The following is a 104,362-nucleotide window of genomic DNA, read 5'->3' on the forward strand; positions in this document are numbered from 1 at the left end:
AAACAAAGAAAAGATCTATGACTACAGATACAACTTCAAAAATAAGTGAAAATTGGAAAACAAACAAATTCAACGCTCAGATGAAAGCAAACTGTCTGAAAAGGAACGTTTTCTCCCGCAATTACCGTTTATCACCATAGGTGCCACCAAAGAGAACAAAACAGAGATCTTCGAGATTACCACTTTAAAAGGCTACTGGTTAGAAAAAGTGATGTGAGGGATTTTGGTTGGGGGTTTGACAGCTCTTTATAACAGCACTTTAAGGGTGCTGAAATATGTGTCCAGTATATATTCTTGTGATGCAGATATTAAAGTTATCACAAAATAAAGTGATGTTTTGGCATAGAGGATTAATGGAGCCCTTTGTTCCTGATACATAAATTGTATTACAGACTCTAGTCTCAGGTGTGGCTCCGTTTGTCCCCCTAAGGCTGCTACACCTCCTCCATCTCCTGTCCTTCAGCTACCCCTCCTTAAGCCCAGTGGGTCCTCTCCACATTCAAACCAGATGAGCCAGTCCCACAAGACACATATGCACTCCTCCCACATCTGACAAGAGTCTCCCCCCCCCAAACCACCCACCCACGCACATATGGTGATGTAACCTTGTTTTATCCCTAACTCTGTGTGACCTAAAACACGCTTCAGGGTTCAGTGGCGGGGCTTGTATGTTGAGGTTTAGAACAACTGGACGAGACTGAAATGTAACTGACCCTTGTGGCTACCTGTCTGCCTGATTGTGTGTGTGTGTGATGTTTAACAAGGGGTTTCAGGTTTCCACCTGGCTGCACAGTGACAGGTAAGAGCCACTCCCCTTGAAGAAAAACAGCTGAACCTCTTCACCTTTGCCAGGCCACCTTTACAACACTGGACTGCTCAGTAGTTTCCCATGGGACCCTGTCATCCAATTTCATTTTTGATTACCGGTCCTTTTTTTTTTACTAAAGGATTAGAAAATCGTCTTGTCCCTTCTGTGAAAGCTACATAAGAGTTACACCAGGTCTTTTTTCTTTTATACCGTCTTATAGACTGATCTATCCATGGATACACTGGACCAAGGTGTGTATTTTTCTTTCCAAGCTAACATGATGCCTCGTCAACCTGGGGTTCCCCTCCTGAGGGAGATTGGGATGAATGCACCTGATCCCCGGAAAGGTGGCTAAGAGGTGAGACGAAAGCCAGCAGAAGCCACTATTTATGACTTGCGCAGCCCAAGTGAAGGACTCAGTACTGAAGCTAAAATGCTAAATACCAGCTGTCTGGAACGTGAGGGGAAGCAGCTAGCGCTGGAATGGTGTGGCTGACTCCTAACAACACTGTGAGAGGTGGGAGGAGAGGCTGGCTCTCATACAGAGGGTGGGACTCTGAGACCATGGAGCTTCATTCACTCTGCTGAACACACACACACACACACACACACACATGCTCCGCAAGCTGTTCTCAGGCTGAGAGCAAAGAGGGGAGCGGAGGAGAGGACAGCACGCTCGCTGAGTAAGTTGTATGCAGTTATGTTCTGGCTATTTTACAGCAAATATTTAGCATTATTTCCTAATATGACAACACATAGAGATTGTGCATGAGTTCATCTGCGTTCTTTTAATGTGTCTGTACATAGTAGAGTGTGCTTTTTTCAGCCACTGCTAGTTTTATTGAATTGAGCTTTCTTTTCTCTAACTCAACCATACACTCTTCTCTGCTGATGTGAACCACATGTCAAACATGCATGCACGCACACAAACACACAGTAATATAGACGCTGCAGAGGTCCAGCTTTCCTCCCTGGGGCTTCTCCTCTACATACACAGAAATAAGACAATAGAAAAAGGGAAAGAAGGAGTGAATGAGTGGAGGGAAAGCTTAAGTAGAACAATGTGGGAATGCTTTTGATGCAGTGATAAACAGTAAGGCTTTTTCTTTCCTTTGTCATAATTTGTTATTATTTAATCCTTTTTATTTTCCTAGTTTCCCATGTGAGTTTGTCTTATGCCAGTTAATCATCGTAATCTAATAAATCTTCTGTTTTCCTTCCTCTTGTACTTGCTTTGTCATGTCACTCTGTTCTCCCTCTGGCTTTCATTTTGACCCTCATTTTCTGACTTTCCATCTCGCCCTCTATCTCTCTCTCTCTCATCCTGCTGATCTCATTGTTGTCTCAGGTGGTGACAGACAGGAATAACAGAGACACTGAGCGAGGCCAAAGAGGGACAGAGGGGTTCATCAAACCCTGGAGAGGAGGGAGGCTTCAGATCCTGTGACTTGTTCCCTGACAGGAGACACACTGATCTGGGTGCAGGTACCCGGCCTTACCTCCCAGGACCAACCTCCAGGATGTCCCGGAGGAGGTCTACAGGGGACCTGGTGCCTAAGGACATTACTGAGATCTTAGCCCGGGAGGCGAGGGTTCAGCGTGGGCAGAAGAAGTCAGGAAGCTCCTTTGGGCAGGCCTTCAGCTGGTTTAAGGGGAGCAGGAAGAAGAAGAGCATTGGCAATGGGCTGCACCGAACTTGTGTTGGTGTGACGGATACCAAACTGGGACTTCAGAACCATGAGCCTGCAAAAGGTGAGCAGGTCATGACGTACTAAACTGGGTAACGCTTTATATTAAGGCCCTTGTAATAGGCATTGGTTAATAGGTAATAAGACCCTTTTAAGTCCTTATAATATGCATATTAACATTAAATATATGTTAATAAGACTATGAAAGTGTATAATAAAGGGTATTTTAACCTAAATAAGGCACTGTTCTCGCTTTAGATCCAGTAGCTGCAAAAAAAAGCATAATTCACTGTTTATAAGCGCATAGATAATTGCTAATTACTGCATAATAAAGTATGTGTTAATCTCAATAAAGCAACTGTAAAGCTTAGTAAAGGCTTAACAATGGAATAATAGGTAAGTGAATAAGACTCAACAGATGAGTTTGTAAAGCTTTTATTAAATTAAGCTGTATCAATTGTTTACAAGTTTCTTATAAGTGCTTATAAATGTCTTATAATCTAAAAATAAACATGATTATGATACTGTTATTAACACTTAAATAGTCTTATTAACAAATATTTAATGTTAATAAGCATTTTATCAGGGCTTATAAGGGTATTATTACCTATTAACTAACGCTTATTACAAGGACCTTAATATAGAGGGTTACCAATACAGTAATATTAATCTGTGATCTAACACTACACTCATTATTTTTACATCAACTATTGATCAGACGAGCATTTGGAATGTAAAAACTGTTGCTGACACTGCCGAACCCACAGAGTCATCACCAAACTCTGTTTCCCTTGAGCTTGTTATTGTCTTTAGGCTCACTGTTTTGGTTTTAAGGCCCTCAAGTTACTGTTTTTGGTTCACTCTCACCTTTCTTCTGAACCCTATATTTAGCCACAGCAGGCAGCTGTTCTTGGGGAATACCCTAGCAATCATTTAACATCAAACATCTGACTGACTGTTGGCAACTACTTGGTGAACATTATTGAGCGTTTAGAAGTTCAACAACTTGATATTTCTCTAATTAGTTGATGGAGATGTAAATAGCTAAATGGAAGAAAAGGGAGCTTATGTTGCTCGATGTCTGTGTTAGCTAACACTTATTCTATATCAACACTGTAATGTTATTAACATGTAAGTCAGTGTTGTGTATATAGCTTGTTGCACTGTAAACACATGGCCAGTCAACTAACGAGTTGAGAACTTTTTAAAGAGTTGGAAACAGCTAGCTATATTCAAGGTGTGTATTCTTTACACGAGCAACATCTTGCAGGTTATTTCTTCTGTCTGCACATTGCTTTAAGAATGGATCAAGGCCCATCTGGGGAGAATCAGCCTGATGTCAAGGAAAGATGTTTCTGTCTCTATATGAGGTACACAGAAGTTATGTAATGAAGGATATTTCTTGTAATGTGTCCAGTTAAGCATCAGAGTTTTGAAGCCGCAGTTTGCTTGTTTGGCGTCTCTGCTGTATAATTCTGTTTTGTTTTGTCTGTCATGATCACATCCTGGATGGTCAGGATGTTTTGGAAAAATGTGTTGACTTTTGGATTAAGATGGAGAGGTTACACTGAGTTTGTTATCGTCAGGACATCAGTCTGGACATTTATAACTTAGTAAAAGTTAAACACACACACACACACACACACACACACACACACACACACACAAACACAGTGTCTGACACAGGGGTTTAATCCCTCTTTCAGTTTACTGATGCGTTTGCTTGGTCGGCAGCACAGAGATTACCCACAGTCCCCATTTCCTGTTTTTGTTCGACCTCTAAAGCCATCCCTTTCTCTTCTGTTATTGTGTGTGCATGTGCGTGTGTGCGTGTGTGTTACTGTAGTAACTATCCAACAACTTAAGGAAATTCAGATTCACAGGCTTTCAGACCTTTTTTGGTCTTTTGTGGTTTTTGTGCTTGTTCTGCCTAAAAGGGACATCCATGATCCCTCATTATGCCTAGCATTGCGGTTTTGGAAGGTCTGTAGAGAGCTATCAATACTGGATGGGTAAAGTTCAGTGACTCCATTTGAAACCAAAGATTATCTAGTAGTAAGGGCTCATAGTTTTCCCAGCAGAGGATGTGGTCAAAGGCTGATGGTAAGAATGTGTGGGAACCATATTTTTTGGCATTTTGTCTCAGTGATTTTATGATTTAAGACTGAACAGGACAACTGTCGAGTATGTCTTGGAAACAGATCACAGCTAATCATGAACACGCAGCTAGAGATGTTCCAATACCATTTTTTCCTTTCATATAGACTGGATTATTGGCTGATATACCGATTAGCCATAACATAATGACCACCTGCCTAATATTGTGTAGGACCCCCTTTTGCATCCAAAGCAGCCCTGACCTCACTAGACCTCTGAAGGTGTGCTGTGGTATCTATTACCAAGACGTTGGCAGCAGATCCTTTAAGTCCTGTAACTTGCGAGGTGGGGCCACCATGGATCGGACTTGTTTGTCCAGCACATCCCACAGATGCTCGATTGGATTGAGATCTGGGGAATTTGGAGGCCAAGTCAACACCTTGAACTTGTTATGTTCCTCAAACCATTCCTGAACCATGTTTGCAGTGTGGCAGGGCCTATATCCTGCTGAAAGAGGCCACTGCCATAAGGGAAACCATTTCCATGAAGGGATGTACTTGGTCTGCAACAATGTTTAGGTAGGTGGTACGTGTCACACCTGGACATCCACATGATGTAAAAGAAAACGTGATTCATCAGACCAGGCCACCATCTTCCACTGCTCCGTGGTCCAGTTCTGATGCTCACGTGCCCATTGTAGGCGCTTTCGACAGTGGAAAGAGGTCAGCGTGGGCAACTTGACCATTCTGCGGCTACGCAGCCACATACCCAACAAACTGTGATGAACTGTGTCCTGACACCTTTCTGTCAGAACCACTTTTAACTTTTTCTGAAATCTGAGCTTTAGTAGCTCTTCTGTTGGATCAGACCACACGGGCCAGCCATCGCTTCCCATGCGCATCAACGAGTCTTGGTCACCCATAACCCTGTTGCGGGTTCACTGGTTTTCCTTCCTTGGACCACTTTAAGGTTCTGACCACTGCAGACCAGGAACACACCAAAAGAGCTGCCGTTTACAAATACATGATGGGAACCAGATTGCTGACATTTTGCAAGCTTTGACTAACATTACACTCTCTGCTAGCACCACACTGTTGTTGTTTATTATCCTGAAGTGATAATTCACCTGGAATCAGTTCTTCTTTTCCACTATTAAACAGTAATTGCCAGCAGCAACATATTTTAATTATGTGTGAGCTTCTGTTTTAGAGAAAACAAAACAGGTTAAATAACTTGAATAAATTGTCTTATCAGGTCTCACATTGACTGGTGTACTTACAATACCTAACACAGCATTACAGCATAGTTTTACAGCCACTTAGGTTTTGGTTTTATTAACACTATAGCTGTATTTCAGGTTTAAAGAAACATGCCACATTTTTAGCTCCAGTTTGTAAGTTGATTGTGATTGCCCAGAGACTGAAGATGTACTATTGGTCAAAAGTATTATTCTGGAAAAATCAGAAATGCAGAAAGTGGAAAGAGCAACAATTGTTGAGTAGATCTTGTCAAAGTCAACTAGTCTACCTACACAGCATGTCGACTGGAAAGCAGCATCGTATTCTGAAATAATGAACAATAGTGCTGTTTGAGGGAATTATTTGTTCCTCATACTTTCTGTCTCACCTGTGTGTGTGAAGAAATTCTACAGGTTTGATTGTCTTGTTTTCTTTGACACTTTGTCTCCTACAGAAATGTGTGTGATGCAATTTTTTTCCCACCAGTAAATTATTATTATTATTTTGCTTTTGCTGCTTTTGTTCGTTGTTCCTGAACTTGCTGGGTGACTTTTGAAGTCTGACAAGACAAAGCAAAAGTCTGTACAAAGAAAACCTTCACACACAAACACACACACACAAACACACACACACACGCACGCACGCACGCACGCACACACACACACACACACACACACACACACACACACACTGTCATTTCTCCAGACACATACTGTACATGTACTCATATCCTCCTTGTTTACTGCAGCTTGGTCTAATGGGGTTATTTTGACACTTTCCTCATTTACAAGCAAAAATAATGTTCCAACTGTACAAGTTTCACTTTGACATAAGCTGACTTATCCTGTTCTATCTTGATACTTGTGTCATTATCCAGCTAATTTTAGATGCTGTTGACTCTTTGTCTGTGTCTGTGGAAGAAACAAGTGGAATAAACTCATCCCAAATTACTCTCTAATTGCTATGTAGTATACTAAATTCAGTTGCCACCATTTTTGTGAGTGTCTGATTTCTGCACAAAGTAATACCTTGCATTGCCTTTAACCTCATAACAAACATTTTAGTTGTGCTGACTCTACAAGAGTGATGCAAATTGATTTATTGACGTATAAATCATTAAATTTCGACAGCTGTAGAATCAGTCAGTATCAAAAGCACCAATAAGCTCATGGACAAACGGTGCTTCTATCGGTATTTAACGTTAACATTCTAACTTATTTAATGTCGCTTTCATTCAATCGTTTCATTCTAATGTAGCTGGCATCCGTCCCCTAGTGATGATGAAGCCACCATCATCAGGCAATGACCTTGCATTTTTGTGGTTCTCTGGAGAAGGTATAGTAGGTCTATATGGCAGGCAGAACAAAGCCTTCGAAAGTTTGGGCTCACTAAATTTGAAGCCCCTTTGAGGAGTTTTTCAGAGTGAAATTAATTCAGATTACTCTATATGAGCTACAAAAGCAAACAAGACCATCAGCGCAACTGCTGGCAGGGGGTAGGTGTGAGACGGAGGGATTAACTGCACGCTGCCTTTGTTTACATTTTTCAGGGAAAAAATGTAAAGTGAGTGATACATATGACTGTTAAAGAAAACAAGATTTTTGTGAAAAACCACCACTTAAGCATGTACAGGACAAAATCAGCAAAGACAAAGGTACGGCTTTGTCCACAGGCGACACCAAAATCGACACAAACCGAAAGTTCCTCATTGCAGCTTTACCTCGGGTGCATCTTTGTGCAATTTAGGTAGTTGCGTCTAAAGGGGCTAACACCACATCCTCATATAGCTCTTACAAGTTCAACTTTCTATATATCTTAAGCAGCCTTAGACCCTTTGCTAGTAAGTCCTCAGTGCAGCCTCCGAGACCCGGTGGTTTCGATGGCAATGCTGCAGTTGGGATTAGTAACATTTAAAAAAGCAGTTAAAACGCATGGTTCTTATAAATAAGCCTGTGGTTAATCAGTCACTGCTGTTAACTAAATTTGGTTATTTTGCACTTCTTACGTTATGTTCCAATGGAATCCATAGACAGCGTCAGTCAAACAACAGCCCCATCTTCATCTTCAGTGGGTAACGTTCGCAGAAGTCAGACACAGAATGGAAAAAGGAAAACAGAATGTCTCAGAGCTGTCACCAAGTTTAATGTAACAGAGTTGGTTTAGGTACGCTAGTAACTGATGTGAATTTTAAGTTGTCGTGACAGCCAGAAAACTATTTTTGTATTCCGCATTAATTTTACTGTTACTACATTTTAACCACTGCTCTTAACCCCAGTTGCAACCCCCCTGCCATGCAGAGGCACATTATCAGACATCCTAATAAAGACGTCTTTATTTTTGCACCAAATAATGGAGAGTAGTATCGATAAGCCGTATCAGTAAAGATACCGGTATCGATAAAATCCTAACGATACCCATCCTGTAGAGTACCCCATCAAGTGTTTAATATAAAGTAAATATTTAATGTATAACAAGGAAACTTTTTTCGGCACAGCAGTCCTTTTTTACATAGTATAAGTTGATGAGATGCTTATTTGTGGTCGTTCACAGACATCTGACATGATGTTTCAACCCCCCCGCCCAACAGACAACACACAACAACAATCAGACTCAATCCTCCTCCTCCTTTCCTCCTCCACTGCTCCTTCTTATTCCCGTAGCAGTGACATGTAGCTCTTACAATAATATGTCTCTGTTGGTTGGTGAACACAGTCCGTGTCATCCCACTGGCTCAGCTCTGCTCATCCGTGATCCAGAGCTCTGCATCAGTCCAGCACTGACTAAAGGCAATATTTTACAGACATTCCTCTCCTATAAAAGTAAAAAAAAGAACACTCTTTGATGTGCTGAATTCCTGGGAGCCGTGCATCACAGCGGTTTGGGAGTGTGTGTCAAGGTCTAGTAGCGTGCATGTGTGCGTGCGGGGCAACCTGGATGCCAGATTGGGCCTAGAGTTATGCGATGGAGGGGAGAGATTACAACAAATCACAAAGCCCCATTCAGCCTTGAGAGGACTCTTAGGGAACACTCTCTCAATGCTTTTTTAATTAGAACAACTACTCAGCACACACACACACAAACGCACACACACCTATGTGTCTTACTCTCTGTTTTTCTGTCTTTCATTACTGACTATTACTGTTTTTGATTTGCTTCTCAGGTTGCTTAACACCCTCTATTCAGCACTGCTGTGGGTGTGTTGGTCTTCACTGCTTATTACTGTGTAACGAGTGTGTGTTTAAAGTTGTGTGTGGACGTCTGCAGAGCTGTGTGAGTGTGTGTGTGTGACTGCCCTGTATCAGAGGGTATCTCTGTGTTTGTGTGTCAGCAGCATATTGCTTGGCTTAGGGCGGCGCCAACCCAGCGCCAGTACTCATTACATCACCTCTACACACACACACACACACACACACACATACACACACACACACACACACAAGAGCCTATAGAGCTCCCGCAACTACCTGCTTTGTCCAGCACAGCGCATCTTCGGCTGCTGGCTGGATGAGCAGTGAGCTCATTTTGCAAAATCCCCGGGATTCCACATGTGCGTCAGTGTGTGAAGTCATTGTTTTTTTTCACGTGTGAAGTCGTGTGTGTGTCTGGAAGAGAATACTTATTATTGTGTAACTGTTTGTAAAAGATCTCGTTCTTTGCTTGAGTTTCTTTGTCTGCATTGGTTTGTGTGTGTGGCTACCACATCACAAACACAGTCAGGGTGTGTAGATTCGTACTATATAATGCAGATTACAGGCCCAGCAGTGTAATTGAAGAGCAAACATCTCATTACATTGAGAACATTGTATACGGCCTAAGCTCTATTACAGGCCACAACTCTGCTTTAATGCAGTTTGACAGGATGAAAGCAGTGAGTGGAAGGCAAAGAAAGGCATGAGGCAGGCAGGGAGGAGTGTGAAAGTTTAATGCAACCGCACAGGGTTCCCTGCAAACATCTCCCACCGCTCACACACACTTTGATGAGCGAGGTAATTTTACCTGGGTAAGCAGATACCTCCAACCCTCATCCATCACCGCAGACCTAAAGCCACACAGGTGAGATAAACGTCTCCCAGGCAACAGCATTGAGGGGAGCGGACTGTGGCAGCAGCACTGTGAGGCAACAATAGGGTCCGGCTGTGATGTGGGAGTGAAACATAAATCGTCCTGCAGGTCACGTTTAATGTGAGGGTATGCACAGAAGAGGAGCATGTAGAGGCTGAGGAGAAGAAGAAGGTGTGGATGGAGATGACATAGAAAGAACTGGAAAGCATGAGAAGTAAAGCTCCATCCCCGACTGTTTATATGTCCTTGTTAACTAGATTGAATTGTTCCTTAAAGAGGGGGTATTTTACTGTTTCACATTTTAAGACATTTAATGTTACAGTGTTGGATGTACAGACTAAACGTGGGTGAAGTGTCAAATCTGTTGTTAAAAGTATGTTGGAGTAATCCCCAGGCTTCTCAGCTCAGTCTGCAGGCTGCTGTGAATGGCAGGTTTCACACAGTTTTTTTCTACACTCTGCACTTTGTGACGTCACAAAGTGCAGCCTCAGCAGGCTTCGGAGACCTGGCCAATCGGAAGAAAGTGGGCTTGTAGGGGCGGGGTTTCTTAAAGGGACAGAGCTGACTGAGTAATTTCAGGCAGAGGCTGTATGAAGGCCTGCACAGAGCACCGGTGTGAGACAAATGATGAGTTTTTAAACTGTAAATTATGCTAAGCTACTCCACAGTGAAATATGAAGCTTGAAATTAGCATAATACCACCTTTAATGAGAATACAGCCCCTCCAAAACACACAAACACCCCCCCCCCCACACACACACACATATTATTTTTCCTTGGATGGTGCTACATTTGTTTGTAATTATCATCCTTATATGAAAATGCGTTTATCATCATCACTGTCGCCAACAGAGCCATATATTATCGAATATTTCTTTAGAGAATCATGCACACACTCTGTGGAAATTCTTTCAAAAAGCATGCAAAATATAACATGTACTGAATGTACATAAGAAAGGGCTCACTTAGATTACTTGAGATCAACATGCAAAGAGGTATTGTTTATAGAATAAGAGCTAATGGGTTGTTTTATAGGACATGCAGCGTTTTTGATGTGGCGGGGAAGCAGCTGGAAGATATCAGAGTGGGACTGAAAGAGTGGGAGTCTGTATAAACAGGGATATACAACTGATTTACCCTCAGGACTGTGTGTGTGTGTGTGTGTGTGTGTGTGTGACAACTGTTATGTAACTTGTAATAGATACACCTGTTGAACAGTGTTTACCTGATCCAGCTGCGTGTCCTCTCTTTCTGAGAATAGACCAGACAATGACAAAGCATCTGAGGAATCCAGTGAGTCTTAAGTAAAGAGGAGTTTTTGGATCATATATGTTCTGACAGCTCGGGCGGGGTAAAGCATCTTGAAACACTGACGACTGTCACTGCATCTTAAAATGTTTGTCTTTGATTTAAGCTGCTTTGCCACGCTATGATTTCTCATCTGACTGGCTTTTAGTGTCCTCAAAAGCTCAAAGCTGACATATTTATATTTTGCTGGCTGCAGATTCACCTCGAGAATTTTTCAGAAATGTATTCAAGTTCTTCACATGCCTCCCCACCCCACTGTTAGGAAAAGAAAGTAACAGTGTTTCCTGCAGACAAATTAAGAATTTTTATTGTAAGTTATAAATGTTTTATAACTTTTCTTCTGTGAACAGCGCACTTAAAACAACATAGCCTAAGTGCCGGGTTGAAAAACAACTAGTTTGTACAAAGTGTCCACCAACGGCAGAAGGCGAACGTGCTCAGGGCCTGAACAGCAGCAAGTGAAGGATTGGGGGATAAGCTAAATAGTCATAGAACCAGCTTGATGCTATAATTACCTTAATATGGGAATAATGGTGCAAATTTACAGACTATCTCTCTGAGCAAATATTGCAACTAGTTGTAAACAAGAAATATTGAAGGAACAATTGGATAAATTGAGCGCAGATGTGGTGTTCAAACTTGCTTACTTTTGAACCTCCACACACCTCAACAGTCATTGCATTAGGAGGGTGTGACTGTTGGATTGTCAGTTTCAGAAAAATACAGACGTACAATTATAGACGCAGCCTGGCCAACTGTTATGCTGTTGGACCATTCTACAAGCACTTTAAATTAAGTGTATTTGCCATTTGCCTTGAGAATAAGTCTACAGTTAAGATATTACAATGAAGTCAACATGCATGAATTATTTTCTTAACTTCTTAACATATTTTTTTAATTCAAGGTCCAACCTCCCCCAATCTTTGACTAATCAAGGGGTCAAGACCCACCGTGACACTTTGTTGGACGTTTATATTTTTTCCAGTATTCAGCAGAAAGTATGCCGAAGTTGACAAACCTCTCTACATTCTAAAGGTTGATAACTCAGAGACATACGCATGCACGTAAACAGCAGCAAACCAAAAAAGCAGTTTAATCACAAATAACTGTCTTTGCCTGTAGATGGCGCACATCAGCATCTCTATGTCTGCATCTCCTTTTCCTGCCAGTAGACGGCACTGCTTAGACTAGACCATGTCTGAAACTTTTGCTTCTGCACATCTGCTGCTCTGCTAATTGTTGTTATTGACCAGACATGGTTCTGGTTGCTTTGCATTAACGCACTGTATGCCCTCGGTGCTTGTATTGTGATAGCGGTGCCTTGCCACAAGATGGGAGTGGTGGGCAGATGTTGGCAGGTTCATTGCATTTGAAAATTAAACTGTAATGACTTCTACTGAGGAGAATAGATGCCAGTAATGCTATGTAGGTCATCATCTATAAGGGCTTTTAAACAACGTTTTTAAACGACTGCCACTCTCCTCTCAGACCCTCCTAGTGGTGGGTACACAGCAATAAAAATAGACACAGAAACATGTAGAAAGGTGGATTCCCTAATCTTGTCTTGAGGCCCCGATAATGGTCACCCTGACAACCGCTTTCCCTGACAACTATTTCCTAACAACGACATTCCTCTACACAAATGTCCTTTAATGTTTGCATGCGTACGTGCACACTCACATACACACACACACACCGATTTGCTGTGCTCTCCTCTGAGTTTCCCACATCTGTCAAGTCCTGAAATCTCTCCTGACAATGACACGCACTTTGATCACACTCATATTGAAATGTATCTGGGGCATGTTTGGCACGATGCACTGCAGCTCATAGGTGAAGGCAGGGTACAGAGCATCCAAAACATACAGACACACACACACACACTAAGTGCACTCTTAGTATGACAGATGAGACAGTTAGCTCGGAGGACTCCACCAGTGCAAATGGACTGGGTGTGGTTCTGATGGGGCTGCATTAAGAGGCAGCATCTCTCCGTGAGCGTTTTATTGCAGATCATTTTACACTCCGCTAGCGTGAGTGATATCATCCTCTCATCCCCTCTCTCTCTATTGCAGATGCATTTCTACACAATGTACTGTTAGGACTCGAATTCCCGCTTGGAAATTACCAGGAAGTCCTCCGGCACCAAATCAATTCATCTTCTAGAAAAGCGTGTGATTGTAAATTCTTGCTCACGACTCCCCGAGTCAGTAAATCTGCCTTTTATGGGAGGCTTTTTATCTTCCAGCAGGCCGCTGCACATCAGAGGGGTGGGAGGACACGTGATCGGGGTGACCATGATGAGTGTGTGGTTTCACTTTCTTGTGTCCTCATCATCACATTCTCCTCCTCTTCTTCCATTTTGCTCCTCCACGGAATCTCAGTTTCACGTGATACGAGCACACTGACAGTTCAATCATTTCTCTTCCTCCGTATGTCTCTCTCTGACCTCGATTTGCTGAACGACTGCTATCGATCCACAAGCTCTTGGAGTGGTGTCACCTGCATTTAGTGATGGCGAAGGTCATGGCATCATCAACGTTGGACAAGTCATCATGATATTCAGGGTTTTATTCACAATGATGGACAGAGAAGGCAGAGGGAAACAGAACATGAAGAAAGGGAGTGTTCCAGTCAAGGTCCGGGAGATGTTGGACCTTTTTGCTTCCTCTTCTCACACTACAGCGTTACATGCTCTGTTAAATATAAGCAATGCTGCTTCTCTGGAATCCTCCATCATCCCTTTCTCTGTGACTCACCCATCTGGCCCGGCATCTGTATTTCCTCTAAGCATAGCTGGAATGTTCTCATCTCTAAAAAAGCTTTGATCTGTCTGTCCAGTTGACTTTCACATATCCAGCTCTTCGTAGTTTTTATCTATGTCACACTGCATGCGTAAGTTCAATACGTGTGTGTGTGTGTGTGTGTGGGTGCGTGTCATGAGGAATTTTAAAAGGTGCCAGAAAGGAGAGCTGCACCTTTGAAGATCGCTTGAATAATTGAGCATCGCTTCGTTGTTTTCAGTCGGTATTTATTCCCTCTTTTTGTTCCTTATTCCAATATGCAGAAACGCAACTGATATGCCGCCCTGTTTCCACAAGCTCCTTTCTCTGTGTGTAGAAGAATGTGTGTTTTCTCCATCACCACGTTGTGTTGACAGGATCTGTCAGCTGAGCAGGTAATGGTTTGCAATAACGACAACCGATTGCTGCCTGTGAAAATAAGGAAATAAGGAACAGGTACACAACTGAAGAGTATTAATCATGTTAGAAAGGAGTGTGTTAGGATGAAGTGTGTGTGTTTTTTCACCCCTCTCCAATGCTGAAAACGCTCAGCTGTGCGAATGCTCATCTTTGGAGCTCTGTGCTCGCAGAGAGAGAAAGTGGGAGGGGCACTTGCACACACACACAGTCACACACACACACACTCTTGGTAGTGAGCTTGTCGGTCTTGGATGCTGCCGTTGCTTCAGCAGCTGGACGTGCACGACTGGAAGTGTGTCAGCTCGGAGAACAGGACTGATACGAGTGTTTGTGTTTTATTTTGGAAGCTGGATCTGTGTGTGTTTTTTTAATCAGAGCTGAATCGGTTTGTTTTAAAGGAATGGTGTCAGTGGGTCTTTAGCCCACACATATATGTTTAAGTGTGTGTGTGTCAGGTGGACTGAATCGGCAGGAATCATTTGACCACAGGGATTACAGGTTATTGACTTTGTCTCGGGGTGTGTTTTCATGCAGGCGAGCGAGGGACTGTGGAAAGGTCTTAAGAGAAGAAATACAGATGTAATGTTACAGGACGACAAGATGATAGACCCCCTTTAGGGGCTTCAGGACTGCCCCAAGATGGGGAACAGCGTCCAGAAGAAGAAAAAGGTCCAGACGGAGAGAAACTTCTCCCCGTCCCCGTCCCGTTCCCCGAGCCAGAACCGGGAAAAACCTAAAGGCTTGTGGCTGTTTGGACGTCAAGACAAACTCAAAACAGGTAAGAGGAGCGCAGGATGTCCGGAGTGGATCGAAGATATCAGGCGTTGTACATTTTAATTGACCGCTGTGTTCTTGAAAGACTGAGTGTTGGAAAAGTAGCTTTTTAAAATCGTCTAAATGTAAGCAGTTTGAGAAGCGTTGAGTTTGACTTGTGTAGTTTGCTGTGTAAACCTTTAAGTGTGTGGTCATCTGTGTAAATGAGTTCCTACAGTAAGCTTTTTAGGTGCAGAGTGACAATATTCCCATGCTGACTTTACCTTAGTCAGCTTCAAGGCTTCCTGCTTATTGCACAAGTGTGCACAAGACGGCTGTGTGTGGGCAAGAGTGTTTTTGTTCTGGTGATTTGTTTCTCCTGCTGACATCGAGTAGGATGATGGAGGGCTTTAATTGAAGACCTACTCTGACTTTGCTTGTTGCCCCCAAAACCTCCACGCACCCCAGTGCCTCAGAGTGTGTGTGTGTTTTTTATCCTGTGGCTAAGAGTGGGAATTGTTTATGATTCTGTGGGTTGTTTTTGCCCGACCACTATACCTTCAGTGGAAAACAGAGCTTAGCATGTCTCACGCTGATCATTGTCTCTGTTAACAGCCCCTGAAGCAACAAAAAGCACCAGACAAACAGGTTTAACACAAGCTCACACTGACACAGACAGATTGTCAGATAATGCTCTGCCTCTGAGATTTGTCTTTCATAAGGCTGCTGTTGACGTTTTCTGTTTCTCAGGTGTTGCTCTTTCTGTTTCGTGTTTTCATGTCCACACCCAGGGCTATTTTTATTCTGTCAGTGTTTATCACATCATTCCAGACCGTCTTTCTTCTGCCTGTTGAAAGGTGAACTTTGGATATAAGGTCACTTGTAGCAACTTGAACTGTATATCCAAAATAATACATATTGTGTTTTTCCGCATCTTTAAGATTATTTTTTTTATTTAAAGTAATAATGTATAAGATTTTCATTTAAATAAATGTCTGTTAAGTCACTATCTATCATCGAATGATGTAACACAATGGTGATTGAGCCCACTAATAAAAGCCTTTGCATTTGCAATATTGTGGACTGGGTGTCAGTGCGACTTGCAGAAAAAAACACAAGTGAGGCCCAGTTAGTGACGTGTTTTCCATCACCCAGCAGTGGTTGGTCTGTCAGAGAGGGTAGGTGGAGCTAAGTGGCTGCTTTTCCAGTCTCTGCAAGTGTTGCGAGTAAACAGTAATCTACTATGGCTGAACAAACAAAGAAAAGATCGATGACTACGGATACAACTTCAAAAATAAATGAAAATCCAAAGAAAAAGAGACAAATTTGACGCTCAGATGAAGGCAAACAGTCTAAAAAGGAAAGCGACCATCAGGAAAATCAAGAGTCACACATGCAACGCTGTTTGGATTGCTGGGATGAGTGCTCCCGCAATTACCGCTTATCGTCATAGGTGCCGCCAAAGAGAACGAAATTGAGATCTTCGGGATTGCCACTTTAACAGGCCTGTAACCTTGTTAACCTGTTGTGTGACCAGTTGCAGCAGGCAGCTGTTGTTGCTCTGAAAAAAACACTATACCTACCTGCAGACAAACAATTTAACACCAAATTGTTGAACAAGTGAAGCATTTTGCAGCTAAGGAGCCCACTCAAGTGGGTTACAGACAAACAAAGCTCACTAAATATTCAACTTAATTAGATAATATAACATCAGTGTTGGGTTTACAGCTTATTCTGTATCCCAGAGTGGCCTATATTTATCATTGTGGCTTCAATTAAGGACAATTGCACTCATGCAGTTTGAATTTACCATTGTGTTAGACGGTACATTATTTGGTCTGCTACACAGTCAAACAGAGCATTACTACAAGCCTTTGAAACCACCATTTTTACTATTACTTTGGATCATTCTCCATTACATCTACAAAGTCTTAGTACTGGATTCTATCCCAGTGCTTTATAGCAAAGTTCTCCTGCAGGATTCTCTTTTAAAGGACACTGATGGAGCCATTTGTCCACCACAAACCTAACATAGATCAATGCTGCTTGTTTCATGACACTACTGACTACACTACACTACACTACACTACACACTACATTATAATACTACTGAATGCATTCAATTGCTTGTGTCATTAGACAGCATGAAATATGACCAACATTAGCTGGAACCAAGCAGCATTAAGACCAAGACTCATCCATTCTCAACAGACTTGTGTGTAGTTAGTTTCATGTTGTAGCCTACAGTTTGCTAAAACGTTTATTTGATGGTTCAGTTGAGCCTTCAGCGCGTCTTGTTTTTCACCAATATGGCTGAAATTGGTCCCTGATGCTCCTGGTTTCCATGGTACCAGCTGACCCAACTGAACCCAGTGTGTTAATGGTATAGTGGTATGCATCAGCTGTCTGTTTAACAAGACTGGGATGTTAAGAAACCTCTCTTATGAAAACACGATGTTTGCGAATGTGTGTGTGTGAGGGTACGGAAGAGATGGACTGTGGTGAGTCTAGATAATGAACGTGTGTGTGTACAAACACATCTTGACTTCATTTTCTCTCAGGGTGGTCGATGTTGATGTGGGTGTGTGCGCGATTGTCGTCTTCTGTTCCCCTGCATGCTCTGCCTCATTCATGGCGAGTTTATTCAGAAACTTGGGGTGTGAATGCATTCCTACATTCCAGCCCGTTTTCCTTACGCATGAGCACCCATGCAGCACCCATACACACAACTTCTCACAACTTCTTGAATTTTTTAGGGTGATTGTAGCTGCTTTTACGACACAGTACTCGTAAATTGAGCCAGATTGTGCAAGAGAAAAAAAGGAGAGTGCATTGTATTACATGGAATTGTCATTGCGCATGTGTTTCTGTGCAGCTGTATTGAAGCAACACTCCTCAATGTCTTATTTATATACCTGTAAACCGTAGCTAATGGATTAAAGCCACAGTTAAAGCAGCAGCCCCGCAGTACATGGTGTCTCTGTGCCGCAGTAAAGCCGCCCCTCTGTGCTGCAGGCTGATGAAACATGCAGAATATGAACTCAGCGACTGAGTCCTCACTCTGTGCTCCTGAAATATGTGTCATGTCCGTGGTTCTGGCAATCCTTCAAACCAGAATCCCTGCCTGTGTCCTTCCCAACACCTGAGAGGTTGTTTATGTTGGGTTGACAACACATAGCAGACTGGGAAACGACTGGATGTCACACATTGACTGCCTGGCTTTCTGTATTTTTAGTCAAGGTCATGCAAGGGTGTGTGTTTTTTTTTCTTCACTTGTGTTTCCCATTTGTTCTTGCTCTGTTGCTGACAAACTCATTATGATGAGGGATGATTATGTGGCCAAATCAAAGTGCTCTCAACATTAAGCCTTTAAACCTAAGACAGTGCGAGCTCAGTATCAATTGAGGTGAACTGATGTGATTGGAAGTCAAAAGGGACTCCAAGAAAAGCGATGAAGCAGAGTTCTCTCAAGACAAGGACATTGTCTTATGTGTGACTGCTACACTGTAACTAGAGGTTTTAAAACTTTAAACTTCACCGTGTGCGTTCACACAATTCAACAGTCCAAGTATTTTGTATAAATGTCCCCTTGTCAAGCCTGTTCAAGGCAGGACTGTTACAACATTAGTCAACCGTGCCGTTTTGTTTAGAAGATACAGAGACGTAATGGGGCTAAGATGTCGTTCTGGAGTTATAGAAACAAAGCTGACTTGAAGTCTGTAAATGGGAGAGCCAGCAGGACAGGACAGCAGTGTGTTTGTGAAGTGTTGTTGTTTACACGTCAAGCCTCTTTTTGCTTCTAGAAGCATGTCATCTTAAATACCGTAAAATCTGGAATATAAGTCGCAGTATGTTTTTGGGGGTATCCCAGAGGGACGTAGGTTTTCTATAGCTATTTATTAATAAAAACGTGTAAGTTATTTCAACACTATTTCAATTTATTTTCAATTAAAACACATTCAAAACACACACAAATTACAGTCTACCATCTGTTTTCGCCATGTCGAGTTTGCAGTCCTGCTAGCTATTGGTGCTGTAGGTAGCAGTAGCTGGCAGCCTACGGTAATGTTGGTTGTTGTGAGAGTGGCAGCTGCAATGGCGATCATGACAGTGACAAATCGTTAGCTTAAAACAGCGAGAATAACACAAATCAGCGCTGCGGTATATTGTAAATAGGAGACGTTGTAGCAGCTTGGACCCGGACCAATCGACAACTTTAGCTAGATTATAGCATCATCGTCTGGGTGAAATACCGTAACACAATAACATACCTAGATGCAGCCCACTTTTCTGATGAAAAAAGATTTATTAAAAGTGTGTCTTATACACCGAATTTTACAGTAATACACATGGGACAGCAGTCCAGGCGTTGTTTTCCTAGGTCTAAAGCAAAGCTCTCATAATAGCGCAGCTTCTTCTTCATTGCTTTACTGTGGGACTTCTGTATAAAAGGGCTGATGACTGGCTGTGTTTGTCTGCACACAACTGTTGAAAGACAAACATGGTGTGCAGAGTTTAGATGTTACCAGATGAGCTTCAAAGTTACAAAGATACCTATTCATCTGGCAATATGAGCAGTAGGACAGTGGCTGCGGTGCAGAAGATTAGCTCGGGATGGACTCCCTTTACTGCATCCACAGGTGGTCAGAGTCAGACACACACACACACACACACACACAGAAAATCTTTGAGCCTCTTTGCATCCTTTCATTCCTCGGCCCTTTTGAGGTTTTATAAACTCATTTGAAGCAGCTGATGTCTCCAGATGTTTCATATCAATGTCTCATAACCGTCCAGTCTTGAGGGAGAACATGAGCTGGCTTTCATTACAGGATGGACTGTATCAGTGTGTCTCTGTACAGATGACAAGATGTCAGAATGATCCATTTAATAAAGTAGCATCACTACTTGCATCTGAAATCTTAGAGCAGATTGTCTCACACCTTCACTGCCTTTATCTTCATCTCATTCCTTCACACTCCCCTCCGCTTCCTCTCCTTTATGCTGTTATCTTCTTGACCTTGGATTGTTGGCTGGTTGTTTATCTACCAGCTTTCCAAAGGGGGTGATGTTTGCATGTATAATATGGTAACATTTACTGCTCATGTTTGACCTGGAAAAATTGAAAAATTGTGACTTTAGGGACAATGAAGGATTAAGAGGTAAAGTTAAGTGAAAACTGATGACAGAATTAGGGACGTAAGAAGGTGACTTCAGCAGGTGTAATAGGTAGAGAAGAAGAGAAGAACATGTTGTATAGGGCTCTGTGTAATGCCGAACAAGACTGCCTGCAGATTCCCCTGCCATTTTCATTACAGCTGCCTTGTGGTGGGTGTGATATTCCATATTCTATTATCCTGCTGGGTAGGGCTCGCATAAGCCTTTTGATTTCTGTAAGCGGGGCTAAGACGCTCTCTTCTTGGTCCTCCTTTGAAGATCCCATTTACTGTGTGCCACTGACTCCCTGCAGAGAGCTTAGGCAACGTACAGCTGGATAAAGAGAGGATGACTTTTTGTCTCTGCTATCTAACTCTCCTACGCCTTGCGTCATCTCGTATTCCAGCCCGTATCTTGTATGTTCTGTTGCTGCTTCTCTCTGTGAAGCTCACTGCTGTGCTTCTGCTTTTTATGCAGGCAAGCCATTTCTGCAGGTACATCTCGACAGAATGGCAACTTTTTGTATCTTCTCTGCTCTTATTGAAGTTTTATTTCCTGTGAAAAGGAGAGGGAGATATTCTTTAACTAAACATTATCTGCTTATTTTCCACTGTTTGCCTTTCTTCTCCAACAACAGCTTTCTAATTTCCGGCTGTACTGATGAAATGAATAAGCTCTGATCTGTTTGAGTGAGTGGAAAGCCTCATCATTCATCAATCCCCTCCTCCTTCCTGTTCCATTAGGATACCAAGACCTTAATGGCTCTGCTTTATCTAATTGGCTTCATCTATTTTTCCCCTGTAACATCAGGTTTTGGCCTGTTGTTACCAAAGTTGTATTTGAAAATGAAGGCAGTGACCTCCTCTCCCGACCCTGTCCTTCTTTGCCCTTAAGCAGTAGTTACGTTTGTAGTTTGAATGTATTTTGGCAGCATGCAATTGTGGTTGGTCTGCTTACTCTGGTCCTAAATGTAGCATGGGAATTTTTGAGCCATTGGATGGCGTCTTCAAAGCACTTCCAAGTAAGGATAATTGGTTTTAAAATATCTTAAACCAGTTAGCAAGTCCCATGCATGCAAAAAGAAAGTGTGTGTGGGGTGTATTTGTAAGTTTGCAATGTGATGACTTGACCCAAATTTAACTTCACTGCCACTGGGAAAGAAATCCTGTTATTTTTGCCATAGTTAGGAGCAGTTTGGGCTCATTACTTATTAAAAAAACCTGTAATTGCTACCTGAAGGCAGTGTTGCATTATAACACTTGATTACAATGACTTTCCACTATAATTTTATTCTTTATTAAAGCTGTAGTAGTCTACAATTTTATATAAACAGTGGATCAAATGACTTTTGTTTTGTGAAAGTGGTTGTCTTAGGAACAAACTCACCGAGGCTCTAAACCCTAATGCTGTTCTCTATAACTCGATGTAGCCGTTTAACCTTCAAACTCTCGTCTTATTAGTCATGTTTCCAGGCAGCTGTTTTCAGTACACTATTAACCCTGAACCACACAAGCACATTTTGTGACTAGCTGGTGAACAAAGAGCATTTAGGTGTCAATGACTCATGTCTTTCCTCTGCAGTTGGTGGAAACCAAAAACAGAGCTAAAAGGAGAGTTATTTCTAAATGATGGCCTGTTATGTTGCAATGAACACATTAAATGCCAGTGTTGATCTGTGTATGAGGATGTGTAAATAGGCTAAATAAGTTTTTACTAACATCAGCAACAATTTTAAAAGGTTATGATATATGACAATGTTGTGCTTGTTTTTTGCACCCAAGTGATCAGAAATATTAATTAATGCAGCTTTGAGTTTAAAGGGGGGCTATTATGCTAATTTCAGGCGTCATATTTCACTCTGGGATACCTGTGGAGTAGCTTAGCATAATTTACAGTTTAAAAAACTCTCACACTGGTGCTCTGTGCAGGCCCTCATACTGCCTCCGCCTGAAACAACTCATTCAGCTCTGTCCCTTTGAGAAACCCCACCCCTAAAAACCTGCTTTCTTCTGATTGGTCGGCTCTCCAAAATCTGCTGAGGCTGCACTGTGTGATGTCACAAAGTGTAGCGTTTAGAAAAAACTGTGTGGAAGCTGGCATTCACACAGCCTGCAGACTGAGCTGAGAAGCCTGGGGATTACTGCAACATACTTTTACCTACAGATTTAAAACTTCACTTCACGTTTAGTCTGTACATCCAACACTGTAACATTATAAATATGTCTTAAAATGTGAAACAGCATAATACCCCCTCTTTAAGAAGGGGAAAATGTCCATATTATATATAGATGAGGTGACGGAAAAGCAAAGACTGCACATTCCTTTATAATAGTAGTGTCATTGGTACGTATAACATTTATAAGTAGCATAACAGTGCTAATGACCATGTATAAACCCTGTTTCTGCACAGAACTTTGTAGCTGCAGTGTACTGAGTGATCTCTCAGTCCCCAGCTCGGTAATGGGGCTCAGTCCAGTCGCTTCCTGCATCGCTAAATTCAATTAAGGCATCAGATCATACCATTAGACGACACACAGACACACACACAAACACACATACTTGTGTGTGACCCTTCCATTCAAAGGTCATTATTTGAACTCCGGTCATGGCTTGGATTTGATGTTTATCATCTTAAAATAGGAATAAAGTCATCTTTTACTGCTTACGTTCAGCTTCATTTTCCAACATCACCGTGTCAAATCGGTAATTTGAAACTTGTGACAGTCTTAACTCAGCATGCCGTGTCCTGCTGATAGAAAGGAAAGCAATGTCAAACATAAGATTTAACTTCAGTTAGATTCACTCAGACGTCAATTAAAAGGGCTTTTACCGGCCATCCAGTAGTGCTTATTGAGTTCTTCTGACAGATAAATCTGGTTTGTTAAGCTGCAAAATTACATGTGTACTGTCACAGGTTAGCAGACTGAAGAAGAAATCTTTTGATTTATTCACCATAAAACCAGGAAACTTTGTCCTTTACCAACCCTTTAGTTACTCCTCATATTTACTACACTCTCACAACTCAAATTAGAAAATGTCTAAAATATTGTACATTTATCCAAACAGTAAAAATGAACACAAATGTGAAAACACATTTAAGCTGCAAATACAAGTTTTAAACGACAAAAATGTGCCAAAATGTGTACTTCCATCTTAAAGATACATACATGTGGACTTTTGGACCTCAAGTAGTGCTATGAGGCAGTGAGCAAAGCTTGCAGAGCACACTGGCAAAAGGATGCAGATGCACTTGTACAAGCTAAAGGTTGAAGCTGCAGGAGGAGTCAAAGTATTAAAAAAAGTTCTGCTTTGCAAATGTTTTACAAGAACAGAGATACAGTCAACACATTTGTAGACCTTAAATTTATGACAGAGAAACCGCGCATGGGAACTTTTGTTTGCTTATAAGTAAAGGTTTCTTTTAAATGTGTGTATGCATGTGAACCAACAGGGTCACACACCTGCTTTACATCTGTTCTCTTTTCTCAGTCAGTGTGCATCAGCTGATGTAATTTGTACGCATATAATGTTGTTTTATGGTTTAACTGGTTTACTAGAATTATTTTTATCTCACAAACTTGAATATTTCCTGCAAAGTTTGTATGTTTAAAGAAGTGTGCCATACAAAGACAGACTATAAAACATTATTTTAAAAGCTGTACGTCTTATCGATCCTTATATAACTGTTAGCTCCGACCAAGTAATCTTATTGGACAAGAGGCATTCCATAAAGTACAACGTTACTGGGACTTACACTCTGTGTATCACTCCGCCTCAGCCAGCTGTTCTGAATACTGTTAATTAACATTACAGCAGATAATGATATATGATTAAAAAAATAGCTGATCTGTGGTAACCTGTAGACACAGAGTGCAGGAGGATGTTTGGGTTGCTTGGCAACAAAAGTCCAGTTTCAGTTAAGTTGTGGAACTAGTTGAGTTGGTGGAATAAAGAACAATCTGTTATTGATTGTTACTGTTAACTACTATTTGATGCTTGTATAATCTCATTTGATATTGCTTAATTATTATTATTAATTCTGTCATTATAGTCTTGTAGTATTTACCTGTAGATGGAAAGAAGCTGCTGTAGTTGCTGGTATATCCTGTATTAAGCTTTTCTTTATTAATTTTTCTGAATTAATCCCAAATTTCCCCCCTGGGGATCAGTAAAGGATTATCTTATTAGAGCTTCCTGTGCAAAAAAAACACATATAAACTGCATATAAATGCATGTCAATCAGTGTAATACTTTGATGTCACCAGCTGTAATTAACCTCAACAACTTCAGTTATGTCATTTTACTGGTTGGTGAAGAGGTTGCACCAGGGAGCCAAGAATCTTTGCCAAGCAGATGGTGTGAACGCCAGCCTTGGCCACCTTTGTACTTCATTTGGCAGCAAGTTTACTCAAACAAGCTGTCGTCTTTTCACGCAGATTTACAAGTGTTTTCAAACTGATTCATTGAAAATGGTTTTGACTTGTTTACGAAAAGGGAAGCTTAGTTCATTGGCCGTGCATAATGTGATTTCACTGAGGAAGAGTGACGAGGAGGAGTGTGTTTCGGAGACTTTAATGAAAGCTCACGAATGGCAGAATGAGATGTTGTTTTCTGTTGGCGGGAGACGCATGCATGAATTAACACACACACACACACACACACACACACAGACACACAACCCTCATTCTCTGTATAACTCTCGGTACACACATGCACACATTGTGGGATTTACTTTGCTGACGAGCAAAGTCGTACTTTCACTGCCTGTGCATTTACGTGTTACATCATGTGTGGCGTGTTGACAACAGAGTTTGTCTGTTCAGGCCTAATGTGTTCAGTGTGATTCAGATGACACACAGTCAAGTGAACTTAAAGATGTCAACTCTCCTCTCTTACCTCACAGCTCAGCAGAGGTTTTTTTCTTTTAATCCTCACCTTCTTGAGCACACTTAATATTAATGAAAGGATTTCTGTGGTCACATCATCCTGAATGCATAGTTGTATTTTTTCCATTGTCAGACAGCTGTTATATCCTTGTATTTCGGGAGTTTGTGGCTGAATCACATGAGAATTCATTATAATAGACACACAGCCCATGTACAACAAGGGACGATTGTCTCACAGAAAAAGTCCACAACTGGACATCTTTACAATCTCTGTAACTCCCAGAGGAAATTGGGAAATGGCATTTTGGAGAAGTGAAAGTCAAACGCTCATATACATTCTGGTTCGCTATTGAGACGAGCCAGAATGTGACATTTGGATTTTGTGTAATTATAACGTTTGTGGAAAGGTCAAGGAGGTTGTGAGTTTGAGCAGCTGTTAAATATGAAACATGGTACTTTCATATGAAGTTGACGTCTTGCTCTCTGTGGAAGTTTTATGGTGAGAATCCAGGCCTCGTGGATCTGTGACAGCGGAGAGATACGGATCTTCTGGTTCTGTCTGGGTCTCGTAGCACGCCAAGGCTTTTTGATAACTTGATTGAGAAGTTAATGCATGAAACCACTGAGCTGTACTGTAAATACTTTTGATTGTGTTGCCTTATAGACTAAAGCTGTACCCGTGGTCTCATGAAGCTCTTAAACTGGATAGCTTGTGCATTTGTTTGGAAGCAAGGGAAAGAAACCCAAACTTGTTTGCAGCTGTTTGCAGGACAGTTATAATAATGGATCTTTTTTTTTTTTTTTTGCTATGTGAGAACAATGGTAAAGTGGTGACGTAATTGAATTCTCCATTCTATGTTATGGACTGGGTGTCGGTGGCGACATTTGCGGAAAAAATCACAAGGGGCGCCCAGTTGGTAACGCGTTTTCCATCACCCAGCAGTCGGTCTGCCAGAGAGGGTAGGCGGAGCTAAGCGGCTGCTTTTCCGGTCTCTGCGAGTGTTGTGAGTAAATATTAATCTACTATGGCTGAACAAACTAAGATAAGATCGAAAAATAAGTGAAAATCCAAAGAAAAAGAAACAAATTTGACGCTCAGATGAAGGCAAACAGTCTCAAAAGGAAACCGACCGTCAGCGAGGAAAATCAAGAGTTACAACCGTAACAAAGGAAGCCAACCGTAGAAGTTGGCTTCTACGGTTGGCGAATGCGCCCATAATCGCCTTTTATCGCCATAAGGTGCCGCCAAATAGAACGAAACTTCGAAATTATAACTTTAACTTTGCAAAAACACTAGAATCAGGATAAAATAATTCCTTGTTAAACTAATACATGACATTTTTAAAGAGATGTTTTTTAGGGAATCAATTAAAAATCAAACCTGTTAATTAGTGTTGTTTAGAGGAGCTAGTAGATGGATTCTGTTACCCTTGAGCCAAGTTAGCTGTTTCAATCTGTTTCCAGTGTTCTAAGCTAAGCTAACCAAGCTGCTAGCTTTTGTGTTATAATTAGATATGAAAGTAGAAACAATCTTCTCATCTAACTTTGAGTAGGCAAATAATGTTTCTCCCAAAATGTTTAACTGTTCATTAAATTGATATGAGCCCATGCTGTCACTAATTGCAAAACTATAGCTAAGGTTTTAATATATGCTTTATTTATTGAAAACTGGTTGTTTTAAAAGTTTGCAGCTGATTGAGTCCTCAGACTTTAGTGAGGAGTGATTTAAGGTCAGACAGAGGAGTAAAACTTGGGGGCTTTGGGCCTGTCCCGTCCTGTCCTGCTCGGAGATGAGTCTGTGCGGAAGCCGTGGGTCTCTCATTAACCCATCAATCATTCTAAATGAGACCATTCGCCATTATGGAGACGTGCCCTTGAATAACCTGCAGCACCTGTGCCTTTTTTCATTTCCAGATGTTGCCAAGCAGGTTTCTTAAGGACTTCATGTCTTTGTGTTGTGTTGTCCTTGGACTTTACTTTACAAAAACACTGGAAAAACTCCAGCATGAGCCAATAAATGTTTATTTCTAAAGTAAACGTATGACTTTGAAAAGAGTGATGGTAATTAACTTACTACTTATGCAGTTTTTGCTTCTGTTGGCTCTTTGATTGACTATTTTTCAAGCTATTGACACCTGTCTCTGTGACTCTGCATTTGAAACCCATACAAAGTAAGTTAAGACAGATTTCTTTGCAGTTTAATCTGCACTGTGTACTCTCTGGCTTCTCTCTGGGTGGTTTTGTCTGGAGGCCTTTGCATCTTCCGTACCCTCTCATTTACCAGGGTCACCCAGAGGACTCCCGCACTCACTCCCACACAAACTGGCATCAAATCAATTTATTATCTTGTTTCAAGACAGTAGATGAATGTAGTGAACAGTGGCTCATCTGTGTCTCCACTATGATACAGCCATATCTGTAATTGTATTTACAGAGCTTCAGATGAGCTTGAAAAAGAGCTGTCAAGTTTAAACTACAAGGAGCAAAAAGAGCTCCTCTAACATGAAGAAAAGTACCAACAATCAGAGCAAGCAAGAGAACGACTATTATGAACTAGTCACGTCAGCTCAGGTGTACAACCTGCTTCAGGCAAGGAATTAAAACAGGAGTTAACATGAGTTGATCTCTGTTGAGGACACGACACACCAGGGTTAGGTGAGGAAGATAACGCAGTGATCTTCTAAAGTCAATTGAACAACTTGTGAATATTGATAAGGACCAAGTATCTGATGTCTTGTTCTACTTTAATACTTATATTTATGTAAACTTGGTAGCTGATCAGTAGGTTGGTTGAATGTCTTGCTGCCTCGCATGGACACCCACCAAAGATAAATAAAAGCTGTGACCCAATCCAGGGGCTGCAGCCTTCGAAGGACGTATTTGAAGGCCAAGTGCGTCACACTTGGCCTTGCTCCTTCAGATGCGGCTGACAAATCCTCCTTGTCCTGGGCCGCGAAGGATCCATTGGGTGCATCCTTTGCGGCCAAACGTATCCCGAGATGCATTGCGCGCCAATTCATACGAGATGACGGACTTTTACGCGGCCGAGGAGTACACTTTAAATGTAAAAGTTTTTGGTTTCAACTCAATCGAATAGCTAGCGTGTGTGTATGTTTAAAAAAAATGGACCCTTGAAACAAATTATCTTTAAAATAATAGGTTAACTTACTTGACGTTAGTTATGCTAGCAAGTTAGCCCACTAGCTACCTGTTGCTAGGCGACAGGAGCGGCGTTTGGTGGGCGGGAACAGCTGGTGACGCGAACAGGAAATCCTCTGTTGACCAGACCTTCTCATTTCAGTTCGGCTTTAATGGTGTATGCAGGCTATGAATGGAGCATCCTCCGTGGACCACCTCCTTCGAAGGATGCAGCCCCTGGATTGGGACACAGCTACAGAAACAACAATAATACACATTGATGCGTGGTTGGCAATTGTAAGCTGAGGCCATAAATATATATCTTGAGGGGAGTTAGATTTTTAGCAAATTAACCATAACTAAAATAATGCAATGACATGTTTCACTTAATTATCTTAACTTACATATTCATGTGACATAGAGGTAAAATGGCATCTCTATTTAAACAATGTTTCCGAAAGATAACCAGGAGTTAAGAACTTTCGCATATTTAGTCTCTCTCTCTCTTTAAGTCTTATTTTGTCCTCTTCACCATTTCTTTTTAACCCACTCACTTCCTTTTTGTTCCCTTTTTATCTCACCCCCTCTGCAAAGCCACCCAGAGGAACTCAGAAATGCAGATGATTCAGGGTTAGTGACAGTTACTGTACTCTGTGATTTATGTCCGCCCCCCTGACCTGCCCCTCCTACTTCCCCAGCCCCCTCCCTTGTGTCTCTACGTCTGCGTCTCCACTCCTGCTGTCAACCTCACACCATCTCCTGGGTCCCTTTAGTACAAGTTTCACATTTTGTGTGTTCTGTTTTTATGCTCGCTCGACCGCTATTAGCTCTCATCAGATAGAAACATTGACAAACGAGCGTGATCTCGCAGCTCATATTTCATCATGTGCAGGCCATCCGAACAGATGGTGCAGTGCCAGATATTATCATAACAAGGTACATGAAATATTCCACTAGATATGTGTGTGGAGGATGGAGGTTAGCCTGCCTCGCTCTCTCCCTGGTTAATACTACACCAGTCAATGTAGGAGAGCTCATAACTCAAGTCCAGCACAGCGGCTATAGAATACAAATCAGGGCGCAGCAATGAGCTGAATAATGACACCGGAGTGTGTGTGTGTGTGTGTGTGTGTGTGTATATGTGCTTGTGTGTCGGGGCGATTGGAGGTTTATTGCTGGTCACATTTTAACTCTCTCTTCCTGTACTCTGGCAGTTTCATTACCTCTGTCCATAAGGGTAGAAAGAGCAACTGGGGAACAAATACATTGCAGCAAATGGAAGTGGTCAGCGGTGAAAGACTGTAGGTCACCTCTGTATACTGTATGTACTGATACCACTAAAGATGCTGCAAAGTGTAAACCCATCTTAAAGTATAAGGTGATAAGCTCATTCTCCCCATAACAAACTATTACACTCTGTGCTCTACTGTATATCGCACACTGTTGTACTGGATGACATGTTCCTTCATTAAAGATGAACATGAGCACTGTTGTTTGTTTTAATCCCTGTACACCATCTCGGTGCTGGAAATATCATAGACAGGTTCCAGGAAGTGGCGGTAGCCTCTGGTTTCAAAATTGAAGTCAATGTGGAGGTGCCTTTAAACCTGCATTATTTTAAATGACCAGCAGGGGGCAAATCCGCTGGTTGTTGTAAGAAGTGTATGGAGACAGATATGAAAATTAATTAACATCTTCCTAATTACAAATTTTTGCTCTAAACCCCTCATTTAAAGTCTTCCTCAATACAGCAGGAAGTTGACTTTGTTAATTATGGTCCCATTTAAAGTAAAACAGAGATTAAAGAGGCAGCTGTGGCTCAGAGATAGACGGGGTCTCACTCCAATTGTAAGGACAGCGGACAATCCCCAGCTCCTCCGGTCTACATGCCTTACTCCAGTCAACATACTCAGGCAAGATACTGAACACCAAAACTCTATGTTAAGCCAAACAGCTGAAATCACACTCAGGATCATGTGAGCCCAACGATCAACCAGCAGCAGAGGGTACTAACAACTCTGTGCTATAAGGTCAACAACCCAGGTTAAAGACTCTCGCTTGATTGCACATCTATTAGCATATCGATGACCTACAGAGGCCTATATTTCTAGCTCCGTCCACCAGTCAATTTAGGACTGAAGAAGCCTTTCGGATGAGAGGCGAAACATCTTCAAGAACTTCAACCAAGTCCAGTTGCCTTTTGGATTAGGATTTGAATGAACCCCAGATTGCTCGCTGAGGCATAGTGTGGGAATGAACTAATCATTCACAGAACAGTTGCCTTGTATGGCATTATATTAAGTGTTGAATCTGTGAATGAAAGGGTGACATGTAGAGTAAAGTATTTGTGTGGTCTGAAGACTTATAAAGTCATGGGGGATCTCTATTTACCCCTGTTCGGTAACATTTCTTGAATCAACAGAGAGATAAATTTTTTGAGACTCTTTTAAAAATGAGTAACTGTAAGTAACTGCTTGCTACAAACAGGGAAGTGCAGTTAAAATGTGTTGAAAGATTAACTAATTAATGTTAAATCTAAAAGCTAATTAAATCTCCCAAACACATCAAGAAACTATCACATGATGAGGAAGTCCCAAGCCTCTGTACATTTAGTCCACAGATTGGGCACTGCAGGTGTGTCTGAGACCTTTTGTAAAACACTACTCCTACTTGATCAATGTTTCATTTCTGCTTCTGTTTTACCCATGCACTTTGTCTTCACAGCTCTGACCCTGCCACACCGCTTTAATTCTAATGAACAAAGCATGCACCCACTGAACCACACACCCCTTGATATGCAGGCACAGTGGCGGTTTTCAAGCCCATCCAGGCATGAAGTGGAAGCCCTGTTACTCCTCATGGCCCACTGGCCTGAACGCTCACCCGATACTGATGCTGATGTTGTGACAAAGGCCGACCAGCTTTTACTTTTTATTCTCTCTCTCTCTCTGCTTCTCTGTTTACATTGTTCCTCCCCTGTGCAACAAGTGAGAGGGTGAGCCGAGGACGTTGGATGACCTAATACTCACCATGTGGTCGCAGTATTTAGTTTTCCGATGAGTGTGTGTCTCTTAGTGTCAGAGTTTGGGCTTGGTCAGTCCACTGAGAGTCATATTTTACACTTAGCTGGCTCTGTGTGTCTACAGTGAGCGTCCTCATCGGATGACATGTTGTTTTTGCAGTCTCATCTTGTCCGGACAGTCAGAGTTGATAGAGCACTCTCTAGTGGAGTGAGAGCATATGTGTGTGTAGAGGAAACAATAGCACTGACGCAGAGCAGCTTATCTATGCGATCTCTCCTCAGAGAGATGACGTCTGTGTCTGCTCAGGTATACAGATATGCTTTTATTTTTAAGGTCTGATTATTTATCTAATGATTCAGCAGTATTATATCCCATATTTCACCTCTCTGCTGAGTAGGTGTGGTGGGTCAAGTTGTCCTGACGAGATGCTATCTGAAAAGGGATCAGTTTGGGTTTAAAAGGGCGCTCCACTGATTTCACACATGCACTCTTCGTGAGTTTTAACTGTGAAAACACTTGTATAACGTCTTCTGTGGCTCTGGAGGAGCTTTATAAAGTTAAAAAAAAATCATGATGACTATATTCCGAAATGCTCTCATAAACGTGTAAAAATGATTCAGAACTCTGCTTCCAGAGTGCTGACAAGAAGCAAAGGTTTCCTGTCAGGCCGTCATGGTCTGGCACACTTCCTATGTATCAAACCCTCACACTACTTTTTAGCTGTTTCAAAATGCAGGAAAAATACTTTTGGTTTCAGTTTTTACACTCTTAACTGTTTGAACAGTCAGCTCAGAGCAGCTCAAAAATGTTTATATCTTTAAAAGTCATTCTCTTTTAGTATCATTTTCACATTTAGAAACAAAACCTGTCTGGAATCACCACATGAGGTGTAAATCAGAAAAGAAGGAGTGGCTTGTCAAATCATTATCGTTAAAAAGAATGTTGCTCTCACTAACAAGGCGTGTCTTTTTTGACCTTTGACATTTTAACAAGCAAGTTTTTTGGCTGCCTGAAATGTGATTGTCCTCGAACAGACTGTTCTACTACCCAACAAGTCCCTGATTTATGATATTTAAGTGTTCAACAAAAAGCTGTAAAACATCTGAGTAGCCCTTAAAATGCCACATCATTGACTGCTTGGCTGTCTACATTTAAGTATTCCTAGTTTATCTACAAAACATTCATCATCAAAATGAGAGAGTTTGGGAAATCCACATTAGCATGAAGCTAGCATATGTTTCTATCCTCCATTGTAATGTATTGTGCTGTTTGGCTCATGCAGTGGAATGGTGTGCTGCGGGTGCTGAATCAAAGGCATTTGAATCCCCTCTCTCCCCTCTGGCCTCTCCCCCAACACCAGATGGTGTCTCTTTAGGCCTTCTAATGAATATTGATATGAGGGGTCTTGGTTAACAACAGGGGGGTCCCCAAAATTGGCACTTAGTAAAGGTCTGGGTGTGGTAGGGATTTATTTTGGAGGAAAATGAGTGTTTGGAACTTTTAGGGCTGCAGAACAAAGTGCTTTTTTATGCTCTGATAATGCTAAACTGTCTGGCACAAATTTGTTTGGATTAGGAGTTAATGAGTATGGTGATGAGAGACATAACCCAGAGGACAAATCAAGCTTTGGTGTGAACTGAAAATGTTGTAAAATGTTATATTAAAAACAAAAGAGTGAGATGACATCATGTTGCTGATACAGGGAAACAGATGTCAGGTGCAAGTAAGTGTCAGGTGAAGACAGGTTAAGCCACTGATAGAGTTAATCCTCTGGCATGACTCCCTCTGTCTAAAGCTGCTCTAAAGTGAACCAGCACCCATGGCCAGGCCGTCTGACCCTGGACGTCGGGGTCAAGATTTCCCGACTGGAGAAGCTCAGTATCCCCACTTTTATCGCAGCATCAGGAGTTATGAGTAAGTGAGGAGGGATGGTGGGTGTATGGACGGAGGTAATTGTGTTAGTCTGCAGCGTGTCCCTCCAGCTGGTCTGGGTGTATGAGCCAGCTGTAGCCCCCTGCTGTGCCACTTTATTGGGAATAGACACCCTTTCAGTGGACGAGTGGACCAAAGTGCTGCCGTGAAATAATCCTTGAATGCAGCACCGGTTGTTTGTTTAGCTCAGAATCAGCCTTTTTAGCCATTTTTTTCCCCAATTGCCGTGTTGTATTTCACAGCCTCCGCAGTTTGTCAGGAAACATTAGTAGGCACGCAGAAACGCATCCACACACAGAGCTGCTGCGATGAAGCAGGGCTGTGTCAGCTATAAATAACTCAAACAAGACCTCTGTGGCTATAAGGCACAGGGGCAGACAAAGAGAGAAAGGCAGAAAGATGTGAGACAGGGGAAGGGGTGAGAGCAAGATGTTACAGTACGTCATGGTGGCTGTTTAGCTTTTCACTGTGAGGACACAACCTCTGCTGTCAGATGGAGCCCCTGAAGCCCTTATATAATGAGACAGAGCGCCAGACAGATACATAATGCTGAGGGCTTTCATTAAGGAAAGGACAATGACAAATAGAACTATCTTCCCCTACAGTAAATCAAAGAGTATGGTGTAGTTTCAGCTTTTATTACAGTCATAATTAATATTGATAACAATAAACGAAAGGAGGCATGCTTGTTGTGCTGCACACTGACCTATAAAAACATTATTATGGCAGAAGCTGAAGAATGCAGTTAGTTTAGTAAGTCAAATTATAATCACAGTTGTCTTTACTTTTATTAGATATATTATTTGATGTCCTGAGTATCTAGTTATGAGGGAAAGTTTTATATTATGAATCGTGTTGAAGTCATTACTATATGTTTTCTGAGTTATTACAAGGTGACATTTAAGATGTTCTGTGATCTTGCATGCTTGATCCAAACAGTCCAGACTAACCATAAACCAAATCACCCTTCAAAAGAAATGGTTCCCAACCTGTCGGGCAGCATCCCTTTGGGGTTCTCAAGATTCATCTTATATGTCACAAGATCATTAAAAGGTATGAGACAAAATGAAAAAACATTCCAGCTATGTTTATTTTAAATTTTAAATTTAATTTTCATTTGCTCTAAAATGCAAGGAGGGAAATTTACTGCGTGTGCATATACAAAGTCGCACGTGTCTGTCTGTATTGAGTGAACTGGGGGTGGATGCCTCCTAAAAGCCAAACTTTGACAGCCGTTTTTCTTGTGGCGGGGGGGGTTTCTTTATTTGACAATAGAGACCAAATCGCAAAGGGAGAGAGCCTGCGTGAGCAGCAGAGCAAAATAGGGAGAGAGAGAGAGCAGAGGGGGGGAGGGAGGAAGGTATCAGACTCAGGGATAAGGCAGCTGGGACAGGCTGCTTTGGCTTGAAGCAGATCTCATTGTGTACTTGTCCGTCCCAAGTCACTCAGACACTCTGCAGAAGGAGGAGAGAGCTTCTCACTCTGACAACAGGTCATCTCACAGAGAAACTGCTGTCAAGCTTTTTCAGAGCATCCGGATCTTCTTTGTAAAACAAACTGATTTTTCTGGCAGAACAAGGACTCGCTGGACTCGGCTTTACCCCTATATCTTCATTTTTTATATCTGCTATGGCACTGTTGTAGGCATGGTGGTCTACTTGAGGAAAAGCATCCACTCTCTGCTGTCTGTCTTCAAGAAGAAGGGTGAGTGCTGAGTCACATGCAGGCTGTAGCTTTGACTTTAAGCTGCTGACAGTAATGATGGCTGTTTTGTACGACAGTAATACTCTAAGTTTGCTCTGATTGAGGTTTCTGGAGGTAAGCTGACATTTTCAAATACATCATATACTCTAAAAACTTTGTGCTAAACAGTGGAGGTTATAGCCAAACCTCCTTTGAAGTGAGTCCAAAGACGTGATGATAATTGCAAATTTTGTGTGCTGATCACTGTCTCTGACTCACGCACACAAACACAGACACACTGGCATGCAAGAATTACAATTCAGGCAATATGGGGGTCCTCTCTAATGAGATAAAGGGCTTAACTGCCTCTTTCGGCGATCATCTAAATTTGTCCGAAAGCCCTCCTGCAGGGGTCCGGCGGCACTGAGGGCAGCTCCAATTAATCACAACTGGTAGTTATAGCACAACACAGACAATGTGAGTCATTTCTGTAATGAAATTTGTCTCTGTTCCTTGGATTGCGTCAGACAATCCCCAAATTAGAATGACCTGAGATTTCCCACAGTCACACACAGGGGTGGGCATTGTGTCTGGGACTGCCTCACCTGTGCGAAGGCGGGAGGATAGGGGAAGGAGTGTCTGCTCTGATACACACACAAACATGTGAAGCATGTACATTCAGAGTCTCACAGTGTCACCTGACAGGGGGAGACTAAGAGCCACAGTGTTGGAAATGACAAAGGAGGGGAATCAGACACCTCACATTGACCTTTGATTGGCTAATAACACACAATACAACTTCTATAACTTACCACACAGCCAAAAGAAAACTAAATTTAATGTGAGTGACAAAAAACAAACAAAAACATTAATACATTTTAACCCTTTCCATGCCTATATTTAAAACCCAAACTGCACTTTTTGCACCATCGGCCTTGCTAGCTTTTCCTAGAGCGCTTTGTTGTATTTTCATATCCTACTTTTACGTTCAGTTTTTTGCCCTATGATGCTTAGTGGGAGTATGAGTGCCTGGTTCAGTTCCCACACAAATTTTCCACAACAGGGGGTCAAGTGGCATTTTCAAATGTGGACTATCCAGATAATCTAATCCTCCGCGGACTTGAGAGGACAAGAGATACAGGATGCAGGAGATTAACCAGGCAATCATTTACTGTTGAAAGCCTGGTCAGGCCGGGACATCTGCCCGCCAAACTGCTCGGCTGAGGAGATTTGAGGAGCGTGCTGTGTCACTCCAGGTGGAGGTGCAGAGGATTCACTGAAAAGCTGATAAATGATTTGGCCAACGGACACCTGTTGAGTCTGAAACGTGTTGATGTTTATATCCTACAAGGCAGTGGAAGTAACCTAGAAGGACTTTTCATTGGAAAATATGGTTTGAAGTGCTTTGGGAACTCTGCTGTATTTTAAGATAGTGTGGTGTTTTCAGTCCATAGAAAAGGTGTGGAAATAGAAGTACTAATGGAAATTATGAATGAAGTGTCCTTAAATGGAATGTTAAATGGATATTGTGTTTTTATATTCTTCCGACTATTCAAAGCGTTTTTACACTACATGTCACACTCACCCTTTCACACACTGATGGCAAAGGCCACATCCATACCCGATGGCTGTGCCTTCGGGAGCAATCTGGGATTCAGTGTCTTTCACTTCAACATGTGACTGTAGCAGTCAGGGATCGAACCCCCAACCTTCCGATTGAGAGATGATCGACTCTACCACTGAAGCACAGCCGCTATAAGCGTATTCTCCTGTTCTGTTTTCCCTGACCTTTCTTTTCCATCAACCCAACAGCTGGACCCAAGGGAAATGAGGACCAGAAGAGGTTGACCGTCCACTACACGACCTCTCAGCACTACCAGGAGAATGTTTTTATTGAGGGCAGCAGGCCACAGTACCTGGAGGACCTGCACACTGAGGCCCAGGAAGGCCTCAAGATACTACAACAGGAAGGTGAGACATGTAACTATAAATTATACTACAATACTATAATTATATCATTATATACGATATACTATTTACTATATGAAGCCAGAGCTTAATTTTTAGCCACCTTTTTATTTATTATTACATCACTGATTATAGATCATGTATAAGCATAATTATAGATGGAGTTTGAATGACTTTAGATTGTGATCCTTGTCAATTTGTTCATACAGAAAACCAGAATGGAGTGAACTTTCCCGACAATGAGAGCATTGCTGTAAGTTCCCTAAAAGCTCTGTGGATCATTTTTCCTTCACTTCCTACACACACAGAATAACCCAACTAAATACTGCTGTGTGTGTGGTGTGTGTGTGTGTGTGTGTGTGTGTGTGTGTGTGTGTGTGTGTGTGTGTGTGTGTGTGTGTGTGTGTGTGTATCCACCGCAGTCAACAGACACTCTGCGTCCGGAGCAGGATATCAGCTCCAAGGACGAAGGTTGCTCTCCGGAGGCGGGATCCACCACAGAGAGTACCGATACCACACTAACCTCTGCTGTGTCGACAAGGCCTGTGCTTACCCGCCAAGGTAAATGACAGTCATGTTTTGTGTGAGTGTTTAGAGAGTGACTTGGAGAGGAAGCATCCATATCTCAGGGAAATAGAAGCTAATCACAGTGCTTGTATCTGTGAAAGCAGTTTGAGCTTTTCTCGGGTTCACTGCTTTACAACGAGTCAAAGACAAGTACTTATTTAGCATGCCTGTCTCATACCCAGCTGCTTGGTGCCTCTGCTGTTACGGTTTGAAATCAAAGGAACTTGACACACATACACACACACACACACACACACGCATACACACACACAGGGAGCCACACAAAGCTGATGCTTTTTTCGGTTACTCAAAAGTTCTAAGCATCAGAAGACAGCACTGCGGCTGCCTCTGCATATCACAGCTGGAAGGCAGAGTATGCTGTTCTGTGTGTATGTGTGTGTCTGCATGTGCACAAAGAAAATGTGATTGGTATTCTGATCCATATTTCAAAAATTCTCTTTTAAAATCCTTTGAAAAAGCCAATTCCCCAATGATTTCAATGCATTATAGTGCAGTGCTCCTAATATTCACTAAATTATTTCTCCTGTGCCACATAAACTTTCGTCAATGCAATACTTACCCTCCTCAAATTCAGTTACTTTAGTATGACAGTTTTTTTATCCGTCCCTCAGGTTCTACATTCAAGCCTCTGAACCCAGTAAAAAGATTGGACAGGAGCAAGAAGAGGAGCAGGAGGACCACCATCATGGGTATTCCCAACCAGGTCCAGAAAGAACTTGGTATGTCCAAACCATCATCCTTGATATCCAGTAGACATATCACTGGTGGTGAACATGTCAGTAACAGTGATCTGCTATCTTCCCAGCATTGCACAGAACTTCAACCTTTCAGCAACTTGTTTCCACCGAGCCTCTTAACCACGATGGACAGGTCAGCCAATCAGGTGTTGTTATTATTCCGACGGTTGATGGAGGGACTCCGGTAGCAAATAAGGAGGGAGCTAGGGTGCACCTTTCAGAGCTGGAGGTAAAGGGTTATTTGCAAAAGAATGAACTCGTTCAGAACAGATTTAACATACAGTAATGTTTTTTGTAATTGCCTAAGAACTGTCCTCTCTTCACTCCTAAGCAGGCAGCAACCAGAGATGAACAGCTGCTGACAAAGCACCTCCGGGCTATGAATCAAGACGAGCAGCCCTTTAACCACCAGGGCTTTGGCTCCTATCTTGGTCCAGCCTCAAATCTAAGACCCAAGTCCCTTGCAGTACCTGGGATGACCACTTCTTTCACCTTCTCTTCTTCAACAATGCTTAGTTTTCTCCAAGAACCCCAGGTAAGAATGAAATCACTTAGTTAAGGAAAAGGCTTTTAAGTTCAAATAGGTTTTTTAAAATTTCAGTCTTTAGTATCTTACCTAATACAGTCCTGACCATTTTGGACACTGAGCTGTACATTTCCTATTTCTGTTTTTTGTCTAGGGCCCAGTGATGTCAATATCTCCTCAGGCCACCTACTTGTCTACAATCATCCCTAATGCGGTCCTGCCAGCCTCGATTGAAGTCATAGAGATCGACCGCAGCTGCAGCCGCACACGTGGCAGCAGTGTTAACCATGGCGGCAGTGTCCGCACTGTTAGCAAAAGCAGCCTGGCATCTGGGGACTCATCTGTCAGCCCATTGTTGTCCAGAAGATCAGATGGCGACGGTTCCCAGATGGATAATTTTCACAACAACTCCACACTTCTACCCACATCAGCTTCAGGATCAAACTGGAGCGAGTCGCAGTCTTCAAAGACCATTATTTCACATTCCTCCCCTGTATCCTCTAAGGGTAGCACACGTAGTAGTAAGTCACAGAGAGTGGGTCTGAATGGGCAGGAAAGCCAGGCAGAGCAGTCTGGTGAGGAACACGACCTTGTCAGCCTCCGTAGCTCAGTTAGCATGAGTAGCAGCAAAAGTGAAAATGTTTTTACAGGTCAAGGATGTGAGTCTGGTATTTCAGGTTCAGTGACAGCTGGGGAGGATTTAAAGACCAAACAGAATTTCACTCGTAGTCTATCTGTTATGAAGACCAAGCAACCCCCAGCACCTCCAAGGAGAACAAACTCTTTACATTGTAATAAGATAGGGAGCAAGTCCAGGGTTCTGGTGGACAGCAAAGTTCTAAATGAATCTTTTACTGGAGAGATGACAAACGATACAGAAAATGCTGGAGTAAAGGTTGAGGTGAGTTCAATTACCGCAGATACCAGTAAGATACCAAACTCCACTGGGCCCATCTCCCAGAATGCTTCCAACAGTCCTTTGAGCCTCACACAGGCATCTTCCAATGAGGCAGGTGGAGCAACAGAGACCCAGTCAGAATGCACCAGCTCATCCCCACAAAAAAATCCCTCAGAAGGGGCTAAATTTGAACGGACCATGTCCCCATCCAGTGGCTACTCAAGTCAGAGTGGAACTCCCACACTTTCTCCCAAAGGGATCTCCCCAACCTCCCCTGATAAACAGAAGAAGAAACCAGTCAAACCAGACAGATCAGTGTCTCGGGCCTCATCCTCAGCAGCTTCTCCTTCCTCCTCTCTTACCTCTCTTTCATCCGGTACATCCGAGTCTGTCAATCCAGATGTTTCCACAAGTAGCCCAAGTATGCCTCTACAGGGATATACATCCACTGTTGTTCCCAAAGAGCTCACTCCGAATAACAATTCTTCAACTTTGAGAGCTGAAATCAGAGAACTGTTGAACATCCCACAACCTCCAAAAGTCAAAGCACCATGTCCCCCTCCTCCAGAGACATGGGTTCACAACAGACTCTCCTTTGAGCTCCTGTGTAGGCCTTGCCCTAATGTCATCAAAGTCACCCAGAAACCAGCAAAGATAGAGGACACAGTTAAGCAAGCAGGAACTCAGACTGAAGCCAGCAATGAGATGCAAGTTTTAGTCGAAGAGCAATCAAATATAGACAAATCTGTCTTAGAGTTGTCAGAGAGCAAAGCCAAGCCTGAGACATTGTTAGAGCCTAGTCCTGAAAGTGTTCAAAAGGAGCTGGAGAATAGGGAGAGTCCAGGTATTCAACAAGAAAGGATGGAAGTAAGTACAGACATTCAGAAACAAGAGCAGAGTAATAGCACTGTAGTAAAGCTACCTGAGAGTCAAGAGTCAACTCCAAAAAAAGACCCCCCTCCTGTCATGAAGAAATCCATGACAGTACTGCACAAAGAGGAATTGGTGTCTAAGGAGCCCTCAGTGGATAGACAACAAAGCGAAATGAGTAGCAGTGGGACAACAGAAGTTGATTTATCTGTTGAGAGCCATACGACTTCCTCACAGGATGGGGTAACAGATTTAGTTGATAAGATTGAGAATGAAAAAGACAACAGGGAGGTCCCCTCTATGCAGTTGCTTTCTGTTGAGGTCCCCAAGATAAGTAAGGTCTCGCCACCTCCTACCCCTCCACCAGCATACCACCCTACACCTCCCCTGTCAAGGAAAACACCTACTTCATCAGTATCCATGCCACCAGATGAATTGGAAAGGGTACAGGAGGAGGTCCATGTCATAGAGTCTTGCTGGCCGCCTCCTCCACCTCCTATGGAAGGGGACTCAGTCTTTGATGGAGGAGATGAGGTTGACTTTCCTCCACCTCCTCCACCCTTTATGACAGAGAGTGTGACAAAAGTAATGGACAATGGTATCACAGAGCTGGATCTCTCAAAAAGACCCACAGAGGATGTTGAAGAGACAATTGTGGATTCAAGTGAAACAGGGACATTTGTCCTTGAACAAGTTCCAGATTTGCCTCCTGCTGTTCCACACTCAGGCACTGACACCAAACAAGAGGTTGACGTGCAGGTTTCACAAGCCAACACCTGTGATGAGCTTTCTAGCAGACCAGGGCAGGACATTTTATCTGTTTCAGACAATGCCCCAGCTCCACCAGTGGAGGAACCTCCTTTGCCAACTCTTCCCAAAGTAGAGAATGTAGTATCAGTCTCTGCTTTAGTTCCTTCCAGCAGTTTCCTGATGCAAGACTCTCTGAAAAGTGAAGATCACACTCCCTCTGAGCCTCCTGCCCAACATCCAATTACTATCCCAGTAGCACCCCCAATACCAGCAGAAAATGTAGCCCATGGGGTTAATTTCAGAAGGCAGCCCAGTGTAGCAAATCGAGATACTAGGAGCAAGGAGCTCCTTTCTCGCCACAAAAGTGCACCTATTCCCAAAGAGGACGCTAACATACCTCTCGTGACCCCCTCTCTGCTTCAGATGGTTCGTCTCAGATCAGTCAATATGACTGAGGATCAGGTTAAAGCTCCATCAGAGGACAAGTCATCAAACCAGGGAGTTCCAGCTCTGGAGAATTGCCCAGTCCTAATCCCAGGACCTCAGAGCATTCCACAGAAGCCCATCCGCAAGTCTCTGTCACTAAAATCTCCCCCTCACACAGTAAAAACATCCTCTGCAACACCTAACACCCCTTCCATGCGCTTACAGGAAGCCATACGTATGAAAACCGCAGCCATGTCTTCAAGAGATGGTCTGCCATCCCGACTGGGTGTGAGGTCAACCACTCACAGCTTTGTCACTGAACAAGGTGCTCTGTCTCTGAAATCACCCGACGGCTGTGACATGCACAAGAGCCCAGCCTCTACCGCCAGCTTTATCTTCTCTCGGAGCACAAAAAAGGTTGTCATAGAGACTGCAGCTGCCTCCTGCCCTGAAGCTCAGGCAAGTCTTAAGCAAAGCTTGGCGGCAGAGCTCATGCAGATGTCTGACCAATCAAAGGCTGCCGCTTTCTCCAACGGTGGGGTAAAGTCTGACAAAGTTCCTCCACCTGTAGCTAAGAAACCAGCCCATGGGAGCATCAGTCCTTCACAGAGTCTTCCTGCTTGTTCAGCAAAGACGGACTTCAGTGTTGAAGGAAATGGAGCGATAGGAGTACGGAATGTGAGTGGAATAACACATCTTGAGACAACAAGTAAGAGCAGCCCTTTTATCTGTAAGCATGCTTTTCTGTCATTACATCTGAGAGTCATGCCTTCATCAGTGTGTTTCAGTGCACTGCTGCCGAGTGTGTAAACCCATTAATGCTAAGTCAGTGCCTGCATAAATCAATAGCTAAAGTGCCACTCATGAAAAAGCAGAATGCAAATTCTATCATTACCATGATCTTGAAGCTAAGCAGTTAAACATTGCCTTAAATAGCATAGTTCTTGCTCTTCCTACCAGCAAGTGAAAACTGCATACACAAGCTTCCTTCCACACTAACACAATACAAACCCTGCTGACCTGTCTACAGATTTTTCCAGGCTTATGTGCGAGCATGTCCCTAAATCAGCCTTAACCTGAAGCTCATGATCATGTATCCGTGACTGAATTTGATTAGGATGAATCACATTACATGTTTTCCTGTAACTGTATTATGTTGACGGCATAATGTCTAACCTCCTCTTGTGTTCCCTCTTCAGCCACAAGAGTGACAGCGGACACAATTGAAACACTGTTTTGAGAGAACTTTGTGGTGATTGACAAAGGCTCATGCCAGAGGAACAAGCAAAGACTACAAGCAAGTTAAAGGACGACTCACAGCAAGGACAGACATATTTCAACTATCAGAGTGTTGTGTGTGTTCATTCTTCTCCAAAAGCCTTAGCCTGTAATGGCCTTCCTACATATTTATGCAAAAAATGTGTCGCTCCAATTTTCCTATGATAGCTTTATTCTGGAGTATTTTTCTAAGCTATAGTTTATCTCTTATTAAGGCCCCTCAGGATGAAACGGTATACAACAGCTGAACTGTAAATACTCGGCTTGTGTGAGATCGCCTCCCAGAGGTAGAATTAGGTAGTGCTCACTGCAGCTCACAAGAAAAGATTAGTCTCCCAAAGCATTTCTGTACAGAGGTTTACTGTGTGTTAAGTCTTTTCCCACTGTTGTAATATAATGCATAATTTCATGGGGATTTAAAAACAATTACATTGCTTTCTTTGCTTTATGAGCTGAGTAGAAACTAATTCTCACACTCAATTTCAGTCCCGCCTTTCAATGTGTGGATAGAAAGATAGGTCAGGAATAGTATTTGAGAAAAAGGGACGCTGCATATTTACAACAATGAGAGAAATATATTTTGACAATTAGGTCAGAGGCACTTTTGTAAAGCTACAGATGGTTAACATTTAGACTTAACACAAAGAGGCATCAGGTTACAGCAATGGCTAAAATGTCGGTTAGATGCTTCTTCTCGGCTTTAGTAAACGTCAACCCAACAGACTCTTTTAGGACATCAGTAACAAAAGCATCCTATTTATTTATATGTGGTTTTCCACTTCTAGAACTGTCAGTCACCTTTTCCTACCAAATCTGAAATATTCAAGAATCTATTTCATCAGAAAACTACTTGCAGGGCTATGAGTGGGAATATAAGCCCTGGATGATTTGATACACTGGAGTAGACTTAGTAAGAGGTCAGTGTTTATATTAAATGTTCTGTATCTAAAACTTTGGCTTAAACCTTTTAGTCGAAAATCGAGTTCATCACTATTTGCACAAAATGCTTTCCCCCAGCAAAATCATTGGTGAGTGAATCCTACTGACTCTTTGTTATGGGTCAAAAATCTACATCTCGATAATTATAAAGAATTCTGTACAGTTATTACTTCTATAAATAAAAGATTAAGTGTATTAAAAATGTGGATCCCTGTATTTTTTAAGACATGAAGAAATAAATGTGGTTACCTTACACATACAGGGTCTCTATTCAGACACAAATATATTTCATTCATTTCTGCAGACCACAGAATCCAGGCAGTGTTTATTTCATTTTAGAGATGATGCATTATTTGAATATGACAGTTAATGTCCAGATATCGATTTCTATACAACACTACCCCAAACTCTACCTTCCTATGTCTTACAGTGAATGGCATATACATTTTTTATATACATCTGATGCGTGACACCCATAAAACCAGTCTTTGCAGTTTGGCCGCTGCCCTGTCAATAACCATTAAGGCAATCATCAATGTTTTTTAACCTTGTAAAGTACTGAAACATCAAGTCCCTTTTCAAACACCTGAGATACTTCCAAGAATAAGTAGCAACATTCAAGAAAGTAAACCTCCATTATCTGAGAACCAGTGTGTCTCTTGTGCAGAAACACTCAGTAATAGAAAATAAAAGACAGTAATAAATCACGGGTAAATTAGTTACATCATTTTTGTTGTACGGGGCGCATATTTTTCTGATAAAGACAAAGCAGGGTGAGAGCAATGTCCCATTATTCTCCAAGAAAACATCCAGGTGAAGTCCGACCGTTGTTGCCATGGTGATTTGTTGATGAGTGTAATTGTTGTAATGTGGCTGATGGGGGTGAGTATGGTAAAGTATATGTATCTAACTGATGTTGCCTCCTTTAAGTGTCTTACATTTGATCTGTCCAAGTTTGGTCATCAGCTGTTTGTCTTTCCACTGAGCTACACACTCGTCAGAAATGTTCAGGTCCACCTGGGGAGACAGAAAATTAATACAATCATTTAGTATGTTTGGTCTATCTATAAAGAAGGAATTCCAATATACTGTTATTCAATAATAATTATAGTAATTAACTATAAAAGTCTTATCTGGCTGACACATACCTGTAGTTTCTCCCACACCTTCTTCTTTGGGTTGAGTCTGTCATCTGGTTTGCCCGTCTCATATCCCTCCACAAAGACCTGTTCCCCTGGGGATGACCCCTCTGGAGGGTCCAGAGGCTCCACCCTTCTTGGCTCCCCCTCACTGGAACCAACCAAAAACAGATAATTAAAAAAAAATAATAAAGCCAAGGTGCTGTGTGTTTGTGGAAAACATAATTAATGCTCACATGGAGGCACATAGCAGCATGGCTTGAGACTCAATCCCTCGCATCTTCTGGGGTTTCAGATTACAGAGCACCAACACCGTCCTGTCCTGTAAGTCCTCCTGTGAGATATAGGCCACCAGTCCGCTGACAACCGTCCTTGGCTCTGGCTCTCCTACGTCGATCTTCTCCAGGTACAGAGAATCAGCATCTGGATGCTGAAAAAAAGCCACGTGAACACAGAGAAAAAGGGCGGTAAAACAAGTGGATCATCTCTACACAGGTTCAACAAGAAACTATTTTGATCAGCTGCTGAACGACAAGTGATGATCTGGACATCTCACCTTCTCCACACTAATGACCTTGCCCACTCTGATGTCCAGTCTGGAGGGGGCCAACTCATCATCGTCTCCTCCTCCTGCGCCACCTCCTGCCTTGGCACCCTTTCCCGCTCCTTCTAATCATGCAAACACACACACCAACACTAAAGATGACAAGTCTCAAAGTGACATAGTTGGCATCCCATTTTATGCAAAACTAGTCACACATCTATGTTTGATTGACATTAAAATGCGGTGAGAGAGGGAAGACACACTGAGGATGATGGGTAAAATACTGACTCGTCTTTGCCTGGCTGGGATAGGCAGAGTTGGTGAGTTTGCGGAGCTCAGGTGACTCAAACTTCTTTCTGATTGGGTCCAGCAGTTGGTTTAGTGCCACTTCCACTGAGGCCTTCAGGTCTCCTGGATGGACAACCTGGCAATGTCAAAGATAACTGATCGTAAGCCCAGAGCACGAGAGGAAAAGTACATTTTTCAGAGTATTTCTATTCGACCTATAATTTACCTCCTCAGCAAAGTCCTTCTCCACCTCTTCAAACACAGTGTAGATTTTGTCTCCTCCCCACTTGGGGTCTCTTTTCATGCAGAAATCTGAAACACAATATTTTCAATTCATTTTTTACTCTTTACACAAGTAAAAGAAAAATCTGAAGCCAAGATAACAGGTGATGCGAGGGGGAGATATCTACCTCCTCGTAGAGGGAAGAGGACGTATTTGACGAAGGAGAGGACTCCATTGTTCTGGATGTTGCCCGGCTCACAGAAAGCCTTCTTCAGCTTCTTCTTCACATCTTCTTTGGAGTCCAGCAGATCAATCTTTGACTCCTGCAGCCACAACAGAATGTTATGACTGACCACAAGCATTACAAGAAAAGATTTGTACAAATCTTGACTTTACTGTGACGTACTTCTTCTGAGGAGCTCATCTTGGCCCCTGTTAGTCCAGGAACCATCGGGTTCATCAGATGGGCGCGCTTGGCATAGCCAAGAGAGGGCAAGTACTGGAGACAAATGACAGTTAAACTTTTTTTAACTTAAAAAAAAAAAAGAAATTCTGAAAACTGTTTCATTGAATCGCCCTATTTGATATTTATAGTTTATCATTGTCAAAATCTTTAATTAGATGAGTAGTGTGTTAAAGGAGAGAGGGTCAAAGGTTGTAATAAATGAGTAAAGATGGAGAGAGATGGTACCTTCTCTGCCAGAGTGAAAATCTTCCTCTGGTCAACTCCTCCAAACTGGGCATCCACCTTAAGGTACTCCTCATCCAGAGCCTAAATATAAAAAGAAATCATATTCAGTACTCCAATCAATCACAACAACAAATACAATCTTCATTTAAAAAACAAACAAATATAAAAAAACAAGTTCTAAAGAGTTTCTGGTGAGATGCTTCATTCAGGATCACATCAGCTGACTGCTGTGGTATAAAAAGGGCTTGTTTTAGAGTAGTTATATCACTTCATGTAGACAATTTTACAATGTTACAATCTCATTTAGCAGACGCTTTTGTCCAAAGCGACATACATCTGAGAGTTAATACAACACAAGCAACGATCATGATAGGAGGGAACAAAGTCATTAAGTGCCATTAACAAGGTCAATATAGTCATCAACATCATCACGTTAAGTTTTGTTTTTTGTTTTTTTTATTACGGGACAAGCCGTCGAGAGGGACGACGAGATTCCATAGTGTGATCCTAGCAGTTTATGTGAATTAATAATGTGATCCAGCAGTGAGCAGTATATAATTATGCAGCGCAGTGACTGATCTGTGTGGTTCTCAGGGTCTGCCCCTGACTTAATGGCGTTGTGATCGGTCCCGTATTTCCATGAAAACCCTTTATAAAGCATAAAATACGTCTTCACACGCTGTGACTGAGATGAGCCGGAGTTTATCAGAGTTATCGTGCCGCGCAGGGAGGAGACAGCCGCTAGGAGAGGAGCAGATATGACGCAGACTTGTGTGTGTTTTGATGCTCATACCTGAATCAATAACGTTGCAATCCGTCTGTATTTCTGCGCACAGTTAAAGTCTCCACAGGCTGTCATAAGCCCATATGCTGTGTAGTTCATATATTTCAGATATATATATGTATTTATCTTTAGAGAGGCATTAGGCTTCTTGATCAAAGTTTCATGGGATGCGAAGCCAGGGTTGCCAGGTCTGCGGTTTTCCCAGCTGAATTGGGCGACTTTTGAAGTGTCTTTAGAGGCGCGAGGCCCTGTGCGGTTGCACACTTCACACAGTCCATTCGACGGTTCTGACTCTGCGAATGTTAGTAATGTCACAGACACCTGTTGGGCTTCGTGGCCCGGTGCTGAACAACCTACTGCCCGGTACAATATCATTAAGTGCAGAGGTGTTCATGCAAGAGCTGGGTCTTTAGCTTATTCTTAAAAGATGGAAAGGGCCCTGTTTTGATGGGAGTACCAGGCGACTTTCGCGGGAGGGAGTGTAGGCCTGGATGAGGGCGTTCAGGTAGGAGCCTATTTGTTGCTGTTTTGTAAGCAAGCAAGAGGATTTTGAATTTGATGCGAGCGACGACTGGGAGCCAGTGGAGGGATATGAACAGTGGAGTGACATGCTGTTTGGGTCGCGCTGATGTGTTCTGGATCATCTGCAGAGATTTGAATGTGCCTGCTGCCAGTAGGGAGTTGCAGTAGTCAATGCATGATATTACAAGAGCCAGCAGTTGTGTTGCATGTTCTGATAGGTAGGGTCTGAACTCCCTGATGTTGTACAGGGCAAATCTGTAGTTAATTAATCATTTGGCTTATAAAGAGACCCAGCGTAATCTTATATTACTTCTAGTTAGCGGTTAGTACTCCATACTGAACAGTATTATCACCTGCAGTCCAGGGTACAGCAGACCACTCAGCAGAGGATGCTCCACCTGTTTGACCACCTCAGCTCCAGCCTTCTTAGCATCATGCTCCGTCACCATGGAGGACAGACGGTACACATCCAAAGTGTACTCTCTGAAACGAATGAGAAAACAGATGTAAAACATTTGTTTAAGTATAGGCTGAATGTAGAGAGAAAATATAAGGTTTAATATGGTCGTGTTAACACAGTCTCTGTCTTTCACAGTCAGTATAACTGACCTGCTGAGCTGGTAGTCCGTTCCTTTGACAAACTTGAGTTTATCCAGAGGCACACCAATGCTCTCCAACATGGCCTTGATGACCTGTTCATAGTACTGCACCCTGAGCTCCAGCAGCTCCCAAGGGGCCTTCATATTGTCAAGGAAGGCATGCAAGTCTGCAAACAGAATAGTGACCTGAGGAAGAGAAGAATAAACAAAAACATGCCTGTGAGATAATAGTTAACAGAACTTTTGTTAAGCAGGAAGTAACGATCAAATCATCTTCCTTAACATAAGACAAGATGCTCTATGAGATCCACCCACCTCACATCCAGCCTTGAGGAAGTCTGCTATCTTGGACATGGGGACAAAATATGCAACATGAGGTTTGCCAGTGGTCGCGGTGCCCCAGTACACTCTCAGCTCTCTCTCCTGAAGAACCTGCTTCAGCTTCTCCTCTCCAAGGAACTCCTGCAAAACACATAGTCACGAGATTAATGGAAGCAAGCTATTGGGGTACTTTATTGAGTATGTTTGAGAGTATGTCCCACCTGGAGGTTCCTTGTAATGAGCTGGAACTTGTCATCTGGACTCAGCTGGTCTGCCATGGTGCAGGGCCTACTGACTAGGATGAGAGGATTGAAAGCATTGTTATGAAATAATGAAATAAATTGTATTATTTATACGGAGTTCCAGCTTTATTAGATCACTTTCCGTTTAATGTTGCCCTAAGCCACAGGCAGAGAGACAATATGGGAACATTACTCAAAACTGATTTGGTGGTTTTCCAATAATCTTATTTCACCTAAAATGCACCAGCAGCAGCACCCACAGCTTCTTGTCTATTGAAAGTAGACCATACAAGTGTATTAAGCATGTTCTTCATCAGTAAATTAGCCAATGGAAAGGTGACGTTGACTTTAAAATGATGTTGATATTAAGAGTATTTAGAAAGTACAAACGTATTTTAGAATGCACAAAATCAGTGATCTACTGGCTAACGTAAGAATATATAACACAGTACAACCCCTAGTTTACAACATATGTCGGGAACTATTCACATAAAGATAAAATACTAGCTAGGACCTTACTGGCACACATTTACGTCACGCTTATGATGAATGAATCAGCCAGGGCTATAGCTAGTTAGCAACAAAACCATGTGCAGCTAACGTAGCTCCGATGCTGCTACGCGTTACAGTTTAGTACCTACATTTATGACCTACATTTCCAGCGCTTCTGACACGAAAAAAACAGTCTACCTCAAAGCCATAATGTAAAGTCTACCGACTTACCTTAAAGCCTCCTTACAGTGAGACGTGGGTGAGAGAAGCCGGTGGCGTGGACCTGTCAGTGTGTTGCATCAGCGATAGCGTCAGCTCTGCTTTCAGACTCCAGAGGAAAGCAATCGAGTGCAGAGCGTGTGATTCAGAGGAAAAAATCCTGCTTCTTCAGGGCAAATATTTAAAGCTCCTGGTTATGAAACAGACTTAAATTAATTCTGAGTACGCTATATGACATCCAAAATCAAACCAGAGCATCGGTGACAAGATGGATTATTTCTATAGGCCTATAAGCTGGTGGGGGGGTAGGTGACAGACGAAGCGGTTAACTGGAAGATGCCTTTGATTACATTATTCAGGGCAGAAGATTAAAGTGAGTGATAGATATGACTGTTAAAAGAAAGCAGGGTGAGATTTTTTGTAAGAAAAAAAAACACCACTTTAACTGATAATTTGAAGTTCTCAGTTTCGTTCTATTTGGCGGCACCTTGTGGCGATAAAAGGCAACTATGGGTGCAAACCATAGACTGTATAAAAATATAGACGACATGACAGCTCCCTAATAGTGAAGCCAAAACATTTCGAGCGCCCCCTGCTGACTGGCCGCAGTATAGGTCATAAAGCCCGCCTCCTCCATGTTAACAGGAGGGACATGAGTCAAACTATAAAATCAAAATACATGCCAGACACATTTTTCTCAAACATGGTTTCTGTCATTATAGTTAGTTCTTATCATGCTGATCTACATCCAAGTGTTCATTTTTCTGACACATTTAATTTTAATTAGTTATTGATGCTGATGATTGACCGCTTTGACGACCAATATGGCTCCTGCAGCTAGTCAGTTCCGGATAGCAGACTAGAGGATGATCCGCAAGAGAAAACGTAACTAAAACAATCACTATAGTCATTGAAGTTTCCATACCTGTGAACGTTAACCTCAGACCAACACAAAGAAGCTGTTCTGCTGTTAAATAGGCCGGCGTACAGGATCTTTTCTGTTTTTTCGGTAAATTAAGTGTGTGTTTAAGTTAGCGGAAGTGGCTACCGCCGCTTCACTCGCCAATCTATACTGCGCAGTCTCTGGCTCCATATGACGTCACCATTGCAAGATGGCAGCGCCTATTGCAGGGGCTATTTTGGCATCATTTTCGTACAATGGGAGCAGATGGAGACGTATTGTCCATCTATACAGTCATTGGCGCAAACGTCCCAAATAACCAGACGTCTACAGTTGGCTCTGGTTGTAACTCTCGATTTTCCTTGCTGACGGTCACTTTTCTTTTTAGACTGTTTGCCTTCATCTGAGCATCCAATTTGTTTAATTTTCTTTGGATTTTTATTTATTTTTGAAGTTGTATCGGTAGTCATCGATCTTGTCTTTGTTTGTTCAGCCATAGTAGATAGTACTGTTTACTTGCAACACATGCAGAGACCGGAAAAGCAGCGGCTTAGCTCCGCCTACCCTCTCTGTCAGACCAACCACTGCTGGGTGATGGAAAACGCGTCACTAACTGGGCGTCGGTTGTGATTTATTCTGCGAATGTCACCACAGACAGCTGGTCCATAATAATCATATATACTGCAAATGCAAAGGCTTTCATCAGTGGGCCATAGGCTCAGTCACCATTGTGTTAGCTTAGTCGGCGATTGATAATGACTTAACAGACATTTACTTAAATGAAAATTATCGAGATTATTACTTTAAGCATGTACAGGACAATATCAGCACAGAGATAAGAGATACGGCTTTGTCCACAGGGGTTGCCAAAATCGACACAAATCAAAGTTCCTCACAGGAGAACACGTGTTCTGTTGCTGACAAGCATTGAGGTGAATATCACGTATCGTCTGCTAGACCTGAGTTTTAGATATATAAGACAAGCTCATGAAATGCATTATTTCAAAATTTCCAATTGTTATGAGTCATTCAAATTCTCTACGCTCAAAGTGTATTAACTATCGGTATACTTCTTACAAACATCTCCTGATTAACCTGTTAGTGAGGCCAGAGGAAATAATTTAACAAAAAAAGAAAATACAGGTTATTCCATTGATATAATTTAATCAATGTTCAGTTTTATCAGTCACACAGACACCAGTTGATCGAGTATGTTAATGGTAATTACATTTACCACAACAAACGCAATATGTTAGCACAATATAAAGTAATAAAATTGTTAATACCATATTTTGACACTTGGCCATTCAAGCAACTGACTGGAGTCATTTCCTCCACGAGGCAGAGTTTCCTAAAAACGTCTTCTGTCTTTTTGAAGTCCTGCTTTTACCTCCTTATACAAAAGTTGTTCCCATCATCCCCCTCTGTGGAAAAAAACTGGACTATTACTAATGTGTTATAAATGTGATTTAACACCACTTAACTGGACATCTAAGCACCTGCAATATGAGAGCACTGTCCTGTCAGGGGACCTAGATTCCCTATGCACCTCTGTTAATAGAGCAACACTGATTGCATTCAAGTCTCATTTTTATTCTGTCAGAGAAGCTTTTTTGATGTCTAAAGCGCCATAAAATGACTATAGAAGACAAACTAGAAATATTTGCATGTGAGGTGTTGTCAATGTCTAGCCAGTGTCTGTTGGGGGGTTTAGGGTCAAAAGGCGGGCTCCATGCGGGGGAGCACCGGGAGGATGAGGTTTCCAAACGAGGAGTCCTGAGTGATGAAGAAGCCGGACGAGTGGACGTGCGCGTGCTGCAGGGCGGCCTTCTGCTGGGCAGCGATGTGCTGCTGCTCCGCGCTGTCCCTCACCTCCTTGAGGCAGGGTCTGGACGACAGAGGGATGTTGGCTCCGGGGCTGTTCATGGACTGGCTCTGCAGAAGCCGCCTCTTCTCCTTGTCCAGCTCCACCAGGATGGCAACTCGGGTCTTGTTTTGAAAGCCTGGCACTGGAGGGTTAGCAGCCATGTCAGCCCAGCGAGGTTAGCGGTGAAAATAGGTTTCACAAGTCCTTTAGGCAAATGACTGAGAATGTTTTTAGGTTATACTCGTGTCCAGCTAACTTAGGTATAGTTTATCATTTATTGTGGCAGACACTGAGCAAGACCAGCCAGAGTAAGCTGTGAACTTAAGGAGTTTTACGCTCCCTGCTGTAGGCTAACAGGAAGTTAACACTTCTGGTTTAGGCGCTTTTCCTTCAAAATAAAACTCACGTCTTGTTTTGCTGTATTTACAGGGGTCTTCCATCATCAAATATAATTGATCAACGGTTATTTTGTGCTCATAATGTTGAGAAGCACCACAAAATACATAAACTATAATCTAAAGACAATGACATTATACGGATGTTAAAATACACCATGGATTATAACATAAAATAAATTATATTTTTGCTCAAAATCTGTTGTATAATTGTGTTGCTATAACTGAACGACTTAATATTACATAATATACAATTACTCAAAAAAACTGATTTACTGGTATATTCATAGCTCTAATTAAGTCTTATGTATCATGATTTAACATTTTAATTAATCACTTTAATGGGAAATATCTTTAAATTCATTTGCTGCTATGAAACAGGAACAAAACGCAAGGCAGTAGATTGATTTTCCACATATGTGTTTAATTTCAAACTTAGTTTTGCTTATCAATATTTTATAATATTGGGACAAAGCCCTGTCACTAGATGGCAGTAATGTACCATGAATAACCCTCAATGTCTTGAATTTGGACCTGCTGAACTCCAACTGAAAAGCGTCTGCACTTTCATTATCTCAGTTTATCCACAACATGCTGTACTGAACTGGTGATGTGTATTTTGCATTTCTAAAATCCATGTTAGCCCAACTGCAGGTCGCTAATGTTACATTTTCAGCTGCAGTTGTGTACATAAGAAGCAGCTCAAATATCAGAAATATTATAGAATCTCTTCAGTAGTCACATAATGCACAAGTCTGCATTAAATATACCCAAGTTTGTTCTAGTTTAAATTGGCTCAATATATAAGAAATATTGACAACTCATTCACAGTACACTTATTAGTATTTATTAACATCTTTTTCAAGCTCAACATTTTCCTTAAATAACTACAATACAATGTACATAGGTTCATTTCACTTGCAGCCACAAATATCAAAGATATGTACAAGTTTACATACAATATATACATATGCACAGGAGGCATGTACACAAGGCTTCTGTGTGTCCCTATGGGATTAAAGCTCACACATTTGGCTACAGCCTCAAGAGTCATGAGGGAAGTTTACTGACAGATTGTTGTACTATTGGCAAAATGAAAAAGGATGAGATTTACAGGATGTACAATTATTACAGGCTTAGTGGATGAAAATGGCACTGTGTTGGCATGTACAGTATCCTCTACCAGGGATATAAGGAGAAAATAAAGTAAATGAAATATGAACAATTTCACATCGGCAACCCAGTTGTCAGGAACAACATGTCGAAGATGTAAGAGTATGTATAACATATGACTTTATGTACACATTTCCATATCAATAGATATGAAATATGTCAATCCACACTTTCATGATAGGGATTGAGATGATCACAAAGCATCTGTGTTGTTCCTTCAATAAACATACATATATACAAAAAATAAACATTCAAAAAACACCCAGAGGGAGACTGCAAAAAGTTCACTTTCCCATCTTCCACTCATCTTTTCTTCACAAGTATGTGCTTCCCTTTTTGAATACATATGGAGCAAAGACAGGAAGGATGGCAACATGCACTGAAAGGTGTGTGGGTATATGTCCTTATATTGACACCTCTGATTCAAGACCTTAAAGACCTTAAATAGATTTAAATACGGCAAGAAGCAAGACTTTCCAGCAGACATAAGGTCAGAAAAAGTAAAATCAAATCTAATAAATATTTAAATAGTGATATATCTAGATTAGTACCTGCTGTAGTCACCGTTTTGCTCAATATTAAGGAAATTAAAGCATTTAGAGGAAAAAAGGAAATCCTGTAATCAGTAGCTGTCCTAGAAATAGGATAATGTTAAAAAAGCTGGATAAACACTGATGTTATGTGTGCAAACTAACTGCTTTAACTATTGTAGTGGTTTCAGTATTAAGGTGGGGAAGTACAAGGAGCCCTTTAGAGCATAGCCGTTACTGTCCGGCCACAGGTTCCAACATCACATTTTCTTGGCTTGTTTAGACAAAAGAAAGCCAGTGTTATGGTAATGATTAAAACTTACTGGCTTACTGGTTTAAGTAAACTATGATGATAAATGTAGAATTACAAAAAACGCTGTTCAAAATACAAGTCAACGACTCGAGAGCAAGTGACTGGCACAAGTATCGGTTTGTTAGTTTTGAATTTTAACCCCAAAACGAGGCTGAAATTAAGGCGTTCTCACTCTTTGTTCAAGGTTCTCACGATGCTCACATCTCATGACTACAAAGTTGTTTTTAGCGCAGTGCTCAAGGTCATAAATGTGTGATGTGTCTGTACAGAACAGAAACTGTCCAGCTGCTGCGAGTAGCACCAATAATGGCAGCACTGACAAGACATGCTCCCATCACATCTCATGGTTTTGTGCATTTTTCAAACCCACAACAAGATCAAAATTCTCCGGCAGTACTCAGAAGTAACGTGTTTTACAAAAAAGTAAGGCTTTTGAGATCTGACTGATAAAGAGGAGAGTGAATTTCATGCTTTGCAGCCAAATTTGTAGATTCATAACAGCAGCAGTGTGATTGGACAAGGCAGTGTCTACATGATCCGACAGGTCCAGATCCGTTGGTCCCGCCAAGTGCAAAAATGCCAATCGATCACCCGATTGGTTGGTGAGTCTCTAAAAGGTGCTAGACCATGTTGGCCATTTCTGTTGAGTCTGTTTCTGAATCTGCCTCGTTTTCCCTGGAAGACAAAAAAGAACGAGATTAGAGATTTGCTTTATGCACACAAACAAACACAAGAGAGTAAAGACAGCTCTATCCACATCCTTACCTCTGTTCCTGGAGCAGCTTTCTGTTGCCCTGCCTCCTCTCCTCGTCGATTGGATACGTGTACAATATGGACAGGCCGATTATAATGAGACCTACGGGGGCGGCGGAAACGAGCAGTTTTAAAGTCACATCCACTGCCTTGGGTTGAGTGCAGCCTCTGCTGATGTATCCCGCAAAGCTGAAAAAGAAGCCACATGATTATGAAAACGAAAACACCGGTCATATTATTATGCATTAATGTCAAGGCATACATCTTCTATGGTAAAGTATTTCTTAGCCAAGCAGCCAAGTCAGGCTAAGTGAATTTGCTGATCAAAGGCCAACAGTGTGCCCTAAAGTCAGTCATGTGAAGCATGCATGCAGCACACACGTGCAAAGCCTTACTGTACTTGCGCTAATAAAAGAAAAAGGAATTCCTCGCTTTGATGAGGGATTAAGGGTCTCGGAGATTTGGCTTAGCCAGATTTTTTTTGTCCCAATAAACCAAATTGAACACCTATAAAGCCTTTCAATATAGGTTATCTGTGTAATCTGTGTGTTTAAGTGTTTACTTACTCTAAACTGAGGGTGGAGATGCCAAGGGAGACCCCAGAGGCGAACTTGGTGAAGAAGACGTAGAAGGAGTAGAAGAGCGCTTCATGACCGGTGGAGTCGGGATTCTGAACTTGGAAATCGTCGACAACATCAGGCAGCATAGACCTTAAAAAAACAAAACAAGTTAATTAGATTGGATGAACTTAATATGTTTATACCCACTAATAAAACATTAAAAAAGTGTCAGCAGACGTCGTACCAGGGCAGCAGGAAGGCTGCAGCCACTCCAACTCCAGCAGCAAAAGAGACAATGTAGGTGACAATCAGGTTGCTCTTCAGACACACCACCAGGATCATGAAGGGAACCACCGCCTGGGAGGAACAGAAACACATTAGACTGCTGTCAATCTTCCAGGCTTCATATGACTTAGAAGTGGTATTTGGGTGTGATTTAGGGCCTTACCAAGGTGCCAACATAAACCGCCGTCTTTTTCCCAAAGCGAGTCAGAAACCACTGCCAGAAGGGGATTGCCAGGGTTGCGGAAAGCTGAGGGTGAGAAAAAAAACATTGAAAGTCTGGTTAAGCAGCTGGTTTCATTTTGAAAGATGCAAACACGATACTCAAAGAGGCTCCAGGAAATACCACAAACGGCCTTTTATCACAGGTTAACATGATATCCGTGCAACAAGGGAAGACCCCCTGTGTCATATTATGTAACAGTAAAGACGCATGACATATGATGCATTCTCAAAATGCTTCAGCTTCAGATGGACAAGAAGCGTGGTGATGCAGAAAGAGTGGTGACCTGTCATGTCGGCCAAACACAACAGCGAGGGTGGAAGACAATACGGTTTAAACGGCTCTTCCCAAAACAGAATTGAACTGAATGTGATGCAGAATTCCACAGGGGTCATCCTGTGACACTATGGGGGGGCAGAGGGCTCGCTCGCATTACTCTGGCCTCTGACCACTCGGTGTTTGAATAAGATAAAGATAACACAAAGCGGTGCCGCAACAGTATTCTTCCACTTTTTCTTATGCCGATGAACACTAAGCAAAGAGATAAACCGAATACCTTCTGTCTCGCTGCACAGTCATGTGTTGCACGAAGGCTTTGTTGTCTTTCATGTGGTTTCTCACTTTCATTTCCTATTTGCTATGTGAAATAATCATTTTGTTGTGTCAGCTGTATGTGTGCACTCACACAAACCTCTGCCCCATGACTCATCAGCCTTTACCTCAGAAATCAGTCTTAACTGTTGGTTAATATTGCTTTATCTACCAACACGTATAATAAAGCGGCGTTTACACACCTGACCTCGATGCATTATCATTTACTCACTGGAAAATTGTTTAACTGGCAAAGCAAGAGAACAATGTACCATACCGGGCTCTTCCTGCTACGCAAGTTCACCAGTTCTATCCATTAAATAAAGACCAGTTTGAGCTTAAGTCCTTATATAATACCTGTTACTTTAAAGTTATCTTTCTTCTAATAAGATCTGATCTTGGTATATCAGTCTGACATCTCCTCAGATTACTGTAGGCAAGAATAAGGATCATGGGTAACTTCATAAGCAGCAGTTTCTGTGAAAGCTCAAACTCTTCACTTAATAAATGTACTTTAACAAAAGGTTATTCCCTCGGCTCCATAATCCTCTCCATAAAGTAAAGGATCAAAGAGTGTAATCTTTCCAACCTCTCTAACCTGTACTCTCTCACACTGCAGAGTGGGTGTGCGTGCTCCAGAAGGAACATCTACAGATTAATTAGCTCTAATACCTGTCAGGATCTGAGGTGATTCTGTGATGTGATGACCTTTTTTTTTTCTTCAAAAAGGGGTCAAGAGACATGAATAGGAGGATAATCAAACGTGGCTCCTTTACTGTCTGTGGGAATGGGATGGCATTCAGGCAGAGCAGTGAGAGCGGACACACATCACTGAAATGGGCAGCCAGGAGACACTGCTTTCTAAGCAAGTACAGAGCAGCCTTGTAATTGAAGACAATTTATGCTTTCGCCCTGGGAGGGAAGCTTTTGTCTGCACTCAGGAGCTAACGACTTAACTTATTCCACACAAATGGGCTGCTTAAGCCTTCATATGCTGGGGGACATGTGGTCACTGCTATGGGAACAGTTCACCTATCTGTCTGTGTGTCAGTAAATGTCACTTGTGTGTACTCACCATGATGAGGAGCAGAATATTCTGGAAGTCGTTTCTGAAGCCCAGTGTGGAGCTGCAGAAAAGGGCAAAGTTTCCCTCCAGGAGCTGCGAGGGAGAAGCACAGACACTTACAGTGAGATTCTACCGCCTAAACACACAAACACGCTGCGAGCCAACCTCGCAGGCACAGAGTACACTCAGGCTGGGAGTGTAAACCAGCGAGAGACTTCCAACAGTCATCAGAAGAGAAGCTGCGTCCTTTTATACGCACCATGAAAGCCAGTGATGTGAAGAGGAAGACCATGACCAGTTTGGCGTACGGTCCATGCCCCATAACCAGCTTGATTCCCTCGAAGAAAGACATGGGCTCGTTCCTGGGACGACAAGACTCTGAAAAGAGGGGAAAAAAAGAGAGATGCTAAATTATATTAAATTCCAAACTTTTCCAGCACCATTTGTCCCGCATCCATTTTTCTCTGATCATTTTACACAAGGATCCGCCTTTCAGGCTCGCCCTCTACTGGATAGTTCCTTTGTTTGTCACGAGGCTTCTAATTTGTGCGCTCTCTCACACAGCCTGTCAGCCCTCAGTCACACCATAGCATTACTCCAGCACTGTGCATCCCCATTGGACAAGAGAGGAAACATCAATACCGTTCTGTCACATTAGAGACGCTGATCTGATGTGGGAGTTAAAGCCGAGCAGCTGACGTTTTCAGGGGTGTTTAAAAGTGACCAGAAGCTAAAAACTAGAAAATGTATTAGGCCTTTTATCTACAAAGCCATGTATAAGGCATTCATCTCTATTTACATTCTACATAGAATAGTCCGTGTGGAAAGCAATAGCAGGCGGAACGTTATGCGCCGAAATGACATCCCCGCTCCCATCAGCGGTTATCCGACGACGATTTAGCTTCTAATTAATCTCTGTAAAACAGACATCTGCAGCAAATTCAGCTAACAATTTGTTCTAGATCTAAAATTCAACTTGAGACAAATTCCCTGGACCCTGTATCACTAAAGCCGGATTTCCCCGACTTCATTGAATGCATCAGATCGATCCAACATTCGTAAAAGCATTTTAAAAGTAGTTTTCTTCTCCTCTTGAAGACAGACCTGACAAAGCTTGAGTTTTTAGTTTTTACAAATCTGCATCATGATGTTGAAATTTCAGCAAAGGTAAGACCCATTAATTAAAGTAAATCACAAGAAAAACGGGTTCTTTTTCTGTAAACAATGCAGCACGCGGAAAAGGAAGTCTTGACCGCAGGTTGCTAAACGCTGGCTAACGCCCGGCATGTTCACCGTTGTCGCCACAGGCTATATCGTCATCAGACTATAGCCGATCGGATCCCAGATTGATAAGGCATAGACCAAAACATAAACTACCTATACTTGCCCTCATTTTGGCTGTGAATTCCAGTTAAAATAAGGCATTAGCAGTTGTTTTGAATTGAAAGACAGAGACAGTCTGACTTAGAGATCAGTGCCTCACCTTTTTTCTCCCTCACACCGAAGAAAAGAACAATAGCACAGAGGACATAGATCAGGCAGATGACACCAGAGGCAATCATGTAGGCTGTTTTCTGTAAGGGCAGAACAAGAGAGGAACATAACAGTTAAAACAGTTTTTTTCCCACATCAAATGTATCAGTTCAAAGAACAGGAACAGATGAAGAAAATGTTTTGATAAGCCTTTAGGGTCAAACACATGAGTAATTAACTTGTTAAAACTTAAGTTTACCGTGTGATCCAGTGAAATGACAGGCACAGAGTCATTGAGCCCCACAGACATTGAGGTGTTGCTGAAGTTAGCTATGATGTCACCGGGTCCTGGGAGGCAGGGAGCGTTCGCCATACCCACAATCTGACCCTGGACAGCTGTACCCACAACAGTGCCCAGAACCTCCACTGTCATCCCTGATTAGAGGGAACATTAGAGACATTTAGTGGTTGAGGAGTTGACACAGTTGAGATAAAGGATAATTGAACATGCAGCCGTTGGTACTCACTGTATGCAGTGGCTGAGTCTCTTTCTTTCTGCTCTGAGCTGATAAACATGGTGAGCGCGGAGTATGGCACATGGAAGCACTAAATTGCAAAGAGAGGAAGAGTAAGATGTGAGAAAAAATCTGTACAGCTTTTTGTTCATGCAAAGGTAAGTTAAAATAATTGTTGGACATTTGTTTCTTCCCAGTCAAGCACAGAGTCACAGGGATTAGCTTGGTTTGGCACAAAGAGTGGACACAAGGGGAAACAGCTAGCCTTGCCTGGCTGCAGCTTCAGATTCCTTCAAGTTAATTAGTTTAAATGAAAGTGACTTCATATTTACCACATGATGATTCAATTTTACAAAAATGAGTCACTCAAGGGGATGAAAATGGTAAAAAATCTTATTGGGAAACATTTCCAATGACTCTATATTGCACAAGGCACAGGGAGCATCTTTGTGTGCACGAGCGTGATACTCACTGTCTGCAGGGTCTGGAAGATGCAGTAGAAGAAAAGGTACCAGATGACTTTGCCGTCCTCAAAGGGGGGAACGTACCATATGAGGAAATAGGAAAGCACAGCCAGAGGGGTCGAGAGCAGGATCCTTCAGACAGGAGGGAGGGGATAAACAAGAGGAGACAACAACATGAGTGGATGAAAAACGTGATCGCACTCGAGCGTGAAACAGTCTTACTCCGTGAACAATCAGCAGTGTTCATGAGGAGAGGGGGGACACATTACATAACAAATTGTAACCATTTGGGAGTGTCTCTCTGCTCTGTTTGAAGCTGTTTTTGCTCAGCTCAGCATTGTTTCACACTGACGATCATGAATAAAGACACGGCGTTCTTGGTGTTCACATGCATGAAACAGGTTGAGCTCATATCACAGCTGAATGAGGGGGGGGGGGGGGGGGGGGGGGGGGGGTTATGGGAGGATGAACACTGCAGAGCAAAACAGTTGCTACTGATGAAACACCCTTTGTTGAGTCGAATATTCATACGCAAAGAACATGAACTTTTAGTTCTCCTCAGGAGTCAAGCATCCTGGAAGTCTTCCCCAATGATGTCATTTTAAGAGGAAAAAATTGTCAGGAGAAGAGTTCCTTTGGTCACTTCCTGCCCACGCGTTTCCTTCTTCATATGGTCAGATCGAACCCCTCCAATCAGATATGAGATTGTGAGAGCGGCCACACCTCTGGAAATGAGAGCCCGGCTTGTGAAACAGGAAGCAACCAGGGATCGTCTTATTCTTTACTGGAATTGCTCATCACATTAACATCAGGTGATCGACCCTCATCACCAGGAAGGATATGAAGTCATAAACGCCTCACATCAGACCACAAGCAACAGTGTGCTATTGTCAAATGCATAAATAAAATGATGCAGTTTATGACCATATCGAAATAGAGTCAAAGGGGTCTGTGACTGAGCAGCTTCATGCAGATTCAACACTAAACAAATTGAAGATTGTTGCAGGAACACTCAGGGAGGAGCAACGTTCAGCACACTCTCTCCTGCATGCAATGTGATTAAAGATACACTTGTGTAAAGTCAGAGTGGGAGTGGTAGGCAAGTTAAAGCAGGTGTTATCTGGAGATGGCAGCTCACACAGGAATGCATTTTTAAAGCTTCATTCCTCTGTGCCAAAGAAAACAAACACCAAATGGCGTGGAACTTAACTGAAGCTGCTGTTCCAACGACAAAATACTGAATCCCTGAATATTTCTAAATCCACTTAATATCTCTGTTTTTTTCTGCAGTGTATATGCTTGTGATCCAAGCAAAGACTTGCACTGTACTTGCAGAGCTGCAGTGACGCAGTACGCCATATAAGTAGTATGCTTTTGCCCCTCCTGGAATCATGTTTAAATGTTCTCTGAAATAGATGTGCTGACTCGGGAGGGGTGACTTTATCCCAGCAAGCTAACTCAGAGGGTGACAGCTTTAGTCTGGTTCTATTAGCTGTACTAACTTGTTTTACAGGCAGATCCATGCTTCCATCGTTGGGCTGGGCGACCGAACAGCCGTAATTACAGATGATTACCACACCAATGTTCTTCCTGTAAAGCCTTGAATTCCTGTTTTCATGCTTCGAAAATTTGAGAAATGTTTTGGCTTTACTTGAAAAAAATCCTCTAATCAATCACACAAATCCATATCTCAACCTTCACTGGACTGAATCCAGTTTGAAATGTATAAAAGGAAAGACAGGACGTAATAAATACAAACTCTGGGTGTCTGCTTCCAAATGAAATTATTTTAATGTGTTAGTTATGTTTTAGTAGCAGCAGGAACCCTGCAGTCTGTCACTTGTGACTCCTCCAGTCACTCTGTAGCAACAGTGCTACTCTTTCTACCAAGGTGCTGCAACTTGAACTCTAGTAACCTCCTGGATTCCTCAGCCAGCCTTTAAAAAAACCTACTGGAGCGGTCACAGCTGAGAGCTCCCACGCCATTGGCTCACATATGTGGTGTGTTGTGGGCTGGACCAATGAGAAGCCAGCCTGACTCTTCTCTCCCCTCCCCCTCTTCTTACACAGGGGGGCTTTGAAGATGGAGCAGCTCCGGCCTAGTCTCTCTCTGCTGCTCTCAGGCATTGCACTCATTTCCTCATATTTTTACAACTGAACTGACCATAATGTGACAGAACATGCCAATCATTCCTCGACCCTTTCCTCCTTCTACAAACCCCACCCCTTACCCACTCTTCCACACCCCACATCTGACAACAAATAGATTAGATATGCATCTCGCTTTGCGGGAACTGACGCAAGCATGACCCACTTTTCAGATTCAAACATCAGCATCTTGATGTCGGCTGATGATGTTTTAACCTCCCCCGCCTGCATCTAAATGGCCAAAGAGTCTCATTTCAGGAAGTGCGAACCAGCAGCTGAACAGGATGCTCATGCTTTGTATTCTAAATTAATTATGCAGGTGTTCGACATGTACTTACACTCAGGGGAACCTCAGCTCAGAAGGAAACTGTGATGAGGAACCTCATGAGACCTTTATGACTGTGTTCATCTCCCTGTTGTGCCCCTTTATACACAAGGCGCACTTTTTAGTCAGAAATTAGGGAGATAATGATTTTAATCAAGCAGGCAAAAGAGTAAATAAGCTGGAGTGACACTCAGCACTGCATTTCCCTGTGGCGCTCATTAAGAAGCTGCCTCTGAAACATTTACCTAGTCTTGTCAAAGTGCCTGATCCTGCTACGAGGAGCATGTTCCCAAATAGTCAAGGGACAGTAGGTCTTAAATCTCTTCAGTGTTGACATGAGACCTAGTCTATAACCAGCAGCACTAACCGACACCCTACACCAAACGTCTCTCACGTAACAGTGTAAATTATACCCTTTAGACGTTTGAGTTCCACTAGGCTCTGCAATTTTTGACAATGCAAGGACCCCAGTTTGTCAGATGTATAATATTCAGGAATAGACTGTATAAATTGGGATAAACCCATGTAGACTACAGAGATTGGTGGGTTGGGAAGTGGGGGAGGGGGTATGGCAGCTAAAAGAAAGGGGTCAGCAACCTTTCCGTCAAAAAGGCCTGGAGCATTGTAGGCGTCCCACTCCCTCAGCCCGGCCGCCACCCAGACAGAGATGCAAGGCAGCGTTTGAACATTCATTTTGCTTCAGGCTCTGTCAAAAGTGCACTAATCAGACTGAAAGCAAAAGCAAAACAGTCTGCGTCACTTTTTATGTGCAATGAAAAATATCTCAAGGGTCAGTTGGTTCAAATAAGGTCATTATCAAAATATAAAATAAGCTCTCTCTATTAAAACACAAAGAAATTCAGCAATCCTAGTGCTGTAGTCAGTCTGAAAAACCAGACAGAGTAGCAGGCAGGAGTTATATTTGTCAATGCCATGCTAAAGGCCACGCTGTGGGAAATGTGCAAGACCAGCACCTACTGGGTCTCCCTATGTTTGTATAGAGAAAAACCTTTGTAGTACAGCTTTAATGGTCCAGCCTGGACTTTTTCAGCTAAAGGCATTTTTCAGTGGATTGCATATGATGACGTGTATACATAGCAGCAGTTCATTATGCATGTGTGTGAGAAAAAAGAAGGGGGGGGGGGGGCTTGAATGGACACTGAGAGGCATGTGTTGGCCATGAGGAAGTGGTGCAGGGGTAATTGCATCAGCATGACCCACAGTAACCCCTCCCAGGAGATGGGAGAATTCAAAACGCACAAAGCCCCGCCCCCAAACACTGACACATGTACAGAGCATGCTGGTTGGACAACTTCCACTCACAGCTCTGATTCACCGAGGCCATTAAGCATTTTCAACAGCAAATATGTGACAAGTGCTTCGATGACATAACCGGGCTTCATCAGCGAGGTAATGGAAACGGTCTGGCAGAGTGTTGAGCACAACAGCTTAAGGGGAAGGAGGAGGTTGCATCATAGAAATATAAGGATCTGCTATAAACTTGTGACAGTATCGGTGGCTTGCTGAGCTGTAAGTTAAACCTACCAGGGCAGCATGCGTCCAAAACGGGTCCAAGGGCTTCGGGAGACCAGGAAGCCCACTGTGGGGTCGGTTACAGCGTCCCATGCTCGGCCCACAAACAAGATGATGGAGGCATAGAAGGGATCCAGCTGCAAGAGGATGAGACATTAAGATTAGTGCTACTGTGACATGCTTGTATAAAATATGCTTTATACATACAGTGGAGTTGAGTATAAGAATAACATTATATTGGGTAATTCAGTGATGCTCCAAAGAACTGAATGTCATCCACACAGTCAATGCCTTTACTCATATATTATTGCTACTCCAGGGATGGTACACATTTCATACAGGTGCACAACCCACACTAGAATAACAAACTATGCATAGTAGACAATTAGGCTAAGTCGGCCTGCATGACAGAAAGAAAATCTGGGATATGCAAGAATATTATTAAAAATTGAGATGACTATAGGACATTTTTATGTCTTCCTGCTGTTTGTGTTTATGACGTAATCTCTCCTAAATATTAACAAATTCTAAATATCAGAAGTGCTGTTGAATGCATGAAGTGTGTACATAACGTATTTTATTATTCACTGCTTTTCAGACAGTCTTTTTGAGAGCCCTAATATTGAGCTGTTTGAAGATGCAGTCAGGAGTGTAGCTTTAAAACATGACCTTAAACTCGACATCAAAGTGCGCAGTGTTTCGCTATTTACTTGTTCTAAGTCAATAGTCAAAGGGCAGCACTTAGCAAGGATCAAGACAAACAGTGAAGGTGCCACTTGGCAGATCATCCAGTCTGCTGTTCGTCCAGCTCTGTGCAGAGGAGACGAGCCTGACTGGAGGCCAGGCACGATGAATGCCTGACTCCTGACTGTACAATCTGCGCCATGCTGTGTCGGCCAATAGACTCTTAATCATCCATCCTGGTAGCCGGACAAAGCCCAACCCCTGGGAAGCTGTTGACTTACACGCTATTTTGGCCTAACCATCAGATTAGTGTCAGAGCCCATTAAAGCGAGCCCCTGCTCATGCTACCATCAGCCCCCTCCCAACGTTTTTTTTAGAAAAAGCCTTTGTAAGCCTTTTGATACAGTGGAGCCACATCATGGAGTCAATTATGGAAACTTTTTCCACCTCTTCATTTTTCCAGGATAATCGCCTTCTTTGTTAGCGGGCTTTGGCGGTCACAATGTCCTGTGTGTGCCCTTATGAGAGAGGTGATTCGAGGGCACACAAGGGATCATGTACAGTTACTTGTCCTCAAATCTGTGAATGCCAGCGCACATACTGTGGCAGGACACACAGAGTACAGAAGGGACAGTAGCAGGGGTACAGTGTGTTCCCATTCCCAGTACGGTGGTCCTTTAAGGGAAGAAGGGCTGCTATATTTAGGGTCTGTGGTGTGAAAGGGACACTTAATGTGCGGACAGGTGTAATAATGGCGTTTTTATGGAATCCTGACCAACTCACCTGAGCTACATCCAGAAGATAGATCTGCAGAAAAAAGCCCAAGGCACATCCCGTGATCTGGTAGGGGGCTCCGCCGATGGCATAGCAGAGCTTGTTGCAGACTGACAACTTGTTCTGATGCTCATGCTGGGGAAAAACAATGACAGAGAACAAAGACTCGGTTAATCAAGTTAAATGTTCAGCTTCAGTGGAACCAAACAAATATGCAGACATGAGATTGTTTCAATATGATTTATTGAGACGAACATGTGGAACTAATAACACCAACTTTTTACATATCTATCCGCAAGATTTTTTGGCTTTGGCATTTAGGAGGAGTCAATTGTGCAAAGTCGAGGGAAGCAGCTAAATCCCAAAACAGTGACTGCATCACAGCTGCATACAGATATATTTCCCTGGAATATAGATGGGTAACTTTTCTTGTTTCTTTTCCGTTCCTCCAATTTTCAGCATCACCTAATTCTTCACAAGTCTTATTAAGACAAGAACACATTTTTTTAATGCCTCTCAAAGAATGTAGCCTAAATTCTTCTTCACCAGGGAGTTTTTAGAGCCAAGAGTTCAACCAGCCAAAAGCTAACTATAATGTAGCGTATTTGGCAGATGTCACAGAGAGCCACTGGGAAACAAAAATCTCTTGGTTTTCAAACAAGCGCCCATTCTCCCCCATTTTCTCCACTGTAGATGTGATAATTTCCTCAACAGACAGACTCTAAACAACTCCTCTCAAAGAAATACAAATCTCTGCAGATTAGTGCCAGGACATGACCTCATCGTGGTATTACACGCACCAAAATTCAGGGTGACAGCACTTTGGCAGCACTCTGAACTGGTTTAATATCCAGAGTGTTTCCTGCCAGTTTGACCACTGCTCTGACCACTGCTGCCCACATAGGGGCAAAAACACACCCTCCTTCCTGACCAATCAAATCCCTGGTGTTTAATGACGAAAGAGCAACATTTAAAGGCTCAGGCAAAAGATAAAAACTGTTTCAAATAGCATCATGAGCTTATGAAAATGACCTTGAACTACAGACTCATTCAGTGTTCCTCGAGTATATGTCACTGATATGCATGAGAAGAGAACAGACACTGTCTCATCTTAGATCGGACCACAACACAAAACATCACTGTGACTGTGACTCAATGAAATAGCCTCTGTCTTGTTGATACACCCAACCCAGCCTTTGTTTAGGTGACAAAACACTCTCTGGCTGAAATGGGAAACCTACACCATCAAAACACAGCAGGGATTATTTAAACTTTAGAGACTGAGCACAATGGTTGGCAGAACAACGGTCGGACTACCTGGTTATTTACGTCAGGTGTCCATGGAAGTGAGTGCAAAGTCTCAAGGCTCAAACTTGACCCCAACCATGTGACGCACATTACCCATCAAACTTAACAATAAAGCAGTAAACTGGGCAAAGAGAGGGCACTAAAACACCTTTCGCTGACGATGTGTTTCACCATATTTAATACTACTACACCTGTTCTGAGTACATCTTTGCCCCTCCTTTAAAACGACATTGCAGTGAGTGTACCTACTGTGCTTTGTAACAATAGTAGGAATGTGTTCGTTGTATGATGCATAAACGTCACTCTCTTCACAAAGCTTCAGAAACGCCACTTAGGTTGCACCTCTTTGAATAACCCATCCTAATTAAATCACTTACAACAGAGTATGGGTGAGTCTGATCTATGAGGATGCCTTACTGTGCTTTGTAAACCTCACATGAAAACTCCTTTTACTACCTCTAAAGATTACTGCTTCTGTTATTATTGCTACCGGTAATGATATGTTCCCACTGCAGACTGATAACGTGCTTAGGTCAAAGACTATCCAGAACAGGGGCGTTTTTCCAGATATTTAGTATCTGGAAAAACGCGGAAACGTTTTTTATAAATGCTGCAACAATACATTGACTAGTGCATGAAGAGGCTGAACTGGCAACGTGGAAATTTAAATACTCTAATTTAGGGATGGCATTTTCGGGTATTATCCTGTGCCTGCCTACTCTGTGTGACACGTCGCCTTGGTGGGATCTTCCTGTTGCATTCAAAGCCATCGGAAATAAGGGAAATGCCTCCGAAAACTCACTCGAAATAACAAATGAAGAGGGATTTTTTTTTAGGAACCAAGGGGACTTCTGAGAAGAAAGATTACATCAAAAACGCAGACAGTGAAAAGTGAATCTTGATGCAATATTCTCCTCCTTATGTTGCTTACACATTGCAAAACTTGTCACGGTTTATCTGAGAGAAAAGGAAGAGTAGTCTACCAATAAATCTACATTTATCTCTTTCGTTTTGTTGTGGAAAAAATATATATTTATACATGCTAAAAATGTCAAAACGCCGCTCATTTTCTGTTCAATTCAGGGGCGTCGGATGAACGCAGCACTACCACACACCTATTTGGCGACTGAATCCCAAATAAACTGATTTGATAGATGTAACGCCTAACGCCTAGATACATCATGCTGTTATAAGTCGAGAAAGGCGACAAAGGCGTTTTGAGAGACTCATATTTCCCATGTGACTGCATTTTTTATCCATTTAATTTAATTAATTAGAGAGGCCATTGTGCAAATAAGAAATCACAGTGTAGTTTTCAATTTTACGAGCTTACATAAATGCTGCTAAGATAATGGGAGCGTTCTTTAAAAAGGCAGCTTGTAGGAAAGAAAGGTGTCATTTTCAGGATTTAAATTTAGCTCTCTGTGGCGGATATGAGGAGGAAACCTAAAACCTTCATCATTATAGTCTACAAACAAATATTATGACTTAAACCTCGTGTATTTAACCGTGTCTTAAGCCGTTGAAAAGCCTTGGTGTAATTAATTTAAACGATATGAAGGATGTCTCGTGATATTCAGAGAGAGAGTGAAAGGGCTTGTTGAAGGCTTGTTGAGCTGGAGTATTGATTTCCATCCATGCATGCATTAGCGGTTTAAGATTTTAACCAATGATTTCACATATTTAATAATTTATTGAGGCACCACTGTGATTTATTTCGGCCACCTCTTGCGTAGAAATGTCACAATGAGCCGCGCGCGCCTTGATAACGTGAGTCACTCCCTTAACATGTCAATTTACCGGTGTGCTCAATTCATTCACATGTTCAAGACCCACTCCCCTGAAAACCAGCCTCGCCCTCGTCTTGTACTCTCTGGTTGAGTACTATACATAAGAAACCATAGGTAAACCATATTTTTAATTAATGAATGAACGTACCTTCCTCGCGAGCTTGATGCCATCCGAGCTGACCGGTTTATTCAATAAACTGGCGTTGGAGTATTGTTCACCACCCTCTCCTTTGGCCATAGCAATGTAACTCGTTTTGATGGTTGGAGTTGACACAAAAAATGAAGAAATAGGCTATCAAACAAGTCTTCCGATAAGGTTGGAGAAAAAACGTCCAATGATATCGTCGTGGTCCACAATCTGTTTGAAAACTGAGAAGATGCAGAGGCAGAAAGGGTGGATGTAGTAATTTTTTTTAGAGCTCCCCGCCCCTTTCAACGTGCCATTCACCCCATGTTTGACCCCGCCCCTCTAAGGCGGGTCACAGCAGGGCTGAGTGGTTGCTCATGCTTATCAAGTATAACATCATGATGCTGCCGCCGTCATGGTAAAAGACACATAACTCACTGAAGACATTTTAGAAGAAGATTTGATAGAAATATATATAATTGATCAAAGTCAGTTTAAATTATAGATGGTAAGACGAAGCCCACACCATCTCAATCTACAGTCAAAATGTCAAAATGTTGCATTCTTCAGGGTCCATATATACATATATATATGTATATATGGACCCTGAAGAATGTTAATTATCTGTGTAAATATATCATCTTTTCCTTTCAGAATGTAACCCAACATCTGAAACTAACATTTCCAGGTTGTAATAGAATTCAGAGAATCAATGGCATTAACATATACAAACACGTCTTTTGCATTAATTGTTTATTTTGGCAAATATGTGGCTCAGCAGTGTGTGTGTGTGTGTTTGTATGTGTTTGCTGGTCTCTCTGGTCAGTCATGCTCTATTTCAGCCTCCACTAGTCCTGCAAACTGCTGTCAACTCAAACTGACCACCTCCCTCTGTACTGACCATCAATGAAGACGGTTCAAAGTGATGGTTTTTGCATCTTGTGATATGGAGCAACATATAGCCTGGCTGCTAAATGGAAGCTCACACTACTTTTTCATGTGTGGTAGAACTAAAAACAACTTTTCTCATGCGGCCTGTCAGAGGCTGCCCATCGCTGCCTGAGGGTTTCTTAAACTCTCTGACTGATGTCTTTATTTGAAGACTTGATCTGCCTTGATGAGAGGCTTTGCATGTATATGTGCCCATTTTAGCTGAGCACACATACCATGAAGCCTACAGTTTACATATACAGTATACATACACTACCACCAGTGCTGAGTTTGAATACTCATCTGTGTGTCCAGCAGGAACCTCTGGATTGCAGGACACGTATAGACGTTTGCTATGTTTGCTTATGGCCACACATGCACACAGACTTGCACTCTCACACACATTTTAACTCGCCTCAGGTATGGGCCGCACACACCTGCCACCACCTCTAGCACAAACAAAGATTTACAATGCAAGTTTATCTCAGAATGATACACCTATTTGATTACACACAGCCAATACACACAACTCTAAGATCAACTTCCAATAGGATTATTAAACTCATGATGGTTGTACCCTAACCTTGTCAACTGTACCGTCAAGTTCAGACCACGCAGTGTGAAAGTGAAATGGTACAGCCAAATCAATATGAGTCAACATCCAGCAGATTAGATAGAGGGTTACGGCCTGGCTGAAGTGGTGTTGGTAAATTCAGGTGACAGTTACGTTGATGAAACCAAAAGCCCAAGTGTCTACTGCTTTACTCAATAGTATTTGGTTGGATTTTTTGTAATACCTCTGGAAAGCTTCACTCTTCTGTTGCAAAGTGTTGTGCATGTTGAAATATGACTGAAATCTGCCAGTAACATTACTGTCTGTCTGTCTGTCTGTCTGTCCGTTTGGCTCATTTTGAAGAGGAGAAAGGAAGACTTGAGCCATGTTTAAAGGAGAAGTTCGGTATTTTTAAACCTGGGCTCTATTTTTAAAAATTCGGGTGTTGAAATGACTCATAGGAACAAAAACTTTTGGAATCGGTCCAGTTGATTTCCTCCGCCATAGCTGCGATACTGCTGCTATGGCTGCAACATAATCCCCTGGGGCAATTGCGCCCGATCAAAGTACATCCACTAAAAGTGCTTGTTTTTGCCACTGATTGATCAGATTGTTACTCCAGGTGTCCAACAACATTACCGAAATAATCCCTACAAAGATTGTCCTTTTTTAAAGGGTAAGATCCTTTTTTGTGTAACCAGAAACAGAAGTCTCGCTCAAGGAGAAGTCTCGCTCTGAAAACTCGCTGGTGGTGAGATGTTACCTGAACAGGACAATGGAAACGTGAGTTTGGGGTGAAGAGAGGATTTGGTAGAGATTGCTGTGTTGGTGTACAGAAAGCATAGGTTAGTGTATTTGTTTTATCCTCGTCTGCATGTTGCCCTTCTCTCTCTCTCCTCATTCTCTCTTCAATTTCTACGAGCTCTTCGTCTGTATACTCTGACTCAAATGTCATGCAATCATGTGTAGGGATAATTTTGTATCCGTCCGTAATGTTGATGGACACCTGAAGTAATAATCTGAGCCTGTCAGTGGCAAAAACAAGCACTTTTAGTGGAAGTACTTTGATCGGACTCAATTGCCTCAGGGGATTATGTTGCAGCCATATCGCGGTTATTGACGGGACCTATTCCAAAATGTATTGTTCCTATGAGTCATTTAGACACCCGAATTTGTAAAAATGGAGCCCAGGTTTAAGAATACCAAACTTCTCCTTTAAAGCAATGTTAGGAGAGTGATGGTCAGAGATTGGTGTCAGTCTCCAGGAGGAAAAGAGAAAGAAGGCATAAAAGTATATTGAAATTAAGACACAGGAGGGAAGCTTCACTTGCGATTTACCTAAATCGGTCTCACAACATAATTTGTACCAACAAAGTGAGGAGTAATTAAAGGTATAAACATTTAAAAGTTGAATTCATTTGCAATAAAACAGTTTTATTTGCTTGCTTATTCAGGAATTTAGCAGCTAAATTTAACATAGCTCGCTTTATATAAATATTGCTGACTTTATGACTCCTTCTTTGGCTTTGTGAGCTTCTCTTTTTGCACTAGGATTTACAGTTCCCTTAAATCACACCATTTCAGGACTGTTCTGACACTTTAAGTCAAACTATGTTACTTTTAGTAGAAGAAAAAAACATACTTTTCCTTGAAGGAATAAAAAAACTGATTTGCATTCAATCATACCATCGCTTAAGGCATCTTAAGCTCTGCTTGATTTGACAGGCTTTTAATAGCATGCTAGCTTACAGCTGAAGCTATCTAATGTGAGCTAACTTTAAATAGATATTGCTGTGTAAATGACACTGACACTGACTCTGTGATTCATGTTCTACTGTTCAATACACTCAGGCATTAGCAGCCACAGTCCATAGGCTGGTACGATCATTAGCTTCTGGTGACTAACATTTGCTCTTAAAGATGACTAGAAGAATCGAACAGATAGAACTGAGTGAGCTCACTGACTTGATGATTCTTTACTTGTGCAACTATTACACAATAATTTGCATTAACTCATGTCCTGTAACTTTAATACATTATTAAACATGCATCCCACACAATGAGCTAAACAGTGATGAATGTCTTGTTTTATGCAAAGTACATTCAAACCAATGGGGACCTGTCCTATCTGATTAGAAACCAAACTTCCCCTCACTGTTTATTGCAACGAGATAAAGACTTTACACTGCACCGCCACGTCCTGAGAGACCTGACCCTGATGCAGCAGGGTACCTTCCCAGCGATCACCTTACCATCCGCCCCATTTCATTTAGCTCTAATACAGATAAAGCACCAGGAATAGTTTGGTTTGCCGTTATGACACTTGGCAGAGATGTTAAATGTTGTTGGATTTGGCCTGAGGTGCTGTGACGGTTTGATAATGAGTGCAAGTGGGGACAAACTTGGTGGCACTGGAAAAGCTTGATCCAGGCATTGGCACAACATAGCCCAAGCCATTTGACGTGTTTGTTTTTAAGTTATGTTTGTGTGTCCTTTGTACTACCTGAACTCACAAGGGACACTGCTGTTGTTCAGGTCACACTACTTGTTGATAGACACCACAGAGGCACATGTGACAACTGTCCTGCAAGTGGATATATTTATTGTGTGTGTAGTGTTTTCAATGTGACAGTGAGTACAGCCTCATGACTGCGTACATTTGTTGCCAAACAAAGCGTGTGTGATAGGCTGAGAGAGCGATGCAATGTGGTGCATGCAGAGGCCGTCCAATGGGTCGAGCTTGGTGTGCGTCATGTCAGCCAAGCAGCCGGGTATACATAGCTGCAGGTAGGATGGAAACCCAGGAGGGGGAGTCGTCATGTGCCCCGTGTCCAGGAGTTAAAAAGGTATTTTCTCATGAAGTCGGTTTCAGAGAAGATGTTAGATGAGCTTGGAAGCCGTTCAAAAAAACAAAACAAACAGTAACATGGTGCATTCAAACCCACAGGGTTATCTGCAAGTTTGATTCATGAAGCGCAACCTTTTTTCTCTCTGGGCCAGAGTCAGCGTGGCATGGCAGATCTAACTTAACAAGTCTTTGTGGCTGGGAGCAGTTAATCCTTTAGGGTATGAAGAGATTTTACCAATGAGAATGGATGACACCTTTTTCTTTTTTTTTTTTTTTACAGTTTAGCCTACTTAACCTGTTGGTACTTGTATTGAAAGCTCATTCTTTACAGCCACACATTCAGACTTTGTGTTGATACAACGCAACATCTCTATGGGCTGTAAATGCGAACAAAGCATACAGACGTCTAGTTCCTCCCTCAAACTAAAGGTAAATATAACCTTCTAAATTAGGGAACTAAAGAATGTGAAGTTTACTCTTAAAAGACTGACTTGTAAACACATTAAACACACAATTTCAGCTGTAAAAAGGTTATTTAATTCTTAGTAAGCTCCTTCAGCCTGTCACAAAGTGTATCTGAGTTTAAAGCTCGCTGCATTACATACTTACCAACTCAAGAGGTTTAGTTAAATGCAGTTTTTATCAATTATAATAGTACGATTTTCAAGTTATCCATCTTGTACATTACCTGACAAATGTAAGACCCATCATCACATCCTGTTTAACTACTTTATATCTCACTAACCTGTTGAATCTTGTCTGTGTGCGTGCTTTCACAATGACTCCGCACTCGTCTGTCGGGCATCAGAAGATCACGATGGGTTCATAAATAAAAGCCACCTCCTAAATCCACATCAGAATGTTGTCGTCCTGCCAAGTAGTCATTACCAGAGAGAATGGTTTGTAGTTTATTTACAGAGAAAAAGAATGGAAGGAATCAGATGGAGAGTGGCCAGTCATTGTTTTACACTGCCTGTATAAATCTGGCACTGAGAGACTGTCCACAGAGTTGGGACTTTGAAGTAATAATCTAGAAGATTTTCATTTAAACAAATGTCTGTTAAGTCGCTATCTATCTATATTGAGGTAACACAATGGCGACTGAGTCTATGACCCACTGATGAAAGCCTTTGCATTTACAGTATTACAGACTGGGTGTCTGTGGTGACTTTCATTGAAAAAATCCCAACCAGCGCCCAGTTAGTGACACGTTTTCCATCACCCAGCAGCGGTTGGTCTGCCAGAGAGGGTAGGCGGAGCTAAGCGGCTGCTTTTCCGGTATCTGCAAGTGTTGCGAGTAAACGGTAATCTACTATGGCTGAACAAACAAAGAAAAGATCGATGTCTACAGATACGACTTCAAAAATAAGTGCAAATCCAAAGAAAAAGAAACAAATTGGACGCTCAGATGAAGGCAAACAGTCTAAAAAGGAAAGCGACCGTCAGCGAGGAAAATCAAGAGTTACCGGAGCCAACCGTGGACATCGCACATGCAACACTGTGTGGATATCTGGGGGGAAAAAACGCCCTGTGCCCTGCCTGTCGACACCAGTGCACCAGTGTCCCATCGCACTTGAAGCTGTTTGTTCCACTTCCTTGCTTGTGTTGTATTAACTCTCAGATGTACGTCGCTTTGGACAAAACCGTCTGCTAATTGAAATTCTAACACTGTTACATTGTAATGAAACCCCCAGACAGGAAGGTGTGAAAATGCAGCTAAAAACCCGTTTACACCTCCTCCATGTTGGTTGTCAAGATGCAATACAAAAAAAAAAACAAGTATTGAAAATCACACAGGGATATAAGGTAAATATATTTCTCTGTCTCTGTCCTGACCACACTTCTGCTGCAAACTGATCACCAACATTACAACTAAAAAACACACTAACTGACATGTGACATGTTGGAGACACTGAGATGATTGTTTCAAAGTCCTTATTACATGTCAGTGTGGCTCGTAGTGACAGGACATTGAACTTTGCTGTTATCAGGGTGGACTGACCTCTTTGTCATCAAGACATCCAGACCAGACTGGTGATGTCACAGTGTTTACTTTGACTGTCTGTCTGCTATCACATCTTCAGGTTCTTTGGGAATCAGGTGAGGTTTTACATAAAGCAGGGCAGCAGGGGCATTCCCACATTGGTCGGCTAAAACTGCTCTGTACCTAAGTCATATGTTGAGACAACGTTCACTGTTGGGCTCCTTATTCATAGATCAATGTGCAGCTTTAGATGCAGATAGTCGATGCATCATAAAGGTTTGAGAAAAATGTCTGAGGCGGGTCAAAGGGTCAAAGAGAGTTGAGAAATTTGAGTCTCAGCCCTCTACAGGAGGCTGTGATCGGAGAGTTCTCTGCACGGCTAGGTACTTTATTTTGGTGGGAAAAGAGGTACGAATCAAGGTGTTAAATTTAAAAAACTATAAAAGCCTCACACCGAGAGAGATCTATAACACAAGGGGTGTTTTTACTAACAACAGCGCTGTGTGTCTGCAGACGGCATCTTGATGCGATGCTGCAGATATCAGAGAAGCTCCGGGGATTTTCAGGTTCCTCTGAGGGGAGAGGACGAGAACAGGAGATCTGTGAGAAAGAAAACAGGTCAATGTCAACATGCAGAGACAAAACAAGCTCACCAATGAGCACAAAAGAATGCAGGAACAGACACAGGTGAGCACACACGTACACGGTCACTGTAAATGTGCCTATCTCTCTATAATTACTTTAATCACAATCAATGCTCAGGCCGTAACAGACCAGTTAAAAGAGGCTCAAAAGTCTGATCCGTCTATCCGTCCTGTGCTCCCCTAACAAATATTGTGACAACACAGCCCTTTGAACTTGATGGAATCGATTTCCTCCATCTTGACCGATGTAAAGGTGGATATGAGTACATCCTTGCCATCTTGGACCATTTTACACGGTATGCTCATGCATATGCCACCACATCAAAGTCAGGAAAAACTGCTGCAAATCTTATCTTTAATGACTTTGCCCTGAAGTTTGGGTTCCCTGCCCGCATCCACCATGACCAAGTCATGCATACTGAAAAACATGCACTTCCCACCTGCATGTTATAATCTGAGCTCAACACTCAACACTTAACACTCAACAGTGTTAATGCATTAAATGACAATTCAGTTAATTCAAGTTTCAGAAAAAGAAGGTATATGATTGTTTAAAGGGGCTGCACGTTGGTGCAGTGGTTAGTGCCGTCGCCTCACAGCTGGGAGGTTTCTAGTTCGAATCCCGGCTCGCAGGAAGTGGGTCTTTCTGTCTGAAGTTTGCATGTTCTCCCCTGCATTTGTGGGTTCCCTCTGGGTGCTCCCACAGTCCAAAGACATGCTCGTTAGGATATCTGGTGACTCTAAAATTGCCTCTAAGTGTAAGTGTGAGCTTGAAAGGACCCCACCAAAATTAGTGTGTTGATGCGTGCTTTTCAGACCCGGGAAGACCCGCTAATAAATGCCGATTGTCTCTGCAGCTGGGGGCGGCTTTCAATGAGAGGGAAGTTGTCTTAACAACAGTTTCACTCTGACTTTTGCACTCGGGTCACGACTCATCTCAAGTTACCACAAACTTCTGCTTTCCAAGACACAGGAATGTAAAAAGAACAATAATTTGACATTTCGGGGAAATATGCTTATGTGTTGTCCTGCTGAGAATTTGATAAAACTCTCATGACTGAGAGTGGAATAAATCGTTTCTCGGCAACAAAGAGACTCAGTGTATTTCTAAAATGTCAAACTTTCACTTTCACAAGGAACAGTCTGACATTTGGGTAAAAACACTTATTTAGCTTCTAATCAGCTCAGACCAGATGTGTTTCCTTCTTAGTACTTAGCATTAAGAACTGGGAACTGTAAGCCTTTGTATTTACTGGCACTGTGACTGTTTATAAGAAGTGGATGTAGCCTCAAGTTTCAAAAGTGAAATCAATCAGAAGTGACTTAGACCAGCTTTTTTCCTAATGGCCAGCAGGGGGAGAAGAAACTGTTTGCAAAAAGAAGTCTGGGTGTATGAAACCAGATGGATAATAATCTTCATCAAAGATTTGATCATCTTTATCAAAGATTATTATCTTTTTCGGTCTTTGTAGTTTTCTGGTTCACATCTGTAGTCCGCGTAGTATCGTCCACTAAAGCTCCAACAGGGTTAGGTTGTATGCAGGAAAAGAGTTTGTGTAGGGAGCTAAAGAAAGCAAATGAGCAGGAACGCATCGGGCATAATGCAATCCCAGAACTTATCATCTATCATCTGGTTGCAACTGAGTTTTTTATTAATCTCTGTAAAGAGATATTTGCATGCACGCCTCTGAACTCCAACTCCGTTCTCGCTTGTCAAGTTGCTGGTCAGACATAAACAATGTAGTGCACGGAAAAGGGGGATTTTAGGCAGCGGCAGCCAAAGGGATAGCTACAGCGTTCGGAAAACAAATCAATCAATCAATCAATCAATCAATCAATCAAATTTTATTTGTATAGCGCCAAATCATAACCAGGGTTATCTCGAGACACTTTACAGAAAGAGCAGGTCTAGACCGACTCTTTGTTAAGTTATTTAAAGAGAGGCCCAACATGAATCCACCATGAGTAGCACTTAGCAATTCGACACATTGGCAAGGAAAAACTTCCTTTTAACAGGCAGAAACCTCGAGCAGAAGCAGACTCATGTTGGACAGCCATCTGCCTCGACTGGATGGGCCGAAAATGGGATAGAAGGAGATGCAGGATAGAGACAGGCAATGAGAGCAACAACAACATATGTTCTTGTTACCACAACAACATATGTCCTTGTTACATGAACAACAACAGACACATACTTATGGTTACAATGTCAATAATAGTGGTAGACTAGGGTGAAGATTGGCTAAATAAATAAATAAATAAATAAATTAGCGAGAGAAGCAGAGTAATGATAAAGGCTGAGGTAATCGTAATTGTAACAGTTGAAGTCAACAGGTCTACTATTAGCATTAGCAGCAACAATAATGATACTATGGGGAAGGCTGATGTTAGTAGTTGTTGCAGTCGAGCAGGTCCCCAGCAGCAGGTGGTCTGCAGCAACGATCCTCAGGAACCTTCAAGACAAGGGAGCACAAGAACTCCCGGGAAGATATGTGGTTAGTAATGTTAATGGGACCAGAAGATACAGAGTTAATGAGCTGCATTAATATGACAGAGAGAGAGAGAGAGAGAGAGAGAGAGAGAGAGAGAGAGAGAGAGAGAAAGAGAGAGAGAGAGAGAGAGAGAGAGAGAGAGAGAGAGAGAGAGAGAAAGAGAGAGAGAGAGAGAGAGAGAGAGAGTCAGAGAGTCAGAGAGAGAGAGAGAGAGAGAGAGAGAGAAGCTTGGTGTGTCAGATCCCCCCGGCAGTCTAAACCTATAGCAGCATAACTATGGGCTAGTCCAAGCCTGAGCCAGCCCTAGCTATAAGCTTTGTCAAAGAGGAGAAGTCTACTCTTAAAAGAAGAGAGGGTGTCTGCCTCCCGGACCTTGACTGGTAGATTGTTCCAGAGGAGGGGGGCCTGGTAATTGAAGGCTCTACCTCCAACACTACTCTTAGAGAAAACAAAGTTCCACTTTGCGCACTTCCTGTCGTTGTAGACCAGCTGTCTACTACGGGAGAAAGACTGGTTTGCCGTAGTCAGTACAACGTCAGTTACCCGCTAGTTTGACAGTTTGTTATAGACACGTCATCTGTTGCCAGCATCAGTCAGGATGATGCTAGGCGACCACAGTAAGTACTTAGTCAGGTTTAGGTAACTTAGTGACATTAGATTTATAACACTACAGCAACCCGTCGGAATGTTACACAGGCGCTGTAGTCCCTGTTGCTAATCGCTGGCTACATCAGAAATGTTGCATGTTGCTCTCAGAGGCATCGTCAGACGATAGCTGATGGCTTCCGAGTATAGATAGACAATGACCATACTACTCAGTTGATTTGTTACCTCATTAAACATTTTGCTAAAGAGTTTATGGTCTCAATTGCTTGTTTCTAGTCTTCTATTATACAGCATGGTGATGATTTTGTAAATGATGGTACCATGTAGAGTAAAATCGTCGTTTAAAGCAGGGTATGCTTCAGGGGGTGGCTGCTACCATGGTTACCTGTCAAGTAGGATAGAGTCGTAACAATGTGTATCCACTTTGTCGTCCAAATATGATCACTTCTGGCTCCAAAAAACATGATGAGAAACTGGAGGCTACAAAAGTGAGGGTCACACGGTGGCCATGTCCACTTCATTTATACAGACTATGATTAGCACATATAGCCGAGGTTGGCCCTCTCATTAAAATCAAGAATAGTGAGTTGAAGTTATTGAGACTAATGTCTGGGACTTTGGTTGGTGGGGAATTCACAGCAGACTGTCAGCAAAGTTTAAAGGAGCGGATCAATACTGTATGTTCTAACATGTGGAACAGTGCGTGCGAACCACGTCGACAGCTGCAGGTTATGTGGAAACTTGAAGTGGAGTAAAGGGCAACTTTGAAAAACGCACAGAGTAATGCTTTTATCAGTGTTAGTGTTTTTTAAAACAGTAGGAGATACACACACACATACAAACATGCAGACAACAAACACTGCTGCAACTGCAATGCAGACTCACACAAAAGCTTGAACCCAAAGTCCAATTGTGTAGGTGTAGATGAGAATACCACAAAGGTTTCCTTCTTAACTCTAGTTCATACTCTAACTGAAAACTGTTTTCAGTTTACTTTTTATTACAGTCATCACCTTTACAACATCAATAAACACAGCAGCTTAGTTACACTTAATTAGATCTCTGTAATATTGTGGCTGTAGTGGATCATGAGCTCAGTGCTGGAGGTCACTGTGGTGTGACTCTGTATTGATTTAGCCGGAAGTGGCCTGCGGGCACTGAAGGTCAGTTTGCCTCTCAGGTGCTGCTTCAGGTCAGAAAAACATGGACATCAACGTAATATCAGTCTGTGTCTTTCAACATATTGATTTGTTGACAAATGAGATTGTGTTGTTTGTGTTGATAAAAGCATGCCAAAAAAATAGTCAGCTCATCATGTGATGCTGTACAACGTGCAGACAAGAGCAGCTGGGCTGTCATAATAGACTCCATAGCGCGGACTGTGTATGGTTATGCTCTCAGGAGGGTTTATTTATGTTTAGAATGGAAACTGTGACGTGTGCATGAGTGTGCATGTGTCTTTCTCTGGGAGCGTGTGAGTGCACCCACCCACTGGTATGTGTGTCTCTGTCCCTTGGGAGAAAATAGACGAAGGAAATTGGACTTCACAAGTTCACTGCCAGCCACCTGTAAGCTCTGGGATCTGATTTGCGTCATCTCTGCTGCTCCAGCTATCTTTCTGTTACATACGTCAGTGCACACATTACTCTCAATACAGAACATTTAATTAGTTACATCAACATGAAGTCAGAGAGTGCATGTTTGTGTGTAGAAGTAGGCCAAAATGTGATTCATATCATGTTTTGCAACTCCCTCACACCCATCTTCCAATAACACAATAAGGACACCCTGGGATTACTTATCTACAAGAGTAAACCATTATCTAAAGTCATTAACTATTATCTAAATTACTCTCCAGTAATGTTCCGCTTCCTGCTCTCTCAGACCTCCACTATGTGCTCTCAAACGTGTCTCTAAGGAGACTGCCGTGTGGGATATCAGATAGAAAGTGAATGGAAGATTTATTTGATCAAACGGACAGTTATGGGATTGTATAAAAAGTCCTAAATTTCATTCAACTGTGTTTTACTACACAGGTGAATGTGTTTTACTACACGGCTTCTCCAGTGTCCTTAAGTTTACTATTATATTTTATTTTCGCTTTCTTGGAAGTACTGGAGCGGCTCCATGAATGTGAAGTGACTCCAAGGACGATAGAGCAGTAGAGGTCTGATTTTATGAGCATATTGTTGGTTTGGCTTCTAGCAATTTCTTAAAGCTGTTAGCTACTGTTTAGCTTTTAGCTTTATATAAAACAATAAACATTGTTAGGGTGAACAAAGTAAAGTTACCCTTTACACTTTTTCTGACCTTACATTTTTGCTACTTTGCTGCCACCTACTGGAATATTAGGGCACTGCGCAACAACAACAAAAAAACCCAATCGTGATTGAAAAAATAAATTGGGGTCTTTACTGTGACGCGTCCGTACACAGAATCATTCGAAAGTCCAGATGCGTTTTTTAACTGTTTATTAGCTTAAATAAAAAGTAAAAAAAATATTGTTATACAAAAAAAGAAACCCTGACGTGAAGAGAGGTCACGGTCAACAAAAAATATCAGAGCCCTACTCACCTTCTTTTTCTAAATCCCACAACACAGCTGAATAGATAACGTAAAAAAACACCCCCAGGTGGAAATAACCGGAAGTGAGTTAAACCAAGGGAATGCAGTGTTAACATTGCAAAGGAAATTGAACAAGACAGTGCCCTTTACATTTCCAGAGAAAACAAAATGCACAATAAAAATAATGACAGACAAATGAGAAATAAAAAAAAAAAACACAATCTAAGCTAAAATAAGCTAAAATAACCACAAATAGGGCCTACACTATAAAAAGCTACCTATATAATCTACTCAGTAAAATTGAGGTAACAATTTGCACTTTATTTGATTGAATAAATGTTACTCTATATTTTGAGGTAAGAGCATCTAAATTTAACAACTATGATACACTACAATAAATTGGACAATTCTACTCAACATTTCTCATTACATTACAAAACTAATTACTTATACTTACTTATATATAAACATGAGAAATAATAACTCTTGACACAGAGACAAACAAGCACTTTAGAGTCACCAGTGAACCTAATTAGCATGTCCTTGGACTGTGGGAGGAAGCCAGAGTACCCGGAGGGAACCCTCGCATGCATGGGGAGAACATGTAAACTCAACCAAACTTGTCCGACTGCACGACATGCTCAAATAAAACTGAATTATAATCAACAACATTAGCCTGCTCGTGTGAATTTACTTACTAATATTCAGGCAAGCTGGCTAGTGTAACCACCAAGAGAGGGCTACACATTTAAACTTCTTGTCATGTACTGACACGACAACTACAAGTCATCTGGTGTATTGAACTAATAAATATATAAACACTTTAATTCATTCTATGATACACAGCAAAACAGGAATCTGAACTTTAACCCCGATGGCACACAGACACTGGCGAACACCAGTTAATCCAACCCTGGCCTGCAGCCAAGAACAAACTTTGACGCATGCGCACCTTGCAGTACAGGCCCGATATCTTTGGGTAGATTTATTTACATTATTGCAATTGTTACTATTGAAAATTAGGTAAGCTTTACTCATTTCAATATATTTCATATATTGCTGAATTCCAAACCAAAGCATATCTCCCCTTTCTTACAATGTTCCGAAGTCTTGACAGACTCGGAGCTTCAGCCTTTAATTTGGACTTAAATCTAGACAACATTTGACAAAAACAACAACATCTTTCAGTAATTATGAACTGTTTTTTCAATCAAACTCATCCACCCCCATTATATTAGTTACAGCTGTCTCCAAACATAATAAAAAATGACTGCGAATTTGAGTTTGAGTTTATTTATTTAGAAAAGGGACAATGCACATTAATCAACATGAGCACTTGAATACATTATGTAAATAAAAAGACAATAAAATAAACATACAAAAACATGAAACACTTAATAAAATATTTATATAAAATAATAACAAATAGTAAGTAACACATCACAATGACCTTACTACTACTCCGGATTATGAGCACATATTTGGTTGTCTGGCAGTTTTACAGATTTGGAGAAAGAGTTGAAAGATGAAACGTTCCTTAGCTCTGTGGGTGTAATGTTCCAGGTACTTTTTCTATGCGGTATTTCACAATCCCCTCTGGTAGCAGCTGTGGTAGGTGAGCTTTGATTTTGTTTAATGAATTCTTTGAGCGGAATTTATTAAACTTAAGTTGGATAAATGATCAGATGTCTCTCCTGGATCCAGTGGATGCTGCAGGAGGGTTGACTACACTGCTGTATATCTCCATATTTTCTTTTACTTGTGTACAGTGAATATATTAACCTTTGCTTTGTATTGCACGGCTAAATTACTTTAGTTTTTTGGGGGAAATATTCCATCATTTCTGGTTCAATTCTGCTCACTGAAAGGTTGAAATATCCATGCCATAAAAAGATACCCTTCTTTTTGTGTTTGTTGTTATGAAATAAAAGTTTATCCTGATGTGTTTCGTGCATTTTGGATGTGAGATGAACAGTTTGGCGCAGCTGCATGAGGTCAGAGAGTGCACAGTGTTTTAAAAAAGGTGAACTCAGTGTCAAGAAATGTGTGTAACTAATTAGATAAACCAGCAAAAACAAAAACACATTAATCACTCAGAGTCATTTATGGGGAGGGGGATAATTGATCTTGTGTGCAGGAAAACAACATGCCCAGCAGGGAGCAGTAAAAGTCAATTCCCTGCTGCTATGGTGACCATTTATGTGCAATACAGTTATTCCAGGAAGTGTTTCTTTCTCACAACACAAGCTGTGAATGTTTGTGCATGAAGGATATTTTTTTATTCATACATGAAATAATGTGATTGTAGTGCCACTAACAATGCTCCCCCTGTCTCTCACTCGGTATGACAAGGAGTTGTGATGTGCAGTGACTGTGTCAGCACTCTGCACTCTTTTCAAAGGACCTCGCCTCCTACAAACAGTGTTCAGGGACACATGAGAGACTTCTTCCTCCTGGTCCTTGAACTGAAGCTGTGCTTTTGATGCTGAAGACGAGCTGCAGAGTGATGGGAACACACCAAGGCTGCTGCATGCTGCCCCTGTAAAAAGATCGCTCTGATTCCAGTCACTGTTTCATGTTGTGATAAAATGCCACTGTAACAAATGGACAATCATTTTCTTTGTGCTCTTTCGGTACAGAGATTCATCACTTTGCTTTGGTAGTGTGAGGAGTTGACTTCAGAGTACTAGCAGTCAATCAAAGTAATGGATCATGACTATTTATGTCATTATGTAATGATAAGCAGCTTGAAAAGTATCAATATGCAGCAGTGGGAAGGACATGTCATAAAATATTTGGAAATAGTGCCACAAAAAGCTTTTCTGCTGTCTGATCTGCTTTCTTATGCTTATGTAATACCTGTACCAAATGAGAGATGCCACCTTCAGGCTCCCAGGAGAGCAGAGCATGGGGCAAGGGAGGGCCATATGCTTTGGTAACGTCTATGCCACACAATATGTTGGCACTGTAACTTTAAATTAACAAAAGTAATACTTAAAAGGAATTGTCACACGATGATAATTGAGCCATGACCCCTGCACACTTGTATGTAAAATGGAGCGAATGACAGAAGTTTCTACGGAACTAATCAATTATGTGACTTTCTTCATTACAACAGTTTATTTTAGGATTTTCAGTCAGGATTTAGAGTCCACCATAGCACTCAAATGATCTACTTACTGCTTCAGACAGAGGACTTCTCTCTGTACTCGTCCTGTTAGATCTTAGTGCCGCTTTCGACACGATAGACCATCACATCCTGTTACAGAGACTAGAACATTTAATTGGCATTACAGGATCTGCATTAAGTTGGTTTAAATCTTATTTATCAGATCGATCTCAGTTTGTTAATGTTCATGATGTGTCCTCTATGCACACCAAAGTTAGTCATGGAGTTCCACAAGGTTCTGTGCTCGGACCGATTCTTTTTTACCTTATATACGCTTCCTCTTGGTAATATCATGAGGAAACACTCCATTAATTTTCATTGTTATGCAGATGATACTCAATTATACTTATCTATGAAGCCAGACGAAACCAATCAGCTATCTAAACTAGAAGCATGCCTTAAGGACATAAAGATCTGGATGACTAGAAACTTTCTGCTACTTAATTCAGACAAAACTGAAGTTATTGTGCTCGGCCCAAAACACCTCAGAGATTCTTTCTCTAATGATATAACTGCCCTAGATGGCATCAGCCTGGCATCCAGCACTACTGTTAGGAATCTGGGAGTTCTGTTTGATCAGGATATGTCCTTCATCTCCCACATAAAACAAATATCAAGGACAGCCTTCTTTCATCTTCGCAACATAGCAAAAATCAGACACATCTTGTCTCAAAACGATGCAGAAAAACTAGTCCATGCATTCGTTACTTCCAGGTTGGATTATTGTAACTCATTACTATCAGGCTGCCCTAATAAGTCACTAAAAACTCTGCAGCTGGTACAAAATGCTGCAGCACGTGTGCTGACAAGAACTAGGAAGAGAGATCACATCTCTCCTGTATTAGCCTCTCTGCACTGGCTTCCTGTAAAATCTAGAATAGAATTTAAAATCCTTCTTCTTACTTACAAAGCTCTTAATGGTCAGGCACCATCATATCTTAAAGAGCTCATAGTGCCATATTACCCCTCTAGAACATTGCACTCCCAGGATGCAGGCCTGCTTGTGGTACCTAAAGTCTCTAAGAGTAGTGTTGGAGGTAGAGCCTTCAATTACCAGGCCGCCCTCCTCTGGAACAATCTACCAGTCAAGGTACTTAAAACTTTCCTCTTTGATAAAGCTTATAGTTAGGGCTGGCTCAGGCTGGGACTAGCCCATAGTTATGCTGCTATAGGTTTAGACTGCTGGGGGGATCTGACACACCGAGCTCCTCTCTCTCTCTCTCTCTCTCTCTCTCTCTCTGTGTTTCTCTGTCTCTCTCTCTCTCTCTCTCTGTCATATTAATGCAGCTCATTAACTCTGTATCTTCTGGTCCCATTAACATTACTAACCATATATCTTCCCAGGAGTTCTCGTGCTCCTTTGTCTTGAAGGTTCCTGGGGATCGCTGCTGCAGACCGCCTGCTGCTGTGGACCTGCTCGACTGCAACAACTACTAACATCAGCCTTCCCCATAGTATCATTATTGTTGCTCCTAATGCTAATAGTAGATAGTTGACTTCAACTGTTACAATTACGATTACCTCAGCCTTTATCATTACTCTGCTTCTTTCGCTGATTTATTTATTTATTTATTTTGCTAATCTTCACCCTAGTCTACCACTATTATTGGCATTGTAACCATAAGTATGTGTCTGTTGTTGTTCATGAAACAACGACATATGTTGCTGTTGTAACAAGAACATATGTTGTGGTTGCTCTCTTTGCCTGTCTCTATCCTGCATCTCCTTCTATCCCATTTTTGGCCCATCCAGTCGAGGCAGATGGCTGTTCAACATGAGTCTGGTTCTGCTCGAGGTTTCTGCCTGTTAAAAGGAAGTTTTTCCTTGCCAGTGTGCCGAATATTGCTAAGTGCTACTCATGGTGATTCATGTTGGGCCTCTCTTTAAATAACATAACAAAGAGTCGGTCTAGACCTGCTCTTTTTGTAAAGTGTCTCCAGATAACTCTGGTTATGATTTGGCGCTATACAAATAAAATTTGATTGATTGATTGATTTCATTGATTAAATTTGATTGATTGAAACACACAATAATGAATAATGAATGAACATGGCACATACAGGAAATTACACATTCTGTGTCCAAAATCCCAGGGATGGTGATTAAACCTCACTGTGCCGAGAAGAGGAGGTGACATGATGCATACATTTTATGTTTGCTGTCTCTGGTTTAAAGCTCCTGTGAGGAGTTTTTAGCTGGTTATGAGACAGGCTAAAATTAATTCTGATTACTCTGTATAAGCTACAAAAGCAAACCAGAACATTAGCGACAAGATTGGTTATTTCTATATTTTTATTTTTAATGCCTGAAACTGCTGGCGGGGGGGTAGGTGTGAGACGAAGTGATTAACTGCATGCTGCTTACATTTTCCATGGCAAAAATGTAAAGTGAGTTATAGATATGACTGTTGACTGACTGAAAGAGGGATGAGATTTTTTGTTAAATATCAGCACTTAAAATTTGTTATCTCGAAGACCTTAGTTTCGTTCTCTTTGGCAGGACCTATGGCAATAAACGGTAATTGCGGGAGCACACTTATCAGATATCCAGACAGTGTCACATGTGTGACGTCCACGGTTGGCTCTGGTTGTAACTCTTGATTTTCCTCGCTGACGGTCGCTTTCCTTTTTAGACTGTTTGCCTTCATCTGAGCGTCCAATTTGTTTCTTTTTCTTTGGATTTTCACTTATTTTTGAAGTTGTACCTGTAGTCTAACTACTGTGACTAGTGACTAACTGGGCGCTGCTGGTCATTTCCCCCTGGAAAGTCACCACAGACACCCAGTCTGTAATACTGCAAATGCAAAGGCTTTCATCAGTGGGCCCTAGGCTCAGTCACCATTGTGTTACCTCATTTGGTAGATAGTGACTTAACAGACATTTATTTAAATGAAAATCTTGGAGATTATCACTTTAAGCATGTACAGGACAAAATCAGCAAAGAGATTACAGGTATGGCTTCGTCCACGGGGTCACCAAATCAACACAAACCCAAAGTTCTTCACAGGAGCTTTAAGAAGCACTATCGGACGATTTCAGGTTAGACAGGATGTGCAAATCAAAATTGATTAAATACAACTTTACATACAGTGCGCTTCCTGGTAGCTACCACATGTCGGCAGTGATCTACTGCATAGATTATGTAGTCAATTTTTATTCTTATAGCCCAATATCACAAGTTGCCTCGAAGGGATTTACAATCTGCACAATACACTCTATCCCTAAACCCTTGATCTACTCCTTCTCAAACATAACACAGGGTTGTTGCTGCACACATGGGCTTTAAAAGAACTGTTCTGTTGAGCACACTTTGTTTCACCTCCTGTTATTTCTTGATATAGAACAAACTAAAGACTGCATGCAAACTGTGTGCAATGAACAAATTAGCTCCTTTTGGAAAAGCGATCTTGTAAATATGATTACTTCAGGGACTACTGGGGACGCAGGGATCAGCTTTCATCACGCAGCTGACCACCAGTTCTCTGTGTGTCTCTTTAAGTGGGTATGTGGGGGAGTATCGGATGATGTCACTGCTACCTGTCTGATCGACTGAGTGATTAATCACCAGGGGGCTCGGACTGGGAGGAGAGGGCGAGGGGGATCGGATTGGAATGAGAGAGGGAGGGGCAGGGGACTGATCAATCACAATGATTGACAGGCTCGATCTGAGGATCAGCATCCCTGGAGGATACTACATCACCAGATGCACACCGAGACACACGAACGGACCCACAAGTCAACTCGAGTGGACGCACAAACACGTGCACATTAATGCAAAAATACACAAACAGGCTCAGACACATGCACACAAATTGCCAAGACAGCAGCAACCACCCAAAGGTGCTGCTTTTTTCCCCCAACATCCACCCTTGAAGAATCTGTCAGCGAGGGAGAAATACACCCAGATACAGGTTGGGTAATAACCGGCTGAGCACAGATGGATTTACTGCCATGATTGGGACACACTCTCACACACACTCTCACACACACACACACACACACACACACACACACACACACACACACACACACACACACACACACACACACACACACAGAGTAATCGTCACCATCTATTCATGTCAGTGACACATTCTCATCATGGTCACTGTATCTTGCAGAGGGAGGGAGAGCAGATTGAGGGACAGAGATATACGGTGCGATGTAAGATTTAATGCCAACACGTGCAAACATGTGCGCACATACTCAGAAGAGCATTACACACATTTTCAGGAAATGTAAATGAATCCATCCCCCTCCTGTTTAACACCCCCCCACACCACACCACCACTCCTCCCTCTGTTACAGTATCGTGTGCTGATTAGCGCTGAATTGGTAAATTATTGGTCTTTCAGAGAGGGAGACATCTGTCACTAAGCAGGGCCGACATGTGGAAGCCCAATCAAAGCCCCGAGGCCGGAGGCTGTCACCTGAGAGACCACAGGCCACCATCAGAGCCTCTCCCCTGGGTCTAATCACTTCAACCCCATCCACACCATCTCCTCACCCAAACGCATCACCACCCCCATATTTAACAGCCAGTTTTGGTCCTAATGTCTGCTCGCTCACTATATTTTCACCATCTCTTTGTCTTCTCTTAAGTCCCTCCCCTTAAGTTTCTCTTTTTCTACACATACAAAGGGCAAAGATTATAGAAACATTTGCATTTTCTATCTTCATCCCACCCCCATCTTTTACCCCTCATCCCTTCCCCCAAGGTAGTAGCATTACAATAGGGGTAGTGTGTATCATTCCCCCCACTGTTAAGATGTAACAAGATGCTCCTCATTGATGTGTGCCCCTGCTAATATCTGTCAAATCTGTGTGTGTGTGTGCGTGTGCGTGAGTGTGTGTGTTTGTGGGAGTGTGTATTTGCAAAATTCACAATGCAATCCACACCAAAATACATTGGTTTGGTATGATGATGATGCTTCATATTTATCGGCGATACATGAGGTCAGTAAAAGGGGAGGAGAACAAAAGGAAACAAAGACAAAGGGCAATGTTTAAGTGTTTCGTTAGATTATTTATTTAAAGCTCCAGTCATGATTTAAGACGTATAAAATGCTCTGCTTGAAATAAAAAATTGTGTCAGACAGGCCCAGCCATGGAGATGACTGCTTATGTTGTCCCTGATATGTCTTGTAGCACATGAAAAACCCCACATGGAGATGTGTACAAGGTTAAACACTTGATTTTCACTGGAGGGGGGCTTTAGAAAACATTTAGAAAAGATGTTTTCCTCAGGCAGCTACTTGTTTGTTTGCTTTTACCAAGAGCAGAAGAGGCTTTTGGATTCCTGACTTAACTCAAACTTGAAATATCACAGTGTAAAAAAAACACTGAATAATATATTTTTATTATCACTGCTGGATTAATAAGTAAGAAGTAAGATATTTTATGCAGCTAAATAATTTACTCCATAACGCTTCTTTCTATTTAATAATGTGACCATATGTTCTGAATTTGAAATCATACTTTTCAAAGCACCTAGTAACAGTCAAATACATGTAGTGGAGTACAGAAGGCAATATATCCCCAATAATAAACACTTGAATTCTAAATAATTAATACATTCTAGATAAAAGGACTATGTGAAATGTGTGATTAGTATTGACACTTTAACATCTTCATCATTATGGTCTTCCATCTCTGCAGTATAGCTGCACTGGTTCAATCTCACTGTTCTCATTAGCCACTTCTCTGATGAACCCACTGTACACTGCCTGTCCAACACCAGATGACTTAGATACAAAACTAATGACTATCTTTTTTCTTTTAACAACTTTCTGTGCTGCATATTTATTAAAAAAATCTCTAATTGCATGTTGAAGTACAGTAGAGAGATACTCCAGTACAATGATTTGGTTACTTTCCACAAATATAAGTAAATGAAGGGCACTAGATACTGGATATGTATAGCAGCAGTATAGAGAATGTTAATAGTCAGTTTATCTTCTCACCTACAAATCTCTTAATAGTCAGGTACCATCATATCACAAAGCGCTTATAGTGCCCCATTACTCCTCTAGAACTTTGCACTCTTTTGATGCAGATTTAGCCTGCTTGTGGTACTTAAAGTTTCCAAAGGTAGTATGTTCCTCTCCTGTGGAACTATCTTCCTGTCTGGTTCTTGGAGGCAGAAAACCTCTCTACTTTTAAGAGTAGGCTTATCATTTTCCTTTTTGATAAAGCTTATAGTTAGGGCTGGCTCAGACTTGGACCAGCCCCTAGTTATGCTGCTATCCGCTTATGTTGCCAGGGGACCCCCTTTCCACCTGCATGCATTCATGTCCGATTGGTGCATGTTACTAACTTTGTATCGGTTCCTGTAGATCACATGCTCCTGTGTACCTGCCTCCCAATGCTAGTATTATTGCTATTATCCAACATACTTTATTCATTTAGTTGTAATTGCTTCTATTAGTCTTTTTTTAAGCAATTGTTATTGCTATTATTACTCTCATCTTTCTGAGATGGGAGGATGTCAGGCTGAGAGGAGAGCAATAATAAAGTTCACAGAGGTGTTAAAAACTGGTCCTGTATACAGTTTAATGACCTGTATCAAATGATTTGTGGCAAATATGAACTGTTTAATATCTTGGTTGACTGTGTGGGCATGTGGGTGTGTGTGTGTGTGTGTGTGTGTGCCTGCAATTTTAAGCATGAGTGCCCTTATAACAAAGTTTGTTAAAGAGGAAGGGAGGCAGAAAGATTTCCAGAGTGATTTGAATTCCTTCAGACTGTGACCTTCTGCCTGCCATGTCAGAAGGCCATATGCTCCTGAGACAATAAGGAGAAGATGCGCACGCACACACACACACACACACACACACACACACACACACACACACACTCACTGACTGCACCACTTTGGCTACATTTGAGGAGGAGCTGGAGGAGGTATTGTTAAAGTTAACCATTGTGTCTTCCTCAGCAGGGATGGTGAGAGAGACAATTGCTGTGTGTTTGTGTGCTTGTGGAGGGGGAGGTAAGGAGTTTGTGAGGGGTGGAGGGAGAGCAGCGACCCAAAGAGACCCTATGAATATATGGTGTTCAGCAGCAGATTGTGTGTGGGTGCTGAACACTCACAATTTGTCATTCACAGGACACCTTACGTCAAAGGCTGGACAATGATGAGAAACTCCCACAGTTTTGTTGGGCCATCCCTGACAGTGCAGTTATTTCATCTACTGGGATGCAGCCACTGAAGTCTGTATATGTAACTGTATAGAACACTAATTACGCTGCACATGACTATTGGAACGTTATAATACTCAAAGCAGGGTCACTTTGGATGGGAGAAAGAAGAGACTGATTCTTTTGGTGATATATTACTCGGTATTAAGGATTGAGAAAGTGACAGTGACAGTGATTGGAAGGTTGGCAATGCGATTCTCGTCTGCTGCAGACCACATGTCCAAGTGTCCAAGTGTCCTCGAGGAAGCCACTGAACCCCATTGCATAGCAGTGTCTGCCATCAAGTGTGTGAATGTGTGTGTGAAAGGGTCAATGTGACATGTAGTGTAAAAGCGCTGTAAGTGCAGTCCATTTACCATTTACCATATCTTGACTATATTTTTAACATGTAGTGTTTTTTCCGGGGCCTTCGGACTCTAATGGGTCTGTCAACCTTATTCAATTTAATTTCTTATTCACTTTCTTTTTTAATTGATAATGGTTAATACTGAGTTTGAAATGTTTTGAGGGAAGCATTAATTACTATTTTAAGCTACCACAAATGCTAATCACTGCTTTTAAAAGGCATCAGAAACGCACTTAAAGGTATAATCACAAAGATTTTCATGTAAATAAATGTCTGTTAAGTCATTATCTATCTCCGAATCTATCACCATAATGTTGATTGAGCTGTATTGAGCAGTATATAGTATTATTAGAGGCGACATTTGCGGAAAAAATCACAAGCAGTGTCCAGTTAGTGACATGTTTTCCATCGCCCAGCAGTGGTTGGTCTGCCAGAGAGGGTAGGCGGGAAACAGTAATCCACTATGGCTGAACAAACAAAGAAAAGATCGATGACTACAGATAGAACTTAGGTGAAAATCCAAAGACAAAGAAACAAATTCGACGCTCAGATGAAGGTAAACAGTCTAAAAAGAAAAGCAAGGAAAATCAAGAGTTCGAACCATGACAGAGGAAGGCCAACCGTAGACTTCTGGTTAAATTGGGAAATGTGCTCCCATAATCACCGATTATCGCCAGTGGGTGATGGTCAAGAGCACAAAACTGAAATCTTCGAGAGTATATCTTTAAAACTACAGTGAGCAACAAGGACAATCACGCTGCAATGGCCCAAATGTTTGCCATTAAAAGAAACAGGCAGCAAATTCAGCAACGATGCCAATTCACAAACATATGCAAAAGTCCAAAATGAATGCATTAACAGAAACGATGCAAAGTCAAACACACAAAAACACATACAAAAGGAAAAATTGCTGCAAATCCAGTCAACATAACGGAAGTGCTCCAGGCCCGTAGGGGTGCTCGGTGTAACAGTTAAGAGCAAGAAGTGTTTCTTCCTTTAGCTACAGATCTAAGTTAGCCGAGCAGCTAGCAGTACTATCACCTGACTCTGTATGTTAGCGTTCACTCCTTAAACTCCTCCGAACTTCCGAAACCCCTCCGCTAGTTATAGGAGTAATCACCATCACTCCACTGTGCTCAGAGCCCGACACGGGGCAGAGTCATCTGAAAGTAGCCTACTGCTACCACTAGCTGCAAGGCTAATGCCAGGTAGCTAACAGAAGCTACACTCAGCAGTGGTTATTTTATCAAAGCTGTCTGTGAATCTGGAGCCATTTCTCCACAAAAGCTCATGTTATAAAGTTGTGTTTTTGCACAGCAATCTGTGGTACATGGAAAACAACGTTTACATTACAAAATCTGATAATGAATAAATTCATTGTCTTGCTCGCTCTCTCTTCTGAGTGAACTGAACAGTGAAGTCTCTGCAGAAAACGGCCCCATGCATCTGATTCCAGAGTCACTTGAGAATCCTTTGTGGTGTCATCCCAACAGGCTTCCTCACTCAGCGTGTCGTGTGATCCAATGTTAATAAAACAATATTGTTCAGGGCAAATTTTAATAAAAGATTTTGCCATTTTTGGAAGCTGTTTACTGTATGATGATCACTTCAAGAATCCTTCCAGTATTTGTTCGCTAAATAAATCGTCTGAGAGCTCTAAAGTGGTACTGAGACTAATGTACCAGTGTACTGAAATAAATGAGGCACTGTACTCGGAGACAATGCTAACTACTGAGGCGATCTGTGTCGACAGTCTTGTTTTGTTTTGAATCATCTGTGAGGGAAATCACACCCACAGGGCCAATAGGAATTACCACAGCTCTTCAAAAGGCAATTAATCTTAATTAGGAATAATTATGAGGCGAGGTGGTTGCTCCCGCTTCCTTTCATCTCCACTTATCCTCCGCTGTTGTGTGGGCAACAATGTTTACAGCTTGTAGGTTTCTGACAAGAGCCTATGGAGAGAAATACAGATGTGGTTTTCCCTTCTTCTCTGCAGTGACAGGGTTTGTTCATTAGAATAACAGATAGCTTGTCCCGAACTGAAACCAGAACTCACTTCAGTCAAGCCTGCCTAATCCCATATACCATACTTTTACATATGAAACTCAGGCGCTGGTGGTTCATTTTATGTCAGTTATGTTAAATTAGTCTTTGTTTCTTTAGGAAATCTTTCTAGGAAATCCAGACATTGTTTTGCATAATAAATGTGAGGATAATGTATGGGGATAATACACAGATCTCTTCTTCCTGTCTCCACCTCCTTGGCTCTCCCACCAACACAGATGCCTCCACCTATCAGTCTTCACTGTCGACAAGCCAAAGCCACACTCCTTTTGATCTCTCTGCAGGGTCCTTTGTGTGTGTGTGTGTGTGTGTGTGTGTGTGTGTGCCCATCTGTGTCCGGGGACCCATCTGTAGGTTACCACACATGGTCGCCTTTCCTGCCTCCAGGCTACAGACAGGCTCAGGAGCCACTGCACACATAAAGAGCCCCCCATCCTTCCTTTAAGGTGTGAGAGGTGAGCTTCATATAAACACACAGAAACATTATTTACCACAATCAGAAAGCAGAGCTGTGAGCAAAAAAAAAAAAAGTCTCATCCTAAAATGAGATACCACAGATTTGCCTTAATTGGCTCACAAATTACGATTTTTTGTTGTCAATAATGTAGCTCCACATAATGAAAATCCTGTATTGTGTCTCACAAAGGCCGGATCTATTCACCATCTGCAGCTTTAACAAGTCATGTAAGCTTCTGCTAATAACTTTAGCTATTTAGCTCCAAAAGGAACACAAAACACCTCTCACCATCTGGAGATCCATAAATACATTTCCATTACAGCCTAAAATAAACCTTTCTGATTCTGAGTACACCTTCCTTTTCAGACACATAAAAATCCAGAGTTTGACACAGAAATGACCACAAACTTACAACATAAATCACTTTTTTATATGGGTAATGTTTTTGCACATTTCCAACCAGAAGTTAGAAGTTATGTTTCTGACCACTTACTGAATGTAAGTATTCCAATATGTTTTTTGGCTCCACCAACTCCTGAGCAAAACGTCTCTTAAGCTGCTAAATGCTCCACTATGATAACCAGCTAGTAACTTACTTTGTCATACTGGTGACGGTATGTGAACTCTGTGTTTATCCAAGATTTTAAACTTAAAAAGATCTCTGCTGAAGCTGAAAACAAAGTATTAGCACTAAGGCCACCCCAAATAGCTATACTCCGAACTGTTGATTTTCCTCGCCGGCGGTCGTTTTCCTTTTTGCATTCATCTGAACGTCGAATTTGTTTCTTTATCTGGGATTTTCACTTATTTTTGAAGTTTTATCTGTAGTCATCGATTTTTTCTTTGTTTGTTCTGCCATAGTAGATTACTGTTTACTCGCAACACTTGCAGAGATTGGAAAAGCAGCCGCTTAGCTCCGCCTACCCTCTCTGGCAACCACTGCTGGGTGATGGAAAACGTGTCACTAACTGAGTGACCCTTGTGATTTTTTCCGCAAAAGTCACACCAGACACAGTCTGTAATACTGTAAATGCAAAGGCTTTCATCAGTGGGCTATAGGCTCAATCACCATTGTGTTACCTCATTCGGAGATAGATAGTGACTTAACAGACATTTATTAACATGAAAATCTTTGAGATTATTATTTTAAAGTACTGGAGTACTTGCTACTGAAGTATTCAAACTACTTTTTTTGTAGGCCGTGATGAAGTTTGTGCGTGATATCAGAGCGAACATTTAAAACGATACGAATCATTCTTCTAAAACTTCTGAAGATATGGCCATGTATGCTCAGGGGGAGACTCGTCATCCTTCTCTGCCGTAGCTATCATTACCACCACTAAAAGAACTGCCTGATCTGAATGACGTCTGATCTGCGTTTGCTCTACGTTCAAACATGGAGACGTGCGAGGTACGGGTAAGGCAACACCGCTTAGACATACCACACGCAGAGCTACACGAACAGTTTATTGTCTTTGGGATTTTAGAAAAGAAAAGAAAATTCATCAGCTGACTTCAGAGCAAAAGTAGCGAGTAACGAGAACATTGATTGAAATGTAGTGAGTTAAAAGTCTGATATTTGTCTTTCAAATATAGTGGAGTAAAAGTAATAGGTTTCCCAAAAAATATTACTCAAAAAATGTAGTGCTCAAATAACTTTACTTCGTTACTGTCCACCCCTGGACATAATCTAACCTCAACAGTTAGCTGAAAAATGCTAATATGCTACATAGAGCTGGTGGACAGCAGAAACAAGTGATAAAGCTCTGACGGTCTGTCACTACAAACGACCCCTTTAACATTGCAAGTTGACATTTGACCCCAGTTATGCATCAGACATTGATAAGTGAAGCATTAAACGTGTCACCTGCACAACTTTGAGTCTGCGATGTCATTTCACAGCGAAAGGGATTTGAAGGTCATTCTTCACAATTTCAAACACATGCAGGTCAGTGGAGACACAGAGCAGCCCGTGAATGTGAATATGAGTGACATGACCCTGATCTGTGATCATATTGTCATGGCCTAAGGTGTCAAGGCTGTTTCCAGAGTGGCTACACCTTTTACTCTGACTCCGGTGACTCCGATAAAAGCAGAAATAAGTCAGACTGGAAATGTTGACAGGAGTTTCTTTGAGGTGTTTAGGTGTTTTTGATGAATCAGTGTCAGGCTAACAGTCAAATTCCATCAGTTTTAAAGCAGCTTTGTAAACTAATATCCACATTCTCAAACACGAGCTGCACAAATAGAAAACTAGTTAGATTATCAAAACTTACTTCTTCTGGTGTCGACTTTGTTTAAGATGTGTGTTTTTTTCTGTTGTTTTGACATCTGCTCTGTGTTTGCTGAGATGTTGTTGTCTGCACATACATTCCCTGTTCTGTATCAGCGTATCAAGGTTACGTCTCCTCTGTGTTCAGAAGCCAAGTGAGGTCTCCTTTCTTGTTAGTGTGCGCAGAACAGATTCAAGGCTGCAGCTACAGCTTATAAAGCGCTCCCGTTCCAATGTACAGAGAGAAATATCACATTTTATATTTGCTGCTTTGATAAATTTGCCCTCACGTGGTTAGTGTTGTCCACATTTTGCTCATCATGTACAGAACACAGAGGATTGACTGATCCAGCAGTTGAATGATGAATAAAATGAAAAAAGTGCAGTCTAAATAGAACTGCAGCCTCTGGGCATTCTCAGCTTCAAGGCCAGTGCGCAAGTCAAGTGTTTTCTCCAGCATGTGAAGCACTCGGGAGTCGGAACATGAGTTCCCACCACTAGGTGTCTCACTGACTGAACAAGATGTTCTGATCTGAGGCAGAAAGGACACAGAGGAGGAGGGAGTCATGCAACGTGCCAAAAGCTGCACAGGGACACGGAGATGCTGTTTTGTATCTTTCCTCCGTCATAAATATCATCTATATTTCATCTGAGTGACTAAAGGGTACATGTATTCCTCTGCACTTGATATTTGAACACAGTAAGGTACATCTGCTGCAGATGAAAACTTCCACACATGTAGATGAAAGGAAGGTTTCTGTTCGCACACAAACACACCTGAGATTATGGTGCCCCAGACTTTACCTCTTGTCATTGTTGAGCACTATATATCCCACGTGATCATGCCATGGGAACTACAACTTCCAGACAAAACAATGTGAGGTAGGTTACAAGAACATCTCTCTTTCTCATACTTATGTATTTTCTTTTTTTAATGAAATCCTCCTTATTATGCTTTTAACTAAACTTAGTATACAATGTAGATTATATGTCCTTTATGGAAACGCAACTTCTTTGATTTCAGATAAGAGGTGTTAACAACATAAATGAAAAACAATGGTGTTAATTAAAGTAATGACTATGATTAAAGTTGGTTAGAAGATGTCACACATCATCTGGTAGGACTTTATGCTTTGTAGTTGCTTTGTGAACTGTTTAAACAGGAACACTAAAATAGAAAACAAGCAAAAAAAAAAAAAAATATGTGCACTCTACCCACTGACCAATTTATGTTTCAAAAAATAGCACTGAAACAATTCAACAATTGCAGCTGTAATGATCACAATATTTGTATTAACAATGCATAGAATGTGTGTAAACTGTAAGTCGTGGTGAAAAACCCCACAGGTAATTATCGTCAGACTCTGCAGTTTCCCTCACCTCTAAGGAGCTATAGCATGATTTCTTTTTCTGTTCTTCTGACCCCGAACTTTGTTGTTTTGGTTCACTCTCACACTTTTAGCTTTCATCTACTGTTTCCAGTAGCAACAGATCACTGATCACTGAAGTGAAATAGCTCAAACTCACTAGCTTGAGGAAGTTTTGGAACATTTAGCAGATAAAGGCTACACATAGCGGACAGAGCATACTGTCTTTTTTCAGAGCGCTCCGCTTTTTATGTGCGGCCGCTCCGAGCGCTTCAAGTTGAAAATCTCTGAACTTTTCAGAAAGGCGCTGGTGTCATCACCGCCGCTTTTTGCAGGCAATCAATCAGATGAGGCACCACTCGTCACCCTGGTTACCACAAACATGGAGGAGCAACTTGTTTTGGCCGTTTATGTCTACCCGGAACTAGATAGAGGCCGAAAAGCCCATTTGTGGGAGCAGATCAGTCGGACACTAAATGTTGCTGGTAAGTTTTGTGCTTTTATCGCCCTACGCGTTGTAAGCTTGTGTAGTAAGTTAAACTTATTGTTGTCATAGAAACAAAACCTGCGTCTCATCGTGTGCAGCATTTTTTTCTCTCACCGCACAAGTGCTTCATCCCAGCACTCCCCAGCGCCCTGCCAGTGCTTTTCTACCAGAAAAGGGCGCTCTGTGGACTCAGGGTCTAAGACACTTTCCTTTAGTAGCTGGTGGAGACCAAAACAGAGCTAAAGAAGAGAATATATCACACCTGCATTAAAGAAGTGAAAGCTGAATGAATGCTCTTTTTGCTATAGGTTTGCTACAGTAGCTAACACACTCACCATAAACACCTAACCTGCATCCTACCAACATATTTGAGGCCTATTTGGGTTACAGACTTGCCCAAGAACACTTTGACATGTAGACTGCAGGAGGCGGGGATCGAACTGCCAACCTTCCAATTGGGAAGACCCACTCTGCCTATAAACCACATCTGCTCCAGTTAATTTCAGGATTATGTAAAACAGAATGGCATCCAAAAATTTGTTGCATTTTTGTTTGTGTACTTCCCAATGACTGACAGAGCCAGGAGAAAGAGTTAATGCAGCTTTATTTTACAAGCAAACATTGTGGTTTGTCCAGTTCTACCTCAAAAACATACTGAGTGCATGTCTGCTTCAACGGGTCAGCTGGAGGCCACATGTACTGAACCCACCTTTTGTATCTATCATTGCATAATCAGTAATTACTAACATTGCAGGATTGCTGAAGTCCCGATGAACAAAGAAAACACTTCCTCCCCCAATTGAATATTTTAAAACATGAGGCATCGATTAGACTGATCCTCTTCAGAGCAGCTGACCTGTCTGACACACAATGATGGCCGCCGGAGGAGAAGTGCAGCCACACTCTGTAGACACATTCAAAACAATCGGCTCAGTCTGTTATGACGCAGAGACATCCACGAACGCACGCACACACACACACACACACACACACACTGAGAACTTCCCTGACATTTTGCATTTACGTTATGCAATGCAAAACAGCAGGCGATGTATCACAGGTTGATATTTGGTTTTGTTTATTTACTGCCGTTTGTATGCATATAAGTGTGATCATTTGTACGTTGTGTTGACCGAGTGTGTGTGAGACATTGTGTACATATCTGTCAGTGTGTGTGTGTGTGTTTGCAATGCTCGAAGAATGCTCGATAACACTACCTCGCCAGATATCAGTTATGTAATTGGATCGTTTTCTTCAAGTCTGTTCCTGTGAACTGCTATTTCTTCACCTCCTGAAATCTCCATCATGCCGTTTCTTTTTGCTCTCCTCCTTCTGTCCCCGTCACTCCCTAATATATAAAACCCTTTGTTTCCCTAACTCTCTTCATCCCCCTCTTTTCCCCCTCTTCTCCTCCCCTTCCCCTGCAGACACGTTATTCCTTTGCTTTCTAACACACTGTCATACACCCCTCTCTTTTTCACACTCAGTCTTTACCTCTCTCTCTCTCTCTCTCTCTCTCTCTCTAGGGTACAGTCTGTGCTGACAGCCTGTTCCTCCAGAATTGATTTCTACCCAGACTGCAATAAAAGTCACAGAAGAAAGCAGAGGAGCAACTGAGTAACAACAGCTTGTCAATCAGAGCTGCAGATGTGTTGTTGTGTGTGTGCATGTGCGTGTGTGTTTGTAGTTTGGGTTTGGCTCCTGCAGAAACACGCAAGGTAGAAAGTTGATTTACCTGTCTCCGCATAACAGCATGTTCATTACATGTGAAAGCAACGACGTTTGCTCTCTCTTGGAATGCAGTTGTCTCCTCATCAGGCCGAATAGATTTCCTGCCTCCTTGATGTCTTTTCTATAACTGCTAATCATTAGCTGGGCTGCCATTTAATTAAAATCAATTCCCCATTTGTTTACAAACAGCTGTTAAGTTGATGGGTAGAGATAGTTATGGAAACATAAGTCACACAGGGAGATATCCACAGATAATAGAGCCAATGATATACTGCACAGTAAAGTCAGGGGGATATTAGAATTGATGATGTGCCGTACTTCCTGTTTGACTTGCTGCACGGTGCTGCAGTGGATAGCGTTGTGGTTCTTGGGTCGAATCTTCTGACTTTCTGTGTGGAGTTTGCATGTTTTCCCCCGTGCATGCATAGGTTCTCTCCGGGTACTCCGGCTTCCTCCCACAGTCCAAAGTCATGCTCATCAGGTTCATTGGTGACTCTGAAATTGCCCGTAGGTGTGAACTTTCGACTGTAAAAAAGATGGATGACATGACAGCTCCCTAAAAGTGAAGCTAAAACATCTCAAACGCCCCCTGCTGACTGGCTGCAGTATAGGTCATAAAGCCAGCCTCCTCCATGTTAACAGATGGGACATGGGTCAAACTATAAAATCAAAATATATACGTCGAATACATTTTTATCACTGATTTGAAGACCTTAATATTTTGCTAAAATATTAAATGTTTATTATTAAAAAAGCAGCAATAAAAAAAAACATATATGCCCCAAGCAGCCAGCATACATTTTCTGCAGTAAGAAGCTCACTTTGCAGTTTTATAGATCCTTATAGAAAGGTGCATGATGTCAATGTTTGTACTTTACTTTTCCCACCAGATGAAAAGGTTCAGATCTGTGAGTTTACTTCACACTATTATAACAGTCAGGCTTAGAACAGGTGATTATGTGGTTGCACAGCAACTATAAAAAAAACACAGCAAAAGTTTTGCAACCCGCAGAAAGCACCCTGTCTGATTGTGGCCTCAGGGTTTTTTAATTGTGGGTTAAACATTGCAAACATTCTGCTAATCTGCCTCTTTAGGAATGTGTGGCTGTGGTTTAATCAGATTTGATTGGCACTTTTGGAAGCACAAGCAATCAACCTAACAACTGTCCTAGGATCATGATTTAAATGTTTTTAAACTGCATCTAAGTATGTGACATCCCTGTTTTGCAGCTGAGTCCCATTCCCTGAAGAAAAGTGAGAAATGCAAAGACAAAAAAAATCTCTGCTGTGAAATATTCTTAAGTATTCTTTCTGTGGCAGAATGTGTGAGTGCATGGAGGACTTAATCGCTCAGGCAGATTAAGAAACTAGGTTTTCAGGGCCCTTATAATTTAAAATTACTAAATAAAATATCATAATAATTTTGGTTTTACATGTCCAGGTTTAGAGACATCCATTACTTCAATTTCTGCCTTCAGCCCAAATAATACATTTGTATTGTATTTGTATACAATAATTTACAACAGTAAAGACAATAAAGTTTTAAAAATTCAACAGTTACAGAAGATTTCTCTTCACCCTCCATAATCCAGATGACTCAGTGAAACTTATTTTCACCGAGGGAAAAGTCTCTGAGAAGACTTTGTGCATGGGATGTTCCAAAGTAACAAGGACTCTTGTTATAATGCTCTTTTTTTAATGCAGAGTATCTGCATTCACATCCATTGTTTTTGATTGGAGGCAGAAATCTTTCATTTTTATAAACAATAAAAATAAAACCAAAGTGGCTCCTGTGCTGCACGCCACAATGGAAGTGGGAAAATGTGTTGTTTTTTTTTGTAATTTTCAGTGAACAAGAAGAAACAAGCGGGGGCGAGGTGGAGGGTGAGACAAAGGAGCAGGAACCGTGTGTATGTGTGTGTGTTTGTGCAGCTCAGTGTGCAGTAGGTCGTTGTAATGAGCATCTGGACTGAAAGGCAATCCTCTCCATTACCGTATGTGTGTGTGTGTGTGTGTGTGTGTGTGTGTGTGCATGTGTGTGGTTAGTGTGTCAGTAGGAGGTCAACACCATCCAGTGGGTAGCAGCTGTCACTTTTCCTCTCCGGTCTCCCAGATTACATGAAGCGAACCTGTGGCTGCTCAGACACCACAGACGCTCTGATGGGTGGGTCCCAGACTAGGTGTTCATTGATCAGTCTGGAAGGTCAGAGTCGGGCGGAGCGGGGGAGGTTGAAGGGTGACCCAAGAGAAGACGTCTATTCTTTCCACCTCTCGGCCATCATTCTTCTGTACATCACCACCCCTTTTTGCTTCTCACTTCCTTCAGATCAATAAATCACCCCTTTACACACACTGAGTAATTATGTATCTGTATATTAAATATCCCTGTCATATATTAATCAAAGGCAGCCTCTGTATTTTTGTTCTTCCATGTGTATGCCACTTTGCTTAAATAATTGGAATGACATCTGTAGAGCTGCTTTTTAGCATTACTTTCACACACACACACACACACACACACACACACACACACACACACACACACACACAGAGACAGACAGATTTATCAAAGTACACTTGCATTTCGTTGTCCTTCTCTATTTGCTGCACTGCTTTTCCTCCTCTCTGCATAACAACTGTGATGATTTTATCATCTGCAGTATTCTGCAGGATAAACTCATATCCACTGTGCTGCTGCTGCTGCAGTGGCCCCATGGGGATCATTACATTATCATTGAATCTAATTTAATCTAATGATAACAGACCATCATGACACATTAAAATGTAATAAAATTCTATGCACAGCATGTTAAAGCAAAGGCTGCAGGGG

The 104,362-nt window shown here is 41.9% G+C and overlaps 3 protein-coding genes and 1 pseudogene across 10 annotated transcripts; 1 reads left to right on the forward strand and 3 right to left on the reverse strand.

The window, feature by feature from the left end:
* The first annotated feature begins 2,328 nt into the window (after positions 1-2,328).
* nhsl3 (NHS like 3) lies at positions 2,329-44,128 on the forward strand. 5 transcript variants are annotated; one of them, XM_069681758.1, is made up of 9 exons: positions 2,329-2,560; positions 36,789-36,947; positions 37,154-37,197; positions 37,367-37,505; positions 38,144-38,251; positions 38,338-38,498; positions 38,601-38,804; positions 38,950-42,448; positions 42,939-44,128. In XM_069681758.1, the coding sequence occupies exons 1-9, from the start codon at positions 2,329-2,331 to the stop codon at positions 42,977-42,979; spliced, it is 4,587 nt and encodes a 1,528-aa protein (XP_069537859.1). In that variant the 3' UTR covers positions 42,980-44,128. The 5 variants fall into 5 exon arrangements, with proteins under 5 accessions (XP_069537859.1, XP_069537858.1, XP_069537863.1 ...); XM_069681757.1 differs by having other exon boundaries at positions 38,604-38,804; positions 38,950-42,469; XM_069681762.1 differs by having other exon boundaries at positions 38,604-38,804.
* Positions 44,129-44,255: 127 nt separating this feature from the next.
* Positions 44,256-50,114, reverse strand: yars1 (tyrosyl-tRNA synthetase 1). Of its 4 annotated transcripts, none has more exons than XM_069681508.1 (14): positions 50,033-50,114; positions 49,289-49,362; positions 49,062-49,208; positions 48,757-48,932; positions 48,501-48,630; positions 46,842-46,922; positions 46,557-46,649; positions 46,338-46,473; positions 46,154-46,239; positions 45,928-46,063; positions 45,652-45,761; positions 45,332-45,525; positions 45,105-45,246; positions 44,256-44,973 (listed from the first exon to the last, which is right to left on the reverse strand). In XM_069681508.1, the coding sequence occupies exons 2-14, from the start codon at positions 49,343-49,345 to the stop codon at positions 44,863-44,865; spliced, it is 1,599 nt and encodes a 532-aa protein (XP_069537609.1). In that variant the 5' UTR covers positions 49,346-49,362; positions 50,033-50,114; the 3' UTR covers positions 44,256-44,862. The 4 variants fall into 4 exon arrangements, with proteins under 4 accessions (XP_069537609.1, XP_069537606.1, XP_069537607.1 ...); XM_069681505.1 differs by having other exon boundaries at positions 45,652-45,764; XM_069681506.1 differs by having other exon boundaries at positions 45,652-45,764; positions 50,049-50,074.
* A 1,998-nt stretch (positions 50,115-52,112) lies between these two features.
* On the reverse strand, positions 52,113-53,053 carry LOC138609351 (SOSS complex subunit C pseudogene; annotated as a pseudogene).
* A 954-nt stretch (positions 53,054-54,007) lies between these two features.
* mfsd2ab (MFSD2 lysolipid transporter A, lysophospholipid b) lies at positions 54,008-70,043 on the reverse strand. Its single transcript, XM_069681291.1, has 14 exons — positions 69,837-70,043; positions 66,600-66,725; positions 65,145-65,269; positions 61,135-61,258; positions 60,675-60,753; positions 60,407-60,582; positions 60,158-60,248; positions 58,934-59,052; positions 58,684-58,767; positions 56,961-57,044; positions 56,757-56,869; positions 56,519-56,662; positions 55,965-56,141; positions 54,008-55,874 (listed from the first exon to the last, which is right to left on the reverse strand). Exons 1-14 carry the CDS (start codon positions 69,924-69,926, stop codon positions 55,820-55,822), a joined length of 1,587 nt encoding a protein of 528 aa, XP_069537392.1. The 5' UTR covers positions 69,927-70,043; the 3' UTR covers positions 54,008-55,819.
* Positions 70,044-104,362: the final 34,319 nt, after the last annotated feature.

The sequence above is a fragment of the Semicossyphus pulcher genome, unplaced genomic scaffold, assembly GCF_022749685.1.
Source record: "Semicossyphus pulcher isolate SPU_LCO1_2020_fin unplaced genomic scaffold, fSemPul1.0.p SCAF_5, whole genome shotgun sequence".
In the NCBI taxonomy this organism is placed as follows: Eukaryota; Metazoa; Chordata; class Actinopteri; order Labriformes; family Labridae; genus Semicossyphus; species Semicossyphus pulcher.

What these genes read in the sequence shown, in the direction of transcription:
- yars1 (XM_069681505.1), bottom strand. Translation starts at nt 49,345, where the DNA reads ATGGCAGACCAGCTGAGTCCAGATGACAAGTTCCAGCTCATTACAAGG. An exon ending in TCCTCAAGGCTGGATGTGAG is followed by an intron (nt 48,933 to 49,061) that starts GTGGGTGGATCT and finishes TCTCTTCCTCAG; the next exon opens with GTCACTATTCTGTTTGCAGA. An exon ending in AGAAGGACTTTGCTGAGGAG is followed by an intron (nt 46,064 to 46,153) that starts GTAAATTATAGG and finishes TGACATTGCCAG; the next exon opens with GTTGTCCATCCAGGAGACCT.
- mfsd2ab (XM_069681291.1), bottom strand. Translation starts at nt 69,926, where the DNA reads ATGGCCAAAGGAGAGGGTGGTGAACAATACTCCAACGCCAGTTTATTG. An exon ending in GCAGCCTTCCTGCTGCCCTG is followed by an intron (nt 56,663 to 56,756) that starts GTACGACGTCTG and finishes TGTTTTTTTAAG; the next exon opens with GTCTATGCTGCCTGATGTTG. An exon ending in ATCTCCACCCTCAGTTTAGA is followed by an intron (nt 56,142 to 56,518) that starts GTAAGTAAACAC and finishes CTTCTTTTTCAG; the next exon opens with CTTTGCGGGATACATCAGCA.
- nhsl3 (XM_069681757.1), top strand. Translation starts at nt 2,329, where the DNA reads ATGTCCCGGAGGAGGTCTACAGGGGACCTGGTGCCTAAGGACATTACT. An exon ending in CCGACAATGAGAGCATTGCT is followed by an intron (nt 37,198 to 37,366) that starts GTAAGTTCCCTA and finishes TATCCACCGCAG; the next exon opens with TCAACAGACACTCTGCGTCC. An exon ending in GTTTTCTCCAAGAACCCCAG is followed by an intron (nt 38,805 to 38,949) that starts GTAAGAATGAAA and finishes TTTTTTGTCTAG; the next exon opens with GGCCCAGTGATGTCAATATC.